The 141,517-nt window shown below is 36.3% G+C and overlaps 2 protein-coding genes across 2 annotated transcripts; both read right to left on the bottom strand.

Moving 5' to 3' along the window:
- Window positions 1-31,511: 31,511 nt before the first annotated feature.
- Window positions 31,512-126,736, bottom strand: DPY19L2 (dpy-19 like 2). Its single transcript, XM_032643570.1, has 22 exons — window positions 126,212-126,736; window positions 122,717-122,741; window positions 121,006-121,093; window positions 116,475-116,612; window positions 109,237-109,357; window positions 106,480-106,573; window positions 101,800-101,857; window positions 100,001-100,092; window positions 97,652-97,751; window positions 83,698-83,775; window positions 82,757-82,843; window positions 78,517-78,576; window positions 74,833-74,913; window positions 72,723-72,824; window positions 71,587-71,658; window positions 69,110-69,156; window positions 51,280-51,304; window positions 44,629-44,748; window positions 43,319-43,493; window positions 39,815-39,914; window positions 38,375-38,500; window positions 31,512-33,108 (listed from the first exon to the last, which is right to left on the bottom strand). The coding sequence occupies exons 1-22, from the start codon at window positions 126,591-126,593 to the stop codon at window positions 32,955-32,957; spliced, it is 2,325 nt and encodes a 774-aa protein (XP_032499461.1). The 5' UTR covers window positions 126,594-126,736; the 3' UTR covers window positions 31,512-32,954.
- LOC116759604 (peptidyl-prolyl cis-trans isomerase A-like) lies at window positions 51,640-52,384 on the bottom strand. The gene has a single exon (XM_032643569.1). The coding sequence runs from the start codon at window positions 52,343-52,345 to the stop codon at window positions 51,851-51,853; it is 495 nt and encodes a 164-aa protein (XP_032499460.1). The 5' UTR covers window positions 52,346-52,384; the 3' UTR covers window positions 51,640-51,850.
- Window positions 126,737-141,517: the final 14,781 nt, after the last annotated feature.

Here is a 141,517-nt window from a genome sequence, read left to right as displayed (position 1 = left end):
GCCTCCAGCAGGCTCTTCTGCCTGTGCAAACAGGCTGCTGTAGGTCCACTCCTTGTCTGCTGGTCATTTAGGCTCAGACCCCGCCAACCACTGCTTCGGGCCTGTTCTATGGAGCACCCCACCTGCATCTCCATCCTCCAGGAACTGGCCACTGTGGCTGCCCCAGGTTCTGCCCAGCTCCTGCTGGGACTGGGCTCTTTCTGCCCCAAAGTGACAATTCTGATAAATGAGAAGCCTGGCCTCTCAGGCGGATGGAAAGAAACCAGTATGTAGTGAGCACCCCACTAATGCCAGGCACGGGTCCAGACACTCTCTCTCCTCACTGTCCTAGGATTTCCCTTTTGCAGCGGAGGTGACCGGAGCTTACTTGGCCCTAGGAAGAGGCCAGACCTCAAACCCAACTCTGGCTCAATCAAAAGTCCATGCTTCCCAGAGATTCGCTGTCTCTATGTCCCCTGAGGGAATCTTTGCTTGTAAATGGTCACACCTCATGGTGTCATGAGAGTTATTAGAACTCCCTCAAGAGCTAGGCTAAGTGTGACTCAGCGTAACACAGTTCTGGCCACATGTTCCTCCCACATGGCCCCTAAACTGGCCCTGGAGACCCAGGCTCCATCCACTGGTTACTCTGGCACCTTTCTGGGGGTCTGCAGTAACTGTCCATGGCCCCTCCTTGAGTGTGTGCTTCATCCTGAACTCCAAGGTCCTGATACCTCCTTCAGTGAACCTCCAATGTCTCCAAGGGACCTAGGTCCCCTGAGAACACTGGACCCCCTGGTGGCCTTCCTAGTGATATCTACTCTTTTATTCCTGATACTGGTAGTTTTTGCTCCCCATCACCCCTCTTTGTTAATTTAGCTAGAGCTTTATGCATTTTGTTGATATTTTCATTTACATTGTTTATCGTTTTTCTGGTTTCACTTTCATTGATGTTTGCTCTTATCTTTATGTATTCCTTCCTTCTGTTTACTTTTGGTTTAGCTTGTTCTTCTTTTCCAATTTCTTAAAAAAATTTTTTTGATTTATTTATTTTATTTATTTTTATTTTTGGCTGCGTTGGGTCTTTGTTGCTGCGCGCAGGCTTTCTCTAGTTGCGGTGAGCGGGGGCTACTCTTTGTTGAGGTGCATGGCTTCTCATTGTGGTACCTTCTCTTGTTGCAGAGCACGGGCTCTAGGCGCACGAGCTTCAGTAGTTGTGGCACATGGGCTCAGTAGTTGTGGCTCCCGGGCTCTAGAGCTCAGGCTCAGTAGTTGCAGCACATGGGCTTAGTTGCTCCGTGGCATGTGGGATTTCCTGGACCAGGGATCGAACCCATGTCTCCTGCATTGGCAGGAGGATTCTTAACCACTGTGCCACCAGGAAAGCCCTCCCATTTCTTAATGTGGAAGCTTAGACTATTGATTTGAGACTTTATTTTCTAATATGAGCATTTGATGCTATAATTTTTTTTCTCTAAGCACTTCCAATTGTTGTAACTTATATTTTCATTGTTATTCATTTAAAAATATTTTCTTATTTCCCTCAAAACTTCCCTTACTTCTTTGATCAATGGACTATTTAGAATAGTGTTATTTAGTTTCCAAATGTTTGGATCTTTTCTGGCTATCTTTCTGTTTTTGATTTTTTTCTTTAATTCTATCATACACACTTATTACTGTCAACATATTTAGTGTGTTTTCAATTATTTTTTTAAAATTTAGGGTTTATTTAATGGCCCAGAATATGGCCCATATAGGTACTTTAAAAGAATGTGACTTTTGCTGTTTTGGAGTGGACTGGCATCTGTCGATAGAATTTCCCTGAGAACAAGTCGGTTTCCTGTTTTTTTGTTAACTCGTTTCAGATTATATTCTAAACAATTTGGTATTATGTTGTAGGAGTCTGGGTCCTGTTCACATCCTCTGGAGATTTTTGGAGTTTTCCCCAGAAAAATATCTGGAGAATATTAATTTTGTTTGTTTGTTTTAGCAACTAATTAACCTCAATAGGTACAAATCACAAGTTCTGTGGAACAGTGGTCTCATCTCAGGTCAGGTCTCAAAGTGGTTGTGATGTTGCTTTGGGTCTGACTCATGCATGTCCAGCTTGGGCACTAAGCCCAGAACTTGTGTTAGTTTGTACACAGAATTAGTGTAAAATTCTGGCCTCTCCAGGGTTTCCCGCACACTCTCCAGTTCCCAGGGCCATCAGTACCAGGTTCCTTTGGCTGGAAAGATGGGCTCCTCATAGCACTTATTTGGATCACTCTGTTCTACAGTTGCATGTGACTGACACTACATTCAGGGCAAAGCAGCAAGGTAAGAGAGAGAAAACAGTAATAGAGATTTCTTCCATACTCTTTGGAACACAGAGAACCCTTTTGCCAGATCCTCTGACCAAAGAGACTGAATTACTTTTTTTTTTTTTCCTCAGTGCTTTAGGTGTTCATGCCATGGCCACTGCCATGAAGTTCCAGACTGGGACCACCTTTGTGTTAGAAGTAGGAGAAAAAGAAGAGGAAAAAATTGAGATGTGTTCCACATTTTTCAGGTTGCAGGGGGCCCCCTTTCTTGCTTTGGTTGAAAAAGATAGGTTCAGAGTTCTGATGTCTGTGCCTGCTGCCCAGTTCCATAACTGGGGCCACATTCCCGTGAGAGGAGTGAAATAAAGGAGGAGAAACAACCCAAAATACTGGTTTTTCTTCAATTTTTGACTTTCCTCTTCAACCTCCCTCCTATTGCTTATTTTATAGATTCCTTAAGTAGTTGTGTTTTACTGTATTGGTTTTAGCCATAATTAGTGAGAGAAAGAGCGTGTAGAGGGCTTACTTCACCTTGACCAGCAATAGCAGCTGCAGAAACATTAATACCTCATTATTATTGAATTCTATATATAACTTGCATCTCCCTGTCCTTCCTTCTTTGGGAAGGCTTTTTTTTTTTTTTTTTCGGTACGCGGGCCTCTCACTGCTGTGGCCTCTCCCATTGCGGAGCACAGGCTCCGGACGCGCAGGCTCAGCGGCCATGGCTCACGAGCCCAGCCACTCCACGGCACGTGGGATCCTCCCGGACCGGGGCACGAACCCGTGTCCCCTACATCGGCAGGCGGACCCTCAACCACTGCGCCACCAGGGAAGCCCTGGGAAGGCTTTTAAAAATGCTGACTATGTGGGAATTGTGGAGACATGGGAATCTGACTTCTGCTTTTGCTAGGAGAGGTGCTGAGAACTTCATCAGGGGGGTGTTGTCTGTTAGTCCACATGCAGCTCCTTTGCAAATTGGTAGCTTCAACCTCCCATGAGTCATAATGATCCAGTGTCCCATCCAGTGTTCATATGTGTTTTTGTGCTTATGTTCACATTCTAGAAATATACCGGTGCCTGTAATACTAGGTGTAATTGTTGGTTTATTTGTCTGTTTCCTCCTTGAGGGTCCCTGAGGGCAGAGAATTCATCACTGCCCTCTGAGCTCCTTCCATTTTCTGGCACATGGCAGGAATGTGATATATTTTTTTAAATAGTATGATTTTGCCTTAAAAATAACTTTCAGATTCTTGGCATGAGTGCCAGCAATTTTCTTGTCTGTTAACCGTGTCTGATAATAATAATCTATCACATATCTCTGAGAACTATCCTGTAATCACAGGCTCTCATTCCTAAGAAAGGGTCAACAGTTCACAAACACCAGTGTCCTGGAGCTACCGGACATGGTCACACTGAATATTCTCTACTTCAGAGACAGGTAAACTAAAGCCAAGTGTCTCTTTACTCAACCTAAAATTACTAGTCATCATGAAGAAGCTGAAATGGAGAATCTGAGTCAACCCAGACTCATAGTGGCAGTTCCGATCTCAATTGCCCTCAGCTGCCTAGCAGACAGCTCAATATACATTTATAAGCACTCATTTTTATTTTTGCATTAAGACATCACTTAAGAACAGGTTTTCAGACTTCCTCTGTGTCTCTGGCTGTATTAACGGTGAAATGCATGGTGTGCCACGCTTCACTGACATCACTGTGCTCCCCCACTGCCATATCATTTCCATCCATTGTGGAGCAAAAGCCTTAAAAATAATTTTTAGTTTTAAAAAACAAAGCATTTACATTCTGCTGGTTTATGAGTGCAAGGCAATTGTATGTTATTTTCCAAGTCTTTTACATACTTGGGGAACTTTGCCTTCGAGAGAGATCAGCAAGATGTCACGTCAGCCATTCACCCATGTTCTAAAGTGAGCACCTGCCCTGTCCGGCTGAATGCATATCATTCATCGTATCACCAGGAACAGCTCCACACCCTCAGGAGCTACACGGAATCGCACACACAACTCATACTGTCACGAAATTGCCTCTGATGGGAACTTGATTTCCTCCAGAGCATTTTAAATTCCAGCAAATGCGCACCAGTAAACAAATAAACAGGAAATGCTCAAAGGCCTGTGCCCTTGACTTTTGTTCAATGTTTTGTTCCTGTGCTTGACCCAGAAGGGAAGCCTATAGTTTGGACAGCAGAAACCTGAACTTCCCCAAGAGGAAGCAGGATCCCTCAAGTCTGCCAGTAAGCCCGGCACGGAGTCAGCTGTGGGACTCTGTGAGTGTCTGCAGCTCCCCACTGAGTCACTTCTTAATGAGGAATAGAAAGAACAGGAATCCCGCTATGGGCTGGAGCTCCTGGGTGTACAGAATGACCCATGTGCCTGCCTTCCTTTCCCTCTCCACTGTTGTACCAGCCGAGACTCGTTCCCCACCCCGAGATTCAGCCCTGCCCTGCATCCCCAGGCCTACACCTTCAGGCTTACACCAACCCTGAGAAAGTTTGGGATGAGAAGAGCTGGGTCAATTACTTGGTCAGTAATTTTTGAAGGAATTCTTGAGATGATCTTTGGAACCCAATTTCTTTAACTCCTGGGTAGATCTATCTTATTTTTCCCTTGCAAAAGTTCCAAGGCTCTTATTCTCAGCAGTTATTCCTCATCCTTCATTTCTTTCACTACCCGGTCCCAAATATAAAATGACAACTCCTGGGTCCCTTACTTTCTAGATCTCTAGTTTTGTCTCCCCATCTAGGGCAGTTTGTTTTCTGTATGATTGTATCTGTGGATCAGACAGACCTGAATCTAATTTCCAGCCTTGCTCCTCTCTAGCTAAGGGATATTAGGAAGATACTTGACATCTCTGATATCCAAGTTTCTCACCTGTGAAACATTACTAAGTTGTTCTAAAGATTAAATAGCTGATGTATAAAGTGACACAGTGCAGAGTAGGCCTATAAGTGACGGCTTATTGTTATCATTATTACTATTATTATTCTTAGGAGTATATGCCTGTCCATGTCCTCCATGACTCTTGGCCTGGTTTCCAATCTTCCTCAGATTCACTTTTCTTTTTTCTTTTTCTTTTATTGAAGTACAGTTGATTTACAATGCTGTGCCAATCTCTGCTGTACAGCAAAGTGACTTAGTTTCACACATATAGACATTCTTTTTTAAATATTCTTTTCCATTATGGTTTATTCCAGGAGACTGGATAGAGTTCCCTGTGCTGTACAGTAGGACCTTGTTGTTTATCCACCCTAAATGTAATAGCTTGCATCCACCAACCCCAAATTCCCAGTCCATTCCTCTCCCTCCCTCTCCCTTGACAACCACAAGTCTGATCCCTATCAGACTCACCTTTCTTAATCACACATCACTGAGGCCATAACTTAAAGAATCTGTCCTTGTCCCAGCGCTCACATTCAGATTTATTCTTTACTTTCACCTAAACTTGGTGGTCATCCATGGACTACTGGCCCTACCTGAATTACTTACCCTGCTTTTACTCTGCCTGACCTGTCCTTTTATTTCCTAAGCCTCTAATTTATTTACACAAGAGAGAAAGATTGCACAGTGTAAATTCTGCTTCCCTCAAAGGTAAATATTAATATCTTGTATTATTCAGTAGATGACTGGATGCTGGTTGTTGTGCACCCATCTATTAAAACAGTGGAATAAATAAATTGATTGTTCTGGTTTTCTCTACTCAACTGATGAGCTCTTTGTGTCTGAACAGACATTCACATTAAAACTATGGTCAATGGTTTTGTGGATATAACCAATAATGATAAAGTTTTTAATTGTCTTTGGATTTGAGTTAGTTCATATTTACTCTCCGAGATGGAAAGGCCTTTAATGGTACTGCCACACGGAGCATCAGATCGAGATTAGGTAGAGAGGGACCTTACACTGAGTCATAAGAGTAAGACCCCTTGCCTGGGCACTAGAATAATGACTGCATTAGTAGGATGGAGTCATCAATCTATAACACCGGAAAGGAAAGGCTCTCCAATCAACTTTATGAAGTTAATAAAGGTAGAGTTAAGAATGATTGGACACACATAGAAAAAGAAGTGTAAAAAGTTCATTATAGCATTAACTTGAGCAAAAGTATTTGCAACAACCCTAGGCATTATATTCTCATTTCCCCTCCCTTTAAAGGAGAGGATAGTTCTTTTAAATACGGATCACTCAGCTCCTTCTCTTCGGCATGCTTTGTGTCATTCACGTCCCATGTAGGTCTAAGTTTGATGGCATTCTTTGTGTCAAAACTATTTTTAATGACTGTAAAACCATCAAACTTCAAATTTTAAAGAAAAGAAGTTCTATCCTATACATTGCTAACAGGCCCTCCTCCTTTCTCCTCCTTTTTCTCCCTCCCTTCCTTCCTTCCTCCCTTCCTTCCTTCCTGCCTCCCTGCCTCCCTCTCTCCCTTCCTCTCTCCTTTTCCTTCTCATTCTCCTTCTCCTTCTTCTTTATAAAACACATGCTGTTAAGTAGGTGTTATGGGTTGAATTACGTCTTTCTGAAATTCATATGTTGGAGTCCTAACCCCCAGTACGTCAGAATGTGACTATATTTGGAGACACGGTCTTTAAAGAGGTAATTAAAGTAAAATGAGGTCATTAGGGTAGTCCCTAATCCAGTATGACTGCTCTTATGAGAATAAGAGATTAGAACACAGAAACATACAGAGGGGAGACCATGTGAAGTCAGAGGGAGAAGACGGCCACCTGTAAGCCCAGGAGAGAGGCCTCAGAAGAAAGCAACCTTGCCAACACTGATCTCAGACTTTTAGCCTCCAGAACAGTGAGACAATTAAGTTTCTGTTGTTTAACCCACTCAGTCTAGGTATTCCCCAGGCGTGGTCGTTGTGTGTCATTTCACTGCTCTATGTTCTGGTCAAGAATGTCTGTCACCTTCCTTTGTGTGGAAATGGGTTGCCAAAGGGCAAATGCATAGGCAGTATTAAAAACCTACTATGATCTTGGATCTTTGAGGATTTAGTCCCAGGGATAAGTTAGTGAATATAAAGCTAATGTAAAGTACAGCCAGTAAAATATCAAATATGCTGTGTGGCACAAGAAGTATTGTAGTGATTTAGGGAAGAGTTCACATTAAGTGACAAGAAAGGCTCCAAAGTGGGAATATTTGAGCTGGACTTTCAAACGTAGGTAGGAATTGGTAGTGGAGAGATTGGAGAAAACAAAGAGAAATTCGTGTGAACCAAAATGTGGACATGCTGAGAAGACAGGGCAAAGTCTTCTGGTTCAATTTGTTTAGGTGAGCAGTGGGAGATGAGACTGGAAAGGTAGACCTAGACTGCACTGTGAAAAGGTCTTCAGTGTCAAGTAAAGACATTTGCCCTGTGAAGAGTGGGAAGCAATGGGAAGTTCAGAGTAGAAATGTAGCCTGAATGTATGGCAGCCAGTATTTAGGAAGATTAATCCATTATGAGATAGAAGATGGTACAAAGGGAGGAATTGCTGGTGGCAGGGGCACAAGGTAAGTTCCTCCCATTGTCCTTATACAAAGTGAAAAGGAAGCTAATGAGGGTTGTGTATCTGAGTAGGAAAGGAAAGGACAAAGCAAGCTTTCCTGAAGGCATCAACAGGAGCTGGCTGCCCATAGGGCTGTAGGAGAGTGAGGTGACTGACTTTTCAAGTTTTGATTGAAAAAGGCCACATTAGCCATTATTATTTCCATTTTACTGATGGAATTATCAAGGCACAGTAGATTTGCCTACGGGTATTCAAATTATCTAAGCCAATGAAAACAAAAGTTCCTACTCATTTGTCCTCATTGGTAGGTAGCCTCTATCACATCTTCTACTGCCATGATCTCACTTTTAAAGTATTATCATTAAAATGTCCCTTACCAAATAACTCTTATTGTTCCTTTATTGTTGCAATCTCTGTATGCCTTCACTCATAAGTCCTAATCTCTTTTACTCTCAAACCATCACATCTATTATTTTTCATTTTATCAGAGCCATATGGAAGTGGTGATGATTTCCTCAGAAAAAATGTATCAGCTGCAACTACCACAAAATAGCTTTTTAGTAAGCACCTACTTTAAAGACTCCCTGATATATATGGCGTTTAATCTCCACAGGAGCCTGTGGGATAGGCAGTATTATCCTCATTTTATAAATGACTAAATGGATGTTCATATGGATTAAATTACCTAAGGCCAAATGGCTATTAAGTGGCAGAGCCATGGCTCCAACCCAGATCTGCCTGTCCATGCTCTTCCAGCATGACCATTGCTAAGATAGAGAAGAAAGGATCAAGAAGACAATTTGCCACGGTTTTTAGGCTAGTTCTTCAAGGTTACCACTATCTGTCTCTTCTAAGTTTATCCGGGATTTTTTTCCCATTTTTAAAATTGGGTTGTTTGTCTTATTATTGAGTTGCAAGAATTCTTTGTAAGTGCTGGTTACAAGGTCTTTCACATGTATATATTTTTTAGAGTAGTTTTAGGTTCACAGCAAAATTGAGAGGAAGGTACAGAGATTTCCATATATCCCTGCACCCACACAGGCACAGCCTCCCTCAATATCAACATCCTCCACCAAAGGGGAATATTTATTACAGGTGATGAACCTACACTGACACATCATAATCACTCAAAGTCCATAGTTTACATTAGGGCTCACTCTCGGTATTGTACATTCTATGGATTTGGATAAATATATAATGACTTATATCCATTATTATAGTATTATACTGAGTATTTTCATTGCCCTAAAATCCTCTGTGCTCCATTTATTCATCCCTCTTTCCCCACACCTTTACCCTTGGCAACTACTGAACCTTTTACTGTTTCCATAGTTTTGCCTTTTCCTGGTATCATACTGTTGGAATCATATAGTATGTTGCTTTTTAAGATTAGCTTCTTTCACTTAGAGATATATATTTAAGGTTCCTCTATGTCTTTTCATGGCTCGATAGCTCATTTCTTTCTAGCACTGAATACTGTTCCATTATCTGGTTGTTTATTTATCCATTCACCTACTTAAGGTCATCTTGGTTGCTCCCAAGTTTTGGCAATTATGAATAAAACTGCTATAAATATGTACAGGGTTTTGTGCGGACCTAAGTTTTCAACTCCCTTGGGTAAACACCAAGGAGTGCAATTGCTGGATCATATGGTAAGAGTGTGTTTGTAAGAAATTGCCCAACAGTCTTCCAAAGTGACTGGAGCATTTTGCGTTCCCACCAGCAATGAACGAGTTCCTGTTGCTCCATATCCTCACCAGCATTTGGTGTTGTCACTGCTCTGGATTTTGGCCTCTGGATTTGTTTTAAACATCTAAGGTAAGACACACAGACGCGGCAATGACTGTCATGAAAAAAGAAGTTTACTCACAGCTCCCAAGAGGAGAGGGCACTCTATGCACCCACATGGAGAAGCATCAAGGCCCATCAGGAGGCAGAGGAAGGTGGGGGGAATGTACACATGCAAGAGGCTTGCTTGTGGTTTCTGTGGGAAGAAACAGGCAAAGTAGGGTAAATAAGTCTAGGATTGGCTAGTAGACGCTGGGGTATAGGGGCTGTCCCTAGTTGTCTGGAACCTGGCCCTGTGGTGATTAGGGCGGGTGGGTAATGGCCCGGAATCTGAGATCGTATAAGCAAGGACCTGCTGTATAGCACAGGGAACTCGGCTCAATATTCTGTAATAACCTAAATGGGAAAAGAATTTGAAAAAGAGTGGATACTTGTATAGGTATAACTGAATCACTTTACTGTACACCTGTAACTAACACATCATTGTTAATCAATTATACTCCAATATAAAATAAAAATTAAAAAAAATTAAATGAAGGGAGGAAATGGAAAGGAAAATAAAACTGTATCTGTATTGCTAAAAAAAAAAAAGACACCTGGAGGTATGGACTCAGGATTGGTTCGTTTGCATATGAAAGGTGTGCTTGCAGTTGTTTGAGATCTCTAGAAATTAGCTAACCCTGGGAGGGAGGGCCTGACCCAGTCCCTCCTGGGTCAGCAAGTCCCCAGATATCAAAGCATCAAAATGTAGAAAATAAAAATCATGGTTAATATACTGTCCTGATCACTGCCCCTTCTGTCACCAGCCATGTAAGAAGTGCTTACAAACTACTTAACTGAGTTAAACTGGATTGAATTCAGGGTCTATGTGTGTTATTAAAAAAAGTCACCAACATAAACTTCTTGAAGGCCTTCCTTGAAAACATATTGAATGGAAACTTCCTTACTTTTCAAATGACTGACAGCATATGCTGCTAGACAGTCTATTTGCTAACCATTTTCACTTTTGTTTTGCAACAATAAATATTTTCATTATTTCATCTATCTCCTAAAATTTCCTGTGAAGATAGACTTCTCTAGAACTCCAGCACTTATGTACTTTCCACCTGAATCTAAGATTTTCTGCCATTTTGACATTTTTGTGTATTTTAAACTGCTTCACTTTTCTCCTCCCCCTGAAGTAAAGGTGTCAGTAGCAATGAGTCATTCACAGATGATGGGCATTTAAGAGCCAAAAGGCCTTAGAGATGATCTGAACTAGAGTGAGTTGCCTGCAAAAGAGGCTTCGGCTGGTCAGGTAAGAGAGAAGTAGCTGCAAACAGAAAAGATAGACGTCCATCATGAAAGAGTGGATTCCATCTGAGCAATATTGTAATACGCTCAGTTATTTTTTTAATTTTAAGACCCCATTGATTTCCCTTATTTGCCCAGTTCTGGTTCTCCATGGAAACCATGCACGTGGGACCTGTTTGTATATATAAATTCATTCTGAAAATATTTACCAGGTACTTATGAAAGCCAGGCACTGAGCTAGGTCTTGGGCATGCAAAGAAATGTTTTCCTATTAAGGCATGTTTTGTACCCCTAGGGAAAACTTTCAACAGCAAAGCCCCCGGGGTCGCAAAGCCCCCTGGGGACCCCGGGAAAAATAAGATGGAATCTAGATGATAAGACCTAACCTCTTCTTTTGTGCTTAGTCTAGTTCCACTTGCCTGTATGTGGTCATATGCAGAGGCCTTGCACCTAACATGTCAGATTAGTGTTCCCAGCGCGAACCGATGTGCTGAAGCGCTGAGCACTGACACTCAACTCAAGACAGCAGCAGCGGGCCGTGTGCAGAGACACTGTGCCCGGCACTGCGAGCTGGAGCCCCGAGCAGCGTGACTGCAACTGCCCGGCGAGACCTCCCTACCCACCACCCCCAGACCCTATAAGGCAGCCCTGTCTGGAGAGCACGAACCTAGAACACAAGCTCGCACCTCTCCGTTCTCTGATTAAAGAATGAAGCTTTCCTTTGCTTCCGAACCAAACTCGGTCATATTCTATTGGTGTGAGCAGCACCGGGCAGGAAGACCCTTGTTGGGCTCCAACTCGAAAGGGTTGGAAACAAAATGAAGGTTAACAGAGTGAAAGCCACCAAAATGTTGTTGATCCTGCAGTGGGAGTCTTCATCACTACAGTGGAGACGTAAAGGAGGAAGCAGAAATTTTATTCCTGCCTATTTTTCTGATCTGGAGAACTGAATAGGTGACTTTGTGAAAAGTCATTGTATACTTTTACTGAACTCTCGTATTTATCTTCTTTTTTAAAAAAAAATTATTTAATTTTTGGCTGCATTGGGTCTTCGCTGTTGCACGCGCGTTTTCTCTAGTTGCTGAGAGCGGGGGCCACTCTTCATTGCGGTGGGCGGGCTTCTCATTGCAGTGGCTTCTCTTGTTGCGGAGCACGGGCTCTAGGTGCGCGGGCTTCAGTAGTTGTGGCACACGGGCTTCAGTAGTTGTGGCTCGCAGGCTCCGGAGCGCAGGCTCAGTAGTTGTGGAGCACGGGCTTAGTCGCTCCGCAGCATGTGGGATCTTCCCGGACCAGGGCTCGAACCTGTGTCCCCTGCATTGGTAGGTAGATTCCCAACCACTGCGCCACCAGGGAAGCCCTCATATTTATCTTCTAATGTCTGATGCTGCCATAAACTCAGACAGTTAAAAAAATTGTTATAATGCCAAATTTCTTGCCTTAACAATAATGCTCATTTTCCTACAGGAGGGGGTGGTTCTAGACAAAACAATCTCTCCTCATTGAGGGTCTCTTTCTTTTTATTTATTTATTTACTTTTTGCGGTACGCGGGCCTCTCACTGTTGTGGCCTCTCCCTTTGCGGAGCACAGGCTCTGGACGTGCAGGCTCAGCAGCCATGGCTCACGGGCCCAGCTGCTCCGCGGCATGTGGGATCCTCCCGGACCGGGGCACGAACCCGCGTCGCCTGCACCGGCAGGCGGACTCTCAACCCCTGCGCCACCAGGGAAGCCCTGAGGGTCTCTTTCTACTTCTCTATGACCTTACTCCTGGCTCAGGAGGGCTGTGGACACATCCAGTATGAGGATGGATTTGTGTGCATGTCAGAAGATTTGTAAGTATGAAATTATCTAACAAAGAATATCATTTCATGTGAGTGTGTGTGAATCCATAATTACAAACCACCTAAGATGAGAAAGTGGCATTAGCTAAAATATTGTAAAGTCGAAGTTTAAGTTTCTTTTCTCTTGGGTGGTGGTAATAGTAGGAAAATAATGCCCAGAAAAAAATCACCTGTTGTGGTAAGTACAGCCATGGTCAATACAGTGAGCAGTGTTGAAAACCTGGGTAGGTTGAGATTGAATCCCCAGCCTAAGCAGATAATCTGAGAGATTGGTCTCACAAGCCAAGTTTTATACTATGACTGTCCACGTCATGGCTTTACCCAATTAAGTGAAAAGGGGCTTCTGGGAAGCGGTTCCAACAGGAGACAACCCAGACAACTACTGTCTTTCATCTGCCTCAACCACCAACCCCCTCCTACCTTTCCCTCCACATATTCCCCTCTTCCACCATCCCTTCCCTTCTCACCTTGCTTCCAGCAGCAGGAGTGAGAGGTAGGAAAAAGAGCGAGAACTACTTACTAAAGAACCAAGCCACAAATCTTTGCCTCTGTTTGCCTTTTTTATATCTGACTCTCTCAAGGTAAAGTCATCTACAAGAACAGGAATTTAGAAAAATATTTGCAAACTCCATCTAGAAGTAAACCGAAACAGCCACCTTTGCCATTCTCCACCCAACTAGCCTGTGACATTAGGTAAAATATGTACACAGGACATCAACTCCCTTGATGGTATTCATTTCCATCTGAAAAGCAGTTATTTTTCTTTTTCAATTTGCTTTGCCTTTACTGGTGAGAAGTTAATCAGAAGCCGAACTCTGGAGGCCTGAGACTGTTGGGTTTCTTACTTTACACCTGAAGGGAAAGCCCACTGAGTAAATTCTGAGTTATTTTAAAACTTAAAGCAACATGATACCACTACACTTTAGTTACCAGCTATTTTGTGGTATAAGCCATACAGTCATATATTTAGGCTGTGTGCATATTCTGTTTCCAGCATAATGGCTTTTTAAAATTAAAGACACAGAATTAGCCCTGACCAAAGAAACAACGCAGTAGCAAAGATTCCCCAAATTGACATAGCAAAATATTGATAACAGACTCTAGAGGGGACAGACAGTCCCTAAGGAATAAAGAAAATGTTGAGTGGAGAATAGAAACCCCACCCAAGCAGCAGTTGCTCTGTGCTGCGCTGATCTTCAATCAGTTCCTGGACTTTAGCAAGAACAACAACAACAAGAACAGCAAACAGCTTAACTGGCCACTTACTCTGTTTTATATGCTTTACATGTATTACCTCATTTTTTTCTTCAAAAGATATACCTTTATTATCTCCATTTTGTAGATGATAAAACTTTAAAATGTTAAATAAATTGCCCAGCTAGTAAGTGATAGAGCAGGGATTCAAACCCCATCTTAATTTATATACTAATATTTTGAACTTGATCCCCAGAGCACCTAATACAGTGTTGGATACTTAAAAATAATTAAGAATATGTTGAGCCACTTTGGGGATAATTTAGCTGTATAGTAGGGACAGTAAACAGGAAAAGTGACCTAAAGGGATCACTCACCATTCTATCTTTAAATTTTTCTGGTTATTTTCCACATTATTCCTTCATGCAATATTTGCTGAGCTTTTACTATGTGCCAGGTACTGTGTTGGGTGGAAAACAGAAATAAATGACACAAATCCTGCATGTAAGTAGCTCCCAACTCAGTGAAAGACTCCCAAGGGTAATCAGATAAATGATCAAAAAACATGGCAAGTGGGGTGTCACTAGCAGACCATGGAGGAGCTGGTCAGGACTGGCTTCCAGGAGGAGGAGGCTTCTGAGCAGAGATGTGAAGGATGAGCAAGAGGAGGAAGTGGGAGAACAGGTAAGACCCTAGTAGACTGAGAGGAGAGTGTGAGCAGGAAAAAGAGACGCTGGGGATTTCAAGCAGTTCATTGTTGCTGAAGTGAAAGTGCCGTGTTGGGAGTATCAATGGTCCTGAACAGGGAGGCAGGGACAAAATTGGACAGAACCTTCTAAGGCATCGGAGGTGGGAGTTGGGTGGAAGAAATAGCAGAGATGTGGTGGCTAAGGGAGAGAAGCCAGGAATTATTCTTCAATCACTATCTGCGAGATAATCACAACTGAAAAAGTGTAGTTCGTGTCCTTGAATTCTGTTCATTTCTCCCTGGAGTTCTCCCATTTTCTATTAAAACACATGCAGACTAGCTCCGTAACACTTTTTGTACCTGTTTCATGACAAATGTTATAATATTTCATAGCCAGCAGATGGCACTAGGCATATATAAACATCTTGTGCACTAATTTTTTAGTGGACATTCCCTCCTACTTATTCCAAAAGAAATTTTTTTTATAGTGCAGCAAATCATTTTATTAAATATGGGGAATAGGGCTTCCCTGGTGGCGCAGTGGTTGAGAATCTGCCTGCCGATGCAGGGGACACGGGTTCGTGCCCCGGTCCGGGAAGATCCCACATGCCACGGAGCAGCTGGGCCCGTGAGCCATGGCCGCTGAGCCTGCGCGTCCGGAGCCTGTGCTCCGCAATGGGAGAGGCCACAACAGTGAGAGGCCCGCGTACCGCAAAAAAAAAAAAAAAAAAAAATATGGGGAATAAACATGAACTATATTTCAGCTTAAGATAGCTTTGCTTTTCGTAATATTGTAGAGAGTGTCTAATAAAGACCAACTGTTCATTTAAGATAACTGGACTTAGAGTAATTTTGTGACCAAATTTCGGTGTTTAATTTACTAAGCTTCGATGGTTTGAATGCCTGGGCTGCTATGGTTCACAAAGGACTTTTCTCCATTCTGGGAACTCTGAGGTTTGACTAGGGTCCAGGGTGTGAGAAAGACTGGGCATCTGGTAAGACATGCAGTCCCCTCTCCTGCCAACAGCTACCGTGATATAGCCCAAAAGGGCTCACACTTGGCCTCAGTGAGCTTCTAAAAAGAAATTTCCTTGGTGGCACCATCTCTGAGTGGTCAGGAAAATTCAGGGAAAACTATCATGGGTGAAGGAGTGAAACTAGGCTTTCCTATAGTCAGTCAGGTTTTTGTTTGTTTTGGTTTTGGGTTTTTTTGTTTTGTTTTTTCTATTTATAAGCCCTGCACACACAGAGAATAGCAGAATCTCTCCAGAATCCCCGACAGACTGAGACAAAGGCCTGAACTTGCTCTGCTTGTGATCTGGGCTGGCAATCCACCTAGGTTAGTTCAGGTTCTCCAGGAAACACGCTGAGATGGAGTAGGGAGGGCAAGAGGCTTATTGGAAGGGGTATCAGCTGTTAGAGCAAGAGGGAGCTGGACTGGGTGGGAAAGATTTCAGGAGTGAGGCAGATCTGACACCTATGACAGGAGGCGCAAGCAAGGAGAGCCTGGGGATCTGACCAGGTCTTGGCTTACTCAGTGAGGAGCTCCAAAGTCCAGCACTGGGCAGAGACGGCCAGGCCCTGGTACCCTGCTATGCCCAGTCACTGAATGGGGACTGCCCAGAAAAGTGTGACCTTGGCTTGAACGCTAGTGGCAGATGCAGAAGGGGCTGCAGTTGGAGGCTGTCAGTAAACTGTACTCCTGTAGCTGGACAGTTAGTTTTTTCCCAGAAGAAGATCCGAGGGCTAGTGCACCTTTGTGGCTGCCACACTAGCCTAGTTAAAACAATCACTATTCATGTTAAGATCCCCTTTGTATTCCTTAGGTCTTTCTAGGATGAAGCTGTGTGAACAGGCTACTTCTTTTCCAGTAGTTGAGGTGCTATTTCTGTACAGATGTTAACTCCTAGATGCTTGGGTCATGATTCCACCCAGAATATTCCATGAAGGGGCCTTCAGCTTCATTTGAAGAATTCTCAATATCCATATATGAATTATATACATGGCTCTTTTATGGAATTTAAAAAATAAAAGACTACTGTCTACAAGTGTTCAAAAGTTACAAATGAATTTTAATCTCAGGCAAGCATGATAAGGAAATCAGTATTTGCAAAGGCTCCTCTAACATAAGGCAAAGTCAAATATAAATGATTTTGTTATTTGCTCTTTTGGATTAATAATTCTTAGATCTTCCTTGTTAACATCCTCAAAGTTGACTCAATGTCTAGATTGTGTGTGTGGTGCTTTATAATGCACCTCCATGTGGAACATCTTGTTTGATGCTCACAATTCAAGGTTTTCAAGGTGAGGAAGGTATTATAACCAATTTACAGATGAAGAAACAGAGCCTAAGAGTTAACATATTGGAGAGTAAGGCATGTATGACTTTCCACTCCAGAGGCCTAGCTTCCCTTGAGACCCTGCTACTTGCAGGATCTGCTTCTCTCTCTCCAACTTATGGTAAATACCTCAACACCCATGTGCTCTCACTGAACCAAAATGCAGTTCCTGGATTGAGCCACCTCCCTCAATGGTCCTGTGCTGTTACACATGCTGCCACCTCTGCCTGGAAAGACCTCCCCGACCCTGGCTCCCTTTACTTGGTTACTTCCTACTTTCCCTTTAAGATCAGATCAAGCAGCACCTCTACTAGGAAATCTTACATGAAAGGAATCAGTCTTTCGTTCTGTTGTACCCCAGCACTGATCACAGGGTGATTATCACCTGCTATCTGAACAGACCCTTGTACATTGTATCTATACAGTTGGCAAACAATGTATTTTGAAAAGATCAAAGAAAGGACTCTTAAGAACCGCATGGCACACAAAGAGTATTACATAGCAAATATTAATACTTGGTTAGATCTCATTTCAAAGAAAAGCAATGTATCCTATTAAATATTACTGAAACTCATGGTAGAAATTTTGCTTTTGAAAAAAAAGTGTCTTAATGGACATATGCTTCTATTAACTTTGTATTTTTTCTAATCTTTGTAGTTAACCACAGGGGGAGAAAAGAAGGTAATTTAACACAATACAAAAGAAACAGGGAAACTAACTTGAGGATCTAATCAAGGTACTACTGAAAGTTGAGTAATAAAAATCTTGACCTTTGCAAAAAATAAATATAATTTGTATTTTTCCTATCTATTAAAGAACATGAATGCTTGACATACAGAGGCTATCAAAGACTCTGATGGGTTGCAAAAACAGAATTCTCATCACATGGAGGCTATCTTAAGGCCATGAAGAAGCTACATTACATTGCACATCTTTTTTTTTTTTAAAAGGAATCAAATAATTACTGTGAATTGTAACACAATTTCTATGAATGACGTCTTTCTTCAAAGTCTATGAACTATAATGTAAAATTTGTTCACATTTTCTAGGGAAGTATAAGAGTTTCTTTATGTAAAACAAATAAGATGTAATTTTGACTAGAGAAGGGCAGACTGCAGAGGAGAAAATGGTGATAAAATCTTGGGAATTGCAGAGACTGGTATTTTTTTAACATTTCTAATGATGAAGAGAAGAATCAGACAAGAGTTGTGTTTAATCTGACATATAGCAGTTTTCCAGAAGGATTTAATATCTTCTCAAGACTTCACATATATTTAAGAATTGCTGCCTTAGCTTTACTAACACTAACACCACAAATTTTCATGCCAAAATTTATTCAATGCCATTTGTTACTTATTTATTTTTTAAATAGGCTTTATGTTTTACAGCAGTTTTTGGTTCACAGCAAAATTGAATGGAAAGTACAGAGACCTCCCATATACCACCTGCCCCCCAACACACACTACTTCCCCCATTATCAACATCTCCCACCAAAGTGGTAGATTTATTACAATTGATGACTCTACATTGATGCATCATTATCACCCAAAGTCCATAGTTTATACTAGGGTACACGCTTGGTGTTTTACATTTTATGGGTTTTAACAAATGTATAATAGCACATATCCACCACTACAGTATCATACAGAATAGTTTCACTGCCCTAAAAATCCTCTATGCTCTGTCTATTCATTCCTCCCTCCTCCTTAACCCCTGGCAACCACTGACTTTTTAATTATCTCCAAAATTTTGCCTTTTCCAGAATGTCATATATCAATAGTTGGACTTACCCAGTATATATAGCCTTTTCAGATTGGCTTCTTTCACTTAATAATATGCATTTAAGATTCCTCCATGTCTTTTCATAATAAGCGATAGCTCAGTTATTTTCAGTGCTGAATAATATTCCATTTCTGCATGTACCAAAGTTTATCCATTTATGTGCTGAAGGACATCTTGGTTGCTTCCATGTTCTGGAAATTATGAATAAAGCTACTATAAACATCCATGTGCAGGTTTTCTGTGGACATAGGTTTTCAACTCCTCTGGGTAAATACTACAGAGTGCAATTTCTGTATCATATGGTAAGAGTATGCTTACCAAACTCTCTTCAAAAGTGGCTGTACCATTTGGCATTCCTCCTGGTAATGAATAAGATTTTCTGTTGCTCCATATTCTTGTCAGCATTTGGTGTTGTTAGTGTTCAGGATTTTGGCCATTCTAACCTCTGTAATTTTTCATATTACTATTACTAAGCCCAGAGAATTAAACAGCTTTCAGGAATATATATAAACCAGTTTCCACATGAAAGCTGATTCCCAAAACATAGCCAGAACAAGCAAACAGAGACCCAAGAAATTGTAAGTTATTAAGATAAGCTTAGTTATTTTCTGTATGCGTGAGCTATTTTCAAGGATTTAGCAATATTTGGTAGAATAGTACATCTATTTAAAGCACTAAAGAAGAGACCAAAGTGAAATGAGTCCTGAAACCAAGGATATAAGTTTGCAAATCTTCTGAATGATGAGGGCTTTGGGTACTAGAAGGTGTACAAATTGCTTGAAGGCATGTTAATTCAGTGTTTCCCCCAAACACTCTATCAAACAAATAAAATACATTAATACAATTTCTTTCACCACCAACCACAAAATTTAGGCAAACTTTGTTGATACTATACCTGCCAGGGAAGGAAACCGTAAGAACTGAAAAAAAGAGATTAGTGCTTTCTATGAAAGGGATGTGTTCACAGGGCTGGCTTTTTTGTTGCTGCTGTTGGGGATCCTTAAAGGAAGCACCACATGTACACACACCCACGTGTCCTACATTCTTTCCAAATCCCTATTTTACACTCTAATGCTCTGTGTAATAAAAGCTTCCTCCATGTGGTAAAATGCTTTTTAAGCATTAATAAGTGAATTTTAGATCTTGACAGCCTGGTCTCCCTCCCTCACCTCTAAACTGTTCATGTTTTTATCTCCATTCTTGTTTAATTACTTGTCTATTTTCTCTGTATTGCTTTGGCTTTTTATTATGCGTAAACTTATGTTTTATATAAAAACTTACTGATTCTCCACCCAATATCACAAACCTCATCATGGGTAAGCAGTTTCAGACTCTCTGCAGACAGCTCAAATAAGTTTTGTGAATAGATTTCAAAATGATGCCAAGGATAGAGATTGTGAAACTTGTAGATTCATATAGTTTATAGGAAATTATATTCAGCCATTTGACTTGATATTTTAGGGTCATATTCAAAGAATAGAATAAACATTCATAAATACTACAAGTTATAAATGGTATACTCATACTTCAGCAAGTAAAAAAAATGATATTGACATCAACGTACCAAGAATTTAATATTAACAGTAACTTTGTGAAGAAGGTATTAGCATTCCCATTTTCTAATGGAAAGGACTTAGCAACAGACAGTAAATTGGGAACCTCAGTTTATATATTCAAGGATTGGGTGACAATCAACTAACATACGATTACTTAGCAATGATATGCTCTAATGTCTTATTATAAAGAAGCAAGAGTTATAAATTTTAGTTTTTTGAATTAATAACAGTAAAAGTAATGATTAAGGCTTTTCATAAACCAACTTTTTAGAAGATACCATAATGTAATTTTAAAGAAGCTATACCACTCCTGAATTTTCCAACTTTCCCTTAATGAATATGAACTATTTTTATAGGAAAAAATCTTAAATAAGAAAAAATAAAAAATAATAACTGCTTTCTATCCAGTTTGTGCTGTTCAATAAAGGCACTGTCATATCATCTGCCACTTGAAGAAACTAAGTAATCCATTGCACAAATGGAAGATCATCTACAATTAGAGAGTTTGTTTGACTAGCAGGACCCCAGTCTGATGATGCTTGTTGAAGCACCCTAGAGCTACTGAAAGAGAATTGTGGTTTAAGAACCGCTGATGATCAAAGCTTTTACTTTGAAGCGTGTAAAATATATCACATTATAAAGTATATGTACATCTTAATTACAAAATGAAAACTTATGTACTTAACACCCAGTTAAGAACTGGAACAGGAGCATTAAAGCACCCAGGGCTCCTCCTGGATTGCATTCTCTCTTAGAAGTGATTGCCAGCCTAACTCTTATATGAATTATGCTTATGCTTTTGTTTTGCTACACATGTATCTAATATTATTGTTGTTTTGTTTGCTTTTAGGCTATATACAAATACCATATATATTTACACATACATACACACACCACCTTTGATAACTTAGTTTTTTATTCTTAACCTTATATTTGAGATTCATTCCTATTGACGCATGAACAGATCATTTTCATTCCTGTACAATATTCCATTGTATGGAATTACTTTGTTTTGATTCATTCTATTGGTGGTCCTTTAGTTTGTTTTCAGCTCCCTCCACCAGGTACAAATAATGCTTCCATGAACATTCTTGTATTTGTTTTCTCTGGCATATTTGCACAGGCATTTCTTTAGGGGAAAGTTACTGGTTGCAGGGTCTATATACTTTAAAATGTATTAGGTAATAAATTATTTTCCAAGATGGCTGTATCAATATATACTCCTACTACAGCTTAGTGACAGTTCTTGTTGCCCCCTCTTCTCATAAATTCATATTATTACCAGACTTGAACATTTTGTCATGTGGTATTAATTTGCATTTCCCTATTTTCTTCTAAAAGTTTTAAAGTTCTACCTTTTTCATTTAAGTCCTTGACCCATCTTAATTTGACTTTTGTGCCTGAAGTTATATTCTTACCCATTCTTTTCAGATTTTCCTTTTATGTATCATGGTTAACAGGAATTTTCAAACAAGAGATTTTTCTCTTTTCCCTTATCTTTAACCCCAATCCTTTTGAGGAGACTCAACAACTCAAAGAATATAAACAGAGCTCCAGAGAACATCCTTTCTAATAAGAATACAGTGAGTTTTTACTGGACAATAATGTAATGTATAAAGCTCTACTAGTTCACATGAGGCCCAAAACTGTTGAAAATTTAATAATTCTGCTTTCTGTATTCTATAAAAAGCAGCCCAGATTAGATCAATAATAATGGTTTAAGAAGTTTCATACATAAGACACAATTTACAAAGTTGATGGTGTCCAACCATGAAATTATGATTACTGAATCCTTATCTAAGCAGTGGCAGCACTGAGATTTTTAAACTTGGCATTTAATATTAAATATGACATACTGGATACAGTATAAAGTATATAGTATAAAGTATATAGTATAAGTTATAAACGATTTTAGATAGCCTGAAGCATAATGTCCAGCCTATTGAGTAGTAAGAATATATACGGCATTTTTATCAACTTTATGGAATAATGACAAGAGACTCACCAACAGTGAGTATCTGTAACACAGATGGTCTCAGGGCTAGATTGGGCTTACATAAATGTGGATGAATGTAAAGAGGCAATACATAAGAGGAAATGCAACCGTTTACAAACATGAATAAGTATCCAATCACACAAACCATGGAATAAATGCAACTTAAAATAATAATACCATTTTGGGGCTTCCGGGAAGATGGCGGAAGAGTAAGACACGGAGATCACCTTCCTCCCCACAGATACACCAGAAATACATCTACACGTGGAACAATTTCTACAAAACACCTACTGAACGCTGGCAGAAGACCTCAGACCTCCCAAAAGGCAAGAAACCCCTCACGTACCTGGATAGGGCAAAAGAAAAAAGAATAAACAGAGACAAAAGGATAGGGACGGGACCTGCACCAGTGGGAGCTGTGAAGGAGGAAAGGTTTCTACACACTAGAAGCCCCTTCGCAGGCGGAGACTGCGGGTGGCGGAGGGGGAAAGCTTTGGAGCCGCGGGTGAGAGCACAGCAACAGGGGTGCGGAGGGAAAAGCGGGGAGAGATTCCTGCACAGAGGACAGGTGCTGACCGGCACTCACCAGCCCGAGAGGCTTGTCTGCTCCCCCGCCAGGGCGGGCGGGGCTGGGAGCTGAGGCTCGGGCTTCCGTTGGAGCGCAAGGAGAGGACTGGGGTTGGCAGCGTGAACACAGCCTGAAGGGGGTTAGTGCAGCATGGCTAGCCGGGAGGGAGCCTGGGGAAAAGCCTGGACCTGCCGAAGAGGCAAGAGACTTTTTCTTCCCTCTTTGTTTCCTGGTGCGCGAGGAGAGGGGTTTAAGAGTGCTGCTTGAAGGAGCTCCAGAGACGGGTGCGAGCCGCGGCTAAAAGCGCGGACCCCAGAGATGGGCAGGAAACGCTAAGGCTGCTGCTGCCGCCACCAAGAAGCCTGTGTGCGAGCACAGGTCACTCTCCACACCTCCCTTCTGGGGAGCCTGTGCAGCCCGCCACTGCCAGGGTCCCAGGATCCAGGGACAACTTCCCCGGGAGAACGCACGGCGCGCCTCAGGTTGGTGCAATGTCATGCTGGCCTCTGCCGCCGCAGGCCCGCCCCGCACTCCGTGCCCCGCCCCGCACTCCGTGCCCCGCCCTCCCCATAGCCTGAGTGAGCCAGAGCCCCCGAACCAGCGGCTCCTTTAACCCCGTCCAGTCTGAGCGAAGAACAGACGCCCTCTGGCGACCTACACGCAGAGGTGGGGCCAAATCCAAAGCTGAGCCCTTGGGAGCTGTGAGGACAAAGAAGAGAAAGGGAAATCTCTTCAAGCAGCTTCAGAAGCAGCGGATTAAAGCTCCACAATCAACTTGATGTATCCTGCATCTGTGGAATACATTAATAGACAACGAATCATCCCTAATTGAGGAGGTGGACTTTGAGAGCAAGATTTATGATTTTTTCCCCTTTTCCTCTTTTTGTGAGTGTGTATGTGTATGCTTCTGTGTAAGATTTTGTCTGTATAGCTTTGCTTCCACCATTTGTCCTAGGGTTCTATCCGTCCGTTTTTTTAAATATTTTTTTTGTTAATAATTATTTTTTATTTAATAACTCTATTATATTTTATCTTACTTTATTTGATTTTACTTTATCTTCTTTCTTTCCTTTTTCCCTTCCTTCCCTCCATCCTTCCTCCCTCCCTCCTTTCTTTTTCTTTCTTCCTTCCTTCCTTCCTTTCTTTCTTCTTCTTCTTCTACTACTACTACTACTACTACTACTACTACTACTACTACTACTACTTCTTTCTTTCTACTTTTTCTCCCTTTTATTCTGAGCCGTGTGGATGAAAGGCTCTTGGTGCTGCAGCTAGGAGTCAGTGCTGTGCCTCTGAAGTGGGAGAGCCAACTTCAGGACACTGGTCCACAAGAGACCTCCCAGCTCCACATAATATCAAATGGCGAAAATCTCCCAGAGATCTCCATCTCAACACCAGCACCCGGCTTCACTCAACGACCAGCAAGCTACAGTGCTGGATATCCTATGCCAAACAACTAGCAAGACAGGAACACAACCCTACCCATTAGCAGAGAGGCTGCCTAAAATCATAAGTCCACAGACACCTCAAAACACACCACCAGATGTGGACCTGCCCACCAGAAAGACAAGATCCAACCTCATCCACCAGAACACAGGCACTAGTCCCCTCCACCAGGAAGCCTACACAACCCACTGAACCAACCTTAGCCACTGGGGACAGACACAGAAAACAATGGGAACCATGAACCTGCAGACTGCAAAAAGGAGACCCCAAACACAGTAAGATAAGCAAAATGAGAAGACAGAAAAACACACAGTAGATGAAGGAGCAAGGCAAAAACCCACCAGACCTAACAAATGAAGAGGAAATAGGCAGTCTACCTGAAAAAGAATTCAGAATAATGATAATAAACATGATCCAAAATCTTGGAAATAGAATACATAAAATGCAAGAAACATTTAACAAGGACCTAGAAGAACTTAAGATGAAACAAATAATGATGAACAACACAATAAATGAAATTAAAAATACTGTAGATGGGATCAATAGCAGAATAACTGAGGCAGAAGAACGGATAAGTGACCTGGAAGATAAAATAGTGGAAATAACTACTGCAGAGCAGAATAAAGAAAAAAGAATGAAAAGAACTGAGGACAGTCTCAGAGACCTCTGGGGCAACATTAAACGCACCAACATTAGAATTATAGGGGTTCCAGAAGAAGAAGAGAAAAAGAAAGGGACTGAGAAAATATTTGAAGAGATTATAGTTGAAAACTCCCCTAATATGGGAAAGGAAATAGTTAATCAAGTCCAGGAAGCACAGAGAGTCCCATACAGGATAAATCCAAGGAGAAATACGCCAAGACACATATTAATCCAACTGTCAAAAATTAAATACAAAGAAAACATATTAAAAGCAGCAAGGGAAAAACAACAACTAACACACAAGGGACTCCCCATAAGGTTAACAGCTGATCTTTCAGCAGAAACTCTGCAAGCCAGAAGGGACTGCCAGGACATATTTAAAGTGATGAAGGAGAAAAACCTGCAACCAAGATTACTCTACACAACAAAGATCTCATTCAGATTTGATGGAGAAATTAAAACCTTTACAGACAAGCAAAAGCTGAGAGAGTTCAGCACCACCAAACCAGCTCTACAACAACTGCTAAAGGAACTTCTCTAGGCAAGAAACACAGGAGAAGGAAAAGACCTACAATAATGAACCCAAAACAATTAAGAAAATGGGAATAGGAACATACATATTGATAATTACCTTAAATGTAAATGAACTAAATGCTCCCACCAAAAGACACAGATTAGCTGAATGGTTACAAAAACAAGACCCATATATTTGCTGTCTACAAGAGACCCACTTCAGAACTAGAGACACATACAGACTGAAAGTAAGGGGATGCAAAAAGGTATTTCATGCAAATGGAAACCAAAAGAAAGCTGGAGTAGCAACTCTCATATCAGACAAAATAGACTTTAAAATAAAGACTATTAGAAGAGACAAAGAAGGACACTACATAATGATCAAGGGATCGATCCAAGAAGAAGATATGACAATTGTAAATATTTATGCACCCAACATAGGAGCATCTCAATACCTAAGGCAAATACTAACAGCCATAAAAGGGGAAATCGACAGTAACACATTCATAGTAGGGGACTTTAACACCCCACGTTGACCAATGGACAGATCATCCAAAATGAAAATAAATAAGGAAACACAAGCTTTAAATGATACATTAAACAAGATGGACTTAATTGATATTTATAGGACATTCCATCCAAAAACAACAGAATACACATTTTACTCAAGTGCTCATGGAACATTCTCCAGGATAGATCATATCTTAGGTCACAAATCAAGCCTTGGTATACTTAAGAAAATCGAAATTGTATCAAGTATCTTTTCCGACCACAACGCTATGAGAAGAGGTATCAGTTATAGGAAAAGATCTGTAAAAAATACAAACACATGGAGGCTAAACAATACACTACTTTAATAACGAAGTGATAACTGAAGAAATCAAAGAGGAAATTAAAAAATACCTAGAAACACATGAAAATGGAGACACGATGACCCAAAACCTAGGGGATGCAGCAAAAGCAGTTCTAAGAGGGAAGTTTATAGCAATACAAGCCCACCTTAAGAAAGAGGAAACATCTCAAATAAACAACCTAACCTTGCACCTAAAGCAATTAGAGAAAGAAGAACAAGAAAACCCCAAAGTAAGCAGAAGGAAAGAAATCATAAAGATCAGATCAGAAATAAATGAAAAAGAGATGAAGGAAACAATAGCAAAGATCAATAAAACTAAAAGCTGGTTCTTTGAGAAGATAAACAAAATAGATAAACCATTAGCCAGACTCATCAAGAAAAAAAGGGAGAAGATTCAAATCAATAGAATTAGAAATGAAAAATGAGAAGTAACAACTGATACTGCAGAAATACAAAAGGTCATGAGAGATTACTACAAGCAACTCTATGCCAATGAAATGGACAACCTGGAAGAAATGGACAAATTCTTAGAAATGCACAACGTGCCAAGACTGTATCAGGAAGAAACAGAAAATATGAACAGACCAATCACAAGCACTGAAATTGAAACTGTGATTAAAAATCTTCCAACAAACAAAAGCCCAAGACCAGATGGCTTCACAGGCGAATTCTATCAAACATTTAGAGAAGAGCTAACACCTATCCTTCTCAAACTCTTCCAAAATATAGCAGAGGGAGGAACACTCCCAAATTCATTCTACGAGGCCACCATCACCTTGATAACAAAACCAGACAAGGATGTCACAAAGAAAGAAAACTTTGAACTGATCAACACAGATGCAAAAATCCTCAACAAAATACTAGCAAACAGAATCCAACAGCACATTAAAAGGATCATACACCATGATCAAATGGGGTTTATTCCAGGAATGCAAGGATTCTTCAATATATGCAAATCAATCAATGTGATAAACGATATTAACAAATTGAAGGAGAAAAACCATATGATCATCTCAATAGATGCAGAGAAAGCTTTTGACAAAATTCAACACCCATTTATGATAAAAACCCTGCAGAACGTAGGCATAGAGGGAACTTTCGTCAACATAATAAAGGCCATATATGAAACCCACAGACAACATCATCCTCAGTGGTGAAAAACTGAAAGCATTTCCACTAAGATCAGGAACAAGACAAGGTTGCCCACTCTCACCACTCTTATTCAACATAGTTTTGGAAGTTTTAGCCACAGCAATCAGAGAAGAAAAGGAAATAAAAGGAATCCAAATCGGAAAAGAAGAAGTAAAGCTGTCACTGTTTGCAGATAACATGATAATATACATAGAGAATCCTAAAGATGCTACCAGAAAACTACTAGAGCTAATCAATGAATTTGGTAAAGTAGCAGGATACAAAATTAATGCACAGAAATCTCTGGTATTCCTATACACTAATGATGAAAAATCTGAAAGTGAAATCAAGGAAACACTCCCATTTACCATTGCAACAAAAAGAATAAAATATCTAGGTATAAACCTACCTAGGAGACAAAAGACCTGTATGCAGAAAATTATGACACTGATGAAAGAAATTAAAGATGATACAAATAGATGGAGAGATATACCATGTTCTTGGATTGGAAGAATCAACAGTGTGAAAATGACTCTACTACCCAAAGCAATCTACAGATTCAATGCAATCCCTATCAAACTACCACTGGCATTTTTCACAGAACTAGAATAAAAAATTTCACAATTTGTATGGAAACACAAAAGAGCCCGAAGAGCCAAAGCAATATTGAGAACGAAAAACGGAGCTGGAGGAATCAGGCTCCCTGACTTCAGACTATACTACAAAGCTACAGTAATCAAGACAGTATGGTACTGGCACAAAAACAGGAAGATCAATGGAACAGGATAGAAAGCCCAGAGATAAACCCATGCACATATGGTCACCTTATTTTGATAAGGGAGGCAGGAATGTACATTGGAGAAAGGACAGCCTCTTCAATAAGTGGTGCTGGGAAAACTGGACAGCTACATGTAAAAGTATGAGATTAGATCACTCCCTAACACCATATACAAAAATAAGCTCAAAATGGATTAAAGACCTAAATGTAAGGCCAGAAACTATCAAACTCTTAGAGGAAAACACAGGCAGAACACTCTATGACATAAATCACAGCAAGATCCTTTTAGACCCACCTCTTAGAGAAATGGAAATAAAAACAAAAATAAACAAATGGGACCTAATGAAACTTAAAAGCTTTTGCACAGCAAAGGAAACCATAAACAAGACCAAAAGACAACCCTCAGGATGGGAGAAAATATTTGCAAATGAAGCAACTGACAAAGGATTAATCTCCAAAAGTTACAAGCAGCTCATGCAGCTCAATAACAAAAAAACAAACAACCCAATCCAAAAATGGGCAGAAGACCTAAATAGACATTTCTCCAAAGAAGATATACAGAATGCCAACAAACACATGAAAGAATGCTCAACATCATTAATCATTAGAAAAATGCAAATCAAAACTACAATGAGATATCATCTTACACCAGTCAGAATGGCCATCATCAAAAAATCTAGAAACAATAAATGCTGGAGAGGGTGTGGAGAAAAGGGAACACTCTTGCACTGCTGGTGGGAATGTGAATTGGTTCAGCCAATATGGAGAACAGTATGGAGATTCTTTAAAAAACTACAAACAGAATTACCATATGACCCAGCAATCCCACTACTGGGCATATACCGTGAGAAAACCAAAATTCAAAGAGTCATGTACCAAAATGTTCATTGCAGCTCTATTTACAATAGCCCGGAGATGGTAACAACCGAAATGCCCATCATCGGATGAATGGATAAAGAAGATGTGGCACATATATATAATGGACTACTACTCAGCCATAATAAGAAACGAAATTGAGCTATTTGTAATGAGGTGGATAGACCTAGAGTCTGTCATACAGAGTGAAGTAAGTCAGAAAGAAAAAGACAAATACCGTATGCTAACACATATATATGGAATTTAAGGAAAATAATGTTATGAAGAACCTAGGGGTAAGACAGGAATAAAGACACAGACCTACTAGAGAATGGACTTGAGGATATGGGGATGGGGAAGGGTAAGCTGTGACAAAGTGAGAGAGAAGCATGGACAGATATACACTACCAAACGTTAAGGTAGATAGCTAGTGGGAAGCAGCCGCATAGCACAGGGAGATGTAAGAGGGAAGAGATATGGGAACATATGTATATGTATAACTGATTCACTTTGTTATAAAGCAGAAACTAACACACCATTGTAAAGCAATTATACTCCAAAAAAGATGTAAAATAATAATAATAATACCATTTTGGGTGTCACAAATTAGCAAAAAATATTTTTAATAAGGCTAACCAATGCTAATGAGTGTTGTGAGATGAGCATTATCATACACTGATTTTTGGTGGTGCATACAATCCTTTTGCAGAAGTAATCTGAGGCGAACTGCATTGAAGGCTTTAAAGGTCTCCACATTCTCTTATTGAAATTTAACTTTGTGGAATATACCCTACAGAAACAATTTGAAAATTAAAAACTTAATGTACTAACATATGCATGGCAGTGTTCTATATATACATCCATGTAGTAGCAAAAATGGAAACAGCTAAACAATGGCTAAGATACAGGTATCTACGCATATATTTATATACAAAATAGGATATTACATAGCCATTAAAAACAGTCTATATGTAACACTTCCACGTTTACTACATGAAGAACAAAACGTAAAACTGTTTATGTTAAAAGAGGAAAAGAAGGAAAAAAATTATGCCTAAACGTTGGAAGAAAACAAAGAAATATTAAATGCCTGGTGAATATTTTCCCCTTCTTTTAAATTTCCTGATTTTTTTAAAACTAATTTTCCATAATGAGTTTGTATTGCTTGTATAATAGAAACATATAAAATATAAGCATAGTTTTATTATTAAAATTAAAATGAAAAGTACTTAATGATTTTTGATATAGTGTCTATTAGCAGCAAAAGAGTACAACACACATACTATTCATTGAAGCTGTACACCAGCTTCTGACAACTCGATGATGGAGGGAATTGCTGAGCTTGTGCACAACTCACTTCTACCATGATTTCAAATAAACGTGCAAAAATATGACGACAGGAAACTAAGGAAAATGCTTCCTTGCACTGAGGAAAAATCTACCCATCACTCAACCCACAGCATTTGTGCATAGTTTTTCAGATTTCAAAAGAATAAACAATAAAATGTATGCAGGTAAGAATCTAATAGCATAATTTATATAAGAGTAAGCAGTAGTGCGGTATGCTTATTTTTTAAAATTAATTTATTTTTGGCTGCATTGGGTCTTTGTTGCTGCGCACAGGCTTTCTCTAGTTGTGGTGAGCGGGGGCTATTCTCTTCGTTGTGGAGCACAGGCTCTAGGCGTGCGGGCTTCAGTAGTTGTGGCACGCGGGGGGTCAGTGGTTGTGGTGCATGGGCTTATTTGCTCCACAGCATGTGGGATCTTCCCGGACCAGGGCTTGAACCCGTGTCCCCTGCATTGGCAGGCGGATTCTTAACCACTGCGCCACCAAGGAAGCCCCACAGAATTGTTTTAAAATGGCCAAAAAAGATCACTGCCAATGTAAACATGGTCAATACATCCAGGAAACTATGATTTCTACCTTCATATCAGAATGATTTCAATTTTAAAATGTGTGTTTAGTAAAGAATGAGGAAAGATAGAAAACACACAATAGAATCTTCAAGGGCTTTTTTAATTTAAAACATATATAGCACATGAAAATAACATAAATTCATATTAATACATTATATTTATATGAAACTTGTTTCAGTTAATACAGCTCATCCATTTTTGTTGTTAAATTCTACCAACTTCTTTAAAATGTTGCCTATGAAAATATCATCCAAAATGTGTCACTTTAATTTCATGAATGTTAGGTGTTATAGCTCTTTGCCTTCTTTGCCCCACACTTACACCAAAATGAATTATTTGAAAATGCTAAAATAAAGCTTTCTTAGTGGCTTAGTGGCTTTGTATTTGTATTAAAATATTTTACAACTATAAAAAGTTTAAAATAATTATATTGGTTTCCCTATATATAAATCCACATAAATATATTTGTATTGCATATTTTATTAGCTAATAGTTTTTAAAAATATTCTACCAACTTCTTTAAAATATTTCCTATGAAAACATCATCCAAAATCTATTTTAATTTTTATGAATGTTAGGTGTTGTATCTCCTTTCTCTCTTTGCCCCATACTTATGCCAAAACAAATTATCTGAAAATGCAAATATAAGTAAAATTTGGTATGCTTTCTTAGCTGTTTTGTATCTTGTATGAAGATATTTTACAAGTATAAAAGTTACAAATTTTATTGGTTTTCCTGTATATATTATATATATGTAATCTTCTACCTACTGTAAGTGAACTAATCTACAGAATTTAGTCATTTTGTTATCTCAAATGTAGAGGTCCAAAAAATCAGGGGATTACAAAAATTTCAAGGTGATTAAAGCAGATGCACATAAAATACTACAGCTATGGCATATTTAACATCCATCAATCAGAGAAAGAGAGTGTTTATCTTTCCATTTGGCAACAATATCTTCAAGATAACTATTTACCACTTTTCAAAGCACTACTATCGGGTAGGTTTTATACTGGGAGAGAGGATCTATAAAACATTACTGTCCTCATCCAAAACCAAAAATAAATAAAGGACTTTAAAATACATTAATTATGAAAGATGATGACCAGAAAAAATGACTATGTCCAATGAGCTTACAGGGCTTCAAGATGAGAATGCCTTTGCTTCATTCAAGATCTAGAATCTTCAAATTTCATTTGATACATTTAACTGGATTTTCATTTCTGATTATGTTTAACCCCTACATTTGGCTGTGTACTGTAACAACTTTTATTTTACTTGGATAGTAAAAGAAAAACCACTGAATTCTAAAGACAGATTAATAATCTGTTGAACTCAAATTGAGAACTAATCAGTGAAAAATACTTATCTGGCTCGGTAAATAAATTTAAAGAGATTGAAAACATTACAAAATAAGCTGTTTTTTAAAATATCTAACCTGAAATGATAAAAAAGTTTTTAAAAGCTATTAAAGATCTTTCCTGAGGGCTACTAAAAGCAAAAACAACCTTAATAAACACATGGTTACAAACAAATTTCCTCACAGAGGTAAAGAGGTTGTGATCAGTATCAGGATCTTAAGGAAGTGTCATTTCAGAGACTGCATTAGTCTCTTCTAAGTGGTTTAAAGAGTCTGAGCTGGTACATCCTGGAACTAAGGAAAATCCGAAGCAATTCACCTAGCGGGATACCAAAAGGACTTACATATCCTTGATTTATTCAATTTCATTGTTCTTTTACATATATTTTTCTTCTTTAAAACTTTAAGATGATTTACTCATTTATATGACAAGCTTAATAAGGCTGACATTCAATGGAAAACAATGAAATAATTTACCTTTTAGCAATTAGAAAAATTTAAATCATTTTTATTATCTTCTTTTTAAGGGTCCCTTATTAAAGCTTGTGAATTTTATTAATGTAAATAAACTAAAGTGATTGTTTTTTATGCACCTCTTTGCACCACAGTGTAAAGGGTAGTCTCATTAGCAGTTAACCTTTAACACTCTGTACATACTATTCTGAAACACTGTGGTGAAGTACGGCCTCTCATCCTTGAGCAAGACGCTACATAAGGGAGGGTTAGCTGAGTTGGAAGGGTCTTCCGCATCCCAAATTTCAAGCATACTGCAACCAGGCCTGAAAAAAACAGGCACATATATCTGTATTAAAAGTGCATTCATATCTAGAAGAAATATAATTATAAAATATCTCCTAGATCTTTAGAGACTAATTTAATAAATTAAAGATTTAAAAGCATCATTTCAAAAAACGTAAGTTTAAAATTTAGAGATAATAAAATGAAGGTACACTGCATTTTCGTGTTCCACTTAATGAAATAACTAATATATTATTGAATCAAATAATAAGGGCTCAATGCATATTCAGAAATATATATTTAAAAATCTACTTTCAAAGTAAAATATAAATGAATATTCTAACTGGTACTGCCATCCAAACATAAGGCCCATTTATAGCAGAATGAGACAAATTAAAGGAAAGTTAATCTAATTCCTGATGAATTTCATATTTTTGAGCTTAAATTGACTTGGATTAGCATGAAAACATATATAATCCAAAGCAGGGAAAAGAAGCTCTTCTGCCAACTTTATTCTCCTCAACTCTTTCCCTTTTGAATGGATTGAATGAAATAATACTTCTCACTAGGCAACAACCTGGCATGAGAGTCATTAAAGGGAAGAAGTCAGGCAAAATTGGTTTCTAATTTTTTAACAGCTATATTGAGGTATAATTTATGTACGATAAAATTCACCCATTTTATGTGTAAAGTTTGATAAGTATGGGCAAATGTGTATAGGTGTGTGAGCACCATCATAATCATAACACAGGGAATTTCCATCACCCCAACAAGTTCCCTTGTAGCCTTTTAGAGTCAGTCCTCTCCCCCAAATATAAACCTAGGCAAGCACTGCACCCTTCTGCACTATAGTACTGCCTTTTTTAGAATATGCTAGATAATGCATATCTAGCATATATTACCTACATGGTTACTCACATGGTAACATTGCTATCCTTTCTCCTTCAACCTTTCCTTCATGTATCTGTATTTACAATGCATCCCTTACAGGAAGGACATAGTTGGGTTTTGCTTTTGTATTCAGTCTGTCAATCTCTGACATTTGATTGGAGTGTTTAGTCCCCATTCACATTTGCAAGTACTGATATGTTTTGATTTAGGGTTGCCACTTTCCTGTTTTTCTTCTGTTTGTTTCATATCTTTTTTGATCGTCTGTTTCTTTCTTGATTTCTTTTATGTAAAGCAAAAAGGTTTTATTATACCATTCAATTCATCTACTGGCTTATTTGGGTTTTTTCGTTTTGTTTTTTGCTTTTGCATTTTTCAAGTGGTTTGCTCTAGGGATTACAACAGACATCTTCAATGTATCACAATTTACTTTACATTAAAATTGGATTATTTCCAAGGACGTGTGCCCAGAAGGTGGAGTAGGAAGGCCCTGAGCTCACCCCCTCCCATGGGCACACTAAAATTACAACTATTTACAGAGTAACTATTGATGAGAAAGACCAGAATCTAGCAGAAAAGACCTTATGCAACTAAAGATATAAAGAAAGAACCACAATGAGACAGGTAAGCGGGGCAGAGGTGTGGTAATAGTCAAGACTCATCATATACCCAGGTGGGTGACCCACAGATGGAGGATAATTACAATTGCAGAGGTTCTCCCCAAAGAGTGAAGAATCAGAGCCCCACTTTGGGCTCGGGGTCCTGTATCAGGAAGATGAGCCTCCAGGATATTCAGCTTTGAAGGCAAGCAGGGTTTACTTTTGGGAAAGAGAGAGGGCTGTGGGAAAGAGAATCCACTCTTAAAGGGTGTACACAAAATCTCATACACTGCAGGACCCAGGGTAGAAGCAGTAATCTGAAAGGAGCCTGGGTCAAACCTTCCTGCTGATCTTGGAGAGTCACCCAGAAAGGCAGGAGGCAACTGGAGCTCACCCTGGGGACGTAGATGCTGGTAGCAGCTACTTTGGGGAGCTTGTTCTACCACATGGACACTGGTGCTGGTAAGTGCCATCGTGGAATTCTTCCTCTAGCTTATCAGCATAGGACCTGTCCGACCCACCATCCTGTGGGTACCAGTATTGAGAAGACTCAGATCAAGCAGCTAGCCTGACACAGCCCCATCCACCAGCAGGCCAACATCAGCTTTGCTACACCCTGGAACCTATAGCCAGGTGCCTCGTGATCTGGCCCCACCCACCACTGGCCAGTAGCCTCCACACAAAGTAGGGCCTGGCAACCAACAGGACTGGGGGCCAGCCACATCTACCTGACCATCCATAGTTCTCAGCCTGCCACAACAGAAGGGCCCGCACAGCTGACACAGGGGGCAACCCTAGAGCATATAGCTCTGGTGACCAGAGGGGAGTGCACTTCTGGAACCCACAGGATGTCTCCTACAGGTGGTCACTTCACCAAGATTGGGAAGTGTAACCAAACTACCAAATACATAGAAATAATAACAGCAAATTAGGTAAAATGAGGTGACAGAGAAATATGTTCCAAAGGAAAAAGATAAAAACCCTGGAAGAAGAATTAAGTGCAGTAGAGATAAGTAATTCCAAATAAAAAGTTCAAGGTAATGATCACAAAGATGCTCAAAGAACTTGGGAGAAGAATGGATGAACACAGTGAGAAGTTTAACAACGAGATAGGAAATATAAAGAACCACCAAACAGCTGAATAATACAATAAGTGAAATAAAAAAAAATACACTACAAGGAATCAACAGTAGATTAGATGATACAGAGGAATGGATCAGTGAACTGGAAGACAGAGCTGTGGATGTCACTGATGCTGAACAGAAAAAAAGAAAAAAAAATTACTGAGGACAGTTTAAGAGACCTCTGAGACAACATCAAGCATACTAACATTCTCATTTTAGGGGTCCCAGAAGGAGGAGAGAGAGAAAAAGGGGCAGAGAACATATGTGAAGACACAATAGCTGAAAATTTCCCTAACCTGTGAAAGGAAACAGACTTCCGGGTACACAAAGAGTCCCAAACAGGATTAACCTGAAAGGTCCACACCAAGACACATTGTAATTAGAATGACAAAAATTAAACATAAAGAGAGATTCTTAAAAGCAGCAAGGGAAAAGCAACAAGTTACCTACAGGTTTTGAGCTATTATGAATAAAACTGCTATGACACTCTTTCTAGAGAGATGGGTTTTTTTTTTTTTTTTTTTTTTTTTTCAGTACGCGGGCCTCTCACTGTTGTGGCCTCTCCCGTTGCGGAGCACAGACTCCGGACGCGCAGGCTCAGCGGCCACGGCTCACGGGCCCAGCCGCTCCGCGGCATGTGGGATCTCCCCGGACCGGGGCACGAACCCGTGTCCCCTGCATCGGCAGGCGGACTCTCAACCACTGCACCACCAGGGAAGCCCTAGAGAGATGTTTTAATTTCTCTTATTTAAATTCTTTGGAATGGAACTGCTGAGTAATAAGGTAGATGTGTGCTTAAATTTTTTTAAGATTTCTCCAAATAGTTCTCCAAAGTGGTTGTATCATGTTCACTCCCCTTAGCAATGTAAGAGATTTACAATTATTCTGTATCCTCTCCAATGTATGGTGTTTTAGTTTTAAAAATTGTATTTATCGGTCAGTCACACATTTTCTTTGGTGAATTATGTCTTTCCAAGTCTTTTGCCCATTTTCAATTGTATGGTCATTTTATTATTAATTTATAGAATTTCTTTATATGAACTATATTTATAAGTCCTTTATCAGATATATGCTTTCAAATATTTTCTTCTAGTCTGTGGCTTGCCTTATCATTTTTCTAATGTCTTTTTGGTGAAAATATTTCAATTTTGATATATACAATTTATTGATTTTTTAAATCGTTAGTACTGTGTTCTAAGAAATCTTTACAGTTTTAGCTCTTACATTTAGTTCTATAATCCACATAAAGTTAAGTTTTGTATATGGTGTAGTATGGGTCATGGTTTAATTTTTTTTCTGTACATTATATCCAGTTAGATCAGCAATATTGTTAAAAGACCCCTTTTTCCATTCAAGTAAAAACTAGTGTTTTAAAATTTTCTTTGTGGTTTTTTTCCTTTGACACATAAATTACCCGTAAGTTTACTGCCTAATTTCCAAATATGCATGGATTTACTAGGTATCTGTTTATTATCGTTTTCTATTTTAATTCTGTATGATTTAAAACCTTTTAAACATATTGAGACAATTTTACAGCCCAGCATATGTTCTCTCTTGGTGAACATTCCACATGCCCTTTAAAAGAATGTGTATTCTACAGCTGTTTCCTGTAGTGTTCAATAAATGTCAGTTGGGTCAGGTTATTTGATACTATTTGTTGTTCATCTCTTTTATATGCTTACTGACTTTTTATCTACTTTTCCTAGTAGGGGAAAAAAATGTTAACTTTTCCAACTATAATTAAAGCCTTGCTTATTTTTTCTTTTAGTTCTACACATTTTTATTTTTTGTGCTTTGAAGCTCTGTTTAGAGGTATGCATATTTAAAACTGTTAGATATTTTTGATGAATTAATCCTTTTGTCATCATGAAATGTCCACCTTTATTTGTGACAATATGCCCTGTTTTGAAGTATGTTTTGTCTTAAGCTTTAAATTAAATTAATATGATAAGCATATACATTATGATATTTCTGTTTCGTCTTTTGCAAGATGCCATTTCTTCCTATACATATTTATTAGATCTTAAAATTAGATACAAAAATTAGCTACTAAAATTTATGAACTTAGCTCTTCAAAATCTGTTATAGCCAATTCTTAATTATCCATAGGAGAAATGAAAATTCTTAATGCTAAAATTAATATAACTAAGGACTTCTTAAATCAAGGAGACTAAACAAAGGTCTCAAGATATCCATTACACATCTTAGAATTTTATGTATTATTAGAGATTCAAAATTTAGAAATGAAAAAATGTTAATTAGAAACGTTTTCTTATTATGTCCTTTTGAGTTACGTGAAACTTTTCTTATGAGTCTTATAAATCCAATGTAAATCAGCTGTAGTAGCAGAATGCTAATATCTCACTTGGTTGTAAATTCAAATCTGTATTTCAGACATCTAATAAAAGTTATAAAAATGTGAAGATTATGGAAAAAAGCTACATTTAAGATGTTAAATTAAAATGAAAAAATTAGGATAGCAAAATATACTATACTTTAAAAAAATTACATTATGCTTAAACAATAGTATAATTTTAATTTCCTACATGAAATAATTTTAAATAAAATACCAGGGCAACAATTTAATGGAATTAATTTAAAATAAAAATTTTTAAAGAATCAGGACTGCTGTAATAAAGTAAAACATTTGTTGTTTTAGAATATACCATATCATATACCACAGGGCTCATACTCACTTAGTTCTTACAACACACCACGCCTCTTCTAAAATGTAGTAATTCACATGTAACTTCACCAACTTATCTCTCACTTCTTTTGCAGATTTTCGACTATATGCAGAATAAACTATTTTTGTCCGAGCTCTTTAAATTCAAACAAGTTAAAACAATTTTAAATAAATGATAATAGATGTGTTACCAAATTAAAACCTCAATGCTTACTGGATGGAGCATTGATTATATACGACCCCAAATAGCATGAATTATTTTGGGAATAGCAATTGCCACATTTCTATTAATATTTTGCATGTGCTTAAACTTACAGCAATTTGATTTTTGCAGGTACTGCTTATTAGTGTATAAACCAGTTTAGAGTCTAGAGGTAGGTAGCAGTATAATAGTTCAGAATATAAAATTTGCTTTGCATAATTCATAAAATAATTAATCTGGAACAAATTCAGATAGAGGCTAAATATAGTGAAAACATAGATTTCAGTAGATAATTTCATTCATAGAAACTCTGAAAAGCATATGAGTTGAAGCTGAATGTACCAAATAGAACAATTAGACAGTGGGCATCTAGGGTAGTAGTCATGTAGAGAAAGCAACTTAACAGAAGCTTGAGAGACAGGTATGCTTACCAAAATATGGTCCAACAGATGGTTTAGCCCTAAATGGGGGTTTTTATAAAATCCTGAACAAATTATCAATTATGCATTAGACTTTTCTTAGGATTTCAAGCATACAGAACGCCCAATCTCCACAACCAAACATAAAACTTTAAATAATTTAAAATATTACCTCTAACAATAAGCCAAAAATACATTAAAAGGAAATGATTACCCAATTACTAGAATGATTAAAATAATTTTTAAAAGTCAGTCATTTAAGGAAAACAAAACTTTCAGACCTCAGTGGAAGCTAGAGTTCCCATAATCAGCTAGGAAAAGAGCACCCCAAAGTTTCATAAAAGCGTTTAATATAGCAAATTTCATGTACCTTTTCTATCTGTTAAAAAAGGCTAATCATTGGCCACAAGTAAGATGAAGAATGGTTTCTTAAATCAGGCAGAGGGGCTGTGGAATCTAGAATGGGGTTGGCAAACTATGGCCATGAGCCAAATCTATCCCCACTCTTATTACTATTACTTAGGAGTTTCACTGGAACACACACCCACATAAACACACAGAGGCTAGTCATAAATGTGACATATTTTTCACTGTGAGAAAAACTGGGTGTTGCTTCTTTCAGTTTCCAGAGGTTTATTAAGGTTACTTTAAGTCAACAGGTACGTATTGTAATTTCTGAATGGTTATTATTCTTTAACTTCTAGCACAAATATGAGGATAAGAGTGATTGTGTGTGTGTGTGTGCATGTGTGTATAAAAATTTCCCTATTCCTATGAGTCAGGAGAAGTCGTTAGTGTGTCTGGTTGAAGTATTCTATCAGTTGCCCACCTCAAGTCTGCATCCTCATAATGTGGGTGATTCACAATGGGGTGAAGAGTGGAGAGCTTGACACTTGCCATTGTAGGCATGGCACCAGCGAAAACAGCATCTGGAAAACAAGATTATATTCCTTAACAACATGTTTTAAAGAAAACCAAAAGTTACCTATCTGTAATATTTGAACCCAGATTAAGAAAGATGAAGTACATTTAAATAATAATCATTGGCAGCATTCTTTTTCTTCGCTTAATATTTACTGATGGTCTACACAATAGCCAACTTTCATTAAATGTTATCTTGGTGCCAGGAACTGCTAAATACTTTTACTAGGATTATAGAATTTAATTTGCACAGCTTTGAGGTGGGTTCTATGTATTCTTATTTTGTAGATCAGGAAGCTGAGACACAGCAAAGTTAAGTGACTTGCCCAAGACTGCACAGCTAGAAAGTATCAGGGCCTACCCTCTTAGCCACTTCACTACAGCATACTACCATGTTCAAGCGCTATACTAAGAGACAGCACTACAAAGACACACAGGACTGGAAAGAATTGTACAATTTGATATCTTGTTCCAATAGTTTAAAGTTCTAGGAACTGGGAGACTATTATAAAGGGCAAGTCTTATGGTACATGTTTTAAAGTGACTTCTGTGGGTTGTGAACTGTAATCTTGAGAACTTTCCAGATGAAAGCATTGTTTTCTTCCCTCAGATCATCTTTAAATATTCATAGCTAAGTTTTCTTAGTTTCTGTTTGACTTTATAAATGTATACATTTCATCAAACCATTTCATTACTTGTTAGTAGTACTTTCTGAAGTAATAGCTTGTATAAATGTATTGCCTTTTGGTTATAACTAGTCTTACACCAAAATCTACTGTCTGGCTTCAGTTTTAGTTCTGTCTCTTGGGAGACAAAAAGATCAAATGCTTACTTCCTGGCACTCGTGTACAATAAATGATTACATGATTAGCAAGGTTATCGTCATTTTTAATCAGCACAGTAAAATCACTAATAAGAACAAGGCATATTATTCAGATCTACTGTAAATAATTGAATGTTTACTTTCAAATGTAATTAAGCATTCTAAATGTAACTTTGGAGACTTCCCTGGTGGTGCAGTGGTTAGGAGTCTGCCTGCCAATGCGGGGGACATGGGTTCGAGCCCTGGTCTGGGAAGATCCCACACGCCACAGAGTAACTAAGCCCGTGCGCCACGACTGCTGAGCCTGCGCTCTAGAGCCTGTGAGCCACAGCTGCTGAAGCCCACGCGCCTAGAGCCCATGCTCCGCAACAACAGAAGCCACTGCAATGAGAAGCTCGCGCATTGCAATGAAGAGTAGCCCCTGCTCACTGCAACTAGAAAAAGCCCACGTGCAACAACAAAGACCCAATGCAGCCAAAAATAAATAAATAAATGGATACACTTATTAAAAAATAAATAAGTAAATAAATATAACTTTGCATGAATATCTCTTTATATGCCTTAAATTTGAAAATACATACATAAATTGAAGTAGACGTGTATTTATTATTGTAAGATTCAATAATTAATGATGAAAAGCTCTTAGGCTAGAGCAGTGGTTCTCAACCAGAAGTGATTTTGTTTCCTAGAGACACTGACAACTTCTGGAGATATTTCTGGTTAGCACACTGTGGGGGGAGAGGGGCTACTGACATCTACGGGTAGAAGGAAGGAATGCTGCTCAATATGCTGCCAATGCACAGGGTAGCCCCAAATATCAACAGTGCCAAGCTTGGGAAACTCTGGGCTAGAAGGACCCAAAGCTCAGGGCCAGGGTCATCCAGAAGAAACTAGGTAAGCCTGTCCAGCAAGAACTGGAACCACTGAGAAGCAACCATCTATGAAACAGAGAGAAGGGGAGAATACTCCCCAAATGCTTCTTTCCTCTTGGGGGCAAAGTAAGCATGAGTGTGACAGGGAAATAATAGGATCTTTTCTATAATATATTTAAATCTCCACTTAGCTTACCGCATGTATTAGAAAAAAGCTATCCCTTTGACTTGACAGAGCCTCACTAATACATACATGACTTGGTAAGTGGACCACAGGCTGGATATCAGTTCCCACTTGTCCTCCCAACTGAGCACCTTTGTGCTGTGTACAAACTATACAACCTTACATGGTAGACCTGAATGTAAGCTCTAGTTCCACCTTTACTATAGAATTTAATAAACCATGTGGTAACCATGACAGAACTCATAATACAGCGATGAGAAAGATTGGTAAGATCAAAGAAGAGGCAAAAATGAGGTAGGAGTTTGTGAGAGTTATCTCAGAAGAGTAAGTTGCCAAACATAGGCTCTCTCTGCCAAGAACCCAAGACAAACACTGGAACAAAGAAAGACACAAGCAAACATGAAAAGAGCAGGTATCTTTTAAAGCTTTGGAAAAACAGCTGTAAGTGGGGAGGGGCAAGGGAGAGTAAAGGGACTAGCTACCTTGTACTATTGTACTACAAGGAAAAAGTCAGTAAAGTGTTAATTCAAAAATTCTGATTAAACTAACCTGGAAGCTCTAAGTGATGAGGCACTGTCACCTACACCCTTTGAAAGCCATAGGCCAAATATCTGAGTTGAAGTTCATAAGAGTTTACCTTAATGATAGCTAGTTAGTAAAATGATGACTACCAAATAAGAGATAAGAAGAAACTGGCTCAAGGAGTCACAGGATAAATTTAAATAAACCATAGTGAAGAACTTGTGCCAGAAAAAAATTATGAAACGTCAAAAATTGTCTAGGACAAGACTATAGGTTACTTACAGAAAATAATGTACAACATATTTATCCTCTGGAAAGGTATTTAAAAGTGAAATAAATATCAATCTGCTTGAGGTGGTTTTGGATAAAGATAGCAAGAAAAGAAGATAAGCTAAAAGAATATTTTAAAGTATTTAAAAATAGCATGTAGACTGATCTTTTTGAGATGAATTAGTGAAGAAAACAGAATATCCAAGATTTTAACTCTTCTCCATGTGACTGGTTTTACAGACATGGAGCAGAGAGTAGGCACTGAATGGAAGTGATGGGAGGGGTATTGTTAACCTCCCCACAGTCAAAACTATCTTCTCCAGTGGCCTGTCACAAGGTATGAAAGTTGTCATTAAAGGTTTTTTTTTTCTTTGAGGTGTCACTGTTATGGTTAAAATACAATAATCTCAGCATTATAGCACATAACTTGTGAACAATCAATAACTCTTAAAGTCAGTTAAAATTCTTTTCGACAGGTTTAAATTCTTTAAATTCTTTTAAACCTAGGAGGGGTTTAAAGATGACACAAAACCACCTTTTAAAAAGGTTTGATTTGGTGAACACTGCAATTACCATGCTCAAAATTTGTGAAGGTATGAATGCGTATGTATTTAAAATTTTTATATATATACACACATACACATATATATGAAATGATAACTGTACAATATATGCAAATGTATAATAACATATAATAATAATGTGTGTGCTAGCTATACGTATAACCAAACAGCTACATACCCGGTCTAGTATTGTGTTTGATCCACTGTATCAGTTCTTCCTGGGGCAAATTATTAAATTCTCCTATTATGTTCCATTGATTATGGAGGTTTGCACAACCTTGTATTGACATCACTGTTAGAATGCCAAAGATAACATTCTCAAAACGAACTCTCCGAAAAAGCCAGCCAAAGAGCTGAAATGAAAGAAACCAATTATTTATAATTCTTATATGAAGGGGGCTATTGGGTCAATAATAAATTACCACCTTTCTACCTAAACCAAGGTGGATTACCATCTGATACTAACAACATACAGAATATAATAATCATCACCTATTGTTTAAAAACAGCAAATATTTTGGAATTGGAGTCCAGTTAACAATGGAGCTTTCTGGGGTTCCCTGGTGGCACAGTGGTTGGGAGTCCGCCTGCCGATGCAGGGGACACGGGTTCGTGCCCCAGTCCGGGAAGATCCCACATGCCACAGAGCGGCTGGGCCCGTGAGCCATGGCCGCTGAGCCTGCGCGTTCGGAGCCTCTGCTCTGCAACAGGAGAGGCCACAACAGTGAGAGGCCCGCGTACCGCAAAAAAAAAAAAAAAAAGGAGCTTTCTTTCCTCTTAAAAGAAATAAAGAAGGAATACCTGATCCTTCTGGTACTGATTTACTACCAGGAATTAAGATTAGCAAATCACAATTCTGAAACATCCTGGAACTAAATCCATAACATCTGGCTGCCTTTTATGGACATCTTGAATAACTAGGGAAACCTCATTAGTACTGACAAGTATATTCCTCTCAGGAATATAAGCATTATGATATTCTAAGGCAAGACACTTACAATCAAAACTAAATAAGGTGTCTCTAGAAGTAACTTGGTCCCAAAATTCTAGCTACTTTGTCTAGCTCTTTTGCATACAGTAACAGAACCCCAGAATTGACAATTTTCCCCCACGAATTATCCAAGGCCAACAAGACAACACTAGAGCAATTACGCTGCATCTTCTCTAGTATTACAAGAGCACTTGAGGATAGTTTTGACAGGCCAAGAATCTCTTACACTGACCTGAACTTCAAAAAACTATATTTGTGGAGAGGATACTAATAGAGGGGAAAGTCATAGAATTATCAGCTAAAATCTAGGAATAATTTTTCGAAGCTACCTGAATTTACTTTTCTCACTCTATAATGAATCATGAACTAACATTTTAAATCATTTAAGATAAAAACACCTAGTGTTTTTATGTTTTGGATTACTCAGCAAAGCCATGGTAACTACACCGTAGTTGCTGTAGTGTTATAGTGTAGTTATACAAGAATGAATACCTTACCCGCCGAGAGCATATCAAGGAAGCCATAACACACATGTGAGGTGTCAAAAAGAGCTTCAGCCTCATAATTAAAATGGCAAGGGAAGCAAATGCAAACAACTGCAATATGTGAAAAATTAGCTATAAAAACACAAAACAAAATTACATTTTCACTTTATATATTTTTTAATTAATATATGTAAAATAAAGTATATTAAAACTATTATTCACTAGGACAAGGATCTTTTAAGTTATTAATAAGTCTATTAATATTTATTCATTCATTCAACTAAGATTTATCAAATGCCTGCTATATGCCAGGTACTGTTCTGGGTGCTTTGGATATAGTAGTGAACAAAACAACACTGAGCAATTCCTGTCCTATGAGGCTCACATTTTAGTACATTTACTAAGGAGAGACAAAATAAATAGACATAGCAAATAACAAAATCTATCATACAGTCTATCAGAAAGTGGTAAGTGCAATGAAAAGGGAAGCAGAGCCAGGAAAGGAGACTGAAGTGCAGGGTGTGGTGTGAGACCACAGGCAGGAGAAGTTTCAAGTGTAATTAGGATCATCAGAGTGGGCCTCTTCAAAGAGGTGGCATTTGAGCAAGGACCTACACCAGGTGAGAAAGGGAGTCACAGAGACATAAAAATATGGGATGCTTCACAAATTTGTGTCATTTAGTCAGCAACAAAAATCATAACACAAACTAGATTATTTTAGAAGTAGTGGAATTGTATAAATACTTGTACTAATTAGTAGGACACCCCATTTTAAGATGGGGTTCCTCTGAGCAAAGGTTTCAAACATAACTTTTCTAACAGACATATTCATAAAATATCAACAAACTCCTCCCTAGAAAAATGGACAAAGAATACAACCAAAAGTAAGCACAACTAAATATTCATGTTCTAATTCACTAATATTCAAACAAATTAAATAGTAAAGATAATATTTTCACCTATAAAATTGACAAATATTAAATTAATAGAGTGTTAGAGAGTATGCCATGAAACACACCGAAATAATTGGTATATTTCTGTAATTTGGTAATATTTATCAAGACCCTAGAAAAGAGCCAACTCCTTTGACTAAAATTTTGGTTCTAGGAATTTAACTTAAGAGAATAATCAAAACACAAAAATGCTTCTACAAAGATGATCGCTGAAATGAATTTTTCACAGCAAAAACAGAAACAACCTAAGTGACCAATAGAGAGGACTAAGTAAATTATTGCATTTTCACATGTATACAACCATTAAAAGATTACATACTGGAAGATTATTTAATGGCATGGAAAAGTTTTCAAAATATAAAACTCTATACTATAATAATATTAATTCTATGAAAACCATCTATGTGTGTATATACATGCACAGGGGGAAAAGGCTGTAAGAGAATATACCTAAAAAGTTAACAGAAATTATTTCTGACTGGTGATTTTTCTGCATTTTTCAAATTTTAAAGACACGTTCTATTATAATCAGAAATATATAATTTATATTTAAAACAGAATGGCAAAAACTGTACCTAAGGTTATCTTTTTTCCTTTTCTAAATGATATTTGAAATGGAAAATCTGTTAATTTTTTAAATAATTCTTGAACCCAGAGTTGGAATGTGGAACATTTATTTCAAAATCAATCCTTCATTTTTCTTTAGTCAAACTCACCTTTGGACAAAATTAGGAACATGTTTTGGAGAGGAGACAAGACATCAACACACTTCATCCTCAAATAGGTCCTTTTGTTTAGGACCGCTAAATCACAGATTGATAGGTTATGTGAGCCATCTACTTTAATCATCTATCCAAAACAGGGATCACTTCTATGAATCTATCAACTGAATATTCACTATTTCTTGAAAAGGAATATGCCACAGGAGTACCTATTACAAAGACGGATAGCTGTATATGTTAGAAAATCTTTTCTAAAACTGAACTAATGTTTTCCTGCAACTTCCACACCTCTGGAACTGCACAAAATTGGTCTAAACCCATTTGTGCATGACAGTTCTCGATTATCTAAATACTGTAATTATGACTTTGCATTATTCCCACCTTCAACCTTAGAAAGCTTTCTATCTTTAGAGTAAATATTCAGAAAAATTCAATTATTAGTTGTGTGTTGTCATAATTCTGGTTGCCCTGCTCTGAATGTGGTACAGATTGTCCATCATCTTCTTAAAATGTGGCATCTAGAAACAGACCATAATAGATAACGGATAATCGATACAAATACACATCTGAATTCTCCCAGTATTCCTTCCTTTGGTTATTTTGAGCCACAGGATGACACTATCATTTCCTCCCCTAACTTCTGTTACTTCTACTTTAGCAACAATTTCTCACATGACCAAAATCAAATCCAAGGTAGTAATACTCCTTGACTTTCCTCTATCATCTAAAGGCTGCAGGAAGGACTGTTTTCATATGGAGACCTGAAAGATCCCCACCATTACCTTGTCTTCCCTGAATGATGCTTTTTGTGGCTGGATGACACAGAACAGCTATCCCAAATGGCATCACTTAACGTCTGTTTTCTATTCTCACCCAAATGCTCCTAAGCATTCACTTACTCTCAGGCTACGACTTTCCATAAAGCTCTTTTGCCATAGTTATTTTATCTTCCATTCTATAAGACAGCCTTCTTTTTAACTACCAAGTGGAGGACAGAAGGCTACAGTCAAAAAGTATAGTACAAAAATCACTATTGTATGTATGCCATTGTCAATCTGGTACCTCTTGCCATATAAAAATTACTAGGAAAATTCTCACAACATTTTTTAGAGGCTGGAAGGAAGGAAGAGAAGCTCAGGGAACTGTTTACTACTCATCTTTGGAATAAGTGAGCCCAACTGGGTAAAATGTGAGGTAGCAGCTACCGAGCAGAAAGAAAGCAAGGACTAACTAAAGCCAGTCCAAATAGCGAGTTGTTCCTGTCAAAACTACCTCACATGACAGTGTGAAGATATCTTGAGAACATGCTAAAGAGATGCCCTTCACTGGCACAGTTAACAGGGAGCAGAATATTAGATCTGAAATTTTGATCCAGAAGGCACACTAACTGTAAAAGTGGATATTTATACAATGCTTAACTTAGACTAGGCATTATTGTAAGGACCTTACATGTAACTCATATAATCCCATAGCAACCATATGAAGATAAGTACTATTATGATTGTTGTTGTTTTTGTTGTTCCCCAAAAGATGTAAAATAACTTAGCCAATATCACATGCTGAGTAAGTGGAAGAACAAAGATCTGAGTCCAGTCTAGCTTCTGAGTCATTGTCTTTAACTACTACCCTATACTTTCTCTCCAAACAATAAACTATTCAACAACATAGTTCTATTAGTCTGTGAATACAGAAGTGTACAGATTCCCAAAATATGTCACTCAATATCAGTTTCTCAAAAGAAGTAATTCTTCCCCCAAATTCTGTATCATTTCACTTCTTCAACTGAATAGCTCTATATAAGTTCAGATGCCTTCAGCTGTATGTCACAGAAAGCTCTTTGGCTGTAAGTAACAGAAAAACCTTGTTTATAATAGAAAACACAAACTAAACAGACTTCAAATATAAAGGATCTAATATAAACTAATCACATAATATAATAAACTAGGGATTAGAAAAAAGTGAAGGCTGATGCAGGACTTTCTGTCATGGACAAAATGAGATATGAGTGGGTCAAAAGAATATTCAGGAGTGAATACTCTGAATGTTCTCTCTCCCTAGCCAATCTTCTCACCAGTTCTTCATAGTATTAGGACATTCTGGGACTAAATATTTTTCCTAAATCTCTTTCCTTTCTTTTCTTCCCTGTGAATTACTAGGTACTCCTTCACTAATTTCTAAGCCCATAACATAGAAAAGTTGGCTAAAAGAAACAAATCTGATGTAATAAATAAAACACAAATACATTAAATTATGAGGAAAAATCACAACAGTATCCATTAATCTAACAAACTTTAATAATCAATATCATACCAGTAGGGGTTAATTTAGTGAGTTGAGGTTTGCAGACTATCCCTGATTCAGAGGGTTAGCACAAAGCGAGGAATTTAGAACTTACCCCCAGTGAAAAAATTATCCTAAGGGATCCTCACCTAGTTTTGAAACAAGCTGGAATGTACAATCTTTTGCTATCATATCACATTCAGAGTGAATCAGGGTTTGTGCCTCTCGCACCCTATCATCCCTAAGGTGAAAACAGTCCCATCCCAAACCAAACAGATATTTATCAGTGTGAGTCACAAGTGGAAGTGGGATTAGGAGCCACTTCATTGCTACTGCCCAGAAATCTATCATCTCCTTCCATAAGACCTACTATTTTTAGAAATTTAAATCTCTAATCTGCCTATACATCAGGAGTTTAGCATACCCTCTTTAGTTTGAAAAAATTAACAGATTTGCTATCACTGTCCTTTTTTCGGTCAGCTTCACTTTCTTACTGCCTTCTAAAAAACCATCTTCTTTACTGCCAACAGACTTAAAAGATCTGACCATACCATCTCCAACTTAACAACAAAGTCCAGAATGAAGTCCAGCTGCTTTGCATACAAAGGCATCATAGTCTGAACGCTGCTTTTTTTCCCATCTTCTTGTTTTTTTTATGCATCAGCAACACTGATTTGCCTGTAGTTCTGGATAAATTTATTACCTTCTGCCTTCTTTGCACATGTGCATCCTCTGACTCTGGTAAACTCTTCCTCTATAGTCATCTGAAAAGCCTTTCCCTAACTACCCCATCCCTTCCAAACACAGATTTAATCACTTCTTCTTCTGTACTACTTTTGTATCTTCCTTTGTCATTGCACATATAATTATGTGGTCACATTTTTTTCCCTCTACTATACCTTAAATTCCATAAAGCAGAAACCTGGTGTATAGTAGGCACATAATAAAGACTGAACTGATAAGTATGCAGAATTAATAGAAAAAAGAAAAATGGGCAAAACAAGGACAAATGGAGAAATGAAAGAAAATGAGAAGGTAGCAAACTATGTGAGAAAGAGAGGCAGAAACTTAAGGAATACTATATTTCTAAAAAGAGGTGGGTTTTAAATATTGTATGATAAAATATGAAGTACGAATGTGTACTAGTAAGTAAAGCTGGATAATGTGACATGCCTAATTTACATAAACGCAGTTCACATTAGGTGGTATCAGAGTGAATGGCCAACAGCATGGATTTTGCTGCTACACTGCCTGGGTTCATAGTCCTTGGCTCTACAAAGCTAAGGCCACTTTAGCTTTGTGACCTTAGGCTAGTTATCAATACTTAACCTCTCTATGCCACGGTTTTTTTCATCTGTAAAATAAAAAAATAATAGTACTTACCGTCAATGGGTTGCTGTGAGAATGAAATTATCAAATAACTTCCCCCAAAATGCCCTGCACATAGGAAGCAGTAAGTGCTGACTACTCCTCTGAGAGCACTGGAAATGGATTGCTAGTGGTTAAATGCAAGATTTACTGCAAATTAGCTGTGAGACTTTAGGTAAACTACTTAATTTCTCTAGGTCTCTAGTCCTTGGCAGAGATCCCTTTGCTCTCTTTCCTAAACACACAGCAAGACTCCATTTCCCAGCCTCCCTGGCAGTCAGGTGTGGCCATGTGCCTGAGTTCTGGCTGTGAGAAGGAAGTGATGTGCATCTATCTTTTCCAGCCTTACAAAGCCTCCAGTGCACAATCTTCCATGTTCTTTCTCCTTTGCTGCCTTGTACACATCAAGCCTGAACACCACATATTGAAGATGGCAGAGCCATAGATGGAAGGAGTCTGGGTCCCTCAAATACTGCTTGTTGGAGAACTACCTGCTAATCAGGAACTCCGGTTTTAACCTTATGTGAGCAAAGAATTAAATTTCTACTGATTTAAGTCATTTCAATGTTAGTGTTTATCTCTGTAACATCTAATATCATTTAATTAACATAATTTTCCTATTTGCAAAGTGGGAATAATATTATTATGAGAATCAAAACAGTACAGTACATGGCACATAGTAACTATTTAAAAAATATTAGTTATCATCATAAGCTATTCCTATTAAGTTCAAATTCAGTTGTCCTCTCTTGTAAATTTGACCTGCCACTTAAGACTCAAAGTTCTATTATTTAGGAAATTGTATTTCTAGCCCATGATGGTCTTTCTCTTGTATGTCACAAAATAATTTAGCACCATAAGAAAGACTATGTTGTTTTGCTCTCCATTGAAAAATTAGACATTTCTGAGGGCAGGAACATCGCTATACCATCTGTTGTATCCTGTAACACAGCTAAGCTTGTAACTGGTTGACCATCAGGTCTGTGTGTGGCAAAAACCCACCAGTCACAGGGCCACGGGTACCTACTCTGATGACTTGTAGCTGATTAGCTCAGCGGGTTAGAAATTAATGTTTGTTATTGTTGAATGAATGAAGGAAGGTAATTTAATTTAATTATACTCTGTGGTCATAAATCAGCCTTCTGGCTGTCAAGTCCTTACTACTGTTCAAAACTGAGAGCAGATTAAAAAGTGGGAAGGATGAGCAGAAATTTATTACCAGTGCTGAAGCACTTAAGCACTGATGTTGGTGTATCAACAGCAGAATTATACCTTTGTGAATTATCCTTGAACTAAAATATAATATACAAATCTAGCAGAGATTAAAAAGGAAGTTTTACCTCACCACGTTCAAGGAGATGTTTTCTGGAATAAAACAAAAATATTCTCTATTTACTGACTGTCCATTATACTATGATTACATCAAAATGAACTTCCATTTATTTGTTCTTATATTTTAAATAAATAAATATATAAATAAATAAAGCTATCAGATAATATTACTAAAAATTATGGCAATTTAAAAGGCATGATTTATAGTCATTCTATTTAAAGTATATCAAAATGCTGTTCTTTGGTTAAGATAAAATGGGTTTTACTGATTGCTGAAAACTGTATCTCTGGAGAGATAAATGAATAAAAAGAATATCTATTAAATATTCAACCATATACAGAATATATAATGCTTTTTTTTTTTTTTTGGTTGTTTAGTCTTTATTTCATAACCATAAACTTAACTTTGCAATTCAGCTAAACTTGGAGGGGAATAAGGAAAATATGGAACCCAAAGAAGTGCAATGAGAGCACAAAGATTATAGTATATTTTGAGCAGATGGGGATGAAGGGGTGCTCCTCCTGAGCTACAGAAGGAATGGTCTGGTGGTTAAGATAAAACACAAGTCAAATTTATTATTAGATTTGTCCACAGTCAGCAATGGTGATCTTCTTGCTGGTCTTGCCATTCCTGGAACCAAAGCGCTCCATGGCTTCCACAATATTCATGCCCTCTTTCACCTTGCCAAAGACCACATGCTTGCCATCCAACCACTCAGTCTTGGCAGTGCAGATGAAAAACTGGGAACCGTTTGTGTTGGGGCCAGCATTTGCCATGGACAAGATGCCAGGACCCGTATGCTTCAGGAGGAAATTCTCATCATCAAATTTCTCCCCATAAATGGACTTGCCACCAGTGCCATTATGGCATGTGAAGTCAGCACCCTGGCACATAAATCCCGGAATTATTCTGTGAAAGCAGGAACCTTTATAACCAAAGCCTTTCTCCCCAGTGCTCAGAGCACGGAAGTTTTCTGCTGTCTTTGGAACTTTGTCTGCAAACAGCTCGAAGGAGACGCGGCCCAAGGGCTCGCCGTCGACGGCGATGTCAAAGAACACGGTAGGGTTGACCATGGTTGGACTGCGCGGGAAGTTCCGATGTGGCGGCGTCTGCAAAGCCTATAATGCTTTATATAAGCACTGCTGTGACTTTTGAGTTGTTTTTATTTTTCACAATTACTAACATGAACGTCCTTGTACTTAAAACTCTGTGAGCATCTCTGAGTATTTCCTTAGGATAAATTTCTAGAATAAAAGTTACTAGGTAAAGCTTACAAATATTTTTAGTTCCACAAAAGTTGTCTAACAAATTTTCTAAATATTTATGTCTAAAAATTTACTAAATTTTTATGGCATACCTACTGTGTTCCAGGCACTGTGCAGTGAGCACAGTGTGAACAGAATAGATACTGTTCTTATCCTCATAGAGTTTATGCTAGATCCAGACAAGAGATACAAGACTGCTTATTTTATTGCCCATTGTAAAGACTGAATATTTCAGTCTTTGCAGGATGAGAGGCCTTCTCATATGGATTTTGGGGTTGGAGAGAGAAGTAAGACAGTATAAATAAGAAAGTAAGAAGTATAAGGAAGTTCAGGGGCACTCACAGATCCAGAGATTTTTTAAGAAGAGTAGTGGAGGGAAGGCCTCTTAGAATAGTAGTGAAATCACCAAATTATTTTTCCAACCTTGCAAGTCCTTCCTGAGTTTATGCAGTCAAGGGTGGAGGTGGGGGTGAATGGATGGGTTCCCACAAGTCCTGAAATCTGCCAGTCACAACAGACTCCTATAGTGAGCTACTGCATGAAGGGAGAGGCCTGGTAGGTAAGTATTATAATCACCAATGACCCCAACAATAAGTATGGATACAAATAAATCTAGTAACTAATTTAGAATATCAATATACAACCAAATCATGAGACACAAATAGGATGAAAGAAAAACATCAAGATAAATGAGCAAATGAACTGAACACTCGAGAAAGAGTTAATATAAGGAATAATAGATAGTATTAAATGAAAATTCCAATTATTATTTTTACAGAAGTCTAAGAGGATTCTGCATCCATTCAATTAAAACAAGCTGCAGTAAAAAAGAGCTTTCAGAAATTATGAAAAAACATATATGCCTAATTTAAAACCTTAGAAGAAGGTTGAATAGCAGAATTTACACAGCTGAAATTGGTCATTTTGAAGACCCAATCATAGAATTCTCTGAGAACATAAGAAAAAAAGAAATAAAAAATATGATAAAAGCAATAATATATGTTCAAAAAAAAAAAAAGAGAATAACTACCCCCTGAGCTAAAGAAAGATTTGAGTGTTCAGATTAAAATGCCCATGAATAAACATATAAATAACAGGGTAGAAATCTTATTTAGGGAACAATGGCTGAAAACTTGCTAACTCTGGGGAGAGATATGGACATCCAAGTAGAGGAGGCTCATACGTGACCTTTCCCAAATTCACTAGATACATTATAATAAAACTGTCAAAATCAAAGACAAAAACTGAACTTTGAAAACGCAAATCATCTCATATAAGGAAACCCCTGTAAGGCTATCAGCAGATTTCTCAACAGAAACCTTGGAGGCCAGGAGAGAGTGGGATATTCTAAGTGCTCAAATAAAAAATCTGCCACCTAAGAATACTTTACCTAGCAAAGCTGTCCTTCAGATGAAGGTGAGAAAGACTTTCCCAGACAAACAAAAGCTGAGGGAGTTCATCATCACTAGACCTGCCTTATAAGAAATGCTAAAGGGAGTCCTTCAAGTTGAAATGAAAGAATGCTAATTAGTAACATGAACACACATGAAAGTACAAAACTTGCTAGTAAAAGTAACTACACAAATTCAGAATACGCTAATACTGTAGTAGTGGTGTGTAAATCACCTAACTCTAGTATAAAGACAAAAAGACCAAAGCATTAAAAAATAAATATAGACTGTCTCCCATGAACCCCCGGGGTCAGATCAGCCTGATCTCTACTTCTACAGAGGTGCTGAAGAGATTGAAAAGGAAGAGCTGGCGGTGGCTGGAAAGGGTGTGACCCAGGAGGAATTTCCAGGTGAATGGACTGCTCCAGCTCCCAAGAATTTACTGTACTCTACCTGAGGTTGCAGACAGGTCTGCAGGTGCCCTCTGTGGCCATCCAGCAGTTCCCTCGTGAAGACTGCGGCACTCAGCTCACTACTGGGGACTGGACTGCAGCTTCCCCTGCTCAGGCCACTGAACAGCCGTGTGGATGAAAGGCTCTTGGTGCTCCAGCCAGGAGTCAGGGCTCTGCCTCTGAGGTAGGAGAGCCAACTTCAGGTCACTGGTCAACAAGAGACCTCCCAGCTCCACAGAATATTAAACAGCGGAAATCTCCCAGAGACCTCCATCTTAACACCAGCACCCAGCTTCACTCAACGACCAGCAAGCCACAGTGCTGGACAACCTATGCCAAACAACTAGCAAAACAGGAACACAACCCCACCCATTAGCAGAGAGGCTGCCTAAAATCATAATAAGGCCACAGACACCCCAAAACACACCACCAGACGTGAACCTGCCCACTAGAGAGACAAGATCCAGCCTCATCCAGCACAACACAGGCACTAGTCCCCTCCACCAGGAAGCCTACACAACCCACTGAAACAACCTTAGCCACTGGAGACAGACATCAAAAACAACGGGAACTACGAACCTGCAGCCTGCAAAAAGGAGACCCCCAAACACAGTAAGATAAGCAAAATGAGAAGACAGAAAAACACACAGCAGATGAAGGAGCAAGATAAAAACCCACCAGACCTAACAAATGAAGAGGAAATAGGCAATCTACCTGAAAAAGAATTCAGAATAATGATAGTAAGGATGATCCAAAATCTTGGAAGTAGAATGGACAAAATGCAAGAAACAGTTAACAAGGACCTACAAGAACTAAAGATGAAACAAGCAACGATGAACAATGCAATAAATGAAATTAAAATCACTCTAGATAGGATCAATAGCAGAATAACTGAGGCAGAAGAACGGATAAGTGACCTGGAAGATAAAGTAGTGGAAATAACTACTGCAGAGCAGAATAAAGAAAAAAGAATGAAAAGAACTGAGGACAGTCTCAGAGACCTCTGGGACAACATGAAACGCACCAACATTCGAATTATAGGGGTTCCAGAAGAAGAAGAAAGAAAGAAAGGGACTGAGAAAATATTTGAAGAGATTATAGTTGAAAACTTCCCTAATATGGGAAAGGAAATAGTTAATCAAGTCCAGGAAGCACAGAGGGTCCCATACAGGATAAATACAAGGAGAAACACGCCAAGACACATATTAATCAAACTGTCAAAAATTAAATACAAAGAAAGCATATTAAAAGCAGCAAGGGAAAAACAACAAATAACACACAAGGGAATCCCCATAAGGTTAACAGCGGATCTCTCAGCAGAAACCCTACAAGCCAGAAGGGAGTGGCAGGACATACTGAAAGTGATGAAGGAGAATAGCCTGAAACCAAGACTACTCTACCCAGCAAGGATCTCATTCACATTTGATGGAGAAATTAAAACCTTTACAGACAAGCAAAAGCTGAGAGAGTTCAGCACCACCAAACCAGCTTTACAACAAATGCTAAAGGAACTTCTCTAGACACGAAACACAAGAGAAGGAAATGACCTATAGTAGCGAACCCAAAACAATATATAAAATGGAAATAGGAACATACATATCAATAATTACCTTAAATGTAAATGGACTAAATGCTCCCACCAAAAGACACAGATTGGCTGAATGGATACAAAAACAAGACCCTTATATATGCTGTCTACAAGAGACCCACTTCAGAACTAGAGACACATACAGACTGAAAGTAAGGGGATGGAAAAAGATATTCCATGCAAATGGAAACCAAAAGAAAGCTGGAGTAGCAATTCTCATATCAGACAAAATAGACTTTAAAATAAGGACTATTAAAAGGGACAAAGAAGGACACTACATAATGATCAAGGGATCGATCCAAGAAGAAGATATAACAATTGTAAATATTTATGCACCCAACATAGGAGCACCTCAATACATAAGGCAAATACTAACAACCATAAAAGGGGAGATCAACAGTAACACATTCATAGTAGGGGACTTTAACACCCCACTTTCACCCATGGACAGATCATCCAAAATGAAAATAAATAAGGAAACACAAGCTTTAAATGATACATTAAACAAGATGGACTTAATTGATATTTATAGGACACTCCATCCAAAAACAACAGAATACACATTTTTCTCAAGTGCTCATGGAACATTCTCCAGGATAGATCATATCTTGGGTCACAAATCAAGCCTTGGTAAATTTAAGAAAACTGAAATTGTATCAAGTATCTTTTCCGACCACAACGCCATGAGACTAGATATCAACTACAGGAAAAGATCTGTAAAAAATACAAACACATGGAGGCTAAACAATACACTACTTAATAATGAAGTGATCACTGAAGAAATCAAAGAGGAAATAAAAAAATACCTAGAAACAAATGACAATGGAGACACAACGACCCAAAACCTATGGGATGCAGCAAAAGCAGTTCTAAGGGGGAAGTTTATAGCAATACAAGCCCACCTTAAGAAGCAGGAAACATCTCGAATAAACAACCTAACCTTGCACCTCAAGCAATTAGAGAAAGAAGAACAAAAAAACCCCAAAGCTAGCAGAAGGAAAGAAATCATAAAAATCAGATCAGAAATAAATGAAAAAGAAATGAAGGAAACAATAGCAAAGATCAATAAAACTAAAAGCTGGTTCTTTGAGAAGATAAACAAAATAGATAAACCACTTGCCAGACTCATCAAGAAAAAAAGGGAGAAGACTCAAATCAATAGAATTAGAAATGAAAAAGGAGAAGTAACAACTGACACTGCAGAAATAAAAAAAATCATGAGAGATTACTACAAGCAACTCTATGCCAATAAAATGGACAATCTGGAAGAAATGGACAAATTCTTAGAAATGCACAACCTGCCAAGACTGAATCAGGAAGAAATAGAAAATATGAACAGACCAATCACAAGCACTGAAATTGAAACTGTGATTAAAAACCTTCCAACAAACAAAAGCCCAGGACCAGATGGCTTCACAGGTGAATTCTATCAAACGTTTAGAGAAGAGCTAACACCTATCCTTCTCAAACTCTTCCAAAATATAGCAGAGGGAGGAACACTCCCAAATTCCTTCTACGAAGCCACCATCACCTTGATACCAAAACCAGACAAGGATGTCACAAAGAAAGAAAACTACAGGCCAATATCACTGATGAACATAGATGCAAAAATCCTCAACAAAATACTAGCAAACAGAATCCAACAGCACATTAAAAGGATCATACACCATGATCAAGTGGGGTTTATTCCAGGAATGCAAGGATTCTTCAATATACGCAAATCTATCAATGTGATAAACTATATTAACAAATTGAAGGAGAAAAACCATATGATCATCTCAATAGATGCAGAGAAAGCTTTCGACAAAATTCAACACCCATTTATGATAAAAACCCTCCAGAAAGTAGGCATAGAGGGAACTTTCCTAAACATAATAAAAGCCATATATGACAAGCCCACAGCAAACATCATCCTCAATGGTGAAAAACTGAAAGCATTTCCACTAAAATCAGGAACAAGACAAGGTTGCCCACTCTCACCACTCTTATTCAACATAGTTTTGGAAGTTTTAGCCACAGCAATCAGAGAAGAAAAGGAAATAAAAGGAATCCAAATCGGAAAAGAAGAAGTAAAGCTGTCACTGTTTGCAGATGACATGATACTATACATAGAGAATCCTAAAGATGCTACCAGAAAACTACTAGAGCTAATCAATGAATTTGGTAAAGTAGCAGGATACAAAATTAATGCACAGAAATCTCTGGCATTCCTATATACTAATGATGAAAAATCTGAAAGTGAAATCAAGAAAACACTCCCATTTACCATTGCAACAAAAAGAATAAAATATCTAGGAATAAACCTACCTAAGGATACGAAAGACCTGTATGCAGAAAATTATAAGACACTGATGAAAGAAATTAAAGATGATACAAATAGATGGAGAGATATACCATGTTCTTGGATGGGAAGAATCAACATTGTGAAAATGACTCTACTACCCAAAGCAATCTACAGATTCAATGCAATCCCTATCAAACTACCACTGGCATTTTTCACAGAACTAGAACAAAAAATTTCGCAATTTGTATGGAAACACAAAAGACCCCGAATAGCCAAAGCAATCTTTAGAACGATAAAAGGAGCTGGAGGAATCAGGCTCCCTGACTTCAGACTATATTACAAAGCAACAGTAATCAAGACAGTATGGTACTGGCACAAAAACAGAAAGATAGATCAGTGGAACAGGATAGAAAGCCCAGAGATAAACCCACGCACATATGGACACCTTATCTTTGATAAAGGAGGCAGGAATGTACAGTGGAGAAAGGACAGCCTCTTCAATAAATGGTGCTGGGAAAACTGGACAGGTACATGTAAAAGTATGAGATTAGATCACTCCCTAACACCATACACAAAAATAAGCTCAAAATGGATTAAAGACCTAAATGTAAGGCCAGAAACTATCAAACTCTTAGAAGAAAACATAGGAAGAACACTCTATGACATAAATCACAGCAAGATCCTTTCTGACCCACCTCCTAGAGTAATGGAAATAAAAACAAAAATAAACAAATGGGACCTAATGAAACTTCAAAGCTTTTGCACAGCAAAGGAAACCATAACCAAGACCAAAAGACAACCCTCAGAATGGGAGAAAACATTTGCAAATGAAGCAACTGACAAAGGATTAATCTCCAAAATTTACAAGCAGCTCATGCAGCTCAATAACAAAAAAACAAACAACCCCATCCAAAAATGGGCAGAAGACCTAAATAGACATTTCTCCAAAGAAGATATACAGAATGCCAACAAACACATGAAAGAATGCTCAACATCATTAATCATTAGAGAAATGCAAATCAAAACTACAATGAGATATCATCTCACACCAGTCAGAATGGCCATCATCAAAAAATCAAGAAACAATAAATGCTGGAGAGGGTGTGGAGAAAAGGGGACACTCTTGCACTGCTGGTGGGAATGTGAATTGGTTCAGCCACTGTGGAGAACAGTATGGAGGTTCCTTAAAAAACTACAAATAGAATTACCATATGACCCAGCAATCCCACTACTTGGCATATACCCTGAGAAAACCAAAATTCAAAGAGAGTCATGTACCAAAATGTTCATCGCAGCTCTATTTACAATAGCCAGGACATGGAAACAACCTAAGCGCCCATCATCGGATGAATGGATAAAGAAGATGTGGCACATATACACAATGGAATATTACTCAGCCTTAAAAAGAAATGAAATTGAGCTATTTGTAATGAGATGGATAGACCTAGAATCTGTCATACAGAGTGAAGTAAGTCAGAAAGACAAAGACAAATACCGTATGCTAACACATATATATGGAATTTAAGGGAAAAAAATGTCATGAAGAACCTAGGGGTAAGATAGGAATAAAGACGCAGACCTACTGGAGAACGGACTTAAGGATATGGGGAGGGGGAAGGGTGAGTTTTGACAGGGCGAGAGAGAGTCATGGACATATACACACTAACAAACGTAGTAAGGTAGATAGCTGGGGGGAAGCAGCCGCAAGGCACAGGGATATTAGCTCGGTGCTTTGTGACAGCCTGGAAGGGTGGGATGGGGAGAGTGGGAGGGAGGGAGACGCAAGAGGGAAGACATATGGGAACATATGTATATGTATAGCTGATTCACTTTGTTGTAAAGCAGAAACTAACACACCATTGTAAAGCAATTATACCCCAATAAAGATGTTTAAAAAAAAAAAAAAAAAAAAAATAAATATAGCTACAGTAATTTATTAATGGATACACAATATAAGAAGATCCACATTGTGACATCAAAAGCATAAAATGGGGACAAGGGAAGTAAAAAGGCAGAATTTTTATATGCAATTGAAGTTAAGTTGTTATCAGCTTAAAATAGACTCAAAACTATAAGATGTATTATGTAAGCCTCATGATAACCACAAAGTAAAAACCTATAGTAGATACACAGAAGATAGAGGAATCAAAGCATACCACTATGAAAAATCATGAAGTGATAAAGGAAGATAACATGAGAGGAAGAAAGAAACTACAAAACAGAAAGAAAACAAGATGGCAAAAATAAGTCCTCATCTATCAATAATTACTTTAAGTATAAATTGATTAAATTCTCTAATCTAAAGATATAGAGTGGCTAAATGAATAAAAAAACAAGACCCAATTATGATGCCTATAAGAGTCTTATTTTAGCTTTAAGGATACACATGAAGTAAAAGTGAAGGGATGACAAAAGGTATTCCACACAAATGGAAATGAAAAGAAAGCAGGGGTAAATATATATATATATATATATAAAATATATTATATGTATATATAAAATCAGGTGAAACAGACTAAGTTGAAAAATGTAACGAGACAAAGGAGAAAGTCACTATATAATGATAAAGTGGTCACTTCATCAAAAGGATATAACAATTCTAAATCTATATGCACCCAGCATTAAGACACTTAACTATATTAAGCAAATATTAATAGATAGGAGGGAGAAACAGACAGCAGCACAATAATTCCAGGGGACTTAAGTACCCAATTTAACATTGGATAGATCATCCAGACAAAAAATCATTAAGGAAATGTTGGACTTGAACTACACTTTAGACTAACTGGACCTAAGCATACACACAGTGCATTCTATTCAACAGCAGCAGAGCACACTTTCTCCTCAAGCACACATGGAACATTCTCCAGGATAAATCACATGTTAGGTCACAAAACAAGTTTTAACAAATTTAAGATTGAAATCATATCAAGTATTTTTTCTGCCCACAACAGTATGAAATTAGAAGTAGGAGAGCTGGAAAATTCACAAATATAATCCTGAACAATCAATGGGTTAAAGATGAAATCAAAAGGAAATCAAAAAGTATCTTGAAACAAATGAAAATAGAAACACAACATACCAAAATTTATGAGATGCAGCAAAAGCAATTCTAAGAGGGAAGTTTATAGCAATAAATGCCTACATTAAGAAAAAAGAGTTCAAATAAATGACTTAACTATACACCTCAAGGAACTAGAAGAAGAAGGACAAACTAAGCCCAAAATTAGAAGGAAGAAAATAAACATCAGAGAAGAAATAACTGAAATAGAAGAAATAATAGAAAAAAATCAATGAAATTAAGAGGGTTTTTTTTTTTGGAAAAGATAAACAAAATTGACAAGCCTTTAATTGAACTGAGAAAAAAAAAGACTCAAATAAAGAAAATCATAAATGCAAGAGAGGACATTACAACTAAATACAAAGAATCATAAGAAACTGTATAAACAATCATAAACCAGCATATTGGACAACCTGGAAGAAATGGATACTTTCCTAGGAACATACAATCTACCAGGACTGAATTGGAAGAAATAGAAACTCTGAACAGACTTAAAACTAGTAAGGAGATTGAATTAGTAATCAAAAGTCTCCCAACAAAAAAACCTACAAGACCAGATGGCTTCACTGGAGAATTCTATCAAACATTTAGACAAGAATTAATGCCAATCATTCTCAAACTCTTCCAACAAATTTAAGAGAAAAGAAGACTTCCAAACTCATTTTACAAGGCTAGTATTACCTTGACATTGAAGTAAGACAAGGACAATAAAAATAAAAGAATATTGTAGGCCAATATCCCTGATGAATACAGATGCCAAAATCCTTAACAAATAGTAGAAACCAAATTCAACATCACATTAAAAGGATAATACACCATGATCAAGTGGGATTTATCTTTGCAATGTTAGGATGGTTCAACATATACAAATCAATAAACGTGAAACACTACATTAACAGAATGAAAGATAAAAATCATGTGCTCATCGCAATAGAGACAGAAAAAGCATTTGACAAAATCCAAAACCACTTCATGATAAAAACAAAAAAAACTCTCAACAAATTAGGTATAGACAATATAATACAGGCAATATATGACAAGCTCACAGCTAACTTCACACTCAATGGTGAAAAGCTCAAAGTTTTTCCTCTAAGATCAGGAGCAAAACAAGGATGCCCACTCTTGCCATTTATCTTCAACACAGTACTAAAAGTCCTAGCCAGGGCAATAAGGCAAGAAAAAGAAACAAAAGGGATCAAAGTCAGAAAGGAAGAAATAAAATTGTCCATGTTTGCAGTACCTAGAAATAAAGTTAACTGAGGAGGAGATAGACTTGTATACTGAAAACTGTAAGACACTGATGAAAGAAATTGAAGAAGACACAATTAAATGGAGAGATACCCTATGTGTTTGGTTTGGAAAAATTAATGTTGTTAAAATGTCCGTACTACCCCAAGTGATCTACAGATTCAATTCAACCCCTAACAAAACTCCAATGACATTTGTCACAGATATAGAAAGAACAATCTTAAAATTCATAAGAAACCACAAAAGACCCTGAATTTCCAAAATAATCTTGAGAAAAGCAGAACAAAGCTATAGGTATTACATTTCCTGATTTCAAACTATATTACAAAGCTATAGTAGTCAAAACAGTGTGAGACTGGCATAAAAAAAGACACAAAGACCAATGGAACAGAAATAGAGAACCCAGAATTAAACCAATGCATAAATTGCCAACTTATCTTTGACAAAGGCACTAAGAACATGCACAGAGAAAGGACAGCATTTTCAATAAATAATGTTGGGAAAACTGGACAACCACATGCAAAAGAATGAAATTAACTCTTATCTTACACAACTCACCAAGATTGAGTAGAAATGGATGAAAGGCTTAAATTTAATACTTTAAGCCATAAAACTACTATGAGAAAACAAAGGGGAAAAGCTTCTTGACAGTGGTCTTGGTAATAACTTTTTTGGACTTGACACCAAAAGCACAGGCAACAAAAGCAAAAATAAAAAAGGGTGACAATATCAACTTAAACGCTTTTGCACAAAAAGGAAATAGAATGAAAAAGAAACCTATAGAATGGGGGAAAATATTTGCAAACTGTGTACCTGATAAGGGGTTAATATCTGAAGTATCTCTATATAAGGAACTCATACAACTAAATGGCAAAACAACAACAAAAAATCTGATTTTAAAATGGCAAAAACCTGAACATTTTTCCAAAGAATATACATAAATTGTCAACAGGTACATGAAAATGTGCTCAACATCATTAATTACCAGGGAAATGCAATTCAAAACCACAATGAGATATCAACTCATGTCTATTAGAATGGCTATTATCAAAAAGAAAAGAGATAACAAATGTTGATGAAGATGTAGAGAAAAGGACTGTTGATGGGAATGTAAATTGGTATAATATTGTGTAAAACAGTATGTAGGTTCCTCAAAAAAATAAAATAGAACTACCATATGATCAAGCCATCCCACTGCTGGGAACACATCCAAAGGAATAAAAATCCATATCCTGAAGAGATATCTGCACTTTTTTGTCCATTGCAGCATTATTCATCATAGGCAAGATATGGAAACACCCTAAGTGTCTGCTGATGGATGAATGGTGTATTTCTAAAAGCACTGCTGTTGGTCCTTCTAAATCTTAGATCCACCACTTTTGGAACCCTCACCCTGTGAGAGAGTCACAGGATTCTCAAGGCACTTGTCTCCTGCTTCTTTTGACTTAGAGCTTACAAAGGGAGAGATACTCCAATATCACAAAGGCATAATTGCTTCTATTAAAAATAACCATGTTTTGGGGAATGGGCTTAAAGGAGAGATGTGAGGTCAGAAACAGCCAACAAAGGGGAGCAGGAAAGAAAGGTACCTAAAATAATAGCCCTAAAGAGTAGCACTGGTAGCCTTAGAAGTTGCCAGGAACCAGATCTTTTGGTGGAGTCACTGTCATTCATTAAGGTTATGTAATCATCTCTACTGTGCAGAAGAGAGTGGAGACTGCTAGATCAACAGAGAGGTGTGAACCATACAGCATATGCAGAGGAAAAACCAGGGAGTTGAGAATTCTTGATAAGAAACCATAATAGAGATTGACCATGTGTCAGAAAGCAAACCGGGAATGCTGATTAGATTACAGTAGTTGACATCTTGGCGCCTTGAGGCAGCTGAAGAACAAACAGATTTAGTGAGCGGGGAGAAGAGGAATGCAACCATGTGGATACCAGGTGGGATTTCTTAAAAGGAGCAGTTTCAGGCAATGGCAGGGTCTGGGCTGTGACCACAGAAGCAGAATTGGCAGCATGCAGTTCACTCACTGTCTTCTTCAGGGAGCCTTGCAAATAAGACAGGCTTCTGTTAAGGACATTGTTTAGATTCCAAATTAAAAGTGCCTTATAGCCACCAAATATTAGAGTGTTATTGTGAAGGGATGTGAGGAGATGGCTTCAGGTCATATGCTTGATGGTCACCTGGCACCTTCCCTGAAGCACTTAAACCTGAATACAAAAAACTACTCACCTATATTATCTTAGGAGATGTTCTATTTAAGAATAATTTCTACCATTATGCCATGAAGAAACTAAAATCACTGTCTCAATTCGAAATGTCATTCTGTTGCTGACATCCAATTCTTACAACCCTTGGTTATTTTTCAATCTTGGATGAAATGCCTGTCAAGATCTCCGTTGGCCTATTGCAAGATGATTTCCCATTGGTTGTTGGTTGATTCGTTTTTTTCAGTCAACCAGAGATTTGGCTGTGGGATTTAGCTGAAAACCCAGGGACTGCTTTGGAGAAGTGAAGATAAGAAGTAGGAACTGAAGTCCCAAGCACATGGCTGTGAAAGGCAGCAGAGTGAAGAGTTAAGCTCACTGGCTCGGTAGTCAGATCTGGCATCAAACTCAATCTCCACCTGCCAGTTGAGTAGAAGAATCTCATTCTCAGTGTTGTCTTCTGTACTATGGGCTAATAATGTCTACTTTGCTGACTTTTTTTACAAAGATTAGACAAGATCAATTATGTAAAGCACTAAACACAGTTCATTAAACTGTAACATTAGCATTAAAAAATAAAATAAAATAACCATGTTTTATTAGAGCAATTTTTTCACAGTGTACTCTTGGGAGACAAAAACCTTAACCATCACACCTTGCAACCTGGAGATTTTACCTATTGGAAGAGACACCTCTAGAAGAACTCTCTTCAACCTTGCTGGAAGGGCCCCTATCAGGTACTGCTAACCAACCCTTATGCCACCAGAATCCAAGGAACAGACTCTTGGATTCATGTGACACACCTAAAGAAAGTACAGAACCCTGACTGGACCTGCACATCATCTGGTGACTTGAAAGTAAAGACTTCCCAGAACTGACGTAGATGACATCTGATGAGACAGCTTTCCCAGGATATCCAGGCCAGGACTGTTGGAAGTTTGTCATCAAACTTTTAAGGATGACATAACACTTCGGATGATCACAGATATTTAGTATCTTGATAACATATGAACTTTAGATAAAAAAGTGCCTGTGAGTTCTCCCTCCCACCCCTCCTTGTTACTCGCATGTGACCTCAATAGGTTTCCAATCTGTGCACGTTTCCTCTGATGTGAGACACTACACTCAGGAAAGGTCCTTCCTGGCACTGAGGGACAAAAAGCTGCTGAAACTAGAAAACCTGACTCTTGATCAATGATGCTTTCAGAGAAAGGTCTTGATCAAAAGGGGGAAAGTAAAAAAAAATAATAAATAGAAATCTCAATTAAATAGAGTTGGAGACAAGAAGGAGGAACTTTCATGCCCTGTAACAACAGCAGAGTCCAAAAGGAAGAAGAAGGATTCCTCTTCTTTCCTGGCAAGGATTCAGCCAATGAAAAGCCATGGACTTTTGGTTCACTATAGCTCTCCCAACCTCGTTTTCCCCTCTATGAAAGTCCTTGCTGTGCAGGGACTTGCATGTGGCTCACCATGGTTATAAACCTCAAAGTGCAATCCTCTGCTGACCCCCAATAAACCCATCTTTGTTGGAGAAATATCTGGCAGTCCATTTGTTTTAGGGCAACTATGAATAAAGAAAATGTGGCATATATATGCAATGGATTATTATTCACCCATAAAAAACAAGGAAATCCTGTCATTTGCAACTACATGGATGAACCTGGAAGGCATTACGCTATGTGAAACAGGGCAGACAGGGAAAGACAAATATTTTATGGTATCACTCACATGTGGAATCTAAAAAAGACCAAAAAAAAGTCAGACTCAGAAACAGAGAGTAGACTGGTGGTTGCCAGGGTCTGGGGACTGGGGGTAATGACGTGATGTTCTTTAAAGGGTACAAACTTTTAGTTGTAAGATGAAGGAATTCTGAGGAAGCAATGTACAGCATAGTGACTATAGTTAATAATACTGCATTATATACTTGACATCTGCTAAAAGCGTAGCCCTTAAGTGTTCTCACACACACACAAGGTAACTCTGTGAGGTGTTGGATGTGTTAATTAACTTGGTTGTGGTGATCACTTTACAACATATATGTATATCAAATCATTGTATTATATACTTTATATATACACATATTTATTTGGCAAAAAATGAAAACTATGAAAGAGAATATGGGGAAATACTTCTATGATTTTGATGTGAACTGTTTCTAAGCACAGAAGTTAACACAGAAAACAGAGCAAGTGTACAGTTGTGATTGTATACAAATTTTAAACTTCTATAAAGCAATGACCATTAATAAACTATATATTGATATCCTAGAATAAACTATGTTATAGACATAATAGACAAAAGATTATTGTCTATAATATAAAAAGACACCACAAATCAATTTTCAAATGGTCAAAAAGAAACGCAAATAGCCAACAGACTTATGGAAAGATGTAAAACTTCACTGGCAAAGACTTGTAAGATGAGTTACTTTTAAAAAAACTATCAGTTAGAAAATGTTATAAGTTTAATAACAGTGGTGTTCATGGAGATGCAGAGAAATGGACACTCTCACCATTATAAGTTCTCAGTATCCATCAAATTATAAAAATTCATACCTTATGGTCTAGCAGTCCCATATCAAATATTTCAAATATTAAATATTTTAAATACTGAAATGTGTTCAAATGAATGTGTACAAGGATGTTAATTACTCATAGCACTGGTTGTTATGACAAAAAGGTAAATATAATCTAAATGTCCACTGATGTGGGAATGGCTAATTACATGATAGTCACTCATGATGCTGAACAATAAAACGTGGAGACTACTACAACGTATGAGGAAGATCTAGGCAGATGCCCAAGACACGCTGTTACATAAAAGTTACAGAATAATACCATTTAAACAATACATTGGGTTTTCAGAAGTGTTTTCTGGAATGATACATACAAAGCCACTTACAATCATCACTAATTGAGGAGTACACTGAAGAGAGGGGAACATTTCCTCTTTTCTTGATATACTATTTTTTCTGATTGTATTACTATAAGCATATAGTTGACTCCTGAACAACATGGAGGTGAGGGGCGCAGTTGAAAGTCCGAGTATAAATTATAGTTGGCCCTCCATATACTTGGTCCCTCTGTATCCCGGGATTCAACCAACCACAGATCTAGTAATAGTGTAGTATTTATTATTGGAAAAAAAATCTGCAAATAAGTGGACCCATGTAGTTCAAATCCATGTTGTTCAACAGTCAACTGTATTATTTTTGTGATTTAAAGGCCACTCTGCCCATAGCCATCACTTTCAGGAATGTAATCGCCAAGAAAGACCTCCTAACTTTGAGCTAAGTATCTTCCTTCCACCAGTTGGCTCCCTCAAGTCTGTCATCTTCCACATTATACTCTCTCAAATGTTTGAAGACAGCTGCCATGTACCCCTCAATCTTCTATTATTCAATTAAATATCCCAGGTCTCTTCATGCATTCCTTAAGTGAACAGTTTTCAGGGCTCTAAAAACATTCTTTTTAGAATGTCAAGACATGTTCCCCCAGGTTCCATCTGACCAGAACAAAGTAGAGTGGATCTACTAACCCTCTTGATTTGGAAACAATTTCAACAAACAAGATGTTTACCATTTCAACCATAAGATTCTACTCAGGTCTTCTGGCTACCATACAAAACTGTTTACTGAAAATATAAGCATGGGGTACAGAGTTCATGGAAACTCTCTATTCTATCTTCAGAATATTTTCTGTAAATCTAAAGCTGTCCTAAAATAAATTTTATTAAAAATAATCCATCTAATGAACATATCTACAAATATAAAATGTAATCTGGGTAAAATTTTCCTCAGAAGGAAGTTTTCTTCACAATTCTCATGTCCTATAGCAAAGTGTGATTTGAGTTATATTTTGCTCATATTTGTTTATCCCATAATTCTAGTGACTAATAAAAACACAAAAAATGCAATAAAACAAGCAGTTTTAACAATAATGTAGGAAAAGTTATTTCATGAATATTCAGAAAAATAAGTATGCTTTCTCTGAAAGTTAAAAAAAAAAAAAGAATCGCCAAAATAAAACTTTAGCTTACTTCTGTTTACTGACTTTAAATTCTAGTGGTATATTAAAATTAAACTAAATCAATTTAAACTTTGAGTTAGTTCACAAATATAAACCCTTCAAAACAAGTCCAAATGCATAAAAGAGAGACAGCCATAAGAATAATACATTCGGTCTTTTTTTTTAAGAAGACATCTAAGTTTGGTTCATGTTTCCTGTTGTAATCATAATGCTTAAGTTTAATGTATATTCATTTGGAAAACTGATATTACAGTAAGTTATTTAATAACTGAATATAGTATGGTTTAAAAACAACTATGAAATAATTACCTCAGATAAGTGTTTGCAGATAAGACACGTAAAATATCACGAAAAGCCTGTGAATAGAATCAAATCGATGAAATTTCTAAGGAATTAAGTGATGTTTAAAATGTCCTGATTCATTAACAAAAATACCCCCACTAGAAAGAAGTATTTTTATTGTTAAAATGAGTCCTCAGAAACAGTTTAGTTCTAGCTCTACCTCAGGCAAATAATTTCTTGAAGTTGTAACCTCCTTTTCTATTAAAAAAAAAGTTTTGGAGTAAATCCTTCAGCTCTAAAATTCTAAGCTTTTTATATGTGGTTAACTTCTTACCAGTGTTTAAGTTTATATTTTACTGGAAGGCAGGTGGGTTGCGGGGGATTGGTTTCCACAAAGGAGGCAGCTTCCTCCAGGTACTTTCAGAGACTATTTTATCTTGACCTTCTAAGCGAATTAGGAATTTCTCTCTATCTACACAGTCTATATGCCTGCTTCACTCAAACTCCTGATTATTATAAAATTAGCTATGGCGTATCTGCTTCCCTGATCTACCTCAGCCTGAAGTGACTGCTACAGAAGGCTTAAGAGCACTTATCAAAATGGGACTTCCCTGGTGTACCAGATGATGATGAGAGAGGGAGGAGGGAAGGCAAAAAATGTGGAAGCTAACTTTGGCCAAAGAGGTTTTAGCAGCAATTACACACAACTTAAGAAATTTACGGGGAACTTAAAATTTTGCACTCTGCATGATATGTGGCTTATAACCCACAGATAAACATTGAAAAAAATACATAATAAAATTTCGACTCTAATGTTAAATTAAATCTAAGTTTAGAATTTTTAACTTCTCTCATTGATTCAAGGGCATCCGGCATGGACAAATGTTTCAAATAATGAAAATGAGATTATCAGTCTTTTGGGCAAGCAAAAGCCTATTCAAAGGTATAGATAACTGAATATATGCATTTATAGGAGTCTAAGATTCAACAGTCTTACAGGAAATCATACTAGACATGCCTTCCTCCTTTCCTTCTCAGAAGTGATTTCACACAAGTGAAAAGTTAAATGAACATCAGAAGTAGCCCTGAGGTGGAAAATAAGCCATAATAGGACAATTAAAGACTGAGGTGTTTATGTGGATGCAGAAAGGAGTTAAGCTTTAATGGCTGCAGGGATGTGTGTGCGTGTGTGTGCGTGTGTGTGTGTGCGCGCATGCGTGCATGCATGCGTGAGTGCGCCTGCTACTGCACGTGCACGGTTTGAGCTGTGGTATGTTTGGGGGCTAGTATGATGTTTATGAATCTTAGATCTTGTATCTTTATTTTTAAAATAGTTAATAGTAGATCTAGTTATCATTTTCTCCTGTGCTAGATATCTCCCCTCTGAACAGTTAATTCTTGCATTAGTCCCCCCCCAAGTGGGCCTTGTAAGAATAACACAAATTGCCATGATGGAATAGAGAAATAGGCTAGTGGAGAAAATATGCAACTTGAGCTAAGTAGGGCCAAAGCAATGGAAAGCAGCAAACCTGTGTGTAGTTTACCCATTTGTATCTATCCTGACTCTTTCCACATGGTCCCTAGAGAACTGGATCAAGGGTGAAACAACAGGATGTACAGGGAGATGCCTTTCTCACTCATAAATTATTCATCTTCTATGTGAAAACAAAGGAATGAGAAATGTGGGAACTGGAAATACATAGGGAAGATAGACAATTTGACTTTAAATTTAGAACACTGGCTTCAACAGAACTACACTTCGTATGACAGTGGAGAAATCATGTTATTGCTATCTGCTTAAAAGCATAAAATACATACTGACTTAAGGCAGGACAACTTTTAAACAATAAAAATAAAGATGGTTCAAAATTGCTATAAACTGAGGACCCACTGTCTTTAACCAGACTTTTGGATAAACTACTCCCAGACCAAGAAAATCTTCCAGTGGTATTTTAAACATTATTTCTTCTACTGTGATAACATTTTGGTTTTTTGTGAACACAGTGAACAGTAGAGAATGATATTTTAATGGCTATACAAATTTCTCCTATTCATGTCTCAAAATGGATCAAGACTTTTTTGAATGTGCTTTATATTTGAAAGATACCAAAGTGGTCACTGTACTTTTCTTTTTTAGTACCTATAACAATTGCAATTATTTAATCATTTGGGAAATTATTTGCTGAATGTTCCCCCTGGCTCAGACTGTGAGTTTCAAGATAGGGCTGGGCTTGTTTTATTTATCTCAGTGTACCTACTTTGTTAACGTAGTTCTTAGAACATGGTAACTGACAAATTTCTTTCGAAAGAATGAGTAAAAATATCTTTTCTAATGTGGCTTTCAGAAAAAAACCCACATAATACTAGATAAAGAAAAATCTGAATAAAAAAATTTTTTAGGGAAGGAAGAGTTCATCCTAAAAGTAAGACAGAATTCTGAGCTATTAGCATTAATCTAAGTCCTTGTCGTGAACCCAAAAGCAAGTGAAAAAAATTTTAAATACCTTTTTAAAGATAAAATAAGTAATCACCATAACGATTGGAAGCAACAATGTCTCTGTGTATCTCAGTGGTGTCTGAAATATAGCAAATTATTCAAAATAATTATTTATTAAATTTTACATTAAATGAATAAAAATGTATGTCAACTTGAGTGTCACAATAAGATTTCATAAAGGTAAAAGATATCTTTGTCATTAACAGACTATATATTTATTGAGTTTCATGTTCTAATACAAGAATCAAAAATATAAAATAGTTACACAAATATATCAAATAGTTTTAATGATAAAAACTATTAAAATTAGCTATGGATATTATTTTTTCCTTTCTTTTGGCTTTATCTTTGCTTTATTTATATTATATAATAGTAAGTTTAAAATGTGTGTTTACTGATCCCTGGGCCCTAGATTATCATTTCCTGGGCTGCAAATTCTATTATTTTCATTTGTGAAACTATAGAACTAACAATGAAAAAAGTTACATTAAGTAATTACTGTAAGTATGAATTAGTAATAAAATAATAGCAGCAGCTAAATAATTCTCATGAATTGTGATAAAGAGTGATTTACCATGTAACAAAATCATATATTTCTTGAAGGCAGGAATCAAGTAATTTTACTCTTCATAGTCCGACTACAAACTGCCTCACAGATAATTAGTGGTCAATAATTGTTTTTGAATAAATGTATGACTGATTGGATAGATAAGAGAATAATAGATGATTAGTAGTATATCTTTCTTGGCAATGTCTTATTTTAAAAGTTTGTAATATTTGGGATATTAAGTGAAAAAAGCCTGAATTTTTAAAAAACAAAAACAAGAATTTGGGTTTATATTTCCTGAGTGGTCCTCCAACTGACCCAGATTATTAAAAGTAATTGAACTGTAGTAACCGTAATTGACTATGGGTCATACAGTATGTTATGCACTTGCCCTGGTAGGGGCCATTGTTTACTGATTTTACACGTAAGAAACCAGGTGAGGAAGGCCATATAATTAGCAAAAGTTACCGTAAAAAAATGATAGAGTAAGTAAATTGGGTGTTTCTGAATAAAACTTTTGAGTTTCAGATTAAAGGGAAAACTTAAGAGCAAGAACCCATCATACCTGTAGAAGGGAAAAAAAGAAACATTCATACCGCTTTTTCCATGAAGTCAAATTCAGGAGCACAGGTGTAAATTAAAGTATCAAAATCTGTATATCTTAAGATTCTGGCTGCAATAAGGTCACTCAGGCCAATCTGGAAGAAAATAAAAACAAATTAAAATTACACAAATAATTATAGTTAATAATAGATTGGTTTGATGTAATAGTAACAAAGTCTACAGAGAAGATAAATCCAAGGTACATGGATGACTCTCCAAAAAAACAAAAAATACAGTGAATCACATTATGCGCTGAATTATGAAGAAAATTGAAAACAAACAGAAATAGCAAGAGAAATGAAAAGGAAAAAGAAGTTCAGAAAAAGCAAGCAGAAAAGGTGATAATGTAAAGAATGAGCTAAAATCAACATTTGCTGGGCACAAACCACCATGCAGTTGATCATGAGATTTTATAATCAGATCATTTATCAAGAAAAAACCAATTTCAGTTAACTCCTTTCACCACACATTGTAAATCATGAACAAATTTTCCATGCACTGTCATTTTCACAAAGCCTCATACATTGAGCACAATTTTTGGTGCTTCTTGAATTTTTCAGACATACATTCAAGCCATTAACTATGAGAGTTATTCTCCAAGAGAATTACAACAACTATACATACTCCTTTGATTTAGTTACTTGATCTCAAAGAACTTTAAAATAAACACCACCAACAAAATCCAATGTAGAGCTATTTTCTACTGATTATTTATTACCTACTTTGGTGAGACAATTATTTTTATACTGCATTCTTAGAAGGCCAGATAAAGAAAAATATTTGGCATGTAAAACATTAACTCAAACTACTTTAAAAGGACATAAATTATTATATATCAACTTTGATGATTATCTATGGTTTTCATTTATTCATGATTCCCCTTATCTACCAGTAGCAAGGATAATTTACAGCTAACTTAATTTTTCTAATTTAGAATAGGCCTGGTGACTAATTACAATTTAACCAAGCCACTTTAGTTTCAAGTCTTTCTCACAGCTGTCACACAGAAGTCACTTAAGAATACCAAGATGTGTGTGTGTGTGTGTGTGTGTGTGTGTCTTAGGATTTGTAAAGAGTTGGGTGACAATGTGGAGCAAGGCAAGAAAGAAAATAACAGACCAACTTAATAAATAACTTAGGAGACCTAAATAAATTTACCATAAAATGTATACCCCCTACAGAATAAAAATTTAAGAACAACAAATAAACCTAATAAACCGCTCTGCAGATCTAACAATAAATGGCAAATAAATCCTTACATTTTGAAATTTTATTTAACATGAATATGTATGCAGACTCAATTCTCCTGGATAGTGACAGCATTTGACATTTTAAGAGAGTAACTATCTATAATCCCTTGTTAAAGCTGAAGCAATGTCAGCATTAGACAGAGTCCTAATTGGAAAGTACTACATAAGGTAAATTTCAGAGTAGATTATTGTATGATACACTCATCTATCCTCACATCCAAACAGAGAGTGCTGAAAAATCAAAAGTTAAAATCATGCATTGTTTTCTATTCCCAAAACAAACTAGTAAATAGGAACTTTTGCTTTGAAAAGGGCCATTATTTGAGGTATAGGCCTTAAAACAGACAGAAACAACATGCATGAGGGATGTGGTCCATATATTTTCCAGAGGTTGAAAAGACAGAGAATTTTTATCATTCTCTTTATACAAGAAAAACTTTAAAAATATCAAATCACATCTTAATTTTAATCTATAATTATAAATTAAATTATATTGAGATATTGAGTTCTATATTGCAAAGCTGAGTACAGACTCTTGATATGTTAACATTTACAATGAATTAATAACTTATTAAACAAACTATTTGTATTTTAACCAAAATATAAACAACTACTTAACATATTTTTTTCCTAGAAGGCTAAGTCACCATTCATTGATATACTTTCTTCTTAGTGGGTTGAAAAGATCTGCAGGGTACTAGTACTGACTCTGCCAATAACTAGTTTGGGACCTTGAAGAAGGCACTTAACCACTATAAAATGAAGAGGTTTCATTTAAAAATAGATAGTTTCAAAGTCTTCATCCAACTAAATATGTATATAAATTCTAATGTTTTAACCAGAAAGTACTTACATGGTCTGAAACACCTAAAATTTTAGATGTCAGAAATTTCAGAATGATTGTCCCACAAAACCAAGCACTTCCTTGAATTATCTAGAAAATAAACAAAATAGATAGAAGTCAGAAGACCAAAAGGCCCTCCTCCTGGAAATTAAACCTCCTATTAATAAGTCTTGAGTGAAAGGGAAATACAAACTCAAAAAAAATTTTTTTTAAATACGGTTATGAAAACTACATATTAGAAACTAAGGGATGCATGTAAAGCAACGATCAGAAGAAAATTCATGGCCTCATAAACTTTTATCAATAAAAATGAGAGTAAAGGAAATAAATGAAAAGCTGGACTCAAATATCTAGGTAAAGAACAACAAAATAAACAAAAACACATGAAAGGAAATATTCAAGAGAAGAACAGTCTATTATATTTAGACCTATGTGCATCCATTTTGTTGTCCTTTACTTCTTCTGGATGTTCTAACATTCCTTCTCTCATCATTTACTTCCTGTTTCAAGGACTTCTATTAATCATTATTTAAGGGCTGCTCTGCTAGCAACAAATTCTTAGTTTTCCTTCATCTGAGAATATGTTTTACTTTCCCCTTCATTCCTAAAAGACACTTTCACTGGATATATAACTTGTGGTTGACAATTCTTTCCAGCACTTGACAAATGTTGTGCCACCTCCTTCTGGCTCCCAGTTTCAGATGAGAAGTCTGCTGTAAATTCGAATCAGTTTTGCCCTAAAGGTAATGCATCATTTCCCTCTGTCTGCTTTCAAGACTTTTTCTTTGCCTTTCGTTTGCAGAAGTTGAATTATGATGTGTCTTGGCATGGATTTTGTTGGCTTTATCCTATCTAGAATTAACTCAGTTTCTTGACTCTGTAGAGTTACATCTTTTACCAAATTTGGAAAGTTCTCAGCCATTACTTCTTTTTTTTTTTTTAACATCTTTATTGGAGTATAATTGCTTTACAATGGTGTGTTAGTATATGCTTTATAACAAAGTGAATCCGTTATACATATACATATGTCCCCATATCTCTTCCCTCTTGCATCTCCCTCCCTCCCTCCCACCCTCCCTATCCCACCCCTCTAGGTGGTCACAAAGCACCAAGCTGATCTCCCTGTGCTATGTGGCTGCTTCCCACTAGCTATCTATTTTACGCCATTACTTCTTCAAATACTTTTTCAGCCCCACTCTCTTTTTCCTCTCCTGTGGAACTTGCACGATACAAATATTAAATCTTCTGTTATTGTCCCACACTTCCCTAAGCCTCTATCATTTTTTTCCAGTTACTTTTCCTCTGTTGTTTAGATTGGGTAATTTCTATTCTTCTATCTTCAAGTACATTGATCGCTTTCTTTGTTATATTCATTCTTCTATGAAGCTAATTCACTGAGTTTTTAATTTCAGTTACAGTATTTTTCAAGTTATTTTTTTAAAAAAATTCCCAAGTTATTCCTTTTTTTAAAAAAATTTTTTGATTTCTTTGGTGATATTTTGTTTGCTTCTAGAGTACTTATAATTGCTCACTGAAGTATTTTTATGATGACTGCTTTAAAATTCTTGCCAAATAATCCCAACATCTTACTCATCTGAGTGTTAAAATCTCTTTATTGCCTTTTCTCATTTAAGTTGTAATTTTCCTTATCCTTATTACATGATAAATGCTTTTACACATTTAAAAAAAATTTAAATTTCAAAAATATTAGATTTATTCAGATACTATGTACTTTTTTCTCCCTAATATATATAGCATATTTTCAAAAATATGTTTTTTGTTTGTTGCCAAAGAACAGAAATGCAATTAACTTTTGAATATTAATCTTATACCTAGCCATGTTATTGAATTTTTATAATTTCTTATAATTATTTTGTTTTACATGTAAATAATGATATAATAAATTTTGAGTTTTCTTTCCATTTCTTTTCTAATCCTGTTATTTACTTTCTTGCTTTTACATGTTTGAACCTTTAATAAAATGTGAAAAAACATATTTATCTTGATCTTCATAAATGGAATACTCCAAATATCTCTCCTGCAAAACCAATGACTGCTGAAGAATTTTATTGGGTTAAGTAAACTCCCTGCTATTTCTTCTGTGCTAAGAGTTTTTATCATAAATGGGTGTTTAATTTTATGAAATTTATTTTCTGCATCTAATGAGATGATCATAAAGTATTTTTCTCCTTTAATTTGCTAGTGTGACAATTTACATTTATAAATTTTCCAGAAACATCTTTGCATTCCTGGGATGAACCCAATTTGACAAGAATGGATTATCCCTTTCTCCTATAAAAACAGGTGTTTTTGTAAGAAAAAGTGCTATTTCACAAAATAGCTTTGCTATTTCTTTTTGACGGTCTTCCAGAAAAAAGACATAAAAAGCCAGAATGTTTTCTGTGTTGTTAGTCCAGTCATCTGGACTACCATGACTAATTTCTCCCTTTTGCAAGAGATTGATGGTATTAATTATATCAGTTTTAAAACATAAGTATAAGCTGAACATTCATTATATCTTAACTGTTCTCTCCTTAGATTTTTGTTTCTTTGAAATTCTTGACTTGAAAGCTTTTTATTCTTTGCAGTCTAAAACTGAAAATATTTAAGACAATAAAATTTCCTCTGAACACAACTTTGGCAGAATTCCCTAAACATCCACAGATACTGCTCTATTTGTTGTCATTTTTCAGTAATTTGTAATTAAAATTTTGACTTCCTTTTGAGTTAAATTATTAAATAAAAATCTTTAAATTTTCTGTTGATTTCTTGGTTTAATCTTTAAAAAAACAAGCTTTGCCAATTTTTCTGAAGAAAAAAAATCAAATATTAGAAGGGTCATATCATTCAATAACAAGTGTATTTTCACCATAGGGCATGGGAAAATGCTTCCAGCAATAAGAAACTGGCAACTCATTCCATTTTGTTTGTTTATATTCTGAGTGGCTATCTACCCTCTTATCATTTCCAGTTTTACCATACCAATATATAATATGTAATCACAGAGTTCTTTAATATGGTAGATTTTATTTTTTAGTAGGAGTACATTAAAGACCTAGAGAAAAAGAATGTCATCTGTCTGATATTACGAGAATTAGTCACTGCAGTGCCTACTTAATAAGGTACTTATTTTACTTTGTAACATAACATACAAATACAGAGATAACATGGGCCATCCATTTGTACATTTGCAAAGAAGTCAAACAAAGATTAGGTAGTGGCTGAGTTGAAATAAAAAGGAACTGGGAGATTGTAGGGAAAATGTTAAAAGGACAAAAATAATAAGAGTCTAAAGTTGGAAGCCAAAGGAAAGATAGATGATGGATAAATGTAGAGAACAGAAAAAGGGAAAGTGGGGACAGAACTACGGACTGAGTTATTTTGAAGAGAAGGTTAGTAAATCTAAAGAAAGAAACTCAAAGCAAATAGAAAAAAAAATTAAAAGCAAGGTAGTAGGGTACAGCAGAAGGAAAAGTAAAGAAGAAAGGCCTGAGGGTAGTGCTGAAATAAATGAACTAACTTCTTGAAAATGACTTGTAGATATTGCTAAGGAGTGTTTCCCACCTTATGTAAGTAGCTATTTATAACATTTACTAACTACAAATCATTCATTTTTAAAGCATATTATCTGTATTCAGTTTATAGAAATAAAAAAGGATTTGAAGAAATTATGTTAAAAATGTTGAACCTTACCCAAAAGTGGAGTTCAGATGCACCCGGTCTTTGAATTTTATTTCTCCATAGAATTATCACCTAAAATGCATATGACATAAAATAACACAATTAAATTAACTTTTTAAAAATTACATTTCAAAAATTACACAGCCACCCCCTTCCATCTTGGCTATCACCAGACATTTTCCTTCTTAATTGTTGATTTTTCTGAATTTGGACATGGAAAATTTCCTTGGGGTGAAAGCCAAATGCTTTGTGTACCAGAAAGTTGACCCTAGAATCAAGTTAATTCCTTACTGAGTTACTTGGGACATTTTATGCAGGGCAGTTCCTCTGAGGAGACAGATGGTGTGTGAAAGGTATGTCCATGCAAGCATACATGTAAGTTATCCAGAAAAATTAGTGGTCTAAATTAACATGAAAATCCTTCCTCTCCAAACCCACAAATATTTAAAAATGTTTAAAAATCTATATATATCTAACTGAATTTATAAGAAAGAAAAGGAACTTTCCAGGTGCCAGAGAAAAGAAGGTGATTTTTAAAAGTAAAACATTAATTAGGAGAGATTTTAAGGAGTTGGCAGCTTTTAAGGAGGTCTGTAGAACAGGGTTACAACTATGGGCTTGTATTAAAAGGGAGGGCAGAAGACTTGGAACTATGAAAGGTAAGAAACTGGAATTAAGACTCATGCATAGAGCTGTGGTCCTCAAAAACTATACCCTTGGTGCTATCAACTGAATGTTTACGTCCCTCCACCGATCCTGTGTTGAAACCCTAAGCTCCAATGTGACATATTTAGAGGTGGGACCCTTTGTGAGGTAATTAGATCACGAGGGTGGGAACCTCATAAATGGGATTAGTGCCTTTCTAAGGACAGACATGAGAGAAATGATCGCTCTCTCCATCATGGGAGGATACAATGAAGATATATGTCTGCAAGTCAAGAAGAAAGCCCTCATCAAGAACTAAATCAGCTGACACCTTGATCTCGGACTTTCCAGCATCTAGAACTGTAAGAAATAGATTTCCACGTAAGCCACCCATTCTGGTATTTTTGTTATAGCAGTTTGAACTGACAAAGACATGCAGGGACTAGGAATACTCCTCCTACTATCTCTACAAGTTGGTAAGGTATTTGTCTATTCCCAAGTTTGTGTTGGAAAAACAAAAAGCTCCAATGAGAAACAAATCTTAGGCCTGTGTATTACAAAGATTTGGAGGAGAATTTTGCATCATCTAATTGGCCCAAGATGAGCCAGGATTCCTGAAGTTCCAACAATAGGAAAATATAAATGTACCAGATTACACAATGCAAAATTGTTTGTAAATGCAAAATACAAGAAATAAACAAAATGCCCAGACTTAGGAGAATGGTTGAATTATCTATGGAATATGCAGAAGGGAATACTTACTATGAAATTACAAGAAAGAATGAAGATCTCTATGAACTGATATGGAGTGATATCTATGAAAGGTTGCTAAGTGATACCCAGAATAGGTTGATAAATCAAAATGCAAAAGACTATAGTATGCTACCTTTCATGTAAGTAGGAGGGGGTATAATAAAATATACATGTAATATTTATTAGTGCAAAAAAGAAAACAACTAAATGGGTAAACCAGAAAAATTGAGGAGGAAAATGTAAAATTATTTTTGTTCACAGATGGCATGATCTTATATGTAGAAAACATTAAAGATTCTACATACACCCACACACATAAACTGTTAGAATAAACAAGTTCTGCAAAGTAGCAGGATACAAACTCAACAAAGAAACTATGTTGCATTTCTATACACTAACAATGAACTATCTAAAAAGGAAATTAAGAAAACAATCCCACTTACGATAGTCTCAAAAAGAAAATATTAAGAATAAACATAACCAAAGAGGTGAAAGACTTACACACTGAATACATTGCTGAAAGAAATTAAAGAAGACACAAATGAAAAGATAGTATTTGTCTTTCTCTGACTTATGTCACATAATTATGCCCTCAAGGTCTATCCATTCTGTCACAGATGGTAGGAAAACCTTTAGCTACCATTTCCAGGGCCCTTCATTTGTGTGAGCCAGACTGACATCTAATATTATATTCCTTTCATCTGAAGGACCTCCTTTAACATAAAGGTCATAAAGTCTTTATTTTGCCTGCATTTTTGAAAGACATGTTTGCTGGATATAGAATTATAGATAGTATTTTTAAATATTTTAAAGATGCTTCTTGACTGTTTTGTTGCTTGCACTTTTTTCTTATGAAAAATCTGCTGACATCCTTACTCTTTGTTCTTCTGTATTTAACATGTCTTAATTCTATTGCTACTCCGAAGATTTTCTCTTTATTGCTGATCTTAAACAATTTGATAATATGCTTACTCTAGCTCTATGTTTTTTGTATTTGAGATTTACTGTTATTCTTCATCTCTGAGATTATAATTTTCATCAAATTTGGAAAATTTTTGGTCACTATTTCTTCAAATATTTTTCTACTTCCTCCCAACTCCCCCCATTTAGAAATGTACTTTACTTTTCCTATATGAAATGTGAACTGTAAAGGAGGGATTGGAATATCATCATTTTGCAATCCCTACTGAATTAATGGATCTGGTACTAAATGCTGATCATAAAAAGAGAGGCACCAGATAAATATGTGCCTCCTGACTGAAGAACAATACTATATACTTGCCAAAGGAATTAAATCTGAACACGTCCAGGTTTTAGACCCAAGTATTAATATAAATACAGAAGACAAAAGAAGATGTAAAGCGGCACCATGAGGACTCAGGAGCAAAATCTAGACCACAGAACCCTTCACATGTTCAGTGACCCAGATAAAAAAAAATATCCCGGGGAAAAAAACAGGGAGACATATTGGAAACCTATAGATAATAATAGAAACTTAAGTGATAAAACTATAAAGAAAAGCCTGGAGTGATCACCATAGTCAAGATAATCACTACTGTTTTAGAGCAGCTCAAGGGAGTTATGATTGAGACAGGTTACATGGAAGGCTTCTAGAATGGTTAGAAAAGTTCTGGTTTTGACTTGATGGTAGTTTAAGGATGTTTGCCAAGTAACAGTCCATTAATCAGTACTTATCAGTACTAGTCAGAACTAAGTACATAAAACATTGGTTTTATGAGGTTTTCTACATCTGTGCTATATTTTAGAATAAAAATGTTTTCATAGAAAGATGTTGATGAACACACTATTACAAGTCATCTACTTTGTAATACTGAAAAAGTGTGAAAAAATGTTGAAAAGAAAGGGCCTATGCCTTTTGGGAGAGATAAAGAGGAGAAATTACTTACTGGGAGGCGAAAAAAAAAAAAAAGGTATGGGGAGAAAAAATGTTAAAAACCTAAATCTCAAAAGATTCAATCAATGCACCATACATGGAAAAGTGCTATATTTTGGTATTTTTGTAGTAAGGCATCATTTCTGGTCATTGTGGAAAGAGAACATTCTAGGAACATTCCAGTGGAGAACATTCCAGGTTCTGACTTATGAATATCGGAAGTGTGACTATAAGGTAATAAAACTGATTTACTGAACCACCATTCCAAATACAACTCTAAATGAGTGTTATTCCATGAAAGTAAGTCACGTGAAGAAACTACACCCTTATTATAATTATGTTGCAACTGCTCAAAACAGTTTGGAACTCCTCTTTATAAACTATCTTTAGAGATTACTTCCTTATGCGTGCAAGAAAATAGGTCTTATTACTTTGTTGTTACACTATATTTTGATCAAGATCTGTATTACCCAGCCCAATCACCCACCTTATTCACAAGACTTTGGTCATTTCCAAAAATCAAATCCACCCTTAAAAGACAAAGATTTGCCACCACTGAGGACATTCAAAAGAATGTGCCAGAGTCTGTGAAGGCAATTCAGAGGAGTTCCAAAAATGTTTTGGGCAATGGCAGTGTCACTGCAGTAAGTATTTAGCTTACTGAAGTGACTTAGAAGGAAATAACTAATTTTTATCATAAATTATGGCATATTTTAAAAAGTAAGTCTTATTACCTTATTATTTAAAAAAAATTTTACTTGGGCATTGCCTTAAAAAGGTAAACTTTGCTTATATTATTTTGCAAGGATTAGATAGACAAAAAGCATTATCTGGGAAAAATTTTTCATGTGGGCAGTAATCCAGAAAGGGCCTTATTTATTCTCCTTAACCTATATTAAATGGGTAAACTTGCTATTTGACAGGTTAAAAAAAATCTTCACAAGCTTAACAAACACTTACCAATGTCATCAATAGAGATGAAGAATAATAAGAAGAAAAATACATTGGATTTCCAAACATCAATACAAAACAAAGGAGAACCGAAACCTGAAAATTGCAGAAAATAAATACATTTTATAGTTATTAGATAGATAGCATAATGCATACTTTGTCTACAGGGATATACTCATTTCCAATACAAACTTTATTTGCATAAAAAAGATTAATAAATAGATCCTGACCAAGTGATAACAGAATTTCAACACACTGATAGGTTCTAAGTATTTTCAACACCATAAATACTATACAGCAGAATTTAATTTTTTTCCCCTATTTTCAACTTGGTACAAAGAAAACAGGAAAAATCTTATTGTTTCTATTAACTCAATAATGGAGGGATATAATAAGAAAGACTTACTTATAACTATTAGTTTTCTAATCTGATTTTTGTTGAACTACTTGAGGATTTTCCTCACTAAGGAAGCTTTATTTTATGTTCTTACCTAAAAGATTTTTATTTTCTTAAGGGATATGTGTTTGGAAACTAATATAAAAAAACAATAATGCAAAAACATAAATTTCACAGAGTGTCATATTCATGCAAAGTGTTAAAAATCTCAGGTCTCAGGGAGAAAAGGCAGTTACAAAAGTAGTGACAATAATAATAAAAAAACAAAAAAATTTTTAAAGTTTCAGAGAATACAAAACATCTACAGTCTAGTTGAAAGTATAGTTGCTATAATATGGCATTCAGTTATCCTTCTAAATATTAGCAACATCATATGTATTAAATACTACTTGAGAGGGGGTATATAAAACAGTCAGTTCTATTTTATAAACCCTGAGATCTTATTTTAATATATGACTTATAAATATTAAAAATGTTACCAGGTGTATAGCAGAAACTAATAAAACATTGTAAAGCAATTATACTCCAATAAAAATATTCAAAAAACTGTCACCATGTTCATATAGATGATCTTCCGAAATTTTTTTGGCTCAATGTACCCCACAACATACATGGGAAATAATGAGGCTATCTGAAAAAAATATATAAAAAAAGCAGAAGTGAAAAAATGTAGAAAAGCATTTCACTATTCATACGCAAAGTAAATATAAGAGGAGAGTTATATTTCCAATAATGATTGTCAAAGTAATGTGAACCAACCTTCTCACTGAGAACTAGAAGAGCTCGAAAAAATAATAAAAGTACCTGTATGAAAGCCACAGCTTACTAATACAGCAAAAAAAGAATTAGGAAGCTAAGACCAGAGAAAAGGTGGAAATCTACAGAGATGAGCATGACATTTTGGGTCACTTTTCTTCTTCTGCCAATTCTAACAGAAGCAGATGCCTGCTAGCTGAGAGGCAGTTGAGAGATTTCCACACACTTAGCTGTCCGGTAACCCCAAGAATGAGATCTCTGCTAAGTCCCCAAGCTTTGGTTTGGGACTTCAAAGGGTTATACTATAAGAGAGAACCAGAAATCAAAGCAGTGCTCCAAAATACTGAAGCCCACTTTTGAATTATCTCATTCTCTGATTGCATGAGGGAGATTAAAGATTGTTAGCCCCTGTGTTTGCCTACTGGAAACAAATTTAATTTTCTCTGGAAGAAGTTAATATCGTAGTCTCAAATTAACTGTACAATTGTTCAGGTACAATGTCTAATACCACATCAAAACTAATCAGATATAGGAAGAGATAAGACATTATCACTAAGACAACAGAAACAGATCTATGAAGAATCTCAATCTAGTTCAGGGGTCAGCAAACTTTTTATGTAAAAAACCAGATAATAAATGTTAAGACTTGTAGGCCACGTACAGTCTCAATTGTATACTCTCCTTCTTCTTCTACTATAAAAATGTAAAAACTACTCTTAGCTCACAAACCATGCAAAAACATGTCTGGCATCATCAGCCATAGACTTTATGTTTGACATATGCACAGAAATAACAGATAAGATTGAAAATTCCAGAAGGGTACTGAAAGCCATTAAATAAAGAACCAAATTAAAAATATACAACTAAATATTACAATAATCAATAATAAGAAGTCAAAAATGGGTTTAAGCAGGTTGAACACACCCAAGCAAAGAAGTGATAAATTGGAAGATAGGTCAGAAGAAAGTATAAAATGACAAAGGGATGAACAACATATGAAAGAACATAAGAGATGTAGAGCATATAGTATAAAGGTCATACTTTACATCTCAGAAAGGGCTGAGGGAATTAAGTAAAATCTATACTTAAAGACATTATACCTGAGAAGTCCCCAGAATCTATAGAAAAAGAATCAAGCACTGATTCATAAAGTATTAGTAGCCCCCAGCAAGGGATAAATTAAAACAAACAAAACCCAACCACATATAGGCATGTCATAGTAAAAACTGCTTATAACCAAAGGCAAAGAGAAAACTCTTAAAAAGGGTCTGAGACTAACTGACTTTAAGACTTACTACAAAGCTGCAGTAATCAAGACAGCATGGTACTGGCGAAAAAAATAGACAAATTAATCAAAGCGATAAAATAGAGGGTCTAGAAACAGATCCACACAATTATAGGCAACTGAGCTTTGACAACTGCACAAAATGGAGAAATGACAGTCTTTTCAACAAATAGCGCTGGAAGACTTGGACACGCATGCATTAAAAAAAAAATAAATCTAGACCTAGATCTTACACCTTTCAAAAAACTGACTCAGCTAAATGTAGAACACAGACTAAAAAACTTCTAAAATATAATATAGGAGAAAATCAAGGTGCAATCTTATTTGAGGATGAGTTTTTAGCTATGACATCAAAAGCATGATCCATGAAAGAAAAAAACTGATAAACTGAACTTCCTTAAAATTAAAAACCCCAGCTCCACAAAAGACACTATTAAGAAAACTAAAGACAAGCCAGGGACTGTGAGAAAATCTTTGCATAACCCATATCTGATAAAGGTTTGGTATGTCAAATGTACTAAGAACTCTTAAAACTCATAAATAAGAAAACAAATAACCCAATTTAAAAATGGTCAGAAAGGGCAACCACTGCGTCAAAAAGGGTGGCGCAGTGGTTGAGAGTCCTCCTGCCGATGCAAGGGACATGGGTTCGTGCCCCGGTCCGGGAGGATCCCACATACTGTAGAGCGGCTGGGGCCGTGAGCCATGGCCGCTGAGCCTGTGCATCCGGAGCCTGTGCTCCACAACGGGAGAGGCCACAACATTGAGAGGCCCACGTACCGCAAAAAAAAAAAAAAGGTCAAAAGATGTGAACAAATAACCTAACCAAAGAAGATCTACAGAGGGCAAATAAGCACATGTAAAGATGCTAAACCCAATACTACACTAGGAACTGTAAATTAGAACAAGGAGATACTGCTACACACTTAATAGAATGGCTGAAATCCCAAAACCTGACAAAATCGGCAATTTCTTACAAAACTAAACATAGTCTTAACATACAATCCAACAATCACACTCCTGGGTATTTACCCAATTGAGCTGAAATCTTATGCCCACTCAAAACCTTCACATGAATGTTTAGGGAATCACCAAAGACTGGAAGCAGCCATGATGTCCTTCAAGAGTTGAATGGATAAACAAACTGTGGTACATCCAGACAATGGAATATTATTCATCAATAAAAAGAAATGAGCTATCAAGTCATGAAAAGACATGGAGGAACCTAAAATATATATGCCTAAGTGAAAGAAGTCAGTCTGAAAATGTGACACAACCTATGATTCTAACTATATGACATTTTATTTTGGTTGTACTTTATTTCATTAAAAATTGTACAGCTCTACTGTGAATTACAGTATTAACATTTATTTTAGAGGACTGAATTCACAATAATAATTATGACTGGGCCCAGGAATTCTTTTCTTTGGGCCTTTGAAAAGTTTCATGCAATTTAACATTTAGTGGTAACCAGATTATGAATTTGTTGTATAAGTAAAACAACAATGGATAATTCATTCAAGAATTCCAAAGAGATTTTTATTTCAAGAGGTGCCAGTTGAAGATAGTAATACTTTCAAGTAATAACCAATTTACCTGAATATAGTTTCCCAGAACTTTGCTTATAACTTAATTGCTTGGAGCTTAAAGTATAGTGTTCTTAGAAACGATGCTATAAATTCAAATCCATTCAATGGATACTAGAGGGCCAATGCTATCTCCACCCTAAAGAAACTTATTTGCTGGTGGTGTGGAAAAAAAGGCAAGGACACGAATATCTCTGCAAACTTCATTTCAGCACATTATCAAGTGCCTCATAAAGTAAGCTCAGGCAAGGTCATAGAATCTCAGAGTCAAAGAATGCATAAATTGTTATAAGTATATTCTATAGATCAACTACCCAGAATTTGGGAGTTTGGTGCTAATATCTTACTCTCAACCTTCCTGTCATTTTTTCTTCTCCCAGCGTAAATACCTTACTACCTACCTCCTCCCGCAAAATGGATGGGGAAGGCATAAAGTGGTTCCAACTAAAATTCCAGCTAATGGATAATCAGAACTTTACTGGATTTAAGAAATTTGTCCCTTTTATTAAGCTTAGAGTCTCTACCAAGGATCCCTCTGTTATTTTTTTTCAGCTTTATTGAGATATACTTGACTTAAAACATTGTGTAAGTTTAAGGTATACAACCTGTTGATTTGATACACATATATTACAGTATTATTACCACTGCAGTGTTAGCTAACACCCTCATCACGTCACGAAATTCTCATTTCATTTTTGTGGTGAGAACATTTAAGATCTACTTTCTTACCAATGTTCAAGTATATAAAACAATAACATTAACTACAATCATTATGCTATGTGATAGATCACCAGAACTTATTCATCTTCTAGTTGCAAGTTTGTACCCTTTGTCCAATATCTTCCTACTTCCCACACTCCTCAGGCCCTGGTAGCCACCATTCAACTCTCTGTTTCTATAAGTTCGGTTTTTTTAGATTCCAAACTAAATACTAATACATGATACTAATATTATATCCCATGATATAATACAGTATTTGTCTTTCTGTCTGACTTATGTCATTTAGCATAATGCCCTCAAGGTCCATCTATGTCCTATGGCAGGATTTCCTTTTTCTCATAGCTGAGTAATACTCCATTGTATATATATGTAGCGCATCTTCTTTATCCATTCATCTGTTGACAGACACTTAGGTTATTTCCATACCTTGGCTATTATGAATAATGCTACAATAAACATAGAAGCACAGATAATCTCTTCAATATTCTGTTTTCATTTCCTTTGGATATATACCCAGAAGTGGGATTACTAGATCACATGGTAGTTCAATTTTAAATTTTTTGAGGAGCCTCCATACTGTTTTCAATAGTGGCTGTACCAATTTCATTCCCACCAACAGTGCACAAGGGTTCCCTTTCCTCCACATCCTCACCAACACTTGTTATCTCTTATTTTGATATTAATCTCTTATCAGATATAAGACAAGTGAGATTACATCAAAGTAAAAAGCTTCTGCATAGCAAAGGAAACACCGAAAGGGTAAACAGCAACCTATGGAATGGAAGAAAATACCCCATATGTCCGATAAGGGGTTATATCCAAAATATATAACGAACTCATATTACTCTAGCAAAAAGCTAATAACAATTAAAAAATGGGCAAAGAATTGAACAGCTATTTATCCTAAGAAGATATACAAATGGCCAACAGATATATGAAAAAACACTCAATATCATTAATCATCAGTGAAATGCAAATCAAAAACCATTATGATATATTATCTCACACCTGTTAGGATGGCTATTTTCAAAAAAACAAATGACAAGTATTAGTGAGGATGTGAAAGAAAGGGAATCCTTTCACATTGTTAATGGGAATGCAAAATTATGCAGCTGCTAAGGAAAACAGTATGGAGGTTCCTCAAAAATTAAAAATAGAAATAGCATATGATCCAGCATTTCCACTTCTAAGTATTTATCCAAAGGAATTGAAAACAGGATCTTGAAGAGATATTAGCACTCTCATGTGCACTGCAGCCCTACTGACAATATCCGAGATATGGAAATAGCCTAAATGACAATCAACGGTCAAATGGATTTTAAAATGTGTTATACACATACAACAGAATAGTATCAGCCTTAAAAGAGAAGGAAATCCTATAACATGCAACAGTATGGATGACAATATTATGCTGAGTAAATTAAGCCAGTCACAGAAGGACAAATACTGCATGGTTCCATTTATCAGAGGTATTTAGAATAGTCAAACTCACAGAAATAGATAGTAGAATAGTGATTGCCAAGGGCTGAGGGGAAGAGGAAATGGGAAGTCGCTAATCAACACACATAAGATTTCAGTTATTCAAGATCAATAACTTCTAGAGATCTATTATACATCATGTGTCTATAGATAACAATACCTATACTGGACACTTAAAAATCTATTAAGAGGGTGTATCTCATGTTCAGTGTTCTTACCACACACATACACACAAATACACTTTAAAAAATTTTAAGGCTCATTACATAAAAATAAAAGGACTATATAACAACTGTGCACATAATGATGTTGCATCAAAATGCTTAAAGCAAGGGGCTTCCCTTGTGGCGCAGTGGTTGAGAGTCCGCCTGCCGATGCAGGGGACACGGGTTCGTGCCCCGGTCCGGGAAGATCCCACATGCCGCGGAGCGGCTGGACCCATAAGCCATGGCCGCTGAGCCTGCGCATCCGGAGCCTGTGCTCCGCAACGGGAGAGGCCACAACAGTGAGAGGCCCGCGTATCGAAAAAAAAAAAAAAGTTTAAAGCAAGAATTTACACAGCTAAAAGTAGATACAGACAAATCAGTTATAATGGAAGACTTTAACACATTCCTCCTCTAGTAACTGAAAGCAAACAAAAACAGTAGAAATCTAAAAGATTAGAATAATACAATTAACAAACTTTGCTTAACATACGTAGAACCCCATATCTAACAAATATAATCAATCTTTTAAAATGCAACAAAAATAGAAAATACCTGGGAACAAATCTAATGAAAGATCTCTAAAAATCTGTATTAACATTATTTATAGAAATTAAGAACTAAATAAGTAGATATATATCATGTTCTTTGATCAGAAGACACAATATTTTAAAGATCTTAAAAGTTTTTATTTACTGCAATCACACTTATTGTCAAACTGAAAAGGAAAGGAATACAGTATGTATATAAATTTGGGGATGGGGACAAGTCTAAAATATAGGTTTTAAGAGAGACTGTGAGAAAGTGTGTCCAGATCATTTAATAAAATAACTATAGTTGTTAAAAGTTCATAAATTTACTTTGTGAAGAAAATTAATCTTGACACTAATTATGAAAAATGTATCATACAGATTCTTAAATAGAAAAGCAATTAGGTAATACAGTAGACTCAATTAATTATGGTTTTACAAAAGGTATAGAAGTATGCTTTCAATGCATATTTCTTTTATTAATGCTTCATGAAAACTGAAGGTATTTTAGTAAGGAAATAAGACAACACACCCAAGTGTGTGGCCGTCAACAGAAAAGAGTTGAAAGACCCTAGAGATGCAGCAAAAATAAATTGGAAAGTGTTGGTGCTCTGAAGTAGGCTGACTTGATTTTAACTTAATCTCTGAGCCTCAGTGTCTTCATCTGTAATCGTAAATTAATAATACCCATGTGCCTGGACTCCTTGAGGATTAAATAAACTATAATACTGAAGTCTGGTATATGTTAGTCTCCCTTTCCCTCCTCCCATAGACCAATACTATTAGGATATGCAGATCTAGAACCCCCCTTCTTAAACATCATATTTACACTTCAGCTAAAAAAAAAAAAAAAACTTCACAGGAGAAAATTATGCTTAATAGCTGTACTGTTGCTATTTGAACTGCTCGTTGAAAAGAAAGCCCTCTCATTGAGATACAAGCAGCAGAGTCAACATTCTGTTGTGAAAATGTAGAAAACTGACTTCTTGCCTCCTTTCATCATACTTCTCAAGATAAGTAGTTCTGAGGATAGGGCAAAATTTGTTTCCATGAAACAATAAAGAGTTTTTAATCTGTTCAAATGCTTGGACCAATTTTGTTCCTGAAATCAGAAATGAGTACAGACATTTAAAATAAATTTTAAATAAAACTGTGTATAAGGAATGAAACTATAAATCCCTTCTGTAAGCTAATTCTTGATTCCCTGTTTACACATATAGAATCAACTATATTTTAACCACTGTGGCCACAATAAACATTGTCAAACTAATAGAAAGAAATCAACCTGTAGACTGAGTTTAACAACAAGATGCAAGGTCAGACAAAGCTTTCAGAAAGAGAAGCTGACATTTATATAAGAGTAGCTGCGGGCTTCCCTGGTGGCGCAGTGGTTGAGAGTCCGCCTGCCGATGCCGGGGACACGGGTTCGTGCCCCGGTCCGGGAAGATCCCACATGCCGCGGAGCAGCTGGGCCTGTGGGCCATGGCCACTGAGCCTGCGCGTCCGGAGCCTGTGCTCCGCAACGGGAGAGGCCACAGTAGTGAGAGGCCCGCGTACTGCAAAAAAAAAAAAAAGAGTAGCTGCTTCTACATCCAGAAGAAGAAACATCAACTCCCCTTGGAAAAAACCATTTTGGTGACCTTTCAGTTTTGTAGATCGAAGAAATCTTCTTGAACAAAAGGTTTATTTGACTTGCCAAAAAACTGTCCTTTCTCAGCCCCTTGGTGTGTGAAAGTTGATGTTCAGTAAAGACAAAGGTACTGGAAAAAAGTTTCATAAGCAGCTATGAGTCTCCTGGAAAACCTTTCTGAGACTCACCAATACTTGAACATCTCCAAAAAACTAATATAATCCTAATTTGGCAAGACAGAACCCCAAGGAACTTGAGAAACAAACACATTGTGTGGATGATAGAATTCCGAACTTGTGAGCTCACTCACAAGAACTGTACACCAGAACTGCAGTCTTTTTTTAGGAGAAGCCTAGTTCTACAGACATCATCAGCATTTAGCTGATGCTGAAATTCCTTATAACTCAACTCAGCTATCTCAGCACTGCAGGCGTGCTATGAGACGTTTACAAGAAAGAAAATGGTGCCACTCATAAGTAAAAGCACAGAGTCCAGGCCAATTTTAGTGTGAAGCACTTGGCATCTATGGCTGTTAGTAGTTTTCTATCTTCAAGAAGGTGAATTTGAGTTCTTGACGTCAGTGCAACCCAGGGGGTTTTAAGTGCACACTTGGCCTCTGGTTCATTCAGAAAGCTGTAGGACAGGAAACAGGACTTGTCAGCAGGACAGATTCAGATATTTCTCTTCAGTAGGAGCTCTCAAAGAAGTCTTCATGGTAGCCTCACCCCAGGTGACAGCTCAGGAGCAAAGAAAGAAGATGCACATCACATAAATGCAGAAGCCACTCTGGCTTAGAAGATCCATAACCCATGGAAACTTCTGCAAGGGAAATGACACTTAAGAGAGTCACTTCACTTCAGGAAGCCCGAAGTCAAGGCATCCCCCTCAGGAAGAACTTAGCTCACTTACAATTTCTTCCTCTCGGATGCAATTAGGCAATCACCAAGCAACGTGCCTAGTAACATCATGGTCACACAACACTAGCAGGTTTCTAAGGGAAGAGAGCTAGAAGGTTAACTGAGGGTCAAATTCCATGCAGAAGGGGTAAGTTTTGCTAAACAGCAGTGTGGTGGCTTTGACTGTGTACCCAGATTTCTGAATCCTCCAGATACAAGTAGTCTCATTTCTGGCTTCAACAGTGAGGCAAAAACATCTAGTCCTGATATTTGGCCCAAATAAATAGCCGATGGGCTTATTGTTGGAAGAGAAACTCCAGAGTAGGAAGAAAATAATCTTCTTATAAGCAGGATGAGGTCATGGAGTCACATTAATTTAAATATTAAAAGAGATATGGCTTTATACATATCCCAAGCAAAGAATCAGTTATATAAAGAAAGAATATGAAATTGACAACCAGTTTTGTATAGATATATTGATACTATCTCTTCCAGAAATAATCTGCATCTCTATCACTTCTGATTTTATAACCTCCTTTCTGCAACTACCCCTTTTACTGTCCTTGGTCATAACAATCTCTCCTACATGAATGGGAATTCTCTAATAAAATATAAGAAAATAGGGCATATTATAAATTAAAATCCAGTTACTGAATAAGTAAGTCACAATTTCTCAGTTTCTTAAGAATGATAATGCTTTAAGGTCTTCTCACTCCAAATATTCTAGGTTTCTACAACTGTTGCTTGTAAATTTTTTCCTTTAAAATATAGCCAGTCCTTGAGTCCTTCAGCCCCATTTCTCAGACAATATGTGCAAGAGACATGAACTAATCTTAACTTTAATCTGTGAAAAATATAATCAAGAATAAAAGCCTTAGAACACTCCCAGAAAAATAACATTGAATTATCTTCACGTTAGTATTAAAAAAAAAAAACAGAAGCAAACAAAACTTCATACGTTAATTCAGAAAACTAAAAGCTGGGAGTTACGTCAGCATCATGGCAGCATAAGGTGTCCTGCTTTTCTGCCTCCCCCTTTTAACAACTAAAATTTGGCATCCACCCATGAACAAAAGTGCCTCTGTGGAAGTTGTGGGATCCAGCACCATATGCCAAGGGCCCCGGAAGGAGTCTTGCCCACCTATGTATCTGGTAATAGGCAGACAGACCTCAGTACAGGCTGTGGAATAAGCAGGAGCCAGTGAACTAATCTCAGCTCTTCTCAGCTATGGTTGAAGAAAATCTGGATACTGCTGACTTGGGCAGACACCCACAGACAAGAGAGCCCTGTAGAATCCAGTCTTCCTGAAGAGAGGCTCAAGCACTTCATTGGAGCAAAAATATATATGAGTTTGGATGCACTAGAGAAAGAGGAACTTTGTCAACACCACCTTATCCCCAAGGTGGCACAGTGAGAGCCTGAACTAGCCAGTGGCAACCTCTCCCATGGGGGAAAGGGAGAATGATGAGTGTGTGCCTGGCATCCCCAGCTATGCAGGACATTGCTGGAAAAAACAATTTCTTTCCCACAGCACTCAGAGCTCTGCGGTGCGACCTCCTTGACTGGGGCAGGTAGGAGATTGAGAAAGAGGCAAATAAGAATATCAGAGGGCATTAAAAGGATGCAGTTCCTTCTGGTTGTGCTCAGGACTCTGGCAGGAAACCTGCCTACCAGCTGCTGAGAAAACTACCCAAGGATCCCTCCACTTGGCCTGCAGGCACTCTTGACACCTCCTGAGTGTTAAACTCGCACCTCTCCCGACTCTGCAGCTGGCTCCTTTTTCATGTTCCTTAGTGTGGCAGTAAGAGTGAGTTCTAGTAGATAAGGAGCTCATGTGAAAAAGAGGCCAGGGTCTGTGGGCCTGTCTAGAAAAGACATACAAGCTTAATAATTCTGCCACAGAGGGAGCAAGAAGCATGAAGCAGGTGTATCCATATAAGGTCAGAGAAAACCCCAGATATAAGCAGGATGAATGAAGAATATATCCCACCTGAAGGCAACCTGAAATGCAAAAACTGCAACACAAAACTTCAAGGAACATTAAGAATCAAGGAAACATGAATAAGAATAACATGAAATATCACCAAAAAATCTCAATAGTCCTCCAGTAACCAAACTCTAACAGAATTCTACGATTTACCTGATAAAGAATTCAGAATAGTTGTTTTGTGGAAACTCGATGAGATACAAGAAAATACAGAAATACAATTCAATGAAATCAGGATAAAAATACATGAAAAACATGAGAAGATTAACAAAGAGATAAAAATGATTAAAAGAACAAAACAAATTCTGGAACTGAAGAATTCAATGAATGAAATGAAAACTGCAATAGAGTATCAACATCAGAACAGACCAAACAGAAGACAGAACAGTGAGTTAGATAGGAACTTTGAAATACGCTGTCAGAGGAGAAAGAAGAAAAAAGAATGAAAAAGAGTGAAGAAAGTCTATGTGATTTATATGAAAATATCAAATGATCAAATAAGAGAATCACCAGAGTTCTATGAAAAGAGAGGGAGAAAGGACAGAAAGTTTATTTAAAGAAATAATAGCTGAGAACTTCCAAACCTATGAAGAGATTTGGACATGCAAGTTCACAAAGCTAATAAATCACCCCATTACTGTAATTGAAAAATACCTTCCCTAAGACACACTATAATGAAACTCAAAAATCAAAGACAGAGAGAATCCTACAAGCAGCAAAAAAAAAAAAAGGACTGTAACATATAAGGAACCCCCATTACTCTATCAACTACAGTAATCAAAACAGTATGGTACAGGAATAAAGACTAATATACACAGCAATGGAACAGACTGAATGACCATAAGTAAACCCATGCATATACTGTCAATTAATATTTGACAAGGAAGCCAAGAATACTTAGGGGGAAAAATAATGTCTTCAATAAATGGTGTCAGGAAAACTGGATATTTACATGAAATTGGACTCCTATCTTACACCACTCACGAAAATTAACTTAAAATGGATTAAAGACTTAAATATAAGACCTGATGCCATAAAACCCCTAGAAGAAAACTTAGGGAATAAGCTCCTTGACCCTCATCATGGCAATGATTTTTTGGATTGTAACACCAAAAGCACAAGCAACAAAAGCAAAAATCAACAAGTGAGACTACATCAAACTATTGATAAAAAGCTTCTGCACAACATAGGAAACAATCAACAAAATGAAAAGGCAACCTATGCAATGGGAGAAAATATTTTCAGATCATCTATTAGGTGAAATATTAATATCCAAAATGCATAAAGAACTCATACAACTCAATAATGAAAAAAAACTGATTAAAAAATGGGTAGAAGAACAATAAATATTTTTCAAAAGAATACATCCAAATGGCCAACAGGTACATGAAAAGACACCCAATATCACTAATCATCAGGGAAATAAAATCAAATCCACAGTAAGATATCCCTCCATACCTATTAGAAAAGTTATCATCAAGAAGACAAAAGAAAACAAATGTTGGTGAGGATGTGGAGGAAAGGGAACCCTTGTGCACTGTTAGTGGGAATGTAAATAAATTGGTGGAGCCACTATGAAAAACACTATGGAGATTTCTCAAAAAATTTAAAATACCACTACCATATGATCCAGCAATCCCACTTCTGGGTACATATTCCAAAGGAAATGAAAACAGAATATTGAAGAGATATCTACACATCCATGTTTACTGCAGCATTATGCACAATAGCCAAGGTATGGAAACAACCTAAGTGTCCATCAACAGATGAATGGATAAAGAAGACATGCTACATATATATATATATATATATATATATGTATATAAATATATATACATATATATATATATATATATATATATATATATATATATATAAATCCTGCCATTTGTGACAACACAGATGGACCTTGAAGGCATTATGCTAAGTGAGATAAGTCAGACAAAGACAAATACTTTATTATATCACTTGTATGTGGAATCTAAAAAAGCCAAACTTGTAAAAACAGAGAGTAGAATGGTGATTAACAGGGGCTTGGGGGTGGGGGAATTAGAGAGATGTTGGACAAAATATACAAACTTGCAACTAGAAGATGAGTAAGTTCTGCAGTTCTAATGCATAGCATAGTTATTATAGTCAATACTGTATCATATAATTCAAAGTTGCTAAGAAACTAGATCTTAAACATTCTCACCACAAGAATGAAATAATAATTATGTGATTGATAGAGGTGTTAAATAACACTATGGTGTTAATCAGGGTATAATCATATTGCAATATAATAATGTATTGATACATCGTATATCTTAAACTTACAAAATGTTAATTACATCTCACAAAAAAGAAACAACAACAACTAAAAGTATAGTATAACTTTTGAATGGATAGAAAATCATTAAGGCAATATCAAAATTACCGAAGGAGCTAAATTAATACATTTCCTTGCCAGGAAATGATGCACATTAGAAATCTATTCTACTATGTTGGCATATGCAAATAATGAAAACCACAGAAATTCTGTGTTAGTTATAGACCAAATATAAGGAAGTAAGGCAGAGGGAATACTCTTAACATGCTTTAAACATGCAGCATCAATTAAGTTGTGGTTATAACTTCATTCTTTGTAGACAATTGGCAGCACAAGGATTCTTGGCAGAATTTCTCACTGCTAATAAAGAACATCATTACATATTATCAGTGTTTGTTAGTTAGGTGGAAAGGAGTTCTAAAGAAAAATCATAGTAGGAAATTTCATCCAAATTGACCTTTTACTCTCTGCTTCCCCAGCTCAGTTTCTTGCTATTAGTTACTTAGTTGTTTGAAGAAACAGGATATGGCCTCAATTCATTGAATAATACCATGATTAAAGCTCTGAGAAATGGTGTCCAGTAAGATTCTGCTCTTCAGACAGAACAGCCAACATTTAGCTGGATTAGAAGCAGAAATCCCCTACCATGAAGAATCGAAGTGGCCCTTACCATGTTGCACAGCTGGGCACCTAAAATGATTCCTCAGACAAAAGGAAAATCTACAGGAAGGTTTACAGAGATCATCTCAAATACCAACAGGAAAAATTATGGATTAAAATAAGAGGAAAAAGTCTTTTGCAGGTTTAATATCTGCCTGACTAACAAACACATTAACAGAAGGCAGATTTATATGATTAAAAAAATCACACATGTATATAAACTTTATAATTATTCCATATTTTGAAAATCTATTAGGGCACAAATATAATCACATTTAAAATTTCTCTGTAATGAAAAAGAATATAAAAAAAGAATGTATATATGTGTATAACTGAGTCACTTTGCTGTACAGCAGAAATTAGCACAATATTGTAAATCAACTATACTTCAATAAAAATTTTTTTTCCTATGGAAACAACCAAGCACATCTTGCATTCAACTTAAATTAGTTTAAAATCATCTTACCTGTGTAAAAAGTATAAACTGAGCAAATTGCCAGGGAAGCATAAAAGCAACATTGGAAAGGCACAGTGCAATAAAATGCTTTTTACTATTGTTCGATGTCCTTAATGGAGAGAATTGACACCAGTAAGTTTTACTATAAAAGTAGCCTATCATTAAACTGAATGACTAGTTGCAAAATGCTAAAATCTATTGATCCCCTTACCTTTGATGTTAGACAACAAAATATAGTTAACTTTTAAAAGCTCATTAAGAAGAACTTAAAATATTTGGGTTATAAAAATGCTTATAATAAAACAAACAAAATTAGAGCTTTAAATAAAGTATTGTATCTAGTTTATCAGTAGGTATCTTAAACATATAGCACAGGGAATTCAAGTCATTATTTTGTAAACTTTTAATGGAGTATATAATCTGTAAAAATAATAAATCACTATTCTGTATACCTGAAACTAATAAAATATTGTAAATCAACTATATTCAACTAAAAATTTATTTTTATTTAACTATGCATGACATTAGAAATTTAATACTCCAGCAAGAATGTCAGAAAAAAGAATCTGAACTGACCTTGCATACCTCGAGATATTTATACTACATGAGCAGCAATAACTTTCATATACCACCACTTTTATGTTTCAAAAAACAATGAAGAAAAGTATAAGTGCTGGTGAAATAATAAGCTAACGACTATGAGAAAAACTTAAAGAGATTTTAAACAATGACTTTAAAGAAATAATTCTGGAATACAGTTAAACTAATGCATATTGAAGTTTAAACCGTCCATTCTGCAATCACGAGATTTATCAGTAACCAATACCTTTTACCACACAGATTTTACTACCTTTTAGAATATGAAAAAAAGAAATGCACGTATTTTGTGTAAATTATAAAACTGTAACTCTTCTTTTTATAAAGGTTGTATTGGATTTCCATAAATTCTTGTACTGCGGTATATACATTTTCAAAAACAAAATTTTTAATGATCATATTGTTTAATAATATTATCACAAAATATATTCACTAAGTACTCAGTTATCTTTATAAAATAAAAATTACTTTTGGCTAAGGAATGGAGTATAACACATGCACTCAAGGATACAATTCTAAATGTTCTAATTAACATATTTAATTCCATGAACTCTCTGATTGGTTAGACTAATATCACTTCAAAAAATAAAAATGGAAAATAAACCATCTTTCTAGAAATTTAACTGGGAATGAGTGGGGATAAATAGGCAGCTTCCTCTACCATAATCTTTGAGAGAAGATAAGGTTTAGAGAAAAAATATAGAAATCCGGATAGGGATCAGATTCCCAAATCCATATTCAATCCAAAAATAAACTTTCATGTAGGTTAACAAATCACAAGGTAGTCTGTACCTTTCTAGAGGTTGGTAGTCACGCCAGTATGCCTTTATTTACCTTCCTTAAGCTAACATACAAGGGCCTTAAATGTCTACATGGCAGTGTGCTAAGTGCTCCACGGTTAAAGAGATAAATGTGGCACGGTCTCTGTTTCCAGTGGCATTTTAATACATTAAGTGTATGTTTAGACATTTGTGTATGTATGCTTTATTAACAAATTTACAGTTTTAAGAAAGAAAGAAGACATATACACAAATGATCTTAATATAGGCAAAATCTGATGGGTACTAGTAAGTGAACTACGAGTTTCTCTGGGAGTTTGGAGGGGACAGTGATCACTCCCTCAATAAGAGATCTCATGAACATTCTATGAACCTATCTCTATGGTAAAGTTATTTATAGTATTCTACTATTTATGTTTTTGTCGTTGTTCCTCAGACTTTTAAAATTTCTGAAATGCTTATAAAATTAATCCCAACCAAAAAATGTGTCCAGGAAAAACAGTTGAGATGAAACTTTGGCTGAGTTTCTAGAAACATCTGTAGTTCCGATATAGTCATAAACATATGAATATGGATACTCCTTATCTATCCAACCTAGCATTTCCCAAATTTATTTGTGCATTGAACACTTTTTTTTCATGCTTCATCAAAACCACAGGATGGACAACAATGAGTCAGAGTACATAAGCATTGAGGGAAAAAAGTAATACTTTCTCAAAAACCTTTGCATCTTTACCAAATATATATGAACACATACATATTGGTTTATTAAAACATAGTTATGTAAAACCTGTAGCCTAGACTCTTAAGTGGAAAACGATTTTTTACATAGCAATTTTAGATTCTTTTTAAACTGGACACACAATTTATTTTTGAAGTAATTTTTTAAAATAGAGTCTAAATTTAGTAATTATAATGATAGGCTGAAGTAATTTTGAGAAACTTACAATTTAGCTAGTTTCGTTTTATAAATAAAAATTACCTGAGAATCACAGTTAAGATGTACATCTGAAGTACAAGAAATGGATATGAAAAACTTTCCCGGAGAGGTGGTGTCCACATCACCCGAGTAGCCTGAAATCAATAAAATGCTTACCTCACTCTATGTTCCATTGCAATAAACACAATTAATTTAAAAAATCATGGGTGGGCTGGTTTTAGTAATTTTAATACTAGGCTCATTTACTTCCGGATACCTGGTATAGCTCCTCAGTTTTTGGAGTTCTCTTACAGCACATAGCCATTAGGTAGAGAGCCATTAACTAGCAAGTCCAGAAACAAGTGAAAGATAGATCAGGCCAAACTTAAGGACACTCGAAGGACAAACAAGATGATAGGGTTAGGAGCAGTGAGAATTCTGGGAAAGACATACCAGATCCACATTCCAGCTCTTCAGTGATGACCCTGGGCATCCCAGGGCTTTGGGATTTATACATGCTCAGAAAAATATCTAAACAAATGTCACCTAGGGCATTCACAAACACCAAATGTTTACACACGACAAGTTTAATGTGTATAGACACCCACTACAAGTAATTAAGACTGTCTCTGAATTTGTGAAATATACCTTTGAAAGAGTTAACTATAAATTTCTAAAAACAACTAGAAGTATTTGGGATTCACTGATATGATGTATACAATGAAAGTATTAATTAAATTTTCATATAGACTTTAAACCTATTTCCAAAACATATGGATGGGAATATTATAAAATTTTATATCAAGAATTCTGAAATTCTAGAAAGAATCTAAACTCTTACAACTTTGCAAGAGTCTTAAAATTTATTGCTCTTCTTCCAGGAAACCAAAATTGTAAACCTTGGAAGGTGAGTTACGGTATGTATAAGAAGGTCAACTCATAGTGTCAGTCATCTGGCATACTCAAAGAAAAGGTCTTGTGTTTATACTAATACACTGGTGACTGACAATGTGTTTGTTTGCTTTAAGTTAATATATTTAAGATACTTATGTATAATTTTTATGATTCCCTTGTCTAACTGATTTTTTAAAATTAATCAAGTATCTACCTTTCCCAATAGTAATGGATAGAGACTTCTACCCTATATAATCTGTGCCATAACATATTACATATTTTGCTTCCAAAAACTAGCAGTCAGATTCTTCCACTTTTCTTGGCCATATCCTCAGCATCTAACACGGACTCTGGCACACGTTTTGTACTTGATATTTTGTTGAATGAATCTATCATATTCTAAGTAAGTTTCCATGAACTCTTTTTAGGTGGACCATGTCTTATTGGGCTGAGTTAGTAAGTTAATTTGTATTTTGAATTCAGCATTTTGTGTAATTAAAAAGGCAGCATGATGTAACAGAAAGAAGTGAGGTTTTAGAGCCAGAAAGAGGAAACCCAGTTTCATCATGGCGTGAATGTGGAATCTTGAGTACGTAACTTATCCTCTCCAAATTTCAATTTCATATCTTCTACTGTGAGGATAACAGCCACCTCCCTAAAAATTTTGGTGGGAGTGAGATAATGTACATAAAGTGCCTAAACTCAACTAATATAGTACTTCCTTTTTCTATAAAATATATGTAACATATATACCTTCTAAAACCAGGCAAGATAGCTCACACCATAAATTCTATTTATTATGTAAAAATGTGGATCAACATGATTAAAACATCAACTTACAACACAAAGTTCTTTAAAATACTGCCAAGTCCTAAGTAATATACAATTAAATACTGTTTTGATGAATAAGTTTCCTTGTTCCTATGCCACCCCTTCTATTTCTACAAATTATTTTCTAGAAAACAAACCTCTCCATGGTTGAAAAAGTAGCATAATACTGTAATTAGACCTCCAAGTTGAGTCCCACTGTAAAAAAAAATGTATACAATCAAAATTCATGTAAAATATAGTGAGTTTTTCACAAAATTATCTTAGATTTTTAAAATGTCATAGTACTAAACCATATAAAATAACAGTAAAAATTTCAAAAGTACCCATGTAGTTGATGTTTTATTCTTGAATGTAAAAGCATACAACGTGTACATACAAAGTAATCTGAATGTCATTAATTTTATATTTAAAATATTTTCTATGTAAAATATTATATGTGAACATAAAATAATTTTTAACAAACAGGCCAGCACTTCAGAGTTTATACTGCATTCTTTGAATATTCTGAGTGGAGGCAAATTTTTGTCATTCCAAATTGGATTTCAGTGACTGAGAGATGAAGAGTCTAACAGTTTCATTTAGCGGTAACTGAACCATCTAAACTACTGCAAATATTCTTTTGTTGAGTCCCAAGAAACAATGTAGAATACAAAACTGAGATCAAGGATGGCTGATTATTATCAAAGATTAAAAACCACATCTTAAAGCTGCCTTTTCTTTAAAGTATTGTTCATCATTATATACACAGCTTCAGACTCGGAAGACAATAAATACTGGTTGAATGATTGAAAAAAGGAAGGAATGAGTTTAACAAAACAAGCAGAGGAAAGCCAATGGGAAGTAATTTACCTTTAACAGTTTTCACTAAGGGAAATTCAAAGGACGCACATCAGAAAAGAAGAAATTGAAAGGAGGAAGGTGTGAGAAGCAAGAACAAATGCTGCATATAGAAACTAGGAACATGTGGATAAATCTAAGGAAGATTTGACAACAAAAAATAACAGTGATGACTGCTGTGGAGCGGTACTAGAAGTACTAAATTATGGTAATAATTACAAGATGCTAGGGGCCGTTTTGAAGTAAAGTGTTCTGAAATTCCTTGTACTGATCAAAAAGAAGAGGAAAGATATCAATTAATTTTAGACTTGATCAAGTTAGATATGCATGTTAACATTTTATCATTAACCACCAAAAGAACAGAAATGGAATATCTACCTTCCAAGTTAGTGCCAGTGCGAAAGGGTGGCCAAGGTAAGAAATAGAAAAATTTCCCCAAATCCCTATTTCTTTTGTTTCTCATATTCTCATATGCCATAGTTTCTAATCTCCTCACAGTTTTGGTGACACTTTCATAGCCAACATATGTTATATCTACATATCCTTCTTAAAGACTGAAGCCTAATAATGTATTTGATATTCTAGAACTGTGTAAACAATTTAGAGAAGACTTTCACCTTCTGGGTAGCTCTCCCAATGAAAAGTACTAACTTTTAAAATGTCTTAGTCTCGTGTAACGTTTTCCATATTTGAAAAAAGCATAATAAATAAAGTATTTTTTAAACTAGAACAATTTAAAGCCTGTTAACATAATCTAAAAGTAATCCTTTCCCTCAAAATACTGATGAGCTTATGTATTTTTCCTATCTGACACACATATAGAAAAGTACATAAAAATTTCTAGATAGCTTATAGAACACTTATAAAGTGGATATTCTTGTAACTACCATATATCACTGAAACAGAAAACTGATCACACCCTGAGACCTCACCAGCCACTATCCTGAGTTTTGTGATTACCAATATAACTGCTTCTATATACATATCATACTATCATTTAATCTGTTTAAACTTTATACAAATGTAAGTATGCAGCATTTTTAAATTTTGTGCATGCCCTGATTCATTCAACATTATATTTGTAAGACTTTTCCACATTGATGTTTGTAGCTATAGTTCATTATCATTGTTGTACAGTATTTCACTGTATTAATAAACCTACAATGTGTACACTTCTCTGCTGAAGGACATTTAAGTTGTTTCTAGTTTGGAGCTACTACAAACAATGCTGCTATGTTCTTGTATATATTTTCTGGTGTACATAAAAGAGTTTCTTAGGCATATTTACTTTAAATTGGAATTGCTGAGTTATAAGGTACCTGTATCTTCAAATTACTAGATAATGCACACCGTTTTTCCAAAATAGCTGTACTAATTTATATATCCACCCACCAGGGTTAAAAGTTGCCTTTGTAAATCTAGTAGGTGTGAAATGGTATCTCATTGTGGTTTAAATTAGTCTTTTCCCCATAATTAATGATGGTGGTCAATTTTACATGTTTATTGGCAATCTGGAATTCTTCTGGGAAATGTCTATTCATAAATATTTTGTCCGATTTTCAGTTGGGTGGTCTATCTTCTTAGTCTTTGTCTATCCCCTAGAATATAAATTCCATGAGGACAGGGATTGTTTGTTTTGTTTTCCTAGCACCTAGAATAGTGCTCCCAGTCACAGTAGGCATTCAATAAATATTTGTCAAATTAATGAATGTAAGTCTGGATACCACATTGCGTACACGCTTTGCAGTATCTTTCCCCAGCTTGTGGCTTATCTTTTCATTCTATTATATCTTGAGGAACTTAAATTCTTTTCATCAAATTTATCAGTTTTTTTCTTCATGGCTGGACTTTTGTACCTTGTTTAAGAAATCCTTTCTTACCCCCAAGTTACTGATGATAATCTTCTATATAACATTTTAAACATTTTATAATTTTGTCTATCACATTTGAGATTTTAATCCAACTAGTATTTGTTTTTCATAAGTTCTGACTCTGCTTTGTTCCATATGATCTCCCCATTATTTCAGCACCATTTATTGAGAAGCCTATCCTTACTCATTGATCTGTAATATCCACTTTGTCATATACCAGGTGTATATCAATGTACATTTCTGCTTCTGGATTCTACTTTATTCCAGTGGTCTATTTGTCTACCTCTATGTCAATATCACATTGTCTTATTTACATTAGCTTTATAATACAGAAATAATTAATGAAGCAAGTTCTCATATTTCCTTCAGGATTGTCTCAACTATTTTAGGCCCTGTGCATTTCTGAATAATTTTAAAATCAGTTTATCAAGGCCAACAATTTTATCAAGATCACAATTTTTCACTGATTCTGTGCTAGGATTTTTATGCTGAAAACTTCCAAAAACAAGGGGTATATATATATTAATCTCTATAGAAACATAAACCTTAAGAAAACTCATTAATTGTTGAAAGATTAAATCTAGATTTTTCACTTTTAATGTTGCACAGTTCAAGAATAACATTGTAAAGAAATCTGATGATTCAGTTGAAAATGTACTCTGTTGTCAAAAACAAAATCTGACAGAAGTGTCTTAAATAATATGGATGCTTATTATATCATTCAACAAGAAAATAAAAGATAAGTGTCTGTTGGCATTGGTTCAGCAGCAGAAGGATGTTAAGGCAGACATATGAGGGCTTCCCTGGTGGCGCAGTGGTTGAGGGTCCACCTGCCGATGCCGGGGACACGGGTTCGTGCCCCGGTCCGGGAGGATCCCACATGCCACGGAGCGGCTGGGCCCGTGAGCCATGGCTGTTGAGCCTGAGCGTCCGGAGCCTGTGCTCCGCAACGGGAGAAGCCACAACAGTGAGAGCTCGCGTACCACAAAAAACAAAAATAAAAACAATAAAACAAGTATGGTTTATGGCTAATATGTAAGTGAAAGATTCTCAAAAGACTATAGAATCTTTAGAAAGCACAGGAATAGAGGAACTGCAGGGTTTGTGAGAGGCCCACATACCGCAAAAAAAAAAAAAAAAGGCAGACATATGTGCTATGTTTATGGCCTTTTCCTCATGATCACAAAATGACTGCAATAGCTCCAGGTATCACATCCAGGTAAAAGCAGGAAAATAACAGAAAAGCTGCAGCTGAATCTAACCTTTTGTTGTAAAGGCAAATGCTTTCCTGGTGTAACCAAGTCTGATTTCACTTCCTTTTTCACCAGAAAAGCTAGCTCATATGGCTCTCCCAACATGCAGTGGAGAGTGGGAAGCAGAATACACAATGGTCATAGTTAACTTCAACCTATCATCTGAAATTGGGCACCCTGCTACCCCAAACAAAATTGTGGTGCTGTTATCAAGAAAGATAGGCTATCAAATATAAGTGTCTGCTACAAGTGATATACATTTTCTTTTACTGCTTTCTTAATTTCACATGAACAGAGATGAAAATTAGAAATATTAATACTTTGCTACTAATGCCAACCAAAGATTCCCCCTAATGTTATAATAATTTTACACATGATCTAGAGGTATTTTCATTAAAATCTTTGTTCAGGAATCTTAATAAGCTTAAAAAATACCCCCATAAGGATAAAAGACAGGCCTTTAAGATATTGTTTTTGTGACAGCTCTAGCTTTTGGCTGCATATTTGGCTCAGCTTCTGAAAAAAATAAAATCTAAAGGTTTCCTACTATTAGTCAATTAATCTTGTTATTTATCCTTTTAATTAATTAATTAATTAATTATTTTTGTACGCGGGCCTCTCTCCCGTTGCGGAGCACAGGCTCCGGACACACAGGCTCAGCGGCCATGGCTCACGGGCCCAACCACTCCGCGGCATGTGGGATCTTCCCGGACTGGGGCATGAATCCTTGTCCCCTGCATTGGCAGGCGGACTCTCAACCACTGCGCCACCAGGGAAGCCCTATCCTTTTAATTTAATCAACAAATGTCAGAAAGTCATTATCCCACTGAAAGATCTTTTAATACAGTAGTCTTACCTCAAGTATGCACCATATATGAAGAACAATCCCATCATTATTCCATTTAAAATAAAAATCACACCAACATAAAAGCAAGCAGGGTCTCCCAATCCTTTAAAAAGACACAGATTATTCAGTATTTAATGAATAAATTACTATACAGTAATTGGGCATAATTATCTCAATGCTTTGTAATCAAGAGCTAGTGAATTTGCTGAAAGCTTTGCTGCTCAGACTGCTGCTCTATTTAATAGTTACATTAGTACTTTCCCCATCCATGAGGCATTATTAGTTACATTTATACTTTTCCCTATTGAAGTGTTGTTATAGTGTAATGATTAGTTGGTGCTTCATTTTATTTAGGTGATGCTGCTATTGTTCCGTATCTAGAACTGTCTGTAGAGCCATTTGATAAATTACAAGCGAAAATCAATTGCATTAATTTTATCTTTTGCTAGGCTCTAGAATGAGTAAAAAACGGCCCCTGACTTCAAGGAGCAGCTTTAGTTTGTATGGGATAAATTGATCCATTATCATGTATAGCCAGGACCTTAATACTTAATATATCCTGTGTATAAGACAATACATATATATATATGTATATATATATATTAACACACACACATAATCTACTAGGTACTTTGCAATCATCATCTCACATAATACTCAGAACAAATCTTTGAAATTACCTGGTATGAAAATACGTTTTTTAATGGTTGAGAAAACAACACAGAAAACTTAAGTAACTTGCCAAAAGTTATTTAGCTGTAACTGGTGGAGCCAGGATCTAAAGGCTGGCCTTTCTGATTTCTTCTTCTTCTCTGATCATTCCTTTTCAGTCTGTCCTAGTAACTGCTCATCCTTTTACAGCCCCCCCTTCAATGTTGGACCACCTTAGGCTCTGTCATATACCTTCTTCTTTTCTCAGTCTGTATATTCCCCTTAAAGAAATTCTTCCAGTTCCATGGTTCCAATTATCATCTATATACAGATGACTCCAAGTCTACCTTCAGATGAGAACTTTCTTCTTATTCCTGTAGGTATGTATACGCAGGTAGCCACTTGACATCTACACTTTGGGGTTTCTCAGGTACCTCGAATTAATAGCAATTCAAACCTGCTACTTTTAAAAATGTTTCTTACCACTTTGAATGGAGGGACTCAGTTAAGCCAGAAACCCAACAGTGTTACATAAATTCATTCTCCTTCCCCTTCCCCATCAAACAATTACCAAATCTTGTCGTTTCTCCTTCCAGCTATCTCTCAAATCCATTCATTTTCCAGTTACCTTTCCTGCAATCACTTGCTGAGAGCAAAATAGTTTCCTACCTGGCCTCACTGAATTCACTTTTGTCCTTTACTAGTGTCTTTTCCATGTAACTGCCAAAATTGTGTTTTGAAAATAAAAATCTGCCAAAAGTCTTCAATGAATACACATAAAATCCTTAACTAGTAAATGGTCCTTCATTATCAGACCCTTGCTTACATTCTAAGCATCATTTCACACCATGTTTTCTTCTCTATCTCTCTGCTCTAGGAAGTCTAACTTTCAGTTCTCCCTTGCCTCAGGACTTTGGAAAATGCTGGTTCCTATTCTTGAAACACTTCTCTTAACCTCAGCAATCTTATTTTCCTATTTGTAACATCCACCACAGTTGTAACCGCTAACATCCCTCTTATGTTGCAAACTCTATGAGGGTAAGGCCCATGTTTACCCAGTTTATCTTGGGGTCCCAAGTGCCAACACTAACCTATAACTTAGTGGCAACTTAATAAATACCATATATGTACATATATAAGGTGATTTTTTCCCATCCCTCAGAAAAGTTTATACCTTATAAGCTGGTTCAGGCAGTCGCTCAATTCCTTTAGTTTGTACAAAAAAAAAAAAAAAAGTCTAATTGCCCTCAAATATCTTCTACCAATGCTGCTTTAGACCATGGTTATAAAGACCATCTGAGGGAATCAGTAAAAATGTAAGGGAAACATGGAAATACAAATTTAGGATATATTCTGAGAACTGTATGTTACTATACACAAGTCAACAAAAATATATTTATAAAACATAATGTTCTAGAGAATATGAAGAAATAAAGAAAAAACAACTATGTGTTATGCAAGTAGATACATGTGATTTCAAATAAGAGTTTCAAGGAACAGCATCATGCTAAGATTGTAACAGTGCTAAACTGCAAACATCTTAAACGGAAGTGACAATCACAGATCCTGGAAAACTGTCAGACGATTCGAAAAGCAGTTCTTTGACAAAGGTACTGATGTAGAAGATGTATATGAAGAGTTTGATTAGAACTATTCATGGACTGTGAGAGCACAAAAACAGCAGAATTTCTAAAGTAATCTATTATATATCTGATTTTTAAATATTTATGCATAACTAAATTTTTACATTAACTATTTATGTTAACTATTACAGGTAGAACTGTGACTATTTAATCTACATCCCCCAAATTTATATATTCAAGCCACCCCAGAGCTTTTTTTGTACCTTCTGAAATGGAGGAATGACTTATAATCAGTGTGGCCTTACACTGGAGCATATTAATACTCAAATTAAATTCCAAATTAATACTCTTATTAGCAAGTACATTGTCTTCTCAGAAAATTAAAGGGTAAATACACTTTTAGGTGAATCAGTTCTAGACTGTTTTTAAAGAAAAAAATCACAGTAGTTTATAATAATTCTTAAAGGAGTCATAACATTATGTTTATGTAAACATTAATGACAATACAACAGCATTTTAGGAAGAAACATGCCTTCACAGCTTTGAACTTCATTTAGAGGTTCTACTCTGGTCACATTCCAGCAGGTCTTTGTTTCCAGCCCAAATAAATTCATTATTCCCATAAATGTGCGATACCAGAAGGCTATAATCACCTACAAAAGATAAAATCAAAAAGATAATAAAGAAAAATTCAATATCTTCTTAATAAGAATTTTTCCAAAATACCATTTTATGATGGTTGCCTTTAACATTATAAACTTTGATGAATTTATTTAAATCATTTCATGTGGGAAACAATCATTTAAAATTTTATACACACAATCAACTAAAGTTATGTATTACTGAGTAATGCACATCTACAAAATTTATGTTGTGATCAATATCTCTGTAATACACTCTTGTAATCAACTCTAACATAATTAATAGTAGCTGTAAAATCAAGCATGAAGTACATAATTATAATTAATAGCAAAGTACAAAGATTTAAAGAAGTATTTTGTAACATTTCCCTTAGGTCCTTGAAATTATTTTCTTCATAGTCTAAAAACCAACTCATAGTCTATAAAACCAACTGCACATGGAATAACAGCTCCTGTGCCCATTAAAACTCTGACCAAGCAGATTTAATTAACCAGTACTTCCCAACCTGAAATCTACTTTAAAAAGTTTAAAGACAAGGGAAAATAGCAACAAAAAGATTACAGACAAAATGCTCATGCCTGGGAGATTTTTTAATAAATAATTTTACAGATTTGGGAAAAATAATGCAAAATCATTGGGGAAAAAAGTTAAAAAAAAGTAAAGAGGAGTTCAAAGGGAAACTAAAAATAACCTAGAACTAACTACTTTTACTATTTTGGTGACCATCCTTCCAGTCTCTCCCTAGGCATAAGAAACATGTAGCTAGAGTTATTCATTATGTAATATTATGTATTATAAGATGTTAATGTAATATACATCACTAAACAATGTCATAAACATCTTTTCATATATAATATTATTTATGATTTTATCACTTAATTTTATAAGATGACATTCTGTTTAAATTTATAACTTCTATTCTTGTGTATTTTTCATACATGTACAAAAAATTTCCACATTAAATGTATGTGCAAATTCTAGAATTATACTCCTTTCTGAGATGTCATTTAATATAGTAGAAAAGCATGACTTTGAAGTCAAAATAGAACAAAAAATTCTGACTCTGCAAGGTATGGTTTCTATGGTGTGAAGTAATCCTTCAACCTCTGAACCTCAGTCACCTCATCTGTAAAATGAGGTTAATATCAATAATAACCATCTTACAAGAGTGATTGGAGATTAGAGCTTATATATATAAGTACTGTCATATAGTAAGCATTAAATGCTTTTGTCTTTTCAAAATACATTGTTTCAAACTTACACTTTTAGGTGAGAAATTAATCTCATCTTTAGATGAGAAATTAATCTTGTTAACACAAAGTATGGACATTTACTTCAACACTTAAGTACTATATAAGGTCGCAAGCAAATGTAAATCTACATATTGTATCTATGCAATATGAAAATAAGACTGGACGAGTCCTTGTTGCCTGTCATTTACATGCTTTCAAGTTTTGAAAACAAATGAACTACACTATAATGATTACTTTTTCAAAGCATCAAAGAAGCTGAAAACTGTGCAAATTATTCAATAAATATTTTTAATACGTAAAAAGAAAAAAATTAGCTAATGTTTTAGAGACCATACTGTTGGAAACTAGTGGAACAAGAAACAGAGATGTAACGACAAAAAGTTCCAAAAGTAATCAAAAACTAAAAATAATACTTATCAAACACTGGAAAAAATGGGCCTAGTCTAATAAGCTAAGTCCTTATCTTATATACACAGAGTAAGTGAATGTTAACTAAAGTTGAAGATTCAACAATTAGGTTTTTTTTTCTTTTTGATTTTTCCATTTACACTAGAATTAGACAGATAATCATTAGAGGAAATATGGTCAGACTGCCTTTGAAAAGTAAGCTGGGATATAGAGAAAGCTGCTGCAGAAAACTGCTTCTTTCATCTTAGATCTTAGGTAGGTCTATACTATACAATTGTTACTACTACAAATTACATTGAAAAGTACTTATAGAAATTAAAAGAAAAAAAGAAAGAAATTTGGGAAACCCTTAAGTACTCTGAAATTAAATAACAATATTTAAGTATCCAATGGATCAAAGGAGAAATCACATGGGAAATTAGAAAATCACTTAAACTAAATGAAAATGAAAAAAAAGTCAATATTTAAATAATGTAAATTTCCTATTCCTACAAGTATAACTAGAACTCCTGTGAATAATATAAATCAAACACAAGAAGACCCTTAAAGGTAGAGAAAAGAGGCAAGCTAGATAGGAATGTCAGGGCCCAAGGAATGACATGGTAATAGGTTCCCTGGACTTTCCCTTTGCTTTATTTTCTCAGGTTTGGAGTTAAAGATATTTTGATACTTGATACCAAAACCAACGAAGAAAGTACCAAAAAATTAAACCACATACTAATACCCCTTATAAAGATAGACGTAACAAACCCTAACAAAATATTAGTAAATAGATTTCAGCAATATATTAAAATAATTATATGCCATGATCAGATGGGGTTTATTCCGGGATGCAAGACTATTTCAGTATGAAAAAATGAATGTACTCCATCATATTAATGGAACAAAGAAGATAAATTCCATGATCATATCAATTGGTGCAGAAAAAGCATTAGAAAAAATTCAATACCCATTCTGATAAGAACTTACAGAAAAAACTAGGAATAAGAGAGGAACTACCTCAATCTTATAAAGGTCATGTGCAAAAATACTTACAGCTAACTTTATACTTAATGGTTTGAGACTGAATGCTTTCTCCCTAAGATCAAGAATGAGGCCTGGGGCTTCCCTGGTGGCGCAGTGGTTGAGAGTCCGCCTGCCGATGCAGGGGACACGGGTTCATGCCCCGGTCCGGGAAGATCCCACATGCCGCGTAGTGGCTGGGCCAGCGAGCCATGGCTGCTGAGCCTGTGCTCCACAATGGGAGAGGCCACTACAGTGAGAGGCCCGCGTACCAAAAAAAAAAAAAAAAAAAAGAATGAGGTCTAGATGTCCACATTCACCAGTCTTAATAAACATAGTACTGAAAGTTCTAGCCAGTGCAATAAGGTAAATAAGAGAAATAACAGACATACAGATTAAAAGAAAAAAATAATACTCTATTTGCATATTAAATGCCTCACTATGTAGAAAATCCCAACATATGTGTAAAAAAAAAAAATACTCCTAGAACTAATAATTGAATTCAGCAAGATTGCAGAGTAAAAGATAAACATACCAAAAAAATCAACTGTATTTCCATGTAACAATGAACATGTGGGCATCAATATTAAAAATATAATCCCCTTTATCATCATTTTAAAAAACATGAAATACTTAGGTGTATATTTATCAAAACACATACAAGACTCGTATGCTGAAAACTACACAATGCTTTTGAAAGAAACCAAAGAATACCTAAATAAACAAGCGACACACTATGTTCACGAATTAGAAGACTCAATAGCAAAGAGGTCAATTCTCCTCAAATTTATTTACATGTTTAATGTAATTCTTATTAAAGTATCAATAGAATTAGATATAGAAAACATTATTGTTAAATACACATTAAAAGGCACATGAACTAGCTAAACCAATTTTGAAAAAGAATGAAGTGAGAGAAATCAGTTTACCTAATCCAAGACTTACTGTATAGGTACATTAATCAAGACTATATGGTACTGGCAGAAGGATAGACACATAAATCAATGGAAGAGAGCAGGGAACCCAGAAATAAACCCATAGAAATATGCCTAATTTATTGTCACATAGGTGCAAAAGCAATTCAATGAAGAAAAGATAGCCCTTTCAGCAAGTGGTATGGAAACTACTGGACATCTATAGGTAAAAAACAACAACATAACCTTTACCCAAGTCTCACGTCTCACATCACATAAAGAAATTAATTCAAAATGAAATGGATCACAGATAGAATTCTAATTGCTTTTAGAAAAAAACATAGAAAATATTTAGCATCTAGGGCTAGGCAAAGAATTCTTAGACTTGACACCAAAAGCACAATCCACAAGAAGAAAAATTGCTAAACTGGACTCCATTAAAATTTAAAAATTGTCTTATGCAAAAGACTCTACTTAAGAGGATGAAAAAACAAGGTATAGACTGGGAGAAAATATTTGTAAACCACATACCTGGCAAAGAAGTAGTACCTAGAATATATAAAGAACATCCTAAGATTCAACATTAAAAAAAAAACCCAATTAGAAAATTAGCAAAAGACATGAAGACACATTTCACTGAACAGGGTATATAGATAGCTAATAAACACAAAAAAGGAGTGTTCAACAACATTAGTCATTAGGGAAATGCACATTAAAACCACAATGATAAATCACTACATTCTGATAAATCAGAATCATTAAAATAAAAAGTAGTGACAACACCAAATGCTGGAGACCCTGTGGAGAAAATGAATCACTTATACATTCCTGGTAGAAATGTAAAACTGCATAACCACTCTGGAAAACAGTTTGGCAGTTTCTTATGGTTTGTTCCTTTTTTATTGCTGAATTGTATTCCTGGTATGAGTGTACCACAGTTTCTTTAACCATTCACATGTCAAAGGACATCTGTGTTGTTTGCAGTTTTGTGCTACAATGTATAAAGCTACAATAAATGTGTATAGGTTTTTATGTGAATATAAATTTTAATTTCTCTGGGATAAATGTCCTGGAGTACAACTGCTGGATTATATGGTTTACATCTGCAATTTAAAAACTGGAAATAATTTAATATCCATAATAGGGAAATATACAAATAATTTTGGAATTCATAAAATGGTTAAAATTAAAGAAAAATAAATATGTACATACATTTTCAAAAATTCCAAAATAAAATACTGAGGAAAAAGTTGTAGAGTGATATGTTCAGTATGAGAACACTTATGTGAAATTACAAAAACACATAAAACAATCCTTGAAAAAAGAACTGGATGGATATACACATTAAATTCACGATAATGATGCTTGTGAGAATGGGAAAGGAACAAACTTAACTGGGAAGCAGAACAAAGATGACTTTAACTATATTTATAATGCTTTATTTATTTTAAAATATCAGAAGCAAAAATGATAAAAGAATAGCATTTATTTATTGTAGGTGGTTGACCACACATATTTGCACATTATTCTCTAGCTTCTGCAATTTTAAACATTTTAAAATCAAAATAATAATTTTTAAAAGCTATAAAATATGAAGAAATAAAAAGCTAGACTTTTTAACTAATCTGCTGGATTCTGAGATAACTCAAAAGTAGTTCTTACCATGCTGTCAAGTCAGCATTTATCTTCAGAGTTCACAAACTGAATCTACTATTTTTTTTCTTCTTTTTTCCAATTTCTAGAATTTGAAGACTATCATAAAGTTCATACTTTTTTTAGTATTGGGAAGTATTCATAGATTTCTAGCTATATAACTAAATAAATCTTGCCTTATTAATGTATCCCCAAGGTCACTATTCTACTCGTCACTGTCATTGTCCCTTCATGTGATCAGTATGCCCATCTACACGGTCTCTAAAGCCAACAGATGCAACAGACAAAGAATTAATCTCCAAAATATACAAACAGTTCATGCAGCTCAATATTAAAAAACAAACAACCCAATCAAAAAAATGGGCTGGAGGCCTAAATAGACATTTCTCCAAAGAAGACATACAGATGGCCAACAAACACATGAAAAAATGCTCAACATCACTAATTATTAGAAAATGCAAATCAAAACTACAATGAGATATCACCTCACACCAGTCAGAATGGCCATCATCAAAAAATCTACAAACAATAAATGCTGGAGAAGGTGTGGAGAAAAGGGAACCCTCTCACACTGTTGGTGGGAATGTAAATTGATACAGCCACTATGGAGAACAGTATGGAGGCTCCTTAAAGAACTAAAAATAGAACTACCATATGACCCAGCAATCTCACTACTGGGCATATACCCAGAGAAAACCATAATTCAAAAAGAGTCATGCACCACAATGCTCACTGCAGCACTATTTACAATAGCCAGGACATGGAAGCAACCTAGGTGTCCATCAACAGATGAATGGATAAAGATGTGGTACATATGTACAATGGAATATTACTCAGCCATAAAAAGGAACGAATTGGGTCATTTGTAGAGACATGGACGGATCTAGAGACTGTCATACAGAGTGAAGCAAGTCAGAGAGAGAAAAATGAATATTGTATATTAACGCATATATGTGGAATCTGAAAATATTGGTATAGACAATCTTATTTACAAAGCAGAAAAAGAGACACAGATGTAGAGGACAAATGTATGGAGACCAAGGGGGAAAAGGGTGGGTGGGATGAACTGGGAGGTTGGGACTGATATATATACTATTGATACTACGTATAAAATAGATAACTAATGAGAACCTACTGTATAGCACAGGGAACTCTATGCAGTGCTATGTGGTGACCTAAATGGGAAGGAAATCCGAAAAAGAAGGGATACATGTATACGTATAGCTGACTCACTTTCCTGTACAGTAGAAACTAATACAACATTGTAAAGCAACTATACTCCAATAAAAACTTTTTAAAAAGAAGCTATTGTACTTATATTTGTATCTATTTTGCTTTTGCCCTGATGTTACTTTTATCAAATCATTCATTTATTTCATTTTATAAATCAAGGAGTAGGTAATTTGATGAATACTGATTAAAGAATGCTTCAATAATATCTTCCCACAAGGTTTTCTCTGCTGATGTTTTGTAATATATGGTCTTTGTAAATACTGCAGTAGCCATGTACTGCTTTTCACCAAGACTTGCTTGGGGAAAAGAAGAGGAATTTAACAGGATATATTTTTGCTAGAATTAGAAAATAATAGGTTGAGGTTTTAAAAAAAATAAAGCCAACAGACCACCTCCCTCGAGAATCCTTCTTGGCTCCTTCCCATTTGGCCTATTACGCTAGTCATTAATTCCATACTAAGGTTCTATCCTTTAAGTTCATGTGAGCATAATTTCTGGGGCTTTTAAATTTAGGACAGGAACTTTTGATACACTGCTCAACTATAAGGACACATACAATCAATAAACTTTAAAATCCCCTCCTTCCTATAACATCATTGTGCTTACTATTTTTATCTGATAAAGAAGAATCCCTCTACAAATATTTGTTCCCAAATATTGCTTACCTCTGGATAAAGATGGAAGCGTTTCACTGTATTAATTGCAAGGGGATATTCAGTAAGCTTGTCATTCATAATCATCCATAGTCCTTCCAAAAATGAAGGTGCTTCGATAATGGTTTTGAAGTAGGAATAATAAAGTCCCTTTAAAAAAGTATAAATTGTCAATGTAAGTAAAATTTGAAAATATTTATTTTTATACCTCTTTTTAGAACAATTTACTCTGAAAAAAAGAAAAGGATAGATAATAAGACTACCTAATTTCTCCTCGCTAGTGCATTCTTGGATGCAAAAAAGGCATACATTTTCAGGTTATCACTATAATATTCTTTCATATTTTCTGTAGGTTTGAAAAAGAGTTAAAGGGATGGTTAAACATTTTAAGGAGCTTTTCTAACCACACCTTAAAATATGTAAACAATATATTTTTAATTTTACCAAGCCTGATTTTACCCCCCCATTATGAGATGCCTAGAAGTTGAGATCTGATGATTCTGGCACAAACAGAGATGACTTCATGTCCTTGTATGTGTAGAACTTTGCATAGAGAAAAGTACTTCTTTTTCTCCAACTCTTAAGAAATAACAGTGACTACAAGAGCATTAGATGCAACTTTGCGCTTTCATCTTACTTCCTAGTTCCATCTATTGGCTCTGCACAAAGTGAAAGCTAACTAAATGTGAACCGACTATTGTTCATGACACAAATGCTGTGTCCTAAAAAAAGGATTACTTTAGTGCATTATTCCAGCATGTGGAATAATGATTTTATTAGGTTACTAAAAGTGCTGTTTAAATTCCAAAGATTAACAAAAGCATGTTGTTTCATATTACTTCCTTATCAATTTCCTGCTTTCCTTCCTAAAAAATAAAGGGCCACATAGTTTGTAATACACACTCCCTCAAAAAACATTAAAAGCAATTTTCAACCCCACACTCATTCCTGCTTCATACAACTATAGGTACTTTATTTTTGATAGACTAAGCAACACTAGTGACTATTAAAATGAAAGATCTGGGGAGCTTCCCTGGTGGCGCAGTGGTTAAGAATCTGCCTGCCAATGCAGGGGACACGGGTTCAAACCCTGGTCCGGCAAGATCCCACATGCCACAGAGCAACTAAGCCCGTGCGCCACAACTACTGAGCCTGCGTTCTAGAGCCAATGAGCCACAACTACTGAAGCCTGGGCACCTAGAGCCCATGCTCCACAAGAGAAGCCACCGCAATGAGAAGCCCATGCACTGCAACGAAGATCTCTGCAACTAGAGAAAACCCACACGCAGCAATGAAGACCCAACACAGCCAAAAATAAAAATAAATAAATAATTTTTTAAAAAAGTATAAAAAAATTAAAGATGTTTTAGCTGATGTCTGAAAAAGCATTTACTCATAATTTTGATTAGTAAAATAAGTTCATATAAGGATCTTTCCCTTTTCTTATGAGAAAAACAAGGCAATACTACAATGAAAGGATATTTAATATGCATGTCTATACTTAAATAGAAAACATATAAATTTTTATTAATAACAGTTATTATTTTGGGGCCAGGTACTATGCTATGTGCTTCATTCATTTTCATCTTCCTTCATTTTCAGTAAAACCCTGTAAGGCTGGCATTATTCCCAGTTAACAGATGAGACTGAGAATCAAAGTTAACTTACTAGCCATTACGCAAGAAAGCACAGAACTGCTATCTGAATCTAGTGATCTGTCATCAAAGCCCAGACTCTGCCACAGCTATGCTCTTTAATATTTTATATCCTGTCTTTGGAAATAATACCTATAATAACAATTCAAATGCCATACAAATGCTAACACACCCAATTCTTCAGCTTTATAAGTGGCTATACGGTGAGACTTAAAAAGCAATGGCTGAGATACCTAGAGTAGGCAGATTTATAGAGACAGGAAGTAGAATAGAGGTCACCAAGCAGCTAGGTGAGGAGTGAGTGTGAGTGGGGAGTTAAGTGTTTAGCAGGTACAGTCTGTTTGGGATAATAAAACTCTGGAGATGGATGGTGGTGATGGTTGCACAACTATATAAGTGTATTTAATGCCACAGAACTGTATACTTTAAAATAGTTGAAATGGTAAATTTTGCTAATTTTTTTAATTAAAAATTTTAAATTTAGCCACAATTAAAACCAAAAAACAAAAGTAGTAGCTAAACAGTCAGGAGGGCCAGTTTCAATTCTTCTCTTGGCCCCTAACTAGCTGATCTGGAAGACAGCCCTGGTCTCTCTTAATTGTAAATTTCTGCAATTCTGGCATTCTTTTTCCCATTTAACCCGCGTAACAATTATGTGAAATACATATGGTAGATAGATTATCTCCATTTTATAGGTTAGATGTCTAAAAAACAGAAAGCATTATATCAAAAGTTGTCTCTTAAAAGAAATTATCTTGAAATCAAGAGAGCTAAAAGAAAATTTAAAGAGCCAGATAAAACATGGGGTCTCCCAACTCCACCCTAAGAGAAAGCAATTTCTGATCATTTTGGTAGCCCTGTAACACTTCTTTATTTTTTTGCGGTACACGGGCCTCTCACTGTTGTGGCCTCTTCCGTTGTGGAGCACAGGCTCCGGACGTGCAGGCTCAGCGCCCATGGCTCACGGGCCCAGCCGCTCCGCGGCATGTGGGATCTTCCCTGACTGGGGCACGAACCCGTGTCCCCTGCATCAGTAGGCAGACTCTCAACCACTGCACCACCAGGGAAGCCCCCTGTATCACTTCTTAAACCTTGTCTTTGTTTTCCTTCTTTCTCAGCTATTATAATTGATCTTTATTATCTTAAAAAGGAGTCTGCCTTAGGAGAGGAGGAGAATGAGGTAAAAGAATCCTGAAACACTTTTGTTATGTTTTATTTTTTAGATTCCATACATAAGTGATAAAATAGAGTGTCTTTCTCTGAATTATTTCACTAAGCATAATACTCTCTAGGACTACCCACGTTGTTGCAAATGGCAGAATTTCATTCTTTTTTATGGTTAATATCCCACTGCATATATATGTATATATTACATCTTCTTTTATCTATTCAACTCTTGATGGACACTTGGGTTGCTTCCATATCGTGGCTATTGTAAATAATGCTGCCATGAACATTGGGGTGCATGTATTTTTTTTTTTTTTTTTTTTTTTTTTTTTTGCATGTATCTTTTCAAATCAGCATTTTTGGTTTTTTTTGGATATGTGCCCAGGAGTGGAATTCCCGGATCATATGGTAGTTCTATTTTTAGGTGTTTTTTTCGGGCCTCTCACTGTTGTGGCCTCTCCCGTTGTGGAGCACAGGCTCCGGACGTGCAGGCTCAGCGGCCATGGCTCACGGGCCCAGCCACTCCGCGGCATGTGGGATCTTCCCGGACCAGGGCACGAACCCGTGTCACCTGCATCGGCAGGTGGGCTCTCAACCACTGCGCCACCAGGGAAGCCCTATTTTTAGTTTTTTGAGGAATCTCCATAATGGCTGCACTGTTTTACATTCCCACCAACAGTGTACAAGGGTTCCCTTTTGTCCACATCTTCAGCAACATTTGTTATCTGTACACTTTTTGATGGCAGCCAGTCTGACAAGTGTGAGGTGATATCTCATTGTGGTTTTGATTTGCACTTCTCTAATAATTAGTGATGTTGAACACCTTTTCATGTGCCTGTTAGCCATTTGTATGTATTCTTTGGAAAACGTCTATTCAGGTCTTCTGTCAAATTTTTTAACTTTTTCTTTTATATTGAGTTGTATGAGTTGTTTATGTATTTTGGATATTAACCCCTTATCAGTCATAGCATTTGAAAATATTTTCTCCCATTCAGTAGGCTGTCTTTAAGTTTTGTAGATGGTTTCCTTTGCTTTGCAAAAGCTTTTAGGTTTAACTAGACTCTATTTGTTTATTTTTACTTTTATTTCTTTTGCCTTAGGAGACAGATCAAAAAAAAATATTGCTACAATTTATGTCAAAGAGTGTTCTGCCTATGTTCTCTTCTAGGAGTTTTATGGTTTCAGGTCTTACATTTAGGTCTTTAATCCATTTTGAGTTTATTTTTGTTTATGGTGTGAGGACTAAAACACTTTTTTATTTAAATAATAAACCTACAGGCCAGATTTCAAAAACAAACCTATGGTTACCTAAGGGGAAAAGTGGGGTGGGGAGAGATAAACTAGGAACCTGGGATTAACATACACACATTACTATATATAAAATAGATAACCAACAAGGACCTACTGTATAGCACAGAGAACTCTACTCATATTCTGTAATAATCTACATGGGTAAAGAATCTCAAAAAGAATGAATATATGTATACATATAACTGAATCAGTTTGCTGTACACCTGAAACTAACACAACATTGTAAATCAACTATATTCCAATAAAATTTTTTTTAAAAACAGCAAAAATAAAACAAAATAAACCTATAGGCTATAGCTTGAAAAACAGTGCAATTCACCAAAAATTCATTTCAGTTCCTAATAAGTTTCCACGTTATAGTCTCACTATTCTTAAACTACAAATGAATTCATTAGAAGAAAGAACCTAACCATTTCAGTGCGAAAAGTCATCTCCCGTTCCAAGGATGAGAGGTGAGAAAAATGACGATCATTTTCAAAAAGTGTTATTAAATGTATCCTAGAAGAAAAATAACATGTTTCAAAAACAGCACTAAAATAACTATTATAAACAAAGTATGAAAGCCATAAAAAGATAAAGAATAAATTTTTATAATAAATATTGAGATAATTTTGTAACTTGCTAATTTGTATATTTTTAGGCATTCATAAGCTAGCATTAGCACACAGCTGAAATTCCTTAACTCCCTGGGTCCTAATCTTAATTGTGTATCTAAAACTCCTGCAGATCTAATCACCCTTCCTCCTACTCCAGGCCTCTAAATCAGAACAGAAGCATGTTTTTGTCTGTTTGTTAGGTTTCACAAGTGTTTCCAATGTACCAGGTTTGGGAAATGCCTCTAAATGTTGAAAAGCTTTGGAATATAATTTTTTTTTTGTGTGTGTGTGTGTGTCTGTGTGTGCGTGTGTGTGTGTGTGTGTGTGTGTGTGTGTGTGTGGTACGCAGGGCCTCTCAGTGTTGTGGCCTCTCCCGTTGCGGGGCACAGGCTCCGGATGCGCAGGCTCAGCGGCCATGGCTCACGGGCCCAGCCGCTCCGCAGCATATGGGATCCTCCCAGACCAGGGCACGAACCCGTGTCCCCTGCATCGGCAGGCGGACTCTCAACCGTTGCGCCACCAGGGAAGCCCCTGGAATATAATTTTAAATAAAATTATTTTAGGTTAAAGCAATTTTAAATAAGTATAATACTACACAAAGTGCCAAAAAACACAGGACTGTACTTTGAGATATTTTATTAATGCAACTTAAAAAAACAGCTGTAGGTACTGAAAACAGGTGCATATGTGACAAATAAATTATTGTCAGCAATTATGCTATCCTTAATTTACATAGTAGATGCTTTCCAATGAAGTAAAAAATAAATCAAAATTCCATATAGCAACCCTGTCTTTCACTCACCTTCGTTTACACATAGGACACATGCCACGGTACCAACAGCTGTAGGAAATGTTTCTTACCATTACAGCCTTAGTTCTAACATCGAAATCTCCCTGCAGAATAATGATCAGAAGAGCACTGTCCCAACAGGATGTGGGGCAGATCCCATTCTTCCCAATAGTAGAAATCCTTGAGCTCAGGTAGAAATGAAGATATGTCAGAGGAAAAATATTATTTTACATAGAGTTTTTACAAACATATCATTTGTGTAAAATTATGTGCAGGTGTATGCATACTGAAAGGTTCATTTAATTCTGTATTACCATCACAGAGTGTTTATCTTCATTTCTACCTGATTTCCAATTGACAGGTGTCACTGAAACTTTATCTCTGAGTTTATGTCACTAACAACACTCAATTACTATAAAATGAGGAAGTTTTCTACATGAAATAAACATGAAAAGTATACTACAAAAGCTAGATATTTAAGAAATATAGTGGTGAATCCTTTGATAAAGCAAAAATATTTTAATTCATAAGTTACTATTCCCCTAATGCATCCATTTATAAAAGTTGCTTCACATGAGGTTTTAAAAAAGGTTTTATATACACATATATGTAAACTGGTGCACATACAGACGTTCTATACACGTAACAAGCAGTTATTGTTTTATTATATGCAAACAGCAATGGCAATTTTTAATTCAAATGTTTTCATTGATTTCAAACTGAAACTAATCTTACCAGTGCAAAATTGCCACAAAGACAGCTGGAAAAAGAAGAAAAGAAAAAAGCCATTAAAAGCTGCTTCATTATAATATACCTTTAAAACAACTATTTAATAATTTTTAAAACAAACATTGCACTGTTGGAAGTTCCCAATCATGCTTCTCCAGCTCTTTTTCTATAGTCTTACCATCCTGAGCTCATTCCTACCACTCTTCAGTATTTCTCAGATTTACTATTTTTATGCCACGATCAGCAAACTATATGGCCCATGGTCTGTTTTTGTATTATCTGCAAGCTAAAAATATTTGTTAAATTTTTTAAGGGTTATAAAAATAAGGAAGAAGAATAGTTAACAGAGACCGTATGTGGCCTGTGAAGCTTAAAATATTTACCACCTGGGTCTTTATAGAAAAATTATATACTTGCTACATATGTTAACTTTCTACCTAATACATACATAATATACTCTGAACCACTTTAAAATTAAACCTATACCTCCCCTCTCAACTCAAAACAGATGCCCCTCTGATAAGGTTTCATTAACTCTTAAGATGCACAGAGAATGCCTTATTCAACTATACTTGTATCCTCTTTCTTATTCTCCAGACAGTTACTCTTAAAAATGACACTTAAGGAAAAGATCAAATATCCTACTAAGTCCATCTAGCTTTCCAAAAACCCTCAAAATATTCGTGTGCCTCTCCCTCCCCTTACTCCACATTCCACACCTGATAAAATGGTAAGGTGTAATGAATGACGCCAATATTGTAAAACTAAAGAAGTGCTTATCACAGTTCCTTTCAAAGTTGTGATAAAAAGCCTGTCTCCTGGGCCCCCGTATCCTGTCTCTGTCAATCTCACCTCTGATAGTGACCCAACCTTATACTTTACTGAAACAAAGATCATTTAATGCGAGCACTCCCAAAGTCTCTTATATCCACTTCAGCATTTCTCTACATAGTAATCTTTGCTTCTCTATTCTCTACCATCTCAGAAGAGGAAGCATCTCTTCTTTTCAACAGTTAGCATCTCAAATTTGTGACTTTAATTTCATCCTTCCCAATTACTCCAAGACTGCACTATCAAGTATTCCCTCTCTTGGAACATTAATCCCACCCTCTCCCCTTGGTTCTTCCCTTCAGCCTTTAATTTTCCTAGGCCTTAAAACACTTCTCTTGATCTAGTAGGCCTTCCAACTATGAAGTATTCTCTCCTCCACCCCCCTGCCATTATCTAACAAGATTCTTAGCCAATTTCTTTCTTCTAAGTTCCTATAACTCTTTTAAATGACCAATGATGAGTTAGTTATCAACATCAATGGCCTCTTTCACTTCTGCTTTTCAATCTCTCTGTAGCATTTGACCAGATTCTTAGATTTCTTCCTCTGTTATCTTCCATCATATCAACTCTTTCTGACCATTTTGTTTTTATATGCTTATTTATCTGGTTTTCCTTCACTCACCTCTTAAAACTAAGTATAACAGGTTTTCCCAAATAGCTTTACTTTGCCCTCTTTCCTCTCTTGGAAATCTCACTCAATCTTAACGTTCCAACTCACTTCCACATGGATAATTCCCAAATCTACACTCCTCATGCCTGAACAAATGTTCTCTCCCCCTCTCCTCACATTCTTTTCCTCTTCTACCTCACTACCTACCCAGTTCCTCTCAATTTGTTACTATCAACTTTCACCTCTGTCCTCTCTTCTCCATTCCTACTGTTGCTACCCTCATTAAGACCACTATTGCCTGGATTCCAGCATTCAATTATTTTTTCTGCTTTTCTCAGTCCATAACCAGTCCATTTTACACAATGCTGTCAAATTATTCTCTCTGAAGCACACTTCTGATCATTTTACTCTATTTAAAAATCATTCAATGCCAACATCGTGAATGTACTAAATGTCACAAAATTGTTCACTTTAAAGATGCTTAATTTTATGTTATGTGCATTTCACCTCATTAAAAAATTATCTTCCTAAAGAAAAGAATCAATCGGTGCCTCCCTACAGAATGAAGTCCAAATACCTTAAACCTAGGCTTGAATTAGCCTCTCCATGGCTGGTCCCAACCAACCTTTTGAACTTCCTACTTTCTCCTCTTTTTGTACCCTTACTCTGCTTTCATATTTTCTTACTTCCATGACTGATTATGCTGTTCATTTTTTTTTTTTTTTTTTGCGGTACGCGGGCCTCTCACTGTTGTGGCCTCTGCCGTTGAGGAGCACAGGCTCCGGACGCACAGGCTCAGCGGCCATGGCTCATGGGCCTAGCTGCTCCACGGCATGTGGGATCTTCCTGGACTGGGGCACGAACCCGTGTCCCCTGCATCGGCAAGCAGACTCTCAACCACTGCACCACCAGGGAAGCCCTATGCTGTTCTATAAGCCTCTAAACTTGTTCTGTGCTTCAGGCATCCAAATATTAGCCTTTTGGTCACAATTCAAATCCCACCTTTTCCTAAAAGTCTTATCTGATCTCATTTCCCACTTCCCATTCTCCAGTATGTTCACTCTTTGGAACTCTCATAGCACTTAATATACTCACTCATCATTTCACCCAACATTGACTGAGTGCCTTCAATGTGCCAGTCATGGGTGCACCAGGGCTTGTGTTTGGGCAAAACACCTCTATATTCAAGACCATGTTGATTCTGGATGTGGAATGTATTTGTTTCCATAATTGAAGACATTTTTTGACAAAATCTAAATATGAACCCCCATCTATTATTTCTCAAGTATTTTCAACATACCCCAAATGCGGACATTCATTCTACTTTAATTAACATCAGCAGTCAACTTATGATAGTAATCACAGTACCTTACATTAGGAGACATTTATCTATGTTTCAATACACATCAGCAGCCAGTCTGACCAAAGACTAGGCTCAAAACTGATTTTAATGAAACAGCAATATTTATGTCTTAAGCTACAGAAAATGAGGAATACAAACAAACATCTTTCAAGTGCTTAAATAAGAAGAAAATTTAAGCATCAAAGCTCCTCAGCAAGATGAAAATAAATGGAAAACATGGGTAAATATATTGCCTAATGTGACTCTATTTCCGCTATTAAAGATTCTCAACTCATTAAGATAACCAACAGTTTATTTTGCTTTATTCAAGGTGCAGAAAAATACAATGTCTGACCTCTCCCCCCCAAAAGCTACCCTATCATTTTCACAACTTGTGATAAATGGCTGCCTTAAGATGACATTTTGTTGGTGACACATGAAGTGATCACTGTTCCTGAAAACCCTTAAAAATGTTTTAAAAGAACTTTAAAACAAGGGGACTGGAAATTCTTGTCAGCGATTTTCCAGAGATTGGACCTCGCCATTATTGCTGCTAGACTTGCTTGTTAAACTGATCTGCAAGATTCACCAAAACCACTTCCAACCTGAGGCTCAGAGGGCCCGCGGGTCCCTCGGATGCGAGCCTACCGCGCGGGAGTGCTGGGCCTCCTGCCGTCGGGGCTCCTGCCGAGGGCTTTCCGCGGTCGACTCTGCTCACCTATGCCGAGGGTCATACTGCCCGTGAACTGATATCTCCGCAATAGATGCACCTTGTCGCGGAGCTGCTCCATGAAACATCTGAGGAATTGAAAGCGGCCGAGAAGAACGGTCCTTCCGACCACTTCCATTTGCAGGCAATTCTGCGCGTTCAGGTTTCGGGTCCTCCGCGGCGAGTACTTCCGGGCGCCCCCTGGCAGGTTCCCATCGCATGCGGGCAAAGGCAGCTCCGTCTTTTTCACCTTCCCCTTCGGCTCCTCGTCCAACTCCGGCTCCCCGGCTCCGGTGGCCCGGCGCCGCCGCTGCTTAGACTGCGTGGAGCGGAGAGAGTGCGACGGCTCTGAGGCCGCTTCTTTGAGCTTGTTCCTCGTTTGCCCGACCATTTTCTCATAGTCCCTGTTCGGATGGAGCTGCTACTCTCTCCGGCGCGGGCCCGGCCGAGTCGGGCGAGGTCCGCAGGTGTCTGGCTCGGCTCGCAGCCTCAACGACTAGTCCCCGCCGCCGTTGCGGGCCACCGGGTAGTCAAGGCGACCGCGAAACCTGGAAGGGGGGCGGCGTCAGGCCCAGGCTGCCCCGCGCGGCCGGTGCGCCGCCCACGCGTGCAGCCCCACGTGCGCAGACCCTGCGCGCAGCTCGGCGCGCATCCTCCCACGTGCGCCTCCACGTGTACAGCCCCAAGTAAGCGGACTCCGCGCAGAGCCCCACGCGCGTCTCCTCACGCTTATCCTCTCACGTGCGCCGCCCAGCTCACCGCTGCCCTACGCTGCTGGTGGACAAGTCTGAGGAACTTTCTTCGACTTTAGGCTTAGCTTTGTTATTTTTACCAAAAGATTGTCTGTCTCGAGGTTATTGAAGGGAAAGGAGATCTCAACTGAAAGAAATAACCGTAGAAGGAGAGCGAGGGAAGGAAGTGGGCGCCTGTGATGCGCCTGGCACTTATTAGGAGCGTCTCTCCTCGCCGCCTTGGAACACTTAGCATTGGGCACTCAGTCCGTCTCCTACGCCGAGGCAGTGGCCCGAGGCCGCAGGCAGCAGGTGGCAGAGCAGGCGTCAGCCCGGTGAGTCTAATCCCAGAGCCTCTGGTTGACAGGAATTCGGTGATGTCCCCTTCGCGGACAGCGCTTATTAGTCCGTTCTGAAGTGAAATTGTGACCCCAACAAGGTTGCTCAGAATTCGTCAGCAGTTGAGCGCGGAGTTGCGCTCAGTAGTCTCCCCCTTCTGAACTAGGGACCACCCAGGAACATGTGAGAGGGGAGCCCCATAGTCACTGCACAGCCACACGTGATGCCAGGGCGGCTGGCAAAGATGGACAGGGGCCATTGGTATTTTTCATGTTCACTGTTACAGGCCGTGCCGCTTCACGTCCCATCTGTTTGATCATGGATCGAACTCCCTAAGCTCCTTCTCCCCCATCTAATCTAGGCTCACTGTGGCCAGGTTAATTTTCCGCATGCCACACCCTTCAGAAATGCTTGTGGCTCCCATTAGCCCGCAAATAAAACGTAAACTCCTTAGCTTGTTCATCGGTACCTTCAGCAAGCTGCCCCAGTCTGCCCTTTCAACTTTAGTTTACCATGTCCGAGGACACAAATCTTCCTTTCCAGTCATTACAAGTGAGGTCCGTAGTGTGACTCCATAACTATCCGTTTACTTATACCGAAAAGCCCTCCTGTAGCTTTTTCATCCATTTCTGCCTGCCCATCTGAATTCTATCACCCTCCGAGCCCCAGCCCACATTAATTTCCCTACTCTGAAGGTCTAAAGCAGTTGCTGACAGTATTATTCATCTTGTCACTTATTTAAATTCAATAAGTGCTAATATTAATTTGTTGGTTTGAAAGATTTTCTTCAAGGAGTGTTTCTACATTCCTGGCACAATGTTTGGTGCTTAAAATGTTTTCGCATCTAGGGAATTTCCTGGCAGTCCAGTGGTTAGGACTCCGCGGTTTCGCTGCTAAGGCCAGGGGCCCCCGCGGCCGCGGCGGGGCCAAAAAAAAAAAGTTTTCACATTTAATTCACACGATAACTTTGTACGAATTAGGAAACCGCGGGTCAAGGATGTAATGATTTACCCAACTTTTAACAGCTAATAAATCGTCCAATCCTGAGTTTAAAATACAAGGTACTTATGGGTGGTTGATAAAAATATATTATTGAGTAAATATGCAGATTCAAAAACTTATTTTTTCGTATGAGTATTTTAATATTGTTTTTGGAGTGCAGTGATTTTGTTTCCCTTTAATAAAAAGGGAATTGTAGAATTATGTTAAACTTATAAAATGAATTGGGTGGATTTGCATCTTTTGAATGTATTAGAATATCTGGTTCTGGAGCCTTTTTATTTTTCTTTAGTCTTTAAGTTTCCTTCATTATTAATGATGTATTTACATTGTCTACTACTTCTGCTATCAATTTGGGAAATTTATATTTTCCAATAGACGTTTCAAGTCAGCTGAATTATACATCCTACTTTTACCTGAAATTGATATGGCCATCTGTGCCTTTTCAAAAAATCAGTGTTTTCCCAATTAATCTGTTTATCCTTCAACTCTCCGTGATTTTAATAGATGTGTTTATTTTAAGTTATATCTTGTTGAATATTTTAAAAGGTAATCTGAGGGTCCTTGTTGATAGGTTATTCATTTAAGTGATTTTATAAGTTTTATGTCTTTGTTTTTCATGAGGAGTGGGTATTTTTGTGGGAAGTAAGGAGTGGCTGCTACTGGAATGTTGGCCAGATGTCATTTTTAGTGACATTTTCTTGTAAAACTTTGAACTATCTGATTTTGGTCTCCTTCTTTTCAGTCTATTTTGCCTATTTCTTATGTTTCCCTTTTGTGAATTTGTTTGTTTCTTGGAGTTTCCAGTTGTCTTTTGGATCACTCCATGTCCTAACAGAATAAAGCATATTCTTTCTGTTGGTCTAGCCCTTGAAAGTACAAATCTGGTCATTTTTGGCATTTAAAAAATAATTTTTATAATAATGCTCATTGTACTATTATTTATATAATTGAAAATTAGAAGTAATCTCCATGTCAAACAATGAATTACAGAACACTGATAACAGTGAAGCATTACTAAATTGACTAAAGTCGTTTTGAATGAATATTTAACAACATAGGAAAATACTCATGATATAGTGTTAAAGGTAAAATAAGCAGGATATATATGATTCAGATATATAGTAAACACATAGAATTAACTGTGTTCCATGCTCCATTCTAAATCTTTTACATAGAGGACTCATATATGCAAGTTTACCAAGATTACCTTTAGCCAGAAACTTAACTGCTCTAATTTAATCTCCTGATCTGAAAAATGCTGAAGTACCTAAAACATAGTAAAGCATCTAAAAGAGTATATGCTTAATTTAAAAATTATTACTATATTTTGGGGACTTCCCTGGCAGTCCAGTGGTTTAGACTCTGCGCTCCCACTGCAGGGGGCACAGGTTCAATCCTTGGTGGGGGAACTAAGCTCCCACAGGCCACACAGCGTGGCCAAAAAATAAAATAAAATAAAATAATTACTATATCTTGCTCTAGAGTGACCATATTCAGAGTATACTGATGAGTATTATTTCCAATTAATGTTTTGCTCACCTGGATTTTTGTCATTAAGTTATATGTTAGTTCTATTATTAAACAGTAATACGAGTTGAAGGTTCACTAGTTAACTCAGAATACTGAGAGACAGTTGCCTAAATAATTTTGCGTTCTCTCAGTAAGGAGAGGGATAGATTGTGTATGTGAGGGAAAACATGGCGCTCAGTTTTTTTTGCTTGAATAGAATCTGACAAGTTTTCATCTTTTTTAACTTCTTTAACAGTGTTCACTTATTTTGAGCTAGTTATTTTGAACAGTTATTTAAGTCATATTTTAGCTTTATGCTTATTAATGACAGTGACTTAAATCACTGTCATTAATAAGCATGCCTGATACTTATTCTATGGTGAACTGACAATTAAAATAGTGCATTATAATTTGATATAATGCAATGTATTCTCGAATTATTTTTTCCTCTTTGAGAAGAAGATACCTTGTGATTTAGTAAATTGTTTCTCTTACATAGAGATTTTCCAGTCATCTATTTCTAAAACTTGTGTCTGTTTTCTCTTTTAGTAAAACAATTGCTAATTTTTACCCCAAAATGCAATGAAACTGTATAACCAGCAGATGGCAATAACGGCTTATAAATCAGAATTTTTAAAATTTATGGAAGTTTTTAAGTTCATTTTTAAAAAGAAAAATATCGCTGTTCTTGTAATATATCAGTTAACTAAATATGAAGTGTAGGGAAATTCCCAATATAATCCAGCATAAAAATAATTACATTGCATATTTCACGTATCAAAATAATTAAGATATTCATTATGGTCAATGGTTGGTTTTCCAAATAATGACTTTGCTTTCATTGATTCAGAAAGTTTTTAATCAAATTTAAGTGTTTTAACTTTGCGCAAATACATAGACATAAATATAAGTGGATAGCTGAGTTACATCTATAGCTAGCTTGGTTATATGAATCAGGAAAGATAGAGGTAATTCAGTGAATATCATTTTGAAAATGTTAAATTTTCCACTTGTAAGTTGATAATTTAAAGTACTAATTTCACTTTAACTGATAATCTGCATACAAGATGGGGTTTTATTTGTGCTGTTTCACAGTTTCTTATATGTTAAAGTACTTTTTTTCTCTTTCATGGTACAGAGAATTGGAATTGGCATCAAAGTGTTTAGTCTGTCATCATCAGTTAGTCCCCAAAATGGTAGCAAAATTCTTAGAATCTCATGATTATGCTAACTATAAGTGAATCACATATCCAAGATTTTTTCTGAGCATTTTGATTTAGTAATTTTATTCATTTCACTTAAGAAGTTTTAAAAAGATGAACTGAATGGGATTCATTTTTTAATACTTTTGCATGAATTCCTATAAATTCACAAAGATGAAAAAATTTCTGTTTATTCATGTATCTATTCTTGTCTCAGAAATAGAATAACCATAGATATAGGCTTCTTGGTGGCTATTTATTTTCTAATTGGTCTGTTTTATATGTTAAAAGATTCTTTCAAATTCTTCAGCAAGTTGCTTCCACTAAAAGAAATGTCATTGCATATGTATGTTTTATTAAACAGCTGCTTCAGTCTAAAACCATTACATATCTCAGATTGATTCATTTTTAAATAGTGCATTTGCTGCTATTGAATTACTTTATGCAGCCTGTTTAAATTCTAGTTGGATGCAGGTGCTTTTTCATAGAAGAAAATGGAAAGTCACCGAGTTGCAGTGAAGCATACAGTTTGAATGTAAATGCATCTGTATATGACAGTTTGCATAAAACTGCCTTTTCATCCATGGGAGAAAAGGTATCTGTAATAAGTTGGAATTTCTAGGAGTTCTAGTCCACTTTCTGTGTCCATGAGGGTCCTATTCTCCTTTTAAAACTGTAGCTCTCTCAGCCACCCATACTGGTTAGTTCCCCAGATGTGTATCAGATGAAATGAGATCCCCTTGACCTTGAACAGCTTTATATAGGCATGTGTCATTCTGGGGAAGGAAGGTAATCCATTAATTAATTGGGAGAATTCCTTCCCCTCCCACATGGAGAGACTGCCTAATTGCATAAGATATGCACACTGATTTGAGCAGAAGTGTACTCAGTAATCATTTTTAAATAACTTAACCAATATATACACAAGCACATGCATGAATATTTATACCAGACCCCAAAAGTCAATTTTTCCATGAACCCAGTGGTGATAGTTCCATGAACAAACTCCAACATACTGAGATTTTAAAAAATTTACCACCAAAGTAACTAATACAAGAATTACTACATTCAATATAAATAAGCAAAAGTCTTAAGACTATATTAGAGAATGAACTGTAGTATATGTATGGGCAGGTTAAATACAAAATATAGCAAAAACAGAAATGAAACATAAGGCACCTGTATGCTATGTTTTATATCACATAATATTTTAGATTGACTTAAGATTTAACTTTGATCATGACATAGTGGTCAAGTAATATCACAGTAGGGTATGAGCCAATATGTTTTGTGCAGTTTACTTCTCTAGCTCTGATTTCTTCAACTATGAAATAAAGACTTTGGACTACATGGCCTTATTAAAGTCTTTTAAACTTATTTGATTATAGTTAGTATTTGAACATATGTTTAGGTAGCTGGAAAAATATACCTATTGAGTCATCAGTGCCCTGTACCAAACTCCCTTATTAACAGTGCTTCTCTTCTCTCCTCATCTATCTCCAGCTATGTGTTCTGATTCCACCTTTATGGTCTTACTCTCTGCAATCTACCCCACAGTTTATCCCCCATCCTGTCCTTTAGTTGCTACACCTCTCACTGCCAACTCAGATGAATTAAGCCTCTCTCTCTCTACCTATTCAGGCAGCCCAACCCGGCCTCCACCTGATCCCTGATCTCTGTTCTGGTTCCTCCCTGATTCCACTTGCTTTCCTTTCTCTTAAGTATAGTGGGCTTCATTGTTCCTATTCTCTGATTACGTCTGTCCTTTAGGAGCCAAAATGGCAACTGGAGTATAAAGGGAAGGGGAAATGTCCCTAAATAAGTAATAAGTGTTTATATGAAGACCACCAGGCTCTTGCTTTGGGCAGCAGAGTCCTGCTTTCACATAAATATTGACCCATCCTTAAAAGGTAAATGTGGAAGTTTAAAATTTCCTTCTTGTTTTTGCTACAATCTGAAACTCTTCTTGAGACACACCAGTGACAATATAAAATTCTTTAGGAGAAAAATTGTTGAGTTTTGCTTTTATGTTTCTTATTTAAGGTTGCATACTTGGATTCCATAAAGGCAATGTAGACCTTAAATTTTTTTCTTAAAATCTAGAAATTTTTGTTATAGGGGTTAGCACAGTGTCTTAGTTATGAGTACAGACAGGATTTGAATCCTGGCTATCTCACTTACTGTAGATCTCTGAGCATTTAATTTCTCTAAACCGCAATTTTCTCATACCTCAAATGGGAATAATAATAGCTCCCACCTCATAGAGTTGTTGCAAAGATTAAGTAAGATAATGTATATAAAGTACATAGATATATAGTAAATGTTTTACAAAAGGTAGCAATTATTATCATAGCAAGGCTCAAGATGGAGAAGGAATTATTTATATCACCTTTTTCTTTTCGGGGAGTCCAAAGAACCAGCTACAATTCCTCCTAGGGGGAAAAAAAATGGAGCTAAAAATAAGCCAATTTAAATTGAGAGCCTAAAACCATACAATGCTATCTAATAGGCAGTATTATCTTCTTTTCACAGATAAAAAAGAATTTTGAGGCAGGCAGAAGATTCTAGACTGCTCACTCTTAACTCACAAGTACATAAGGTTTAACTCCCCTGGAAGTCCTCAAAGTTAACAAGTTGGGCCCTACAAAATGGAAATAAAATATTTTCTGGATAGCTTTTTCTATGTTTTAAAGTAACAGCTTTAGTGAGATATGATTCACATACCATAAAATATGTTCTTTTAAAGTGTAGGATTCAGTGAGTTTAGTATATTCACAATGTTGTGGAACTATCACCACTAAGTCCACATTTTCACTACCCCAAAAAGAAACCCCATACTCATTAGCAGTCATTCCCATTCCTCCTTCCTTGCAGCCCCTAGCAATCTGCTTTCTGTCTCTCTGAATATGCCTCTGTTGGACATTTCGTATAAATGGAATCATACAGCATGTAGTCTTTGTGTCTGGCGTCATTCACTTAGCATAGTGTTTTGAAGGTTCATCCATGTTGTAGCATTTATCAGTACTTTAGTTCTTTTTTTTTTTTTTGCAGTACGCGGGCCTCTCACTGTTGTGGCCTCTCCCATTGTGGAGCACAGGCTCCGGACGCGCAGGCTCAGCGGCCATGGCTCACGGGCCTAGCCGCTCCGCGGCATGTGGGATCTTCCCAGACCTGGGCACGAACCCATGTCCCCTGCATCGGCAGGCAGACTCTCAACCACTGCAGACATACCAAATTTTATCTGTTTACCAGTTGCTGGACATTTGGGTTGTTTTCATTTTTATGGCCATTATGAATAATGCTGCTATGAGTATTCATGTACAAGTTTTTACGTGGACATATGTTTTCATTTCTCCTAGGTGTATACCTAGGAGTGGAATTCCTGAGTCATATGGTAACTTTATGTTTAACAATTTTATAAATGGCCAGACTGTTTTCCGAAGCAGCCACATTATTTTATATTCTCACCACCAATGTACAAGGGGTCCAATTTCTTCACATCCTTGCCAACACTTGTTATTGTCCATCATTTTGATTATAGCCATTATAGTGGGTGTGAAGTGGTATCTCATTGGCTTTTTTAAATTAATAGACTTTATTTCTTAGAATAGTTTTAGGATTACAGAAAAACTGAGCAGAAAGTACAGAATTCCCATATATCCCTTCCCCTCCACTGCTGCACACAGTTTCTCCTGTTACTAACACTTTTTATTAGTGTGGTACATTTGTTACAATTGATGAACTAATAATGATACATTATTATTAACTAATGTAACTATACTTTGCATTATGGTTCACTCTTTGAGCTGTACAGTTCTTTGGGCTTTGACAAATACATCATGTCATGTATTCACCATTATAATATACAGAATTGTTTCATCGCCCTAAAAAGCTTATGTGTTTCACCTATTCATCCCTCCCTCCCTCTTCCCAAATCCCTGGAAACCACTGATCTTTTTACTATCTCCATAGTTTTGCCTTTTCCAGATTGTCATACAGAGTGGCTATACCATTTTGCATTCTCACCAGCAATAAATGAGAATTTCTATTGCTCTCTGTCTTTGTCAGCGTTTGGAATTGTCAGTGTTTTGGATTTTAGCCATTCTAACAGGTGTGTAATGGTATCTCATTGTTGTTTTAATTTGCATTTCCCAAATGACATGTGATGTTGAGCATCTTTTCATGTTTATTTGCCGCCTTTACATATTTTTTGGTATGTTGTCTATTCACATAGATCTTTTGCCTATTAAAAACTTAGATTGTTTTCTGATTGATGAGTTTAACAGGTCTTTGTATATTTGAATACAAACCCATTATCAGATACGTGTTTTGCAAATATACTCTCCCAGTTGTAGCCAATCCTTTCGTTCTCCTAATAGTGTCTTTCATAGAACAGACTTTTAAAAATTTTAATGTAGCCCATCATATTAACTTTCTCTTTAATCTGCTTTTGACGTTGTATCTAAAAAGCCAACGTTATCTAGATTTTCTCCTGTTATCTTCTAGAAGTTTTATAGTTTTGCATTTTACATTTAGGCCTATGATCCATTTGGGGTTAATTTTTGTGAAAGGTGCAGGGTCTGTATCTAGTTCCAGTATGTTACATGTGGATATTCAGTTGTTCCGGCATAATTTTTTTTAAAAAGGTTATAGTTTCTCCACTGAATTGCCTTCGCTCCTTTGTCAGAGATCAGTCAACTGTATTCATATGGGTTTATTATCTGGGCTCTCTGTTGTGTTTTGTGGATCTCCTTGTCCGTTCTTGTACCAATACCATACTGTCTTTATTAATATAGTTTTACAGTAAGTTTTGAAGTCAAGTACTGTCAGTCCTCCAACTTTGTTCTTCTTCAGTATTTTCTTGGCTGTTCTGGGTCTTTTGCATGTAAATTTTGGGATCAGTTTGTTGATAGCCAGAAAACTTGGTGGGATTTTGTTTGGGATTGTGGTGAATCTATAAATCAAATTGGTTGTCACTATTGAGTCTACCTATCTGCAAATATGGAATATCTCTCCATTTATTTAGATCTTTGACTTCTTTCATCAGAGTTTTGTAGTGTTCTTCATATAGATCGTGTACGTATTTTATTGATACCTATTTCTTCTTTTTTTTGGGTGCTGATATAAATGGTGTTGTATATTTAATTTCAAATTCCAGTTGTTCATTGCTGATATATTAGAAAGCATTTACTTATTTTTATTAACCTTGTATCCTATGACCTTGTTATAATTGCTTATTAGTTTTATGAGTTTTTTTTGTTGTTGGAAGTATGTTAATATTATATGTATATTTTTAAAAAATCAGTAAGAAGGAGAGGAAAAAACCTTAAAACTATAAGCAAACTGAACAAATGAACCCAGTTGTATTGCTAGTGAATAACATAACCATATAGGAGAAAGAAACTAAGTAACTGCTGAACATGTCATTTGACTATATACACTTAGTTGAGTAGCAGGGTAAACAGCTGCAAACAAATCCTGAACTCTTTTTAGAAGGTTTATTGTAGTTGTATGAAAGAAGCAATATGAAATTATTTGGGGTATATAGTAGAATTGAGTAAATAAATATGTTGATGTTGTTGGGAGCCAGGGTTCTCATTGTGGAAGAAAGCAAATACAAATATGGAATGGGGCGAAGCATGGAAAAAAAGATCCTATGGGAGAACATTGGAATTGGAGATACCAGCATAAACTCATGATTTCTAATACATTTTATACACACACACACACGTATATTTGAACATGTGTGCTTACATATATATATACATTCCTAACACTGTCAGCTGAAAAGGCCTAGAAACATATGACAATGAGCACATCTGGCACCCAGATATTGGTTACTAATACAGTTTCCCAACTAAAAGGAATCTGGGCTCCTGGTAGAAACTGTTGATTACAGGGCTGAGGCAGGAAGGGTACAAGATGAGCCTGGCACAGTGTGTTATGCCAGAAATTGAAGAAGAACTTAAAAAAAAAAGTAAATTAGGGCATGTCAAGGGGACACAGGAGCCAATTTAAGGGGCTCCCAGTGACCAAATCTGGGATGATTTGAGTATCAAGATAACTAAGGATAGTAATAAATTATAAGCCATTGAAAAATAGGAATTCTTTTGCCATGAAAGACAAAGGCTGAGGAATAATAAGTACCAGATTAAAGGAGACTAAAGAAACTTGACAGCTAAATGCAGTAAGTGATTCTGAACTGGATCTGATACTTCTTACTGAAAGAAAATATATGCTACAAAGGACATCATTGGCGTCATTTCACAAAATTGGAGTACAGATGGTAAATCACAGTACTGTACCATTGTTAACTTTCCTGAACTTGCTAATTCTACTATAGATATGTACTGGAATCTTCTTGATTTTAGGAAATAGACTTTGAATTACTTAGGGATAATGCGGCATGATATGTGAAGCTTACTATAGGGATAATAGGGCATGATGTGTGAAGCTTACTATCAAATGTTCAGAAAAACAATTTGTGTGTGTGTGTGTGTATGTGTGTGTGTGTGTGTGTGTGTGTGTATGCGTTGACTATTCAGTATGAAAGCAAATGATAAATGGGGCAAAAAGTTAACAATTGGTGAATCTGGGTAGAGAGTATACAGAGTTTCTTTGTACAGTTCTTGCAACTTTTCTATAAGCTTGTAATTATTCCAAATAGAAGATTTTTAAAGGTTGGTGTTTGGCATGCACAAAATATTAAGGGTAATAGAGCAGACTTCTGAAAGCAGAAGGTTTGATAATGTCGAGCATTTTGAAGGACTGTTACATGGAAGAAGGATTAAGACTTTGAATTTGGCTAATCTTATTTTGTGTCAGTCTGCTTTGTGTAATATTACAGCACATCCAAGAGGTCATGACCGGAATGAGAGGTAGGAGTTCTTTAAGCTTTATGGAGTCTTCGGTATCATTCAGAACAGAAAAGTGCGAACACTGGCGCTTCTAAAGGTTCATCAGGTAGAGTGAATGAGTGAAAGGGAGTGTAGGAATATGGGAACTGGTGGCAACTTGAGAGCAATGTCCTCTCTAAAGACTTTCAAGTACGACTAAAGACAAAACCACAGCCCTGTGACAAAACCACAACTGCTGTGTGTTGTGTCTGGCCTGGGAGTGGCCAGTTATGATCCCCTGATCTTACCTAATCCTCCTCTTTTTTTTTTTTCAGGTGAGGAAATGGGTACCAAAAGTCACAAAGTGTGTGAGATAATGAAAGGTGTAAATGTGTGCATGTATATCGAAACACATCATATTTAATGAAAGAAATTAACATCCACACATTTGTACTTTTGTACAATTTTGGGTAATATATAATTTTAAGCTGTTTACAAATAACATGTAATGCTTCAAATATTACATAATGTTGATAATACATTTCTAGCAGAAATAAATATATTGCACTTAAAAAGAACTTCATTAGATGTTACTTTATAGTATTAGGCTTATAACTTCTTTTTTCATAAAACATTTCCCATGCCCTTCCCACCACCCCCAGCACACACACTTCATTACAGTGACTGTTCTCACGCAATTCCTTAAGCAAATGAACACAGCAAACAATAGAACTGTGATAGAGTCTACTGAAGAGGCTAGATCCAATTTTATCCTTTAGGAAATAGAAGACCTTCTTTTAGGTTTCTGAAACTAAGAAAAACAACAACTAAATAAAGTATTTTAATGTACCAGAAGTAAAATACAACAAGCTGTATTTTTTGTCCAGATGTACTATTTCACCAAAATGTTTTTATTTTCTTATTATCAGGGGAGGAGGTTGGAATTATCTAAGGGAGAGACAGAGAAATAAGGGCCAGAGAATACTTATGGATTATTTGTCTATCAAATATTTATAAATGAACCTTTGCATATTTAAGCATGCTGAAGAAAGCTAAGTATTGGAATATTTTATAACTGGCATGGAATAGTAGTGAAGAAAGAATGTTATGATTTCCTAAAATTTTAAGAGTTTTTAACCTTCCCTTTGCTTGTTACATAAAATCCTTACATTCTGAAATAATATAAAAATTTATAAAATCCATCCTCCACCCAAGCCTAGCTCTCTAAAGGAGCCAGCTGAAAAATTTTTCTGTCCAGTGCTTCATTTCTGTCCAGTCTAAATTTAGAGTATAATATTGTTTTGTTTGTAGTAATTATCAATTCCATACACATTTAATAATGAAAACAGTTTTCCTTACTTGGTCAATGGAAGATTGAGTAAAAATATTGTTTTTCTTGCCATATTTGATCCTGTACATTACATAACTGACTTTTTGAACTTTAGTTACTGAGTCATGGCTTGAGTTTGACTGTGTTTTTAATGAGGTGGTAAAGTCACTCCATTTACCTTATTTGAAGCTCAGTTTTCTTAGTATAATTCAGCTTAAATATAAGCAGGACAGCCTGAAAAGCTAATGTGAAATTCAGAATTGGGATAAATATCCTAATATCTCTATGAAAAATTCATAGGCAGTATGGGATGAAGATGCTTTGCTTCTAAGAATACTTATTCTTGGGCTTTTAGAGGGTTTCCTTTTTATCCCCCCAGGGTGGGGCATTGTGGCTGGAGAAGTGCAACTACAGAGATGTGGATAAGGATGGAGAGGAGGGTTTGGAATATCCCACGAAGTCAATGTGACTTTTACACAGGGTGTTTAGTAGATGATGCATCATAATCAGGAAGTGTCTTAATATCTCCTACTCTGTGCCCACCTACCAGAAATGGTGGTAGACCTTTAAGACAACATACCATTGTTATAAACTCAAAAGGACCAGCAATGTAATATAAATTCATTAATGTAGACCTTGTTACCTAATAATTTGTGATATGTTGGATACAAACTGGATATGTTTATCTTTATACTGCCAAGGGTGGACAGAGGAGGGGGGGAAGACTTACTAAGTAAAAGAAATAAATGAGCTTACTCAGAATTATTGATAAACATTTTCAAAACATATCACATATGTAGAATCTACTAAGTTATGAATTAATTCTTTTGGGTTAGATAAAGCCATTCTGGCAGGGCCGCTTTTTAGCAGCACCATACGTTAGCCAGGCTTTTTAATACTGTAATATACCTGGGGGGGACCCTGAATTTATTCCAAATATACCATAACTCATGCTCTTTATTATTCAGTTGGCTTTGTCCCTAGTTATCTAGTTCTTGCAATTGTTTTTGGTAAAATAGACTTTAGAGTTTTAAATGTTAAATACCCAAGGGGTTAAGTAATAATCAACAAGCAGAAGAGCTCAGAAGAACCCTGGTGGGGTCATATATCTACCCCTGGTTTCCATGACTAGAGTGACTGACCAGGTTAAGCTCCATTTCACCTGTGCTTCTTCTTTCTTGTTCAAATAATACCAGATACTTAAAAAGTGTATCCAAGAATTCCAGGTGTGATTTTCCAAGAGCATGCTTTGGTGTCTTAGTCTTTGCTCTTCTCTAAGCGTGCTATTTATTTTTAGTCTTATGTTGATTAATTACAAAATAAAGTTATGAATTCAGGACGTACTAGCATAAAACCATATTTAACAAAAATATATAAACCTACTTTTGAGACACACCAATTGGGAAAAATGTCAAAATAGTATTAAAATGATCCTTTCATGCTTGTTGAAAAGAAAATTCAGATATGGATTTGCTTTAGTAGACCAGTCATTTATTAGGGTATTAAGTAGTATCATGTAAAATAGTATTTACTTTTGTTATTCTTGCTTTAAGTAGCAGTACTCTGTATTAAAAGCACTGACAACAGGCCAACTATTAAACATTAAATCCCCATCCTAAGCTCTGTGGATATGTACTTTAAACATTATGCATACTACTTTTTTAAAGAAACGCACATCTGTGCTGTGTCTGAAAACAAACTACCTGTGAATATTATAGCATAACATGGAAGAAGTTAGAAATAAGCCTACCGTGTCTGCCATAGGACTTTGAGATGTTTGGTTAACGCAGCTGGTGCTTCTCCATAACCAAACCTTGGAATACAGTGGAGAAAGTCAATTGCAAGGTCCAACAATAGCATCACTTAGACAGGCTGTGCCAATTATACCTTGTTTCACAGGCTGGAAATGCCCAAGAAAGTCATTTGATATGGAAAAGCCTAACATTAAAACAACCAAATAAAATCCCACTTGAGTTTTATGTGATAAGTATATTACATTTGACTTCCAAATACACCTCTACTCTCAGCAGCAAGATTTCCCATTTCTTTGAACAGATTCAATACTTTTGTAGTCAGAATGAAGTAGAATGAATATTACATTAAAAATTAAGAATATTGGGGAGCTTTGTGAAGAAGACAGGTTAAATTCTATAGCTAGAATGCATTATATCTAAAATTGAAGGACTACAAATTTCATTAAACCTCTGTTATTAGAGAAATGAACTGTTGCAAAATGCCAAATGTACTACCCTGATTGTAAATGCTTAGATATATATGGCTCAAAAATAATACAGAAATTATATATAACTACAATATAGTTAATTACTATTATAAATATTAAAAGAAGGCTTAAGAAGATAGCAAGA

Source organism: Phocoena sinus, chromosome 9 (genome assembly GCF_008692025.1).
Source record: "Phocoena sinus isolate mPhoSin1 chromosome 9, mPhoSin1.pri, whole genome shotgun sequence".
NCBI classification, from domain to species: domain Eukaryota; kingdom Metazoa; phylum Chordata; class Mammalia; order Artiodactyla; family Phocoenidae; genus Phocoena; species Phocoena sinus.
This window is presented reverse-complemented; position numbering and strand designations above follow the sequence as displayed.

Coding starts and splice junctions, on each gene's coding strand:
- LOC116759604 (XM_032643569.1), bottom strand. CDS start 52,345: ATGGTCAACCCTACCGTGTTCTTTGACATCGCCGTCGACGGCGAGCCC.
- DPY19L2 (XM_032643570.1), bottom strand. CDS start 126,593: ATGGTCGGGCAAACGAGGAACAAGCTCAAAGAAGCGGCCTCAGAGCCG. Junction 74,914..78,516: donor CATCTGAACTCCACTTTTGG/GTAAGGTTCAAC, acceptor TTTATTTTCTAG/ATAATTCAAGGAAGTGCTTG. Junction 69,157..71,586: donor CTTATTTTATCTTTAAAAAG/GTATTTAAAATT, acceptor TTCTATTCACAG/GCTTTTCGTGATATTTTACG.